Source organism: Rhea pennata, chromosome 1 (genome assembly GCF_028389875.1).
Source record: "Rhea pennata isolate bPtePen1 chromosome 1, bPtePen1.pri, whole genome shotgun sequence".
In the NCBI taxonomy this organism is placed as follows: Eukaryota; Metazoa; Chordata; class Aves; order Rheiformes; family Rheidae; genus Rhea; species Rhea pennata.
Genome location: NC_084663.1, coordinates 187,811,592 through 187,924,877, shown reverse-complemented (window position 1 = coordinate 187,924,877; position 113,286 = coordinate 187,811,592). Strand labels below are relative to the sequence as shown.

The 113,286-nt window shown below is 41.8% G+C and overlaps 5 protein-coding genes across 14 annotated transcripts; 2 read left to right on the top strand and 3 right to left on the bottom strand.

Annotated features, from left to right (window-relative positions):
• Positions 1–205: 205 nt before the first annotated feature.
• MRPS31 (mitochondrial ribosomal protein S31) lies at positions 206–21,199 on the bottom strand. Its single transcript, XM_062567066.1, has 7 exons — positions 21,034–21,199; positions 18,431–18,721; positions 17,607–17,765; positions 12,118–12,258; positions 9,413–9,486; positions 5,944–6,087; positions 206–962 (listed from the first exon to the last, which is right to left on the bottom strand). Exons 1-7 carry the CDS (start codon positions 21,180–21,182, stop codon positions 751–753), a joined length of 1,170 nt encoding a protein of 389 aa, XP_062423050.1. The 5' UTR covers positions 21,183–21,199; the 3' UTR covers positions 206–750.
• Positions 21,200–23,617: 2,418 nt separating this feature from the next.
• On the top strand, positions 23,618–39,011 carry SLC25A15 (solute carrier family 25 member 15). 4 transcript variants are annotated; one of them, XM_062567067.1, is made up of 7 exons: positions 23,618–23,684; positions 25,094–25,223; positions 29,120–29,378; positions 33,903–34,040; positions 34,381–34,550; positions 35,589–35,747; positions 36,657–39,011. In XM_062567067.1, exons 2-7 carry the CDS (start codon positions 25,169–25,171, stop codon positions 36,779–36,781), a joined length of 906 nt encoding a protein of 301 aa, XP_062423051.1. In that variant the 5' UTR covers positions 23,618–23,684; positions 25,094–25,168; the 3' UTR covers positions 36,782–39,011. The 4 variants fall into 4 exon arrangements, with proteins under 4 accessions (XP_062423051.1, XP_062423053.1, XP_062423054.1 ...); XM_062567069.1 differs by lacking the exon at positions 23,618–23,684 and adding an exon at positions 24,002–24,212; XM_062567070.1 differs by lacking the exon at positions 23,618–23,684 and adding an exon at positions 24,241–24,533.
• Positions 39,012–41,138: 2,127 nt separating this feature from the next.
• Positions 41,139–60,184, bottom strand: LOC134140938 (phosphatidylinositol 3,4,5-trisphosphate 3-phosphatase TPTE2-like). Of its 2 annotated transcripts, XM_062576708.1 has the most exons (19): positions 60,117–60,184; positions 59,808–59,888; positions 57,097–57,174; positions 55,129–55,176; positions 54,261–54,422; positions 53,693–53,812; positions 50,848–50,947; positions 50,015–50,078; positions 49,448–49,512; positions 48,787–48,847; positions 47,828–47,909; positions 47,661–47,749; positions 46,416–46,477; positions 45,352–45,432; positions 44,373–44,478; positions 43,641–43,738; positions 43,176–43,271; positions 42,634–42,704; positions 41,139–41,425 (listed from the first exon to the last, which is right to left on the bottom strand). In XM_062576708.1, exons 2-19 carry the CDS (start codon positions 59,855–59,857, stop codon positions 41,323–41,325), a joined length of 1,536 nt encoding a protein of 511 aa, XP_062432692.1. In that variant the 5' UTR covers positions 59,858–59,888; positions 60,117–60,184; the 3' UTR covers positions 41,139–41,322. The 2 variants fall into 2 exon arrangements, with proteins under 2 accessions (XP_062432692.1, XP_062432683.1); XM_062576699.1 differs by lacking the exon at positions 60,117–60,184 and having other exon boundaries at positions 59,844–59,995.
• Positions 60,185–67,156: 6,972 nt separating this feature from the next.
• LOC134135563 (fibrinogen-like protein 1) lies at positions 67,157–77,147 on the top strand. Of its 6 annotated transcripts, XM_062567062.1 has the most exons (11): positions 67,158–67,189; positions 67,481–67,541; positions 67,623–67,728; positions 68,148–68,300; positions 68,802–68,886; positions 69,781–69,991; positions 71,185–71,344; positions 72,532–72,629; positions 72,710–72,798; positions 74,530–74,720; positions 75,747–77,147. In XM_062567062.1, the coding sequence occupies exons 5-11, from the start codon at positions 68,812–68,814 to the stop codon at positions 75,934–75,936; spliced, it is 1,014 nt and encodes a 337-aa protein (XP_062423046.1). In that variant the 5' UTR covers positions 67,158–67,189; positions 67,481–67,541; positions 67,623–67,728; positions 68,148–68,300; positions 68,802–68,811; the 3' UTR covers positions 75,937–77,147. The 6 variants fall into 6 exon arrangements, with proteins under 6 accessions (XP_062423049.1, XP_062423046.1, XP_062423045.1 ...); XM_062567061.1 differs by lacking the exon at positions 67,623–67,728 and having other exon boundaries at positions 68,085–68,300; XM_062567065.1 differs by lacking the exons at positions 67,623–67,728; positions 68,148–68,300 and having other exon boundaries at positions 67,157–67,189.
• A 1,944-nt stretch (positions 77,148–79,091) lies between these two features.
• THSD1 (thrombospondin type 1 domain containing 1) lies at positions 79,092–107,363 on the bottom strand. The gene is made up of 6 exons (XM_062567059.1): positions 107,281–107,363; positions 102,588–102,720; positions 100,921–101,057; positions 94,569–95,534; positions 85,398–85,556; positions 79,092–81,400 (listed from the first exon to the last, which is right to left on the bottom strand). Exons 3-6 carry the CDS (start codon positions 100,976–100,978, stop codon positions 80,022–80,024), a joined length of 2,562 nt encoding a protein of 853 aa, XP_062423043.1. The 5' UTR covers positions 100,979–101,057; positions 102,588–102,720; positions 107,281–107,363; the 3' UTR covers positions 79,092–80,021.
• Positions 107,364–113,286: the final 5,923 nt, after the last annotated feature.

The window sequence follows — 113,286 nt, the reverse complement described above, 5'->3', positions numbered from 1 at the left end:
AATTGATGAACGGACAGCCAAAGGGACCTCTACTTTTCATGTTATTTTAACTAGCTCATCAGCACTATACTGTGCACACATCTGAGGAACACAATAGCTTTCTTTTCACTGAGTAGATGAACTACAAAGGCCCTCAGTTCAAATGACTTGGTCTTCATCAGTAATATTAAAATAAATCTAAGATGGTTATTGAAAGCAGACAGTATTCCAAATTAATATACACTAGTGTATTTAATGAATAAGCAAAATGAAATACTATCTCAGCAAGTCTTTTAAAAACTCCTGATACAGCACTAGTTTAGCTAATTTTTTTAAAGTGAAAGCATTACAAATCTTAAAGGGAAAGATGAACAAATCCGTTAACTGTGCCAATGTTAGTCCCAGTGAAACAGTACAACATACACCAAACGAAAGAAATATTAAGTCTGATTCCACTTCCTAGTTATTCTAGATGGTCAAAGATTAACATCAAGTTTAACTGACAAGACTTCAATATACAAACTAAAGTTTTAGATGCACAATCTACAAGATCTACAACTTTCAGTCCCTTCTTTTGCTGTTAAAAAAAGTATCTATACACATGGAGACACACACACACACATGAAAACACATTTCAAGCATTTTAATATTAAAAAAATACAACGATTTAAGTCACATGCTTACTATGCTCTGATAGTATTTCCTTTTATTAAGAAGTTATCAATTTTGACTTAATAAATTCTTCATTTCAAGGTTAGGCTTTTCCAAATCTCAAATCTCTTGAAGAAGTTCCTTCTTTTCCTCAAAATACTTCTGAAACCACTCAATATGTTCGATCTTCTGTTTAACAGTTAGGTATGGGTTTTTAGAAAGCCCACAGATTACAAGCTCCATGAAGTGGCGAATAGGTCCTTGCTTGGGGAAGTCTTCTAGGTGTTTCTCTAGAAAAATATGTTCATGAAATTCGGCATCATCCTCCATCCCTAAAAGGGCACAAAACAAAGTAATTATTATGCAACAGTAAACTTAAAAGCAAACAAACAAAAAAAGGATATAGCTTGCAGATAAACCTGTAGTTAGTAAAATATTCCTCTGCTTTTTAATTCTTTTACACAGTTAAGCAAACTGCACAGCAGTGGAAGAAGCTACCACAGAGTTTTAAAACACATTCATATCTCCCTCCACACAGAAAATTTCAGTACGTATGATATTCATGTCTACAACGTCGTTTCCATTTTGTGTTCCCCTTTGTAAGAACATACAGTATTTCCATCAACTTTCTGTCTGGAAACCCTACTAAACACTGATACCAAAATTCATCATCTTGTTCATTCAACACAAGAAAACTTTTGACTCGTAATGAGTACCACATTTTAAATTGTCAATGCTTTCTTAATAAATTGTTTAAGAAAATACTGATTGCTTAATTCTGCAGAGGATTAAAGAACCCACGCTAATATAGGATGAACAAAACTACTTCCTAAAACATCCAATATTGAACAGTTGCTAAATGCTTGTATCTTCATTGCAACTCATTTTTAACATCCTAAGGTTATCAAATGGGATACAAGAAACTGTTTTTTGAACAATTTTTGAATTCAAAAGCATATGCTGATGTAAAAATGTTGTCTATCACATCAGCTGCTACTTAAAAGCAGAGGCTAACACAAGAAGTACTGCATACAAAAGCATTCAGTTCCACAGGAACATGGGACAAGGGATTATTATACATCTTTCATGAAACAGCTTCAAACACATGGTAATTTTTCTGTTCTCTGTCCTGTGGATTTCGTTTACTGTTGTTCAAATCACAATGCTAGCCACAATTTGGAATACAAAATCTTACATATGTGCAAAATAAGGGCTGCTTTAAAGTTTGCAATTCTGAGATTAAAAAAAAAAAAAAGACAAACTGCAATTTGCAATTGACAGAAGGAGGGGTTTTTTTGTAAGCTAGAAGTATCTGAAAATTCTTAGGTGATCACAACCTGTTATAGCTTTGTAGGCAACATTTGCAACTTCAGATAAAAATAACTTTCTTCATTATTAAAGAAAAATAATATTGCATGTGAACATTTCCAGATCATAAAAAAGTTAAGTCTATGCACAGATGTGAGTACACTTTTTTAAAAAATACTAACTAGGATATGATATGTTATTTGCCAATATTAGAACAGCAATATTAAACGCAAAATAATGAAGTCATCCCCGCCCTAAGCTTCCTGCTACATTAAAGCTTTTTCAAATTTGGATACACACCACTGGGATGGGGAAGTGTCTCACAACTTGTATATCCTGTTCACCAAGTTTGCATTATTTCTTTCTGGTCTGAAGCTTTAAGCAGTGCAATACCTCAAGGAGCTGAGAAATGCATCTATTTTTCCCCACAACTGCAGCATCTAAAACATGTGCTGTACCTACCAATGCCAGCTATACATCACTTTCATCTCTCCTGTCCCAGAAAAAGAAAGCAGACATTTCCTTCTTCCAGAAGCTCTGTTCTTTTCCTTTGTGCTTTTTTTTCTCCATAACACTGATTATGTCAGCTTCAAGAGGCTTATTTCTACTGTGCTTCGAAACATACGTCCACTTAAAGCAGCACAGAAATAATCTTTTTTTCATGACACCAAAATCCCACATTTCCTTTCCTCGGAAAGGGCAGGCAGGATGTCATTGTAGCAAGACCCTGGTGGCTGTTTTGAGAAGTAATATCCTTTCCAAATTCAGAAGTAATATCCTTTCCAAATTTCTATTGGACGTGAAATCCAAGAGAAAAACTGACCAACTCACTACTGAAAGAATCTGAATAATGCTGTCAATAAAAGTCATCCTCTGGACAGTCATCTTTTGGGGACAGAAGGATAGCAAAAGAGATAATGTCTCATTAGTAATTTCTCCAGTTCTCATCTGTAATCCCAAAGAAATTAAAAAGGCTATAGAAAAACCACAAGAGACAACCAAACAATTTGATGTGTATAGTCTCACACAAAAATTCAGGTCAGAAGCAACTATTACATCATCTATTTTAATCTCCCATTTGTCAAAAGACATGATAAATGTTTTGGGAATGAAGTGTTGTGTCCAAAGATTTCAGTTAGACCACATACTTCAGTCTTCAAATAAGTAAAGTGTGCATCACAAAAAGAGACCACAATTGCCACAAGCATCAGAGGCTGAGGTCTCTGGTGGGAATTGATTAGATGAGATACGTTCACATGACTCCCTCACCCACAACAAGTCATACCTCATGCTGCAGGGGAACAGCAAGCCTGTCCCTCATACTCTCTTGCACTGTCCTCAGAAATCTATTTCGAAAAAACAAAAAAACAAAAAACAAAAAAAACAACCCCCATACATCCTTTCCTACTATGAAACTCAGGAATCGGTAGGATCCTCAGCATATGAGCAACGCATGAAAGACAGGTATCTAAAGCAGAAGATTTTCTTTATTAGCCTCAGAGCATGAAGTCACCCTCTCTCAATATCCTATTTCCAATACTCTATGTACTACAAAACAGAAATTTTGAGGAATTCCTCTAGATTCCATATTAACCTTCTCAAGAGATGACCAACCAAAAATGACCTAAATGACTGTGTAATGTTTGCTGCCTCGGTTGGTAAACTGATCCAACGCATCTTTGCAGGGAAACAGCATCTCATCCTAACAGCCAAAACAGGACATGGTGGACTTCTGCCTAGAGAAACTAAGAGGCAACTGTAGACACTAAATTTCTGAGACTTCCATTAAACTTATCACTTCTGCCATGACCACCTTTGACACACTAGATATATTTGCTTTTCAGAATGAGGTGCTAAAGCTAAGGAGCAGCAGTAATATGTAGTGTCCTTTCTAAGCACCATGTTCTTCAGAATGTTAGCCATCACTGTGTAAACACACTGAAATCATTTTAGAAAGAGATAAAAATCAGTTTTTCTTCCACCCTTTTGGTATAGCAAAGCTTGGAATAGAGCTAGAGTTACCATAAGTAAAGAGCACAAGCAGAGAGGACAAGTGAGGATAATGCTACAGAAGCTACAGTAATGGTTTGCTAATCTGGTAAAAAATTAATTGATGGCATGGGAGATGGAGAGGGTGCCTAACTGTGTCCTCAGCTGCTTAAGAGAGAAGAGAAAGTGCAGGCAGGCGCAAAGCCCAGGGCAGCAGAGAGGACTGCTCCCGGCCATTGCAGCAAGCCAGTGCAAGTCTAGCCACATCTTCAGACACTCACATCAGGGCCAGAAGTTTTAAAAATCATGACCTTGTCCCAGTGTCTCAAAGCACAGTGCCTCAGTAAAGCACTCTAATGAGAACACTGGAGATGCTCTGAAGCCAAGAAAAGTAGTCACAAGCTTTCCTTTCTGTTTTTTTATGTTTCACTTAAAACTTTAAAGGTTGTCATAATGCTAGAAGTTGAATATATATGCTCCTCAGGAGAAAATTAGACATACGCTTTTATAGCTATGTGTTTGTGGCATAACAGAACAATCACATATTTCTCGATGCAGAACAAGCTGGATTAATGTTCTGCTATTGAGGGAGATGACAGTATAAAAATGTAAAAATTAACAGGGCTAGAGGTATCTTTCTTTTGCAAAGCTACTAAAATTATGGTATGTTGAATTCATTGTAATGAGATTCTCAAGCTTTTTTAACTGAACTTTGACATACCTGATTGGATTAACAACCTGTAACAGCTGCTGTTGGCAGCTTAATAACATGGGATTTGTTGACTTGATATTTCAACCTGAGAGGTAATAAATTTTGGAACACAACACTGGAATTTTCTACCTGACCAGTCTTTGTGAACAAATCAATAAAGATTCTCGTTTAATTATATGTAAAGAGTCTTTGTCCATTTGCCATCCCATCCCAGACAGCAGGGTTCCGGCCACATTACAACAACAGAAAAACCACTGGCCGCAGTGGTATTAAGCTTGCAAAAACATGACTAGAATACACTTGGATTTCTGCACGATAGAACAGACCAATTCTGAGCAGCAATCAAGTTCTATGAAGAAACTGCCAAAATAGGATGAGAATAAACATTAAGAAACAATGAACCACATTATGCAGTTTGCAACTCAATATATGACAGATTTTCAAAGACTCCAAGCTTCAGATACTAACCTGTTTTGCTTTCAGTGACTGAATCATTCTAAAGTAGTTTTGTTTGATGTCTTTAAAGTCTTAAAGACACACACACACACGCACGCACACAGAGCCAAACTCTCCCTGAAGTTATGAAGTTCCCGTTCCTAAAGCGTTCACTTGATTTCTGTAGTTCTTCCCAACCTTAATATTCTCTTCTGGCTGAACTTCACACAGAGCTTTCTCTTTTTAATGGAAAACGAAGCAAATATAGTGCACAAAGATGTCTAGTTAAGATATACCCCCAGAGCAAGTGAATGCTTCAACCATTTTCTCTTATGAAATGGAGAAAACAAAGCAAGCAAACAACTGTTTAACACTCAGCCAGTGCAGATATGGAACTGGCAGATAGTTAAGCAGAATCCTGCTAGCCACTTTGTCTCAGAACCATGCCAAAGAACAGAATAAGCACTGTAAAACATGCAGGGCAGTTTTAAGATGATTATTCCTCTGCTAGAAGCTTCTTTTAAAGAAGTTTCGTAGTAAGAGGAATTATGTAACAGACTTGATTTGTCTCCTGGGTGTTATAATTATCAGGGCTAAGAGAGTAAGAAGGAGTGAAAAAAAGAGAGCGAGTCCTCCCCTTTCTGGCAGGGACCGGCCCTCAGACCAGCCAAAACACCTACAGGACTTCACCTGCCAGAATGAGTTTATCTAAAGCGCCTCTGGTCTGGTACAGCTGGAGAGTTGCATTCGTCAATTATCAAATGCATGATCTGCAGCTGCAATGCTACGTTAAAGTCAAGGGTCATAACATGCTCTAATTCTCAAAAACATAAATATAGACAGATAATAAGAGTTAATAGTGCACGTACCAGCTTCATTGTCAATTGGGAACTCCCACAGTATTCCTTCTTTTGTCCACTGGATCATTTCCTCAAAACCATTTCGGGGAGGCTGCTCAGTTACTGCCACAATCTCCTTAGCAAATTCTACATCCCAAATTGTTGGTGAAGATTCTAAGAAAAAAAAATTTTTTTGTTTTTAAGATCTGACAACATGCCAAAGATTTCTCACTGGCTAAAACAACATATACCTTTTAACATTAATCTTTACAAAGACTACTACATTAAACTGTGCAAGTTTTTCTAGATTCAGCATCATCTTTATCAACATGCTGTTGAAATGAAAGTTTTAGTGTGTGAGCATCTGCTGAAATGTATTCTGAACAGCGAGAGGACAGTTTATTTTTAAACCTTTTTCTCAGAGCAGGAATTTAATTATTCACAGTTATTTTTTTCTCTTCATCTTCCACAGATTGTACATATGCCAAATTCTGAACTTGATTGCTATACTCTCTGCTACAAGAACCTTGCTTTACTCAAGAGACTTCAGGTATTTTCACACCTATACACTCATTCAGGGAGACAACTCTAAATCTACAAATAATGGTAAGTCTTTCCCCACTGTGATAAGTGTCCCAAATTTTGTCTCTTGGGCTCAAGAAATCCTGAATTGCCTGTTTCTCTCTAAATGTCACAGTCCCCTAAGTGATACATCTTTCTTGATGGAATTAAAGGAAATTTTAATTAAGGAATCTTAATTAACATTGAAAGAATAAAATAGGGCTGAACCACAACAAGTAAACATGAACTTTTCCCTCCAAGTGCACTCATACAGTAGCACAGTTACACTTTGAGAATTCCTGCCCCTCCACCCCAGAAGAACTGCTCAGAAGCCCACTCCGAACTCTATCACTGAAGTAAAGGCAACAAACTGGAACCACAAGAAGAGGAACGGCTTGGAGAGCTCTAGGCCAACGCATGAAATAGCACCCCAAGTCCAGCTCCCCTTTGTATTCTTGCCTCATGCCATTACCGGTTCATCCTGAATTCCCTGGGACAGATTTTGGTCTGAATTCAAACGTTACAGTCTATTTTAAGCGAATTGGGGGCTAATCAGCTATTACTTTACTATACTAAAGTTTAAGTATTTGAAATTAAGAAACAATTATACCTTTGGCTCAGTGGCCTAGAGTTCAATCAGATAAAAAAGAAAAGAAATCCTTTCTCCCCTCCTTTGAAGAAAGGACAAAATAATAGGCAAACAGAAATTTCGCATGCTGAAGACCATTTTAGTTTTTTGTGTCAAATGAGAAAATACTCTTTCAAATTATTCTTACTTAGCAGAGAAATTAACAGAATTGTATTTCTCAGCTACCTACTCCAATTTGAGGGCTAGAGGCAGGAATAAAAACATTAATAATAAATAAATAAAAGACAAGGGAAACATACCAGAATTGAACTCTTGTCCACATCTTACTGCATATCCTCTAACAATTTGTTACTAATAAATCTGCTAATAGAAGACTGTAGAAATTTAATTTTTCAAGCTTGGAGTAAAGGTAATAAATATTGTACTTTCACCTCTACAAAATAGAAAATTTAAAAAAAATGATATTTCAGGTTGAGTTATGAAAAACCCTTGCTGGATTCCAATTTATTTTGCAGTTAATATTCAGGTTTTCAAAATAAATATTCAATGAACAATATAGAACTTGCTTTTCTGTCATGTCTAAATAATAGTTTAACTCAGAATCTCCACTAATATGAGCCAAGAAAAAAGTGACAGCAAATGAATCAAAGTATCAAGTATCATGCTGGTATTACCTGAGATTAGGGCAAAAAATTGTTTTATTATCAGGCTTAGTCAGTAAGTCTTGTAATAAGGTTTCTGGCTTAGAATCCACTATAGATATCCTCAAGGCTAACAGGAATCAGACACAAATTCTACGTAAAAAGCTGAAAGAAACTTATTTCCTGATATCTAATTACAAATCCAAGAAAGTCTACTTGCTGTCTCACACTTCTTTTTACAAAACTGGAATGTGCACAAACTGCATGCTAAATTTTATATTTAGTATGACTACTACGTTTTATTGCATCTACATGTATTCATGAAAAAAGTTGCTTATGAAGTAGTACAAATTCTCAACATTTTACCTGAGTGTATTTGATTCAAATCAAGCTACAGTTACTTGAATGAGACTTTTGGCAAGATAGCTAAAACAAAAATACTACGTCATTCACTCTGTATTTATATGCAAAATGGACAGATTTTACAAAAATCTATAGTCTTAAAAAAAACCCACAGATTGAATCCCATTCTAGTAGACAGCCTTCACAGTCCACTGCAGAGGCAGCGGCATTCAGAGAGCGCACAGCTGCTTGGTAATACGCAAATAACACTGTCTGACATTTTACTAAAGAAATTAAGTATCTCCTTGTAGTTTCAAGTGTAAAAAAGGAGAAAATTAGTCAGCTAGAAGCTAGCAAAAACTAATAATCCTGCTCTTAAAGCAGGAACAAGTAAGTCCCATATTCTAAGATAAAAGAGAGAAGTACTATTTTTTCTACAGGTACTAGCTTTACTCCAGACTTAGAACTACCTGTAAAGTCTTTTTCCAAAGGGCCTCACTTTGGAAAAATTAGTGTGTCAAAGATTAGTGCTAACAATGTACACTATCTCATTGTTCAAAAAAGTAAAGTGAGGCAGGGACTTCTTTAAATGCATTACCCACATTCACATACCCTTAGTCAAACCCACAGTCCTATGCTAAATCTTAAATCATGCATCAGTGCCAGTCTTCATGTTTGAAATTACTTGGGAATTAAAGACTGTCACTGCAGAGTTGTGCAGGTAGTGAATACAAAGGTGGGTCATATCCAGTTTTTTGTTGTTTATCCTGTATGAATTCTGCTGTGTAGTTGAAGCTCGCATATGTGAGGAATTAGCTACAGTGGGTAACGTAAGGCCTTGGCTGTCAGACAGCAGAAGTGGATCTTTCACTGTAACACTGAATTAAAAATAGTCAGAAATAAATCAAGTACATAGTCTAGTTTGGGTCCACATTGCTTAAGCTTAGTCATCTCTGGAGTAGGCTTGCTTCCCTGCAATTATACCTTGTGTTTCTTTGCCATAAAACAAATGCAACAAGTTTGCAACTTGAACAAATACATCATGGGAACCAACACACACATTCTCCGGATTGTTTTAATACCTACCAAACACAACAGTCTTAGTGACAAAAAGCTAGTTTTACCCTTCAAGTTCAATAACAGTGCGTTTTGACTAATTCAGAAAACATTAATCCTTGTCACTGTGTGGAAGTTCTGCTTATTAAGAAGCAGATTTTCCTTTTTTTTTTTTTTTTTTTTTTTTTTTTAAGGTCTGAAAGCAGGAAATTAACAGGCCGTGAGTCTCCTTCACAACAATAAACCCCTGATACTCTAGAAATTCAGAACTTGTCTTCATTGTGTTTTTCATTATTGAATTTCCACTAACCTGTTTTCAGTGCCTTTTCTGTATCTGGAGAAGTCTTAGTGAAAATATTAAGTCTCTTTCCTACTTTGAGACTCCTATAAACAAAAAAGAAAAGTGATATTTGGTATTTCACAACACTTCACAACTTTGCCAGATAAAAAATTTAAAAGCACAAAATATTCTCATGAAACTAGTAGACCTCAGGGGGCAGGGGCAGTGAGATAGTGACTCTCATTAAAACCTCAGACTTTTAAGTATTTATGGTTACATTATTACTCTGTAACACAACTTCCCTAAATATTCCTGTGTGAAAGAATGATCAAATGTAGTATTAGCAGTCATTTTTCACCAAAGTAGTTAAGAATCTGAGTGACGTTAAACAGTATCAAATCACAGTACTTGAACAATTTTACAAAATTGCAACTAGAAGGTGAATTTGACTTTTTTCCCCCCTGCATTGCACAACTCAGGAAGAAGCAGCAACAACTAAATTAAACAATTCCTGCTTTATTCATAAATAGCCTTTCTGGAAGATTGCACCGCCATCTTTTCTTCTCTGCCATATGACAAACACTCAAAGTATAGCTGTATGATACATTTTAATACCATCACCCCGTGCTCTTTTTTCTCACTATAACAATATTTTATTCTGACCATTTATTCTTAATCATATTTATATTCAGCAGGAGTGTAAATCGAGGGAAAAAAAATCCAACAGCAGATCAACAACTAATCAGAATAAATTTTCATATAAATAAAATGAAGGAAAAAAGCAATGCCTTTACTGTATAGTGGCCCAAACTGTAAAATAAATTATTCTTTTAACTATATAACTTTTCTTGGTTCTGTAGGTTTCCACTGAAATTCTAACAGATCCTATTTTGTATTATTACATATTCACTGCTACCCTAGCAATGCTTGCTTTTCCTGACCTTAAATTTCACCTCTCTGCTTTTCCTGAAGATTTCTGATGGCCAGAACTACTACTGCAAAACCTGTTCTTGTCATACTACTTTTTATTGATGCAACTACCTTGGATCTATTTCAGGCAAGAGCAGTCTAATTACACAGTCTTAAAAGAATGTAGATTTGGAATTATATTTTCCTATCTGTGTGCCTAACTCCCTGTAACACTGGCTGAAGATAGGAGCCTGACTTGGAAGAACGTTTGTTTTAAAAATGACGAGCTCAAATTACTATAATGCAACATCATCCATTTCATTGAAATCTACCAACTCTACACTTGTTTATGTTTTTCCTAACCACCTCTTTGCATATTATCAACAGATAACCACAACTGTTCTTTTTCAGTGTTCCAGGAGGAAGGTTAAGACTGAAACTGGATACAGTTTCTTCATTACAGATTTTAAAAATTCCTTAAAGTACTGTTCCTAAAGTTACCAAGTTACCAAGTACAGCTTCATCACACAAAGAAGGTGAGATAGCTCCTCTGACTTCATAAATTATTTCATAAATGTTTTCAAACATACAGTGAAGTTTGCTTTACCTTACACTAGTTTAATAAATAAAAGCAGCTTACAGCTTAATATTTACAAAATAATATAGACTGTATAAGTAAATAATAGTAGTTCAAGAAAAAGGAAGTTACTCAGAAACATTTCAGCAGGCACATCAAATTCTTCAACAACAATGCTCACTTCTTCGGGGCTTTTGCATGGTTTACGTGGCTTAAGGATGCACGCATTCCGACTCATTCCATATGAAAAATTACAACTGTTTTTACAATGTACGGAAATAGATGTCTCAGCCAAAGAGGGCAGAATACTGCATATCTGCTTGCGTATAACCTTACGCCTACTTTTTCTTAATTATCTAAATTCTGTTTTCAGCATTATCCACCTAAACACCAATGATCGCCTCAATTTCTAACCCCTAATCCCAAGTAAAGTCATGTATAAGTAATTTGTAAAGAAGTTAATCTTACTGAAAATGGAATTGCTGGAGAAATAATATATTAAGAAGCTATGTAATCATGTGGCTGTCATGGGAAATTAAAAGAATGTAAGTATGAAAACACAGCTCATAAGATTTAAAAAAGAGCACTATCTTAATTCACTAAAAAATATATTGGCCACCAAAAAAAACCAAAAAAACAAAAAACAGTAGTAAGGCATTTTTAAGGAGTACCCTGAAATCACCATGTAAATTATGAAGTTCATTTTATAGACAATTAGAATGTCACAGGCAACAGAGAAATCAGTTACAGAATGACTTAGTAGGTTCAACATGAGGGTTACAAAAAACCCTTTAAAAGTTTCTTTAAAAAAATCCAATAGAACAAATAAAATATTTCTGAACATAGAACATTTATCTAAATTTTCCATCAGGTGACAGTAAGTCTTCAAAGTCTCCATCTAAAAAAAAAAAGTTACCAAAGTGATACAAAATTACATTTTGCATAAATGTGTATAACTTAAACTAGTTAAAAAACAGAAACAAGATTAAAAATGCTTAGTGCTGAAATATAATTATGTAAGATTTATTGACAAAAAGTTATTTGATTAGCTGGTTAACACTAGTGTGTTCTCACACAAATTAATTTCAATGTTGACAGCATTTTTTGTGAAAATACTTTAAAAATTCTCTTTAAGTTTCGAAGTATTAGAGTATCATGAATATTTATGACTAAATCTAAAATGTTACGCATTAGTGACTTTTTGCATACTAGTTCTCTGGGAGGTGGGAAGGAACACAACAGAAAATACCTTCTGGAATCAGAAGACACGAGTCTTTCAGGCTTGATTCTTCTACCATCCTCTTCCAGCTCCAAAGAAATGAGATTGGAAAGCCTCACACCTCTCTGAGCTGGGGACTCTCTCTTAACTGTCATGTCTGAAATAACGTTGCTGAAATCAAAAACATGAAAATAAAAACTTAACAAAAACAAAAAGGCAAGAAGTTTTGTCATGTGCATTAATAAGGCAAACTACTCTCACTTGATTTCATAATCCTATAAAACAGAATTAGACATTCCTTACATGATATATCCATTTTTCAAGTCATCAGATATGCCAGTCTAACCTTTTAAACAAACTCAGCTGTTACATTCTAGTAATAAAAGTGAAAAGTGCTATTTCAATCTATTAAACTTGCAGGAAATTCTCTTTGAAATAGTCTAGTTACCAACAAAAGGAATACTATCATTTCACATATCTGTATATACTATATTCAGAGAGTCCATTAGGCATATTTTGCTCAAGTAAATAAGGAATTTCTCTGGATACAAGGCATTTACTGGAATAAGGATTAAAAATAACCATTTTTTTGGACAGCAATCAACTCCACTCAGGGAGCAGTAGCAGAACTAACCTTCACACATCAGCTGACACAGGTCAATCACGCCACCCTAATAAGTAGGTCATCTTTCCTGACTCCCTGCAATCTCCTGCATTGCACAGTGACATCATAGCATCACAGACCACATCTTCTCTCATAATTCTGAAGTCAAAAATCACACATGAAGAGCAAATGCTCTGGTCTGCTCCAGTGTAGCACGCAATTCATTCTGATCATAAAGGCCAAAACATAAAACCTCTCTGCCTCAGCCAGTTAGCCCCCTTAATTTGTATGTCTGCCAGTTGGCAAAAACCAAGCTTGTTATTCTTCCTTGTATGTACCCTCTTCTCCCAGCTGCTACCAGGTCAAATAAGTATTACAAGAAAAAGCAGCCATCCAAAATTGCAGTGCTCAAGTTCTAACATATAAAGATGGTCTCAAAAATAAAAATAGGCCAAGTCAAAAGCATTACATAACCGTTTTTAAAAAACATCTGAATAAAGTTCAAACTATGTTTTTGGTAGCTTAAGTCAAAAGAGATTTTATTACCAATAAATATTTCTGGAAAACTATAAAAGCTAACCATCACAGCAACACAGTAGGACTTTCTTTTCAGTCTTAGATGTGGTTCTGAATGGCAGAACAAGAATAACATAGCTCTTCAAGCATCTGCTCTAAACAAAATGGTATCTGAAAGTTAAGTTTTAAATGCAAACACTTTAACCTTAAAGAGAAAATAATCTCAACCTTACTTGCATCTTTCTTATGCTAGAAGTTATTTTATGAAGTGACTACTGGCATCAGTGAGCTGCCGATGGGCCAGAAACTTGACGCATTACTAACGGTCAGGCTAACGTAATTCCTTAGGTCACAGTCACACTCTGTCCAGCTCAACCGCTCAACTTGGCAGCAGCCCTCAAAGCTGGAGCGCTGCTATGCTACAAGGGGTCAGGCTTTCTCCGAGAAGCTCTCCTCACTATAGAATTTGGTTTTATTTGTGGCTTTGCACGGCAGATCAAACCTCCTTCTGGAGAGACTGCACTACCAGGCTATTAGTATATGCAGTCAATAGTATCATATTTCTCATGATATGTCCTGATGTCACCACACCATTGATATATGCAAATTAATGGTGGAAACTTTCATCATTCCATAATTGTTTTCTATATTAACTAAAAACAAAACTACAGAGATATTTTTAATGCCTTCTGTGATGAAAAATGTAAGAGGACAAACTTATATTCCAACTCCAGTGTATCTACAGTGGTCAGATATTACATGATACTATCTCATGTCCCAACATGGGATGCCTTCCAGAGCTGGAAAGAGCGAGAGCTTTTATATCAAACAGATTCTTCTTTTTTTTTCCTGAATAATAACCAATAATTATAACATTAAAAACAAAGACACAGGGAACTTAAGATACACTTTAGCCTTAAGCTCTGAATTACATTTCTTCTTATTCACCGAAAACAGGAGCTGAAATTTCAACTTACAGTGCCACTGGTTTTACTTTAACATAGCGCTGTTGCAATTTCCATTGAGTGAAACTTCATCCCACACTGAGAAAAATAAATTCTTGTATCATTAACATTTTCCCCTCCTACTGAACATGCTGTCCTTGCAACCGCTACAAAACAAGCTACTGGGAGAAGACTGTGTACAACAATGACCTCTGGAGGTCAGACCATATTACTGAAAAACATAATACAAATCAAAAGATCCCGACAACATAAAATTTAGTACCTTTATAAATCTCAGTAGCAGTGTCTCAATTTGTTGCAGCTAAGCATTATATTAAATGATTCTAATGTTTATGCAAATATCTCATTTTTAAATCAATTTTCAAGTTTTAAATAAAGGATGGAGATATATATTGGCTTTTTCGATACATCAGTGTAACAACTGTAAAACCCTCATGAAGAAAATGGAAAAGTCTAACAGCCCATATTCCCTTGTTGTCAAACAAAAATAAACATAAAATAGTCACATACGAATAAAAGAGATTACTTTCTAATATATTAAAGGCATTTCAGTCCCTTGTATAGGTTGATATATTCTGGAGGATAAGGCAAACCTGAAATCTGCTTTTTATGAATTCCCCCCCTTCCCCTTACTCTGAAGGGAAGGGTGATAGTAACAAATTCATCTCAAGTCTAACTGTGAGGTTTTGCCATTACCTAACTTATCAATCCCAAAAGTCATCAGGATTGTTGGTCTTCCTAAAGAACTCATCCACTGGTACAGTTTCAAAATGTTCACCTAACTATTAAGGAAGAAAATAAAACTTTCCAATATAAAATAAAAATTAATATATATTCTCAGGTGAAATAAACTAGCTCATAACACTGCCTTCGGGTGCAGAAGAACTTAGAATCATAGAATGACTGAGGCTGGAAGGGGCCTCTCGAGATCATCTAGTCCAACCTCTCTGCTCAGCAGGGTCACCTAGAGCATGGTAGACAGGGTTGCATCCAGGTGGGCCTTGAAGATCTCCAGAGAAGGAGACTCCACAACCTCTCTGGGCAACCTGGTCCAGTGCTCTGTCACTCTCACAGGGAAGAAATTCCCCCTCACGGTCAGGCGGAACTTCCTGTGCTTCAATTTCTGCCCATTGCCTCTTGTCCTGTCACATGGGACAACTGAAAAGAGTTTGTCCCTGTCCCCTTGACACCCTCTCTTCAGGTACTTGTACACATTGATAAGATTCCCCCTCAGGCTTCTCTTCCCCAGGCTGAAGAGGCCCAGCTCTCGCAGCCGTTCCTCATAGGGCAGGTGCTCCAGCCCTCTGAGCATCTTTGTAGCCCTGTGCTGGACTCTCTCCAGTAGCTCCATGTCTCTCTTGCCCTGGGGAGCCCAGAACTGGACACAGTACTCAAGATGAGGCCTCACCAGGGCTAATTCAAAGCACAACAAAACAGCTATGATATTCCTAGTCAACCAACAAGGCTACATACATGAGGAAAATGAGTCTTTCCAACCACAGAGATTCATCCACAGGTATGTTATAGTATTTTATAATAGGACATCTGAAGCCTATACTGTTCTGTACAGCTGTTCCGTTGTCTGTATCTGGACAACTATATAGAACCACACAACATGGGGACTAAAGCTTTCAAATTTCTTGGGAATTCAAACTTTCTTTTAAAGGAAAAGGTCCTTCCATTTACATTACAATTTCCCTAGACTCCTTCCATAGGGGTCACAGCTGGGTAGTGCTTCAGGAGAAGCGCAACCCTGTGGACAGTGAGCAAACCAACCAAAACCACAGAAAAGTGCATACACTAAGGCACAGGGGAAAGTGCACATGAGGTTTGGCATTGCACATACTAGTTTAGTCGGTATTAGTATGACACCAACATCTTACCGGGAACTGAAGTAGGTTCCAACCATGCTTAAGTTGGTCATCCACAGCCTACACCATTTCTAAGACGTTACTCTGCTCTTTTAAAAACCCCAGTGACAGACATGTCATAACCTCAAAATGATAATTAATAGTAGAGTTTAATGAATATATTATTTATATAGAATAACTCCTTGCTTATTCTTCTTAATTTAAGAAGTGTCTCCTAGTTTTTTTGTAACAGTCAGATCCTTAATCTTTCTTTATTCATTTCAGCTCTAAAAGCCCATGGAGATTAACACCCCTGTTAAGTTCCTAGGATCTTTTATATTCAGACTGAGAAGAGATTATGAAAACTGAGCATATACACAGCCTTTGGAGATGCTTGACTATATTACCTAAAACTGTATGATCTTCTCTGCCTTCCTCCTTTACTAACACAGACTTCACACATCTGGAGAGAATTTCACTTAGCTGTCCATAACGACCATTAGCTCTCTTGGCAGAGAAACATGAATTCAGGCTAAAAGGGAAGCTTGCACAGTCTCTCCCTTTTCCTTTCACAACTTCTGAAGAATATGTATTTTGCTCAACAAAGTTATCATTCATGTACTTCCACATTACACCATCTATTTGTAACTTATCTGTTACATTCTTCCGTGGTCTTCACTCACTCGAAAGGCAGACATCAGCAGCAAGCATCACTAGTTTGTCAGCTACTCTATTTACAGTTCACTAATAGACATACAAAGCACAAACGAACTCTTTACTGATCTCTATAGCAACCTACAAATAATAATAAATGGACCAAACTTAATTCCTGCTTTGGAACAAATTCATTTTCACAGAATTAACTTAAACTTCACAATTAAAACTTCACAACGCAAACAGGCATAAAAAAGTTACAAATTCCTATTTTGCTGAAGATAGGATTTTCTGTTTAGTTCAACATTTCACATGGATGTAACAATTTATTTTCTGAGCAGCTATCTTAATACTAGCTAAAAAGAGAGAATGAAAAAACTGTTTTTAGCTGTCATCCAAAAGAAGGAGCAGTACGTGCAACTGTCAGTTTCCAAACAAATGTTTCTCATCTGTTTGAAAGCCGCACTGGAAACGGAATTAAGCCAAGAGATGAGTTTCTCGGGTTGACTGGAAATTTTTGGAAGAAAGGGTGGGGCTTTAGAGTTGCTCTACTTCAGTTCAGCGAAGCTGTCACGAAAATTCACCAGTCCAGACAGAACGTCAGACAAAAATGTCTACAAGTGCATCCACTGTGCGACAATTTGGAAAGCTGGAAAAAAAAACCTGTTATTCTGCTAGCCCAAGAAAAAAATGGTCCTGGGCAGTAAAAAGATCCATTTTTGCAACAGAATTTTAGAATAAAGACATTAAAATTAAAGGAGTTGGGTATAACCAAATCAATGATACCCTCATTACACATAAATTCCAAGAATAACTTGCCCAAATGTATCTTATAAGGCCTTTTTCCAACAGAGAAGCTAGTCACCTTCAAGATGAAGTTACAAAACTAGAAGCTTTAGCATTATTGAGAATAACATTCAATATACAAACCGTATGTTAATAGTTCCCCCCTTCTTCTGTTTATCTGTAATTTCTTCATGTCTTCTTAGTTGTGCAAGTAGATCAGATTCTGTCTGTTCCTTGTTGAGCGGTAAAGAAGATGCAACTGCAGAAGCAGCCTCCACTAATTCTCGATGTAAAGGCTTGCCTCTGTAAGAGACAAAAAATATGAAAACATGAAGTAAAAGAGCCTTAATGTATTTAAATTGTCATTTCACATTGTCACTTTATGCTTTAAAAAAATCAGAAATAACAGTTCCACATTATCCCAGTGATTGGGGGAAGCCCGTATTTGTCACTACTAAATGACTGCTAAATGACACTGACAAGCTTTTTTTCTTGTATCAGTAAAAAGAAAAGCCCTATACCACTGAGCATTCTATCAGAGGCAAAGCCGAGACGACCACAGGCAGCACAGACCCGTAATGTTTTAAAAACTGAAACAAAACATATGGTGTGGGAGAACTACCCACAACACTCGACAATCATGATGCCACTCTTATTAAGGATTTTTTCCTTTCTCGTCATTTTTATTACATTTTATTTGAACAATAATATTTTCTCCCTCCTATTCAAGTAACTTTCCATGCGCAGCTACTAATGCTACCTTTGTAGAGCCTCACCGTAGAAAAAAAGTAGCATATTGTAGAAAGCACATAACAGCCTCTGTCCAGATTCGCCCAGTGACTGACTGCAATGTACATTTTTATACTAATTCTGTATTCGACTCTATATTTGGTATCTTGTCCTAGATAATGACAAAAGCAATTTGAAAAAGAAGAAAACAAACAGGAAGTGTATTTGTTATGCTTTACCGCTGGATGTCTTCTGTAGTTTTTGGAGAGATACTGCTTTTACTGTCCAGGCCTTCCAGCTGCTTCACAGCTTGCTTTTTGGTCTCATGTGTTTTTAATTGCTGGAATTTCTTCTTGGAGCTCACTTCTACTTTCATGTTACCAATAATGTTTAATAACTTCTGCTTTGGTGTTTCTGCTGAATCCTCCTGACTCTTTGATGCCGTTTTGGTGGTGCTGTCTGTAGAAGCAGTCGATCCATCTTCTTTTGTAAACAGGACAGTGCTAGTGCTAAAGAGTTTCTGTACTTTGCTAGGTAATAGAGAACATTTAAAAAGAAAAAAAAAAAAGAAAAAAAGAGAGACAAACAGAAAAAAAAAAAAAGCAGAAGTTACAAATAGGCTCCAAGGCCAAATTTTGTAAGCTTACAAAAAACATTAGTTACAACTCTCTAGGCCCAATTACAAACAAACTGAATTAGGTACTCAAACAAGTACTTTTTGTTCTTTGGGAGGGGCTAAGCGCAATATTTATAACTTTCAGCTATTTGTGGTTTCTTCATCACAAAATCACGTAAGCAACTTTATTTCCTCCACAACTACGCTTAAACCATGAACTGAAACAAAACAAAACCTAACAAGTAACCCTGGATTAGGTAGCAGACTGAGAATTTGAAATCCCTACGTTTTACCACAGCTGCTGGCTTTATTCTGAACTACAGACTGTGCGACATTGTAACCACGTGAATCTGAATGACTCATTTGTACTTTTGTAAACCTAGATCTCAGGTGCGTTCAAAAAACCCCAAACTACTGGCACTTGATACTTGAATTCACTAGCAGAATTCTCACCGAAATGCTTAAAACTAAGCACCAAAGAAACCACTCCTCACTCTCTTCAAAAAAAGATTAGGCAACAACCAGACTGTACATACAGGTTTCAGTTCCACATTGTTTACTCTGGCTGTAATCTGATGTTTGGGCACTACTAAGGAAACAATCATTTGCATTTCCTACCCTGAGCCCTGCAAGATACCAGCCAAGCATTTGTGCAGCCATACAGGGGAATGGATCCTGCAGCAAAGTAACCCAGAAACAAACAGAACAGTTATTTTGGTTATTTTTCCATCTAGAACAGTACCTTCACCTAGTTTACCACATCACCTCCAAGGAGTTCATACCAGCACAGTACTGGCAAGGATAATATGCCAAGGATGGGAGGGGGCTGCTTAAGATACTGTTGAAATACAGGTGCAACTGCCTTCCCTGGAAAAACTACTGTAAGATTCAAATAACAGTTCTCATCAACATTTTAAAATTAAAAGTTTGAATATTTCAAATCAAAGCTATTTTTATGAGTATTTTCAAGTTACCAAAAATAAAATAAAATCTGCAATGGGATATCTCTTTTGCCATGGAATATTTTATTTCAACAGATTTGAAGTGATTTGGACATTTCCTTCCTCCTTCCCCCCCCACACCTATCTTTGCCCCCCAAAAAACAAAAAATCTGCTATTATCAGCAAGCACCATATTATTACTTCAATCACTCTGCACTTAATAAATTGTCCGCCTTAAATTGTCAGCATCAGGCCCTATTTTAACAATGAAAGGCAACAAGAAAATTTAAGCAAAACCTCAGAACCACATAACTGAGAAGACTGTAGGAATCCTGATGGTTTAGAGTTGTTCTCCATAGGTCTTCTCCAAATACATGTTTTTCATTAGTTCATGTTGCACATTCTCTAGAACTATTTAACCTATCGAGAAATCTCTGCTTACAACAGTAGATACAACACAGGCAACAAGAATGCAAGCCTTAAATATTTAAAGCCAGTACTATACTGCAGTTTGCACCACGGTGTTGCACCAGCCATTAGGTTTTTTTTTCCGCGTGGAGAAGCCTCCTCTATACATCAGGCTATCACATTACTGTAGTTCGTCCCCAGAAAAACTGAGGAGCTTTGAAATAAGAAATATACATCCGCCTCTTTACTACAAGAAGTTAAACGTTTTCAATAAAAACGGACTTCCAAGCAGTATTTGTAGGCAGTGCTTTGGGCAGGTGCCTCTGCCGACAGGCGGCACCGCTCAGCTTTTCGCCCTCTCCGCCCCGTATGCAAGGTTTAAAGTTTCCACCAGCTCACACAGGGACAGGGACAGGGACAGGGACAGGGACAGGGACAGGGGCACGGGCACGGGCAGGGGCAGGGGCAGGGGCAGGGGCAGGGGCAGGGGCACGGGCAGGGGCACGGGCAGGGGCAGGGGCAGGGGCAGGGGCACGGGCAGGGGCAGGGGCAGGGGCAGGGGCAGGGACAGGGGCACGGGCACGGGCAGGGGCAGGGGCAGGGACAGGGACAGGGGCACGGGCACGGGCACGGGCAGGGGCAGGGGCAGGGGCAGGGGCACGGGCAGGGGCAGGGGCAGGGGCACCAGCCCAGCGCAGCCCGCCCCGCTTCGGAGCGCTGCGCCGGCGCGGCCGGACGCGCCCGCGCGAGCACTACCGTAAACACCGCCCTGCGGCGCACCACCAATCCTCGCCCCCAACCCGCCCGGCGCGCCCTTGAGAAAGCCAGGTATTTACGGGAGGCGGGCCTCGGGCTCCCTCCCTCCCGTCCCCGGTACCTGCGAGGCCGCCGCTCCTGTCGCGCCGCGCCCGCCGCCTGCCCGCCCCTCGGCGGCCCCGTGAGGAGCCGGGCGGCGAGGTGGCCCCCGCCGGCGAGGCGGCTGCAGCCCCCAGCCCCGCCGCCCACGACGGCGAGGCGGCTCCACATCGTCCCGCCCGCGCGCGGCGGTCCGTCCCTCTCCGCGCCCCCCTCCCCTCCCCGGCGGCGCCGCACGCATGCGCTGCCGGCTGGAAACGGGAGTCGCGCCGAGCGTTCCGCCGCCGAGCGTTCCCCCCACTTGGCAGCGCAGGCCCCAGGAGATGGGCTTGGTCTGGAGGGAGCCTGGGTGGAAAGGAAACCACTTAGCAAGGAAACCTCTTCCTCTGCCGAGTCAGACAAGCTTCCCTGGCATTGCCGTCCCAGCTGTTTGGCTGCCGGAAGCTATCCATCCCTCCTGTGCTACAGCACAAGGAGGCATGGTGCCTCTCCAGCCACACAACGGGCCACCACATCCCAAAGCCAAATATCTGTACCCCAGGTGGTCCTCACAGCCAGACCTCTTCTGCCTCAGAACACACCTCCATGGTGCTGCAAGGCACCTCGAAGCCAAGCTCTCTGCACACATACCACATTTCTGTCCAGCCTAACTCCTGTGAGGGCAGCTGAAGTTAAGCTCCAGATTTCCCACCAGCTCCCGGCAAGGCACTGCTCTGCCAGCAGTGTGCGAAGTGGTAAAAGCACCACTTGGCTTAGCAGAAACGCATGCAGGTAACACAAAGAGCCACACGGGGGCAATATGCTCATTGCAGTATTGCATTTCACTGCTTTAACACCTCCCAGGCTAGATTTTGTTCTGTACCAGTTAGTAGCCATTCTGTACATCTTTTGCACAGAGTCCAGGCAGGTCAGACCTGCTGGTCTGCACCAACAATTTGATTCTGGACAATTATCCCAAATCACTGAAGGCATCATGCTCTACCTAACCAATGGCTACTGCAGGCAATGTGCAGTTTAATTATGTATTAGTCACAAGCTTCACGGCATCAAGAGTTTAGGTATTTTTCACCAATTATATCTTCCAACAGTGCTGCAGTCCTACTAAAAACAATAAATCAATACACAGTTCAAAGTACTTTGTGATTAAACAGTAATCTATGTAATATTTCTGATCATTTCAGATATACAATTAGCTCACTGGCACTAAAGGTTGTCACAGATTCAGCAGCGTATTTCTAAATTAAAGCAATAAAATCATGTATAAGTTGACTTATTGTTTACAGAACTGTTTATAATCTAATCTGCTCTTCATTAACAATTGTGGTATTTTGAAGAATAGCCTCAAACTATTTAAAAGGAATGATGTCAAGAAAACAACCACATACAGGATCACCCACATCTGAGGCCTACAACTTATTATTAAAACTGATGGGGAAAACAGGTGTATTTTACTTTCTGGAATTCATAATGCTTTTTCCTTAGTTTGGGCTTTGTGGCCAGTTTTTATCTGTGAGAAAACACCATGAATCTAAGCTAAAATAGGTAGGTGTATGTGTCTTGATACACGTAAGCACATGTGCAGCTCAGCACTGATTGCAGGCATGTGGCATTTCCCAGAAACACCACACGTTCTTGTGGAATACTTTGAGTACCACCAAGCATTGATACATGTTGTAGCTACTGCTAATTTACCTTTCCACAGGTTGTACTGTGTCCTATAGTGATTTCAACTGCAAGTCGCTTCTGAAGGGTCTGGAAGTGTTTCAATTAACTCTAATCAAAAGAAAAAAAAATCATTGTGTGGAGCTTTGCACAGTTTTAGCTGAACAAAGTGATATTACCTCTCTTCATAGTCCCTGAAAGCTAGGAGCACAAAATTAAATAATAAACTTTACATGGACTCGGCTGATCAGAAGTCACTTGCTAAACTGCAGTAAGTTGCTTACGATAGTCTGTCCATGTCCCAAGGCGTGTGCGAAGGGATGACACGTTTCAGGTAAGGGGAAAACTAGAGTTTCTGGCAGACTTCAGAACAGGAATGCCTCTCACTTTGCATCTCTACAATAACTTGTCCATTTAACCCAGCTGAAAAGGCACAAGAATCCCCCTTTTATTTTAGTCAGTCCCACAGAGAGCAGATAAATCTTTTCCTCTCTATCTTAAGACTCTTGTATCTTTATTCTGGAGACGAAAGAGCTTAGTCCAAAACAGCTTAATCCTCTGAGTGAAATTCAACAGGATTTTTTTTAAAAAAGGCAGCCAGGAAAAGTTTGAGGGAAGCCTTATTCAGGCATATAGTAGGAAAAACGGCCGCAAGTTAATTCCCCTTCTCCTGTATTGCTTTAAGTGTCAAATACTGCTATCAGGAGGCAAAAAAACGCTCTGCTCCCATCCGTCCTACGGGAAGGGAGCCCGCCTAAGTAAACGCTTCCATTAAAATAATAACAATAATAAAATGATGTTTTCAAGATAAAAATAAGGGGAAGAGGCGAGTCCCGGCGCCGGGCCCGCGCCGCACACGAGGCCCCCGCCCGCCCTCCGCGGGGCTCCCCCCGCCCTCGGCCCCTCCGCAGGCCGTCGCCTCCCCGCCCGGCCCGGCCCGGCCCGGCCCCCGCCTCGCCGGCCCGGCAGCCGCGGGCCGCGCTTTCCCGCGGGCGGCGGCGCCTTACAGCGGTGAGTGGCGGCCGCGTCATGGCGGCGGCGGCGGCAGCCGGCGGGGAAGGGGGGAGGGAGGCCCTGCGCCCTGCGCCCTGCGCCCTGCGCGAGGCGGCCCCGCCGCCCGCGGCCGTTGGCGCGGTTCTGCCTGCGCGCGGGGCCGCCGCCCGCCGCTCGCCGCCCGCGCCCCGTCCGCCCGTGCCGCTGCGCGAGGGCGGAGGCGGCCGAGGGCGGCGCGGGGCGGCGCAGCCGGGCCCGGGCCGCCGCCGCGGGCGGCCTCCACCCCGCCGGGCCGGGCCGGGCCGAGCCGGGCCGAGCCGAGCCGAGTCTCAGCGCGGGTCGGGAACAGCGTCAGGAATTAGCGTCCTTCGCTGCCAGAGCGCTCGGTTTTATTTTATTTTTTCCCTTTAACCCATTACATCCTTAAGCAGCTCTAACGCTTGAAATAACCGCGTGACAATATTTGGCTTTTGTTTTTCCGTCTTTTTTTTTAAGCTTCGAGAATAATAAGCCTGTTTAGAAACAGCTGTTCTTAAAGCCTCGCTGGTAAGCAAATGCCCGTAGCGTTGAAGCTCTCGGGAGGATGAGGTTCGTACAACCCGCACGGAGACTTTCGGTGTGCTTCCAGCATGACCCACTGGAAGACAGGCCAAGTTCTCCTCTTGGCTTGGCAGGGTGCCTTGGGAGACAGCGGGCTTCGCGAGCAGCTCTGCCGTGCGCTAGAAGAATGAGGAACGTTTCTTTTGCTGGCTTACTCCGCCTGAAGACAAGCGTAGTAGTTAATGAGGGGCTGGTTCCTGCGTGTGTTGTTTTTCGTTTTTAAGACACGTGCAGCTTGTTTGACAGCGCTGCCGGCCGAGTCTCTAGGTCAGTGACATGGTCCTGAAACAGCGGGAGCTCTTCGGCTCAGTGCGTAGAAATCCCTGAAGTGTCTGTGTCTTCTGCGATCATGGATATAACTTTCTTAGCTGTTGCTCACCACGACGAGAGCAAAACCCTGTTTTTCTGGAGAAGTGGGGAGCTGAGACAGAGAGGGAAATATTCTTACCGACAAGCCTTAGAGACGTGATAGAGACTTCACTCCTATAGTCAGCAGAAAGGTGATGTTTCACGCTGTTCCCTAGAGGTGCTCTTTGCTCTCATTTGAGAGATCCAGGGAGACTGGAAGCTGAGAGCCCAAACAGCCTGAAGCTAGGCAGTATGAGATCCCAGAAGATTTGCTTAATGTTGCAAAGGTAGTCTGCAGCAGTCAGGGGACAAAATGTAGGTAGGTATGCTACCTCTCAGGTTAGTCTCTGGGACAAGTATTTTTGTCATTAAATGCTTTAAAATAAGTTGAATGGAAGTGAAAGCTTCTATGTGATGTGTCTGCCTGTCAGAGGTATTGTTGTAAGTAGTTTATAAGTTTCATCTTTCTCTTTCCTCAGGGTTCAAATATCTCAACACCTGCCAGGAAACTGGGGACTCTTCACTCTGTAGTAGCAGACAAACAAGTGTGAAGCATGAGGATGAACTCTGCTATTCAGGCTGCTGTTGACCTCACAGCAGGAGCTGCAGGTAATGTTGGAAAGGCCTTAACTGCACAAAACTTCTGCAATCATCTCCATTTTAAAGAACGGTATGGAAGTGAAGCAGCTGACTTCAGCCAGTGTTGTGAATGCACTATCATGCCTCCTTAGTGGAAACCCTTGCCAAAAAGGAAATGTGTAACCTTTATTTTAGACTAATAATTTTCCAGGAGTAGATTTAAGTGTCAGTGTTAGGTTTTCCTGCTTACATGAGTTTTGGAATATCAGTCACAAGTAGAGCTTTGCAATAAATTCATGCAGTGAACAAGTTCTGTTACAGGAGCTCCATCTAATTGAAACAGGCAAGAGGCTATCTGAAGGGCTGTTGGCTCAGATAATATTCAAATGGAAATCTTTAAAAGCTGAGAAACTTAGTGGTATGACTGGTGTTCGTTTATTTTCTTAACTAGCTTCCACTTAGACCTGGTCTGTGCGATAAAGCTTTGTTGTAGTTGTCACAACACAACAACTGGAAAAAGTTGCACTATCTCACTGACATTGCTGTATTGGCAATGTCTGTGTTTAATGGATGTATCAGTTGTTAACTCTGCTGGGGAAAGGGGTCTTTTGGATGTTAGAAATCTCATTTTGGGGGAGCAAGGAGGAAATACAGCTGTAGTGGTAGTGGCAAAGCTTTTATCATAAGGACAGTCTTAGCCACAAAGAGAAGCTAGTTTCCCAAAGAAGCTTACATGATGTCCAGAACAGACAAAATGTTGGGCTGGAATGGCTAATGTGATGAAAGAGAAAGGAAAGATTTTTATTTAATATGCTGTTGTGATCAGTTTAATGGTTTTTATTTTTTTCTTTTTCCTCATACAGTGCCTATTACAGTCAGTCTTTTTAATGACAGTGTTACTGCCATGGATATGACCATATTAAGTGCATTCAGTTCAAGGGTAGTTATTGGAGGTCAGTTTTCAGAATGCAGTTACCTTAGTACAGTAAGGAAACAAGGGGTGGCAGCTTTATTAATCCAGTGTAGCATCTTCATAAAGCATTTGGTCTTCCATTGTGTTTTACCCAGATAATACTTCCTTTATGTTCATTGACTTGACAACACCTTGTTTCCTTGCAAGGAAAGAGGAGTGTTTCTGCTATTATTCCTTCATTGCCTTAGAAAAATTCATCTCTGTTAGTCTGTTCTTTCTTCCTTAAAAGAAAAAAAAATGCTCTATTTTCAAAGAAGCAATTTACTATTTGTGCAGTTCTTGACAGTTTGCTGGTGCTTCCAGGCGCTTAAATGCGAGGAGTGATTGCTTTACTTTCCAGTACTTCAGCTCAGGAAGGCTGCTGTTAACATCCAGGGCAGTGGAGCACCCTGACTCCCAAACTGTCTTTCTGAATTGAAGCCTGAAGTGTCTCATCTTGGCTGCTACAAGAGCTAGAAACAAGCCTTATCTTAGAAAGTTGTTGCTCGGTGGTGCTATTCTATGCACACATGCATGCAGCCAATGTGCATTTTAGGTTTGCTTCTTTTTTGGCAGTAGAGATAAGAAAGATCATAAATTATGCTGTTTTCTCCTCTGGTATAGTTATTTCTTCAGATAGGATTAAGGAATTTGTATCTTTTTCAATGTGACTTCAGTATTCATAAATCATTGCTCTTGTTCTTTGCTTTGCTACCACTGTTGTAATAGAAGGTTTTGTTGTTCCTCTAGTGTTTGTTTATCTTCTGTACTCTTTCCACAAACCAGCTCTGTACGCTTACATTCATTGGTAGTTACAGGTCTCTGCTCCCTTTAGAAACCTTATTTAACAAGCCAAACAGTGTTTGGCTATTTAACAAGCCGAATGCATAACCTCCCTTGCCAGATAGTCTTTACTAGCTTGTAAGTAATGCTATGTTTGTTGGAACCCTTTCCTTTTGGGGGCAAGTAAATTCAGAACAAGAGAAAACAAATTATTTAGCTGCCTGTTGACTCATAGTTCTTGGCATAGGATCTGAGAAACCTCTAATCACTTCTGTTTGATTAAGCAGGACTCTTTTCCCCACTGCTCCCCTTCTATTATGAGGGACTGTCTTAATCTAAACTTTAAATTCTATTTAATGAGCAGCGTTGAGGGGTGTTACAGTTTCTACTCCTAGTTAGAAGAATTTTATTTTATTTTCTATAATATTTATGAGATGTTAACCAGGACTGTCTGTCTTTACCTTGAAGCTTACAAAATTGTTTGCTGTTCTTTGCTCGGCTTTTATGCCATATCCAGAGATACTGTAAGGAGACATCTTTTTTTCTCTTTGGAACTGCCATTCACAGTCAAATCCCAATTTTCCTAAGGGCATTTCTGGTTTTCCTGGTTCTTCTCCTTGGCTTCTTCCAATGGCTGTTATTTTACCACATGTGGCTGTTTTAGGTCCATCTTCCCACAGGAGCCCAGTATTTGTCCTGTAGACTCCTATCTACCTGAGCTCCCTGCAAGAAGCATTGGCTGAGCCTTTTTAGAGCTCCTGCTCTGCTTTTCGTATGAGGCTTATGTTGCTGTTACCAGCATAAGCCAGCTATTTCTCTCACTGGTTGTCCTTCCAGAGCAAGAAGCTTTTCAGGTATTGCTTCCTTGCAGGGTTTGCTCTGGAACTTTTAATGACTTCTGTAGTTGAGAATCAGGCATTGTGAGGCATGGGATCGTGGGTTCCTCTTAAAGGCCCAAAGTATCTCTTTGCAGAGGCGCAACAATGATGCAACACAAACCTGTGTTTGCAAAGAGTAAAATCTGAGAATTTTAACCCTAGTTAAACCAGAGCTTGCTTGCTTTTCTTCTCCCTTGGAGGAAGAATAACTAGACTTGATTAATTAGGTTCGCACATGCAGTCTTGTTTTTACTTCTGTCTTTTTATATTATCTGGATTTACAGATAATTATTTCAGTTTTGTGATTGAAAAATAGCACCTAGTTTGTATCCTCTTTGAGGTATATGTGTGCCAACTGTGCTTTGGTAAAAGATAAACTTCTATTTTAGGCTAGTTCTTCTTTCTTTTTAAAACATCGAAACTATGAGATCCATATAAGACACATCCTCTGCTTGCTATTAGACACAGTTCCCAGTATGTTGCTGTCATAATAAATTTCAGTAAGAAATACTAGTGTATAATCTTCAGCCTTTTCTGCAGACTATTGGATTAACTTGGATCTCATGGAAAAGTACTATAGTGTGGACAAAGTGGTTATAGAAGATATTGATGGAAAAGTATCTGACAAATTCCTAGGGTATTGACCTTGCAGTTCTGTTTGGACAAGATAACATGTTGAGAAATGTTGCCCTCTTGCCCTTTTTTTTTTTTTTAACTTCTCCTGGACAGTTTCTTACAGTAGGTAGGAATAAATGTAACTAAGAGTCATCTGGAGTTTTGAAATGAAGGATTTATCTTTGGTTATCAGTTTATAATGTATCATTAGTTTTAACATTCTCTCTGCAGTGTTCTTGTCCTGGAATAATCTTTAAGAGGAATCTTTGTATCCCCTGCTTACAAATCTTGTAGTTCTGTTGTTGGCACATAAAATCAAGCTTCTGAACCACTACATTAATGAGGAAGGCAAAACATTGCTTAGTTTATAATCACAGGTGATTCAATTGTAGGACAATACTTTTGTTAAGTATCTATTTGTATAAATAAACTGATTAATTGAAATACTAATTTTTATTAAGCTAACAACATATTTAATGAGACTCAAGTTGCTGCTGCTTTTACGTGTAATTTTTTTCCTCCAGGGAACTAAATTCACCACTGACGTATTAGATGCCATTGCACTAAAATCAGTGCAGTTGTCTTTTTCCAGCAGAGAATTCATCCACTGCATGACTTAAATAATAGTGTTTTTTGTATATAGGCCCTTCACTCATGATAGCCTTCAGTCACCCTCTTAACTTCCACTGCTTGCTTAGGTGGGACTGCGTGTGTGGTGACTGGCCAGCCCTTTGACACAGCAAAGGTGAAGATGCAGACGTTCCCTGACATGTATAAAGGAATTGTTGACTGTTTTGTGAAGACCTATAAACAAGTGGGGTTTCGAGGCTTCTACAAAGGGACCACACCAGCGCTTGTAGCCAACGTTGCAGAGAACTCGGTCCTGTTCATGTGCTATGGATTTTGCCAGCAAATTGTGAGGAGAATTGTTGGAGTAGAAAGGAAAACAAAGCTCAGGTTAGTAACAGAAATCTGTTTTGTATTTGCAAAAAAAAGAAAAAAAGTCATTCAACCGCTAATATTGTTGTGATGCACCTGAGATGCTCCAGGCCTCTCCCTGCCAATACACTGTGTAGTATGATGTTTTGGAATATTGATTTTTGTGCTAGGGTATGGCATCTAACTATAACAGAGCAGTCTGCTTTTCACTGCAGCTGGCTGGTTTGGGCAGTCACAATTTAACTGGAATATTTAAGACTTGAACTACTTCACCAAAGGGACCAAGCATTGCAACACCTGTAAAGTTGGTGTTCTCTCTATTGCCATGTTCTGACTTTACAGAGTAGGTAATGCTTCCTCTCACTGGGAGACATACTGAAGGGAGAAGACTTTTATGTAATTTTGTCTTGTGGGTTCTTTTCTGTTTTTGGTGGGTATGTTTTTGTTTTGTTTGAGGGTTTTTCTTTCCAGTTGTAAAGACTTGAATCTAATGGCCATGGTGGTTGGACTGAAATTCCATATAGCCCGGTGTGTTTCTACAGCATTGGCAATAAGTGGGGATGCCGAGGGATGAGGAAAAAGAGAAGATCCATCTCACATTTCCTCCAGATCCTCTGACAGCCTATTATACTTTGTTCAGAGAATTAATCATGGTGAGATTTGTTTAGTCAGTGACTTTAGTGGATCTCTTTTGAAGCACTTGTCCAGTCACCCTTTGAGTTCTTGTAAATTCCTTGCATCTACTACACCCTTTGGCAAGGATTTCTGCTGGTGGTAACCATTAATTCAGTAACTGGCAGAGACAGTGAACTGTCAGTCCTTAGCTGCTGTCTTTCCCACTCAGGATTTTGCAGACATCTGTCAGTTGCTTTGTGCTTCCTTGCCCACCTGAGCCTTTTTCTAGGTGGAAGGGTCCCAGCCCACCCAGTCACTCAGCACCCAGAGGCTGCTCATTCTTCTGGTCACCCTAGCTGCTGCCTTTCTCTAAAACTCTCTTCATTCTAACACATCTGGCTTTTGAGCTCATGAGACCAGGGCTTTGTGGAGTATTCCAGGTGTAAACAAGCCGTGGATTTATACAGTGACATAATGATCACAATCTCTTTCTAACAAGGATGGCTTTTCTTCAGGTTCACCACTTCACAGCTGTCAAGTGGTCCAGTAGTTTGTGTGCCTTACTGTTGGCCATTTCTTATGGTATGTTTCTATGCAGTGGTGAGAGTAACTGCACTTTTTTCATCTATACGCTGCCCCATGGTGTGTAAAAGACTCATGTGATGCTATCCTAGCTACCCTTCATTCGTTCTGAGAGTAATGCAAAGCTGAACCACATTCAGCTTTTTATTAATAGCTTTGTTCTGGCTTCAGTCACTTCCATCTCTAAATAGAAGTGGCTGAGGAGCTGTGATACTGCATTCCACATTTCTGATGTAACACAGCTACAGAAGCGTAAGGCAGGTATCCAAAAGTGATATTACACTCCTCCTGTCAGGTGTTAGGATGTGCTGTGTTCTAGACAGAGGCTTGGTATGAGACAATATGAAGTGATGAAGAAGCAAGTTATATTAACTGCTTTCTACTTTTTATTCCTGTCATAGATCAGGAATTTTCAGCTAGCTTAACTTACAGACCCAGCATTTTTTCCCACTAAAATGTAGCATGTAGGCCTACTGACAGCATGCTTTTCTTGGTTATTACTTGTGGATTCCTTGGAAGTAGCCCAAAGACTTGCAGAAGTCCTAGGATCACTTCTTAAAATCACTGATTGAGAAGTGCCGTATGCCTGTTTACAATGTATGTAGCTGGAGTAGGTCCAGGAAACTTCCAAATAATGTGCATCAGTGTATGCCATGTTTCAGAGCAGGATACAGAATGGGAATGTAAATTGAATATACAGCAATAGCAAGTGTCTCTGACATCTTTCCCTGTTTTCCTTGATCAGATGCCAGTAGTTTTCAAATTCAGACTGGCAGCCTAATACGTTGTTGGTCAGAGTAAATAGTGAGACTGCAATACCAAGCAGGACTGTATTCGAACAAAACGCTAGAGGATTTAATTTTACTAGAAAGATTTCTCCCTCAGCCCTACTCTCTTCATCTGGATCATCATGGGGGTCATCTTTATAAGCAGCACCTATGAGAGTTGTATTGACACAGCCTGCAATGGTGCACTGAATACATGTGGTCTGCATCACCACCTGGTCTTGTTTTGGAAGAGTCAGGAGCCTTGTAGCGTGCTGCAGGGGAAGGGGGGAAAACCCTGATCAGTGGCCATACCTTGGGTGCAACGAGCAGGGAGCTATAACCCTCGCTGTGCCTGCTGTTTAGAAACTGCCCTGCTGTCTTAGCCTGAAGAACAAAATACGTAAAGTCACAAACTGAGGTGAACATGACTATTTTCCTCTTACCTATATTTAAGCAATAGCTTGCCCCCACGCACACTGTTTTATAGTCTCTGAGATTTCTCAAAATTAACTACAAGAGCTTGCTTTTGCTTTAGCTGCCTTTTCAGTAATATGTTTAAATGGCTTGGAAATAAACTTGTCTAGCCTCCCTGTGGTTAGGGATCCCTTGATTAGTGTGTGACCCCTGGAAAACCATTACAAGCACAATTACAAAACAGCACTTCTTCCAGTTAAAGGAATACCTGTCATTGAGGTGTGAGACAAAAAAGACAGACAGGAAGAGAAGTGCTAAATTCCATTACTTTTTAAATGTCTATTTAATTCAACCAAACTGACTGGTTTTCATGCTAAAGTCAAAACTGAGGCAATTATTGTCCATGTTCACCTCAGTCCAACTTTCTCAGTACGTGACTAATCTGCTTAAACAGATTATTTGCTTTGGAAAGCAAAATAAATATATTTTATAGAAACAGCAGCATAGAAGTAGAACATTTTTGCTCCTGTACTATGCTGGTCAAAACTTTTCCCCTGAGAAAAATACTGAATTAGGCATTTTATGTTGAGAGGGAACTTGCACAGTATTCAAGGCTTATCACTTCTGCAGTGAAGTTCACTACATTAAAGACCAACACCTAGACAGCACATCTAGTTGAACTGTTTTGTGTGGAATTAAAACCATCAAGACAGGCAAAGTAGGAAAGAGTTCAATTATTTCTTAGTCCTTCATGTACATTTGTTAGTATCCTTGTCGTATAGCCTCTAGGGTTTTTTTCCCCCTTAAAAGAGAAAAGATTCTATGTATTCTTCAGCATGCAGTTAGAGGGCACCTCTTCCATCTTTTCTCATCCTAATTCTTCTGTGTGTAACTGTATTGCCTTGCTGTAGCCCATAGCGTAATTACTGCAAGGAACAGTCACATACTGTATTTTTTTTAACTCTGCCTTGCTCTGTCTTGAGCTTTAGCAGGTTGCATCTCAGACCCCTGTTGCACCAAGCTGCGTGCTACAGAAGGGTCATGAAATTGGTGTAATTTCTCATTTGCTGTGTACTATTCAGTTACAGCTCTGCAGACAATTACTGATTTCTTTCTTCTTTGACAGTTCTTGTCACTGCCATACCTGAATATTTCACAAGCTTTAACTTTAACTTTGGTTTCATGGTGCTTCTATGAGGTGAAAAGTTGTGGCTTTAATTCCTCTCTGATTCTATAGGTGTTCAGAACTACTGGGCACAGGGCCAGTTTCTCCTTGGCATGGAAAGAGGTTCTGTGCAGCGGCTTGGTCAGGTTTTGCTGTACTGGCTCTGCAGGCTCTGAAAGGAGGGAGGAGCTTCACTTTTGTGCTCTGCTGTCATGCAGCTCCTGTCTGATATGTCAAGGTCTGTAGCAGCAGGTTTTAAGCATATCATAAGCTGTATGGTCTTGGAGTACCAGCCTTCCAGTCCTGGCTATTTATCAGTCCAGACTTTGCAGCTATTTGTAAAATCAGTTACCATGAAATAAGTCCCTGTTTTGTAATACTGTGAGTTAATGCAGTTTACAGTGGTGTCCTGTTCAGTGGTATGTTCTGTGTTTATCTGCATTATCTGTGTCATACAGTTGCCTTCATGCTAGCTCATCTACAGCAAAGATGTTAACAGCACAGCATTCCTTGATTTCAGACTTGTAGCATCTTCCACTTGAAAAATCTATATTAATACCAGTACAGTGGATCTGAGAACACTAACATCTGTATAAGGCAATTCTTGCCCATTTCTTCTTAGGGAGGTGATTAGTCCCCAAAAGTTGCCCAGTAAAACAAAAGTCTAAGTAAATTCTTCTAAAAGCCAAGAAAGGAAAGATTTGATTGTGTTTATTCTGCTGCAGTCACTAAAATACAGTACAAAGGGTAAAGGTTGCAATGCAGCTCCTTAGGTGTCAAAGGAAATGATCTATTTGAGATTTATATGAAGATGAAATTAGCTAGTTTTTCCATCTCTGTAGTTCAAGCAGCTCCATTTTCCTCTTGAGACTCTCCTTCCCGCAAGATTGTCCTTAGTGTTTCTTTGTAATATTTATAGGGTGTAGGTTCAGGAAGCAGTGGCTCCAGCATGACTCGAAGGCCAGTGCCCAAATACACTCTGCAGTTTCTCTCTTGCAGTGATCTGCAGAATGCTGCTGCAGGCTCCTTTGCCTCTGCCTTTGCCACCCTTGTCCTCTGCCCCACGGAGCTGGTGAAGTGCCGTCTGCAGACCATGCATGAAATGCAGTTGTCAGGAAAGATAATGCAAGGACACAAGTAAGTATAGCTCCTGCCAGGAATCTCTGAAATCTCTTGCTTTTTGTGTGTGTCTTTTTTAATTCTGTGTTGACTCAGCAGTGTCACATTTGTACTGTGCTGTTAACCAAGAAAGAGCTGCGATAGAGAAGGTCACAGCACATGCCTGGGTTCCCTTCAGTTGCTAGCAAAGTTGGGTGCCAGTGAAACATTCCAGGCAGGATTCTGTTCTAATTCTACACAAGTTCTGTTGTCTATACAGTGGTCTAACCCTTAATGCTAGCTGAAATTATTTATGGTTCTGTAATTTTCTATTTATCAAGCTATCAAGAATCACTAACTGCATCAACCTCTTTATCAGTACAGTTTGGTCAGTAGTGAAGGGGGTTCTTCAAAAGGATGGTCCCCTTGGATTTTATCGTGGCCTGTTAAGCACTTTGCTGCGGGAAGTCCCAGGATATTTCTTCTTCTTTGGAGGATATGAACTGAGCCGGTCATTCTTTGCCTCTGGGAGATCAAAAGATGAATTAGGTATGGTTCTCCTTATTCCAGGTAGATTCTAGATTCTAACAATAACCATGTTATTGGTGACACAGGGAGAGTGGCATAGCTTGCCTGCAGATATGCTGATGATGCATAGCAGATGTAAAATGCATGTAAAGATAAGAAAACTGGAGAGGCATTGGAAATGGAGGTGTGCATTTGGTATATACGTGGTAAAGAATTTGAAGTGGCTTTTGTAAGTGGAGAGTAAATATATTGAGCTAATGCTAATATTAAAAAATGACTTCAATGTCTGACACTACAGTATCACAAAACACTGAATTACTTTATTTCAGTAGCTGTTTAGAGTGATTTGGAAGTCTTTAGCTCTGTTCTCTTGAATAGCATATAAATGCATGGTGATCTTTATAAAGTTGCAACCTGTCTTACCATTAAATGCCATTATAATGATAGTAACAAAACACTAAGATCCAAAATTAGACATTCAAAATCAGAAGATACGAGAGTAAAGATTGCTGATCTCCTTTGGAAGACTTAACAATAACCCTTTGTCTTGCTGGGAGTTAATATTTCAACTGCATGCTTTCTGGTCTATGTTGTTGCAAAACATTTATAAATATCCAATCTGAAATGCAAAATGAGGTTGCATCATGAAAAATAACTGACCATGGAATAATTTCATTGTACCAAACAAGTCTCTATAAGTCATTAGTGTCACTGTGACATGACTCTAAAACTTCTCACGCTGAGCCTGAGAAAGTTCATTAAAAAGTGATTATAATTGAAAGGGGGAGTGGAGTTAAAATTTTGTCTTAACTGTATTAACTGAACTGAGTTACACTTAGCACAGCCTGTAGCTAAAAGGCAGTCCTTACAACCTTTGAGCTTGTGGTTAGACTGGAACTTAGTGGCTTCCAGTTAACTTAAAGGTTTGAGGGAGGCAGAAGCTGCTCTTCTGCCATAAGCAGGTTCCTCTACATTCTCCTTTACTCTTCTGCAGAAGAAATACAGTGCCATTTACATTGATAAATGTGCTGTGTAGAAAAACTTATTTCTTAACCTTAGGTCCCATTCCTTTGCTGCTAAGTGGAGGTTTTGGAGGCAGCTGCTTGTGGATTGCTGTGTATCCTGTGGACTGTGTCAAATCCAGAATTCAGGTTCTTTCAATGACTGGAAAACAGACAGGTTTTATGGGAACATTTGCAAGCATTGTTAAAAATGAAGGTGAGTGTGCTGAATATCAACTGAATCTGTAGGGCTGCAGACTCAAACTTATCCCCTTCAGTACAGAAAATTAGTTAAGATATCTAGTATATTAGTATATCAATAATATGTTAGAGACTGACAGACAAGTAATCCTAAGAGAAATATTGATGCTGTTATATTCTGGCAACAAAAAATGAGACCTACAGCATTCTACTGTAGTGTTCAGTTCAGGAGACGATTCACTTAAGGCTAGCAGAAGTTTTGTATGTGTTAAAAGCAGATAAATGAACAAATTCCATTTACCTGTGAGCAACCCTACACATGAAATGAACTGTTTAAATTCAGTAGAGCATTTCTTCCCCTTAGAAAATACATAATTCAATACTACATGACTGACTGAGGGATCTCCAAGTCTGATTAGACTGGCAACTCTGAGCATCCCCCTAAGAGTCTCGTATCTGGAAAAGGCTTGGAGTAGACACTACAGATGTTGGTACAAGAATGTTGATGGCAGCAGATATGAATCCTGGCCCTGTTATTAGGGAAGATGTTCATTATGAAAGCAGGAGCTCTACAGTAGTCCCGCCCTCTTTTCTGTCCCCTTCCAGTTCTGGTGCAGCTGCTGTGAATTGTGTCCTCTGACCAAGGTGGCCAGTTGGATGACCTGTCATGCCAGAGATCAAGCTTCTAACATATGCATCTAAAGTTAAATGGCTAAGCTCACGTTATAGCTATTCCTTTTATATCAATATCCAGAAAATGCTCTAAAATCCTAAACAATTAGCTGCTGCATCAGTGAGTTCAGCTCTGTGTCCCTCTAAGCAGAAGCATTACTTCACTACCCTTCAAAAATGAAAGCACAGAGGTTGATGCGGATCAGCATTTTAACACTCAAGTTCTACTAACCAGGTCTGATTTCATTTTCAGGTGTATTTGCCTTGTATTCTGGACTGAAGCCTACAATGATCCGTGCATTCCTGGCCAATGGGGCATTGTTCCTTGCCTACGAATACAGCCGGAAACTCATGATGAGCCAAATAGATTCTTACTGATACCTTCCAGCAAAGGGAGAACAACCTTTTAAAATGAGCAAAAACCTGTAGATAGTATCAGGGTCCGATTAGAGCCAAAGCGGTGACCTTATTTTAAGGAACTTGGCTCCAGTTTAAGATTTATGACTTTAAATTTAAAGTGGATTTTTTTTAATGCTTTTTGTTATTGTTTGTTTTAGACACGTGTATTTCTTGAATTGGACTTGCAGAACTATCTCCATCCTGCAGATACTGCACTAGGTACATTGCATGTCATAAAAAGGTCTTTTCCACCTGGAATGGTGTTCAAAAGATGACCTAACTACATTGACCTATTAGGTTTAATGTAACATGCAGCAATAGGCTGTGATTCATTTAAGACAAAGCACCATTTCAAAAATCTATGCTGCAGTTATTAAGTTTTCCAGTTGTTGTTGATAGAAAGCATCTCTGACTCAAAATAACTGCAGTCTTGTCTAGCCTTGGTGAGTATGACTTGCCTCTAACTCTCAGCTAGGTCCACATCCTTCTCTGTAGCTTCCTTCTGCTCTGTGACTTTCCAAGGCCAATGCAGTCAGCTTATGACTTACAAAAACTGTCCCAGTAAATGGGCTTGTAAAAGCAGGAAGTTTCCTTTCCACCCCCCTCTCCCTGGTATATATACATTTATACTCATATGACCTAAAGCTGAGCCATTCCTGTGCTACAGGTAGAACTTGAAGTTATTGCCTTTAAAAGATATATGCAACATTTTTACACAAATGTTATAGTTCTCTAGATTCTTCTAAGAAGTGCTTGAGCACACTGAATATCAATGAGTTAAACACTTGTAGAAAGGAGGACTTCTGGAAATAGCTCTTGGCTCAAAGCACAAAGTTGCAACCTTGAGCTGACTCTTGGTTGGGCCATGCTGACCTAGACAAGCCCATCTACTTGAACAGGAAGCTGAAGAGGAACAGAAGGGCAGCACTGAGTTCTTAAAGATGACTGACCTCACCCTGTCTTAGGGAGGAGTGTTGCCACATGTGCCACTTGCTGTGTCTCTTCAGCTGAGTGGAAAAAGCTCATATGACTGGACAGCTCATATCACCATCAGGCCTGGAGGGTGTACCTGCGTGTTCATGTTACTTGATTAAACATGCAGCCCAAGGCCAGTTGGTTACCATTGTCTATAATGATACAGTAACACCTATTTTTAGATGCCACTTTCACTCTGAAGAAATTTGTCATAGAAGCAGGCTTTATCCTGGGGAAAAGGCCTGATTTCAAGTAGGTCTCAAAGTAGCACGGTTCATAAATCATGCATGGAGCTGTACAGAAGAATGTTGACTGTGTGCTTACAACAGCTAGCTTAGTCCCCCCTCTCTGTTCTTGGCAGAGCTCTTTGCCCACCAAAATCATCTGAGCTACAGTAGCTCTAAAGAAATGAGTTTCTCCTCACTAAAGATTAGGTCACTGTCATTGGAAATACTAGCTAACAGTTGTGGCCTGTAAAACTGACCAATTACAACTGAAACCGCGTACCTCAGAAGGAAGAAAAAGCTTTAGGCACAGATGTCTCAGTACGTACTGTGGAACTGGAATTCACTTGAATTGGCTACTCTACTGCAGCACTCTAGCCTCCTGGCAAAAAGTAGTCTCTGCAGTTCTGCAAACCCTGCTTCATGTGCAACAAGAACCAAACATTTCACTTTGAACAGCCGTGAGAAAAAGAGTTACAAGCTGCACATGGCTGAAGAATCTTCAGTGGCTACTGCAACGCATTAGTGCACTGGAAGCAGTAATCAACAAGGTAGCACTGTGCATAGTCAGTACTTTAAGGAATTTATGCCAAATGTTTAAACAACTCAGGTACGAAGGTGGGGCTCTCAGAGGTGTTCGACTTCTTTTCAAACTTGTTTATCACAAGATGAATGGTACATTTATATGCGTTTGTAATAGTTACAGAAAGGTAAAAATTGAATCCACAGCAGTGGAATACTTCAATCTATTTCTTAGATTTGTCTTTGCTTTCATTTTTTAAAGCTGACAGTTGAATTTTTTAAAAACAAATGTTGAGGCTTCAAGAGAAGCAAGATTTTTAGAACCAAAAGTAGAGGCTGAAATGGACATGCATTTTGAGAGGTTATAATGTGCAAGTATCACAACTGCTTCGGCTGTACACTTGTGTCAACTGTTCAGTGTTCAGCACTCTGAAAACTTCATAATGCTGGAAGTAAGAACTCATGGGAATAAAGTTTGATTTAACTGAGTACCTGATTAGTTTTTTGGAATGAAGTTTACCAAACTTGTGTAGCTGAAGAACAAAGACATACAGTTTAAAGTCAATGTCACTGCCCCTCTAGAATTAAAGGGGTTTCTAGAAGCAATCAGTGACTCACTGAAGCTCTCAAAATTGAACAGGGTAACTTAACAAGGTGCTGTGAATAAAAGCAGATTTGGTGTGATCCACCACAGAAAATAAAGGCTTTGTAAGTACTAAAAGCAGGTCTAGTATTAGTGCTTAACTCATTTGATTAACATGATATTGAGCTATAAAAGCAAGTTTCTTGCCCCCTCCCCCCCCACAAAAAAGAACTCTTAGAAGTAGAAAGTTTAAACAATGAAAGTTTTTTTCTGAAGAGCCTGCAGATGCATCTTCCTCCACCACTCTGAAAACCAGAGGAGGTTAACAGCAGCAAAGCCACTGCAGAAGAGGGAATTCAGGAAGTACTGTACTATCTTCTGCCCCATAAGGTAGAGATCAAGTTTTTTTTTTCAGTGCATCTCTTGTACAGCTGTCTATTTTGTTATTCAATCCTGCTTACGCAGTAGCTGGAGCTTAACAGCATGCTTCAATTCAAAGGGGGGAGGGGGGAATTCTTCAACTGTAACAGCCCCTGCTGTCATGAGATCAGTTTGCCCCACAAGCAGTAACTGCCATGCAAGGGACTAAAAAGGGCATCTGAGGCCAGCACAATCCAGTTGCTAGAGTTAAGCTAAAAGGAACTTGGTCACATCTTATCCCAGTTCTTAGCATAGACAGAGGCCTATCCTGGTTCTTGCTCAGTTACCCTCCAGTGGCGTAGCTTCATTCTCCTACATGAACACAATTTCTTACTTTTCTCCAACCAGACCTTGGCAGTGGTAGAATTAGAGAGACAGCATTAGAGAGCATTAACTTTGCCATCACCCCTTAACCTTGAGGGGCAGCCTCAGGTAGGTTAAAAAAAAAAGTTATGAGGTTGTTAAGCACTGAACCCCCACACACACAAACCCCCCACAGGACACTTGAAACTGAAGAAAGCCACAGTGTACCTCAACTGGTCTTGCTCTGCACAGCAGTTTGGAGTGATGTAGAAATGCAGAGACATGAGGTCCTTCTCCTGTGGACCTAAATGTGATAATCTAGATGGGGGTGGGGGGGGGGGGGGGGAAAACAGTGAAATAGAATCAACTTAATTGGTCCAACCTGAGTATGAGAGGAGGTAGCATGACCTCCATGGAGTACATGGCCTCCAGAGGTCCCTTCAACTTGGAACATTTAGGCACCCCAAAAAGTGAACCAGGCTCACTGCATCCCACACCTAGAACTGCAGAACATTTGTAGAATGCTTCTGGTCATTAAAGACAGACTTCCACAATTTAAGTACGGGCCTGCTAGAAACTCCATCTGATTAGGTGAGGGCTTCTCACACCTCTGCTCCCAAATCCCAGGTGATCACAGAGCAACAGCCAAACTTCAGTCCACACATGTACTTTGCAATATGCCACTACCCTCAAATAAGCACTTGGAATGTATGGAACTACTTCATTAACTGCAGAAAGCTGTGTCACTACTTCTCCTTTTGGTTCCTGAAAAGGAAAGGCTTCGCATATTATTATCCAGAGTACTTTAAGGAAACCTTAAAAATATATATACACACACTATATATATCTCCACTAACGTCAAACTGCTTCAAAACAAGGAAGGTTGCCAGTCAGCTGCCAGGCTAGGTATTACTCAAAGCCCTACATCACTGGATATTACAGTTGGTATTAAAGTCATTTTTCAGAGGACTTCTATTCAAGAAGTGTTAGTCTGCCTGTGCTAGATGGCTTTCTTCTTCTCCCCCCCCCATTCCTATTCTTCTACTGACCTGTGGAAAACCTTGAGGCTGAGGAAAGGTGCCTGACTTTTCCAGGGGTGTCCAGCAGACTGCTGTTCTCCACCCATTGTCAGGGGCACATTCTTGCTTAGAGACAAATAAGGGTCAGATTAATAGAGCAACAATTATCCATATGAAAATGCATCTAATTGTCATGTAATGTGTATGTTATTTGTATGTAAAAGCTCCAGAAGCCCCAACAGCTCATTGAGCTAACATGACAGCTGACACTAAGCTAGTTCTTCCAAATGTTACTGCTCTGCACAACAGAACTTCATATAGTTTATTTGAGAAGCTGTATCTACATAGTTAAGTACACATTATCTATACATTAAGTACATTGGAAGACTGCTCCAATTCATGTGGAAAAAGCAAGACATTCTTCAGGAATGAAGATGATTTTCTTCAAAGTGTTTCCCTTCTTGCAGCCTTCCCTTAGGGTTCCACAAAATTCACTTCCACAGCAAACGTTTCTCTATAGACTTTCCATGTTTTAGACTTGTGAGGGTTATCCAGCTCATTTCTGGGAAGGTAGAGTCTGAAACACAAGATTCAATAATGTATTTTGCAGCCTGAGGTAACCTTTGACTTTAAGTAAGCCAAGAGAACTTAAAGCTCAGCTCCAAAGTATCAAATACAGCCCTGATTTTGAGCTCAAATATTAGCCATACCTGCAGGGGATTTTTCACCTGAAGTAGCCTAAGAAACACAAGTAACCTGACTCCCACACACAGACACCTCCCAGAGCCCCAAGATACTCAGGAACAGTCTTGCAGATGTAAGAATCAGTATTACATTCAACCAAATGCCTCTGTATGGGATACATGTGGCAGGAATTTACTTGCTATCAGTAAAGTCAATTTGTATTTAATTCAGTGTTCAAAAAGCTGAGCAGCCATGTTCTCCGCTTACAATGCTTACAAAATTTATAGTGATCACTTAGCAACTGCTAATCAGCTGTAGCTGAATCTGGAGATACAAGGGCTGCCTTAGCACTGCAATATACCATCTCTGCTGTGATCAGCCAGCAGACAACCCTCTGTCATTGGTTTAACCTGCCTAGACCACTGCATCCAGACCATAATGTGCATTGCTGGCTCAACATTAACTCTACAGTTGGAATACAAACTCATTGCTACCTCCTCTCACACTCAGGTCGGACCAATTAAGTTGATTCCCTTTCTATTTCACTGTTCCCCCCCCACCCCCATCTAGATTATCACATTTAGGTCCACAGGAGAAGGACCTCATGTCTCTGCATTTCTACATCACTCTACTAGCAAGACAGAGACAAGCTTTTGCCAGCTGGAGTCTCAAGAAAAGCCTGTCTTATCAGGAGCTTGATAACAGGAACAGTCATTCTTTGGGATCCCAAGCATCAGCATCAGATAACCAACAATACTTAGAGCTAGCATGGAGTCACAGAATTGGTAAGGTTAGAAGGGACCTCTGGAGATCTAGTCCAAACCTCAAATGAGTGGCCCGTACAGCCTTGGCATTATTAGCACCACACTCCAACCAACTGAGCTAAACCTAACCCCAACCAGTAAATTAAGCTGATTAAGATAGAGATCTCACATGTTCAAAGCACTTGGCACAGCACAAGTGTGTACAAACTACCTTTCACAAGTTCATCACACAAGTCAGACAGCCTTGATCAGTCAGTGATCTCAGCATTATGTTTAGCAAGTCAGCTTTGTTCAGACAGCAAAAGTTAGCATCTGAAAGCAGTCACTGATCACTTACCTGTTATTCTCAATAAATGAAGTGTTGAACCAGAAAAAGAATGGGCAGTCATCATAGCCTTTTGGGAGAGCCTAGACATAGAGACCTTGTTTAAGGATTCCATTAGACAGGACAAATTGTTTTTACAGGCAGGAAACTTGTCACCTGCTCTCAGTAGTTCAAGAAGCTCCAGCAGAGCTACTACTTGAAGAAGTCTAGTATGACACCAGAGTTACTCTCACAATAGTTTTGAGACCAGCCAGCCAGACTTAGGTTAGAGAGTCATTAAAAGCAGCAGTGCAACAGGGACATCTTAATTCAGTACCAGTGTGAACAACCAAACTCCCTCCCTGCCCGCGCAGGCTGATATAGCAACACTTGCTACTTCGCCAGTCACTGCACAAGGGATGGAACAGCTGTTGCAATGGGGCCACCCCACAGAGCAGCACTGGGGAGGGAGGCAGACTCTGCTCCACACAGCAGCAGAGCCACCAAGACCCAGCTGCAGTTCACACTGCTGCTCCTACTCAAGCTCAGAGGCTTGTCTTCACAGTTATACTTACAGATTGCGACTCAAATCTGACTTTCACATCACCTCTTATAACAGGGCTGTCTTCCAAACCAATGACTACAGAGTCATTTTCAGAATCAAAGAAGAGCTGGGAAACAACAGAATATACATGAAAATCTACTACAAGGAGACAAGAGACTAATGCATGACAATACCAAACTACTCATTCATTGCAAACAGATGATTGCAGTGCTGTAACAGTAGCCAACAATTCATGTCACCCAGGTCTTGAGCAAATTGTTACTTGTCTTTAAGAGTTGGTTTCTAGGGAAACTGGAAATCTTACATCTTTCCACTATTTTTCCTTTAGCAAGTTTTGGATATTTTACCTTCAATAGAATTTACAGTGTCTAGACAGTCTCATGCAGTATCCAACTCCTACAAGAACATACTTTCACAGAAGCTAAGAGTTTATTTATATGTTGATTCAGCTAATACAAATTCATAGTATTCTTACCTTGCAGTTAGCCTGCGTGGCACATACACACTCTAGTACAACTTGTTTTCTCATTATTATCTGCACTTTCATATCAGTTCCATTGCCCTTCCCAACTCCTAAGAAGAAAAAGTTGCATTATACCACAGTGCATAAGTGACAATGAACCATCAATCCCACTTGAATGTGTCTTCTTTCAGAAAGACAGACAGACCTTGCAATAGATTGGAGAACTTGGATGCAGAAAGCAGCTCAAGCTTCAGTGGTTGAAAGCTGTACTTTGAAGTAGCAGCAAGTGCTGCTAGAAGTGGCCTACAAAAATCTCACTCCACTGACTGAGCAAGAACAGCAGTTTAAGACATCCACCCCAAGAGTGAGTAATGCTGAATATCTGTAACTATACTTGTACTCAGTCTTTTAACAAGATAAGAAGTGTGTATATCAAGCTCAGGGACATTAATGGATCCAGTTCCATATGTCAACCTCACCTGGTAACCAATTCCCCTCCCAAAACAGGGCAGGTAGGATGTGAGCCACCATTTGACCAGACACCCAGAAAGAGATCCACCACACAGTGGGGTAGGGGGGATGGCATTCCAATGTGCTTTTCACTGCATATTAACTGTGCCCTTTGAATGCTCTAATTCTAATAGAATTATGTTCCTCTCATGGGCTTAGGAAGAGAGACAGTACAGAGTTCTGTACTAGGAAACTATTACAAGATAGAGGAATGCCCAAGGTCAGAGTTCTTACCATGTATAGAGTGGATTTTGAGGTTTTTTATTTTGAGTTCTCTCTCTGGTGGGAGTTTCAAGTTATACTTGTTTTTCAGGATCTCATAATACCCAACATACCTACTCTGTAATGCAAAAAACCCAGATACATTATGTACAGCTTTTGCACCTCACGGAGTAATTCCAGTCAAAAGTAGGACTAAGTAGATCTTCTAGTCTGTAGCCCCTTAATTCCAGTGCTAAGTAGAAAGTACTCAGTCATTCTCTTCCCCCTCCCCAGTTCAAGTGACTAAGCAAATTGAACAAAATTTTAAACACTATCTGCATTTGCCATTTCAAGAGGAAATCCGTACTTTGAGTCTAGCAGAAAGTGAGTCTAGCAGAAAGTGAGTTTACACTGTATGTTTAAGCATTTCACTCCTTAAAGAGCTACAAGATGTTTCCATTTTAAACAAGTACATATTCAAAGATTGTTGCACTCCATTGTTTTACACTAGCAACTAGAATGCCTAAGCCACCAGCTTTATCTTGACACATCTCCGCATATCCTGTTATGTGGCAAGCCAAGATGAGTAAGGGCCCCAAACTGAGGTCTGAGACAATGTTCACAAGGAAACACTAAACATGCCCCATTTCTGCAGGATGCATTCCTCTACCAGCTACAGGAGTACCATAGCCCTTCCCAGGCCACACTACAGGCTTCAGCGACTCCACCCAGCTGTCCATATACCACCCAGTTGTCTTACAGTGCTATCTTTAATACCAGAGCTAATGAAGTTATAAACAGAAGTATAAGGAGTGTGCTTGGATAAAGGTGAGGGAGATATGGTACAACCCTGCCAGCTGATAGTCTTTCTATAAGGAAAAGACTGAAGAGTACAGTAAGTTTCTGTGTTCAGAATGCAGTAGGGAAGCTACAACTCAAAACAAGGCAAGAGAAGGGTTTAAAAGCTCACAAAGGTAGTTTGGCTACTGCTACTGGACCCACGCTGGCTTACCTGGGATGGAGTTTCAACTCCTTGAAATTTGGTGCTTGTACTTCTATCAGTTCTTCTCTCCCCAAAGTAGTCCAAACTCTCCTATATAGGAGAATTTCAAATGTTGAGACACTTCCACCATTCCCCTTCCCATGCAGGGGAGGGTAGTACAATTCTGACTTTTTAAATTCAAATCTAGTAATAGAGTGCAAGCCAAGCTATGCAAGTGAGCAGTTACACAATACTTATTGCCTCCCAAGAAAGCTCAACTAGAACAAGCATTACTAATTAGAAGCCAGACACAGTAAGTTTGTCACCCCAAAGAAAGTTAATACTTCTTTGCCTTTAAGGAGTCTGCATTCATAGGTAGTTCTACACTAATTCCTCATTATTTCTAGCATGGCCCACGGCAGACAAAGTTGAATATTAGTTTGGATCTCTACAGACTACACCCAGCAAAAAGGAAGAAACCAAACCAACATGCATACCACCTCACACAAAGTGACCTGCACCTCCAGCAACCAGGTCTCCAGACCAGTATCCCTGCTCTGGTATATCAACATCATCTTGCCCAGCTGAGTGCTTCCTGATCTCTCCCTTTTTCCCCAGAAGGCTCAGAAGGGCTTCTTGCAGTGGTGCTGGCAGTCAAATCAAATCTATAGGCAGATCTTGATGCCTCACAACACTTGAGGGTGATAATGAGGGCAAGAACTGCACAAGACTACTTAAGCATGCTCAAAAGCCACTAGTGATTTTTTAACTGTTGCTCAAGGTCCTAGGTCTATCAGGCCTGTCCCCTCTCCCACACCCCCCGGAAAAAAAAAAAAAAAAAAAAGATCATTTCAAAGCTGGTATCCCATTAGGTTCCACTCTCTCAAGTCTTCCTGATCATGAAGAGTCTTTGTCAAGAAGGAGTTTACATAGTATCAAAGTTCACAAAAAAGCTTTTTCAGGGACTGCTTAAAGTATCATTTTTTCAATATAGGCTTTTTACAGATTAGTGCATTCCAACAATTAAACAAATTCTAAAGGAGCACTTCCAACATCAAAAAAATGAAAGTTGAAAGAGAAACATCAGTTTTCACCTTTGCACTCTCAAACTGGTCACTGTCTATGAGCCAGGTACAGATCATTGTTCCAGTCCTGCCTGTAACAGAAATAAGACATTGAGCTACAGGAATTTAAGTGTATTTACACTTATTTTTGCAAAGATGAAATTATAAACCATAAGATGGAACTATGCCAAAGGAGGCAACATATAAAACTTATTCTTCTGAGAAGTACTAAGACAAGACAGCAGTTGGCTAGGTTGTTCCTTGAAAGCAGTCCCTACTGGCCTATATCTGTGGCCTCCATTTAGCAGGGGACAAAGTATTTTACACTAGATAAGACTAGACTGGTACTGCCAGCCCTAGAAGTCAAGCATAACTTCTCTACCTCAACTTTTCCAACCCTACTAAGGCAGCAATTACAACAACCACTAGCACAAGGACTCCAGCATTGTCTTACATTTGGATTTAATGCCTCAGAGGTGGCATTACCCCTCCTTCCACCTGTTCTACAAGCTGGTTTTGGCCTGCAGATAATTTCAATGCCTACTTTTATAAAGCCTTTTAAGCCACGTTCCACACTGGGGATAAAGGCTTCTGTATGATAAGTAGCCCTCAGCTTTAATCTAAATATTTGGAGTAGTAGAGAAGCTGGCTGAAGATGAGGCAGGTGTACACAGGATACTTTTGCTTATTTGCTCAGCCACCTACATACTTCCATAGCTGCTGCACTACTACAGACTGCAGAAAGCACCTGCAGGTCAGCTCACATGCAGAAGCTTACACTAACCTCTCCCCCAAAGAGCATGTTCTACTCCACATCTCACAGTGCCTTGTGTATCTTCAAGATTCAGCAGCACCCAGGATATTCCCCATCCCAGAATTTCCCATTCTGGAGTAGCAACATTATCATGCAGAATGCTCAGCATAGGCGACAGGCTGGCAGGGAGCTGCTGTAGCAGCTAAACACTTTTGAAAATGGCAGCTTCAATAGCTCTCTATCCCCAGCCTCTATCAGCACAATCAGCATAGCTGGAAGTTATTGAAGACCACTTTAGACATTAGGTGCCAGTTTAGATTAAGAACTGATTTGGACTAGCATTGCACAGCCCCATTTCTAAACAGGCAGCATTATACTGATGCTATTTGCAGTGACAGCATGAGATGGTTTTAGAACTAATACTTGTCAAGCTACACTAGGTTTTGAAACTGTACTTAAAGAAGTCAAGATAAGAATGATGTGCAAGTAATCTGTGACATTTACAGACAAGAAAGTCCCACCTTTGCCTCCTTTGCAATGAATTGCTATGATGTTCTTTTCATTTTGATTCATCCACTCACGGACACTGGCAGTGAATTTCAGCATGTCCCTAGACAAGAAGGAAATTAGTGCAATTAAGATACCATTTGGAAATATTACTGCCTTTTCTTTTCTGGACAATACTCACATTAGCGCTGGGACATTGTGATCATCAATAAAGATCCTTTCTACCCTGTAATGGAAGTACTTGGGGTCATAGCCTTTTTCACCTATAAGAAAAAATTAAAAAGAAAATCCAGAGTTATGCTAGGAAAGGGAATATGCTTGCAACAAGAGTGGCTTAAGACTCCTGACTGCTGGTCTGAGCATGTATTTGAGTGGTCAAGTACAGTATTGATAAAACTGATAGATCTAAAGAAAAAGATATGAGTAAGTTTGGCTAGAAGACAGGCTCTATTTTTCCCCCCATACCTTTAATTTGCAAATCAAGGTTCATCTATGGGCAAAGATGGTTATCTCTTCCCACACAGGTTACTTAAGGATCTGGAAGTTAGTGCTCTGAAGTACTGTCAGGGACAACCCAACAGTCACCTACAGATGAACTGTGAGGAGCTACTGCCACCTTCCTCCATGACACTTCATGCATCCCTCCGCTGGCCAGCAGGACAGTTTTGCTTTTTCAAGGCTTGAACATCAATTCTTACTTTGTGTCATATCTTGCCAGCTCCAGCTCTGACACTCTGCTATTTAGCTGTAAACAAACCACAAGATAGCTGTTCCTGTTACTTTTTTTTTCAATCATTTCAGCTACCTCTGAACAAAAGGGCTCAACTCCTTTACTTCATTCTAAGACTTCACTAACAAACTGTCCAACATTACCCTAAACTCAGGTTCTTAGTTTTCTGTTCTCTGTAGTGATCATGTTCTGCAACTCCTTATACAAACACTGGTATGCTACATTAGATGCTCAAGGTCAATAGCCATGTAGAGGCCAGAAGGCCCAAGTAGTTGCAAATTTATCAAAAGCACAAATTCTTAGAGAAGATCTCATACTGTCTGCATCACATTTTCAAGAGATGTTTCTCTGTTTGAGTGCTAGTTATAGCATAACATATGCTATACTGAAAGACTGATACATATACTTACTGCAGAGGTTGTAGACTTTATAGCAGTCTTTGTGTTTGGTGTCCAAAAATCTTGCAACTTCCTGAAAAGTTAACAAGATACTAGTTCCAAGTTCAGAGTAGTTAGTGCTCTATTTATTTCTGCCACCCCCTCACTATTTCCTAGTGCAGTCAGCAACTGCAAAAAAACAGCCAGCACTCAGACAACAGGCTTTTACAGACCACCAGTTCAGATTCTCATCTACTCTGAAAGTTCTGCCTCAACTATCTTCCTTTCCATCCACATTTATGCTTAATATGAAGCAGCATTTCTGCCTCCCCCCCCCCACCAAAAGGCATGAATGCCAATATCACATGTCCTTTATTTAGAAGGCTGGATAATTCTGACTGCTCACACTAGTAGCCTGGGACAGAACAGATTTGGTTCTCTGAAGTCTTCCCAAAAAAAGGGAGCATCACTGCACCAAGTATGTCATGTTCTGCACAGGAGATGCATCTCACCAGGCTCAGCTGACAGTCTATACCACAAGCAGTGCAGCAAGTTGGAGACCACCATTTAGACATTCCAACCAGCAGAACGAGAGGTAATTTGACCCGTAACTTGCCCACACAAACTACTGGAAACCCAGAAGTGAAGCAGCATTCAGAAACACTGAACTCAAGAGAACAGAGAGGCTTTTTACCTCTATAGGGTTCCTATAGAAAGACTGCTTCCCAGAGGACGGAAATGACATTGCAATAATACGATCTGTGGAAAAAAAAATATGATTGAGAACAACATTATGAAATTGCCAATTCCTACCCTATTTATAGGAACTGCCTGCCCATTTCCGAGACTTGCTGTGCATTTAGCATAGCCAGAGCAGGATCAGCTATGATGAAGAACAGAGCCTTCCTGAAGGATCAACAGTCTCCATAGGATCACATAGAGGCAAAAATACTACATTAAGCCAATCAATAGCTTCTCTGGTTCCCTACACCTCCAGGGAATTTCCATCATTATGTACAGCATATACAGTCTCTCCCACAAAAGGCTGTTAATCCTTCAGAAGGACATCAGAGTCAAGAACCCACATTCTAAAGTCCCACAAAAGAGGAATAGACCAGGTTTGAATTTATGAAGTTGAGGAAGCCTTTTCAGTAGACTAATGAAATCTAACTATATTAGTGTTTATTGACTGCAATAACTGGTATTAACAGGATGTTACAGGCTACAAGGTACCATTTATTCCTACAAGAGTTCTACAAACCAGTAACATAAGTGAGATCCAGATCAAAGCCATCTTTCATGTAACGCCTTTTGTTTTCTGAAACCTGCCAAAAAAAAAGAGTAGAATTAAAAGTCTTCCTAAGGAATGCTGAAGATCAACAAGCATTGCCTATTATTATGCATTCATCTGGACTATAAGGTCAAGTCATGAGTAGCAGAGGCTCATTTTGCTATAGCATTAACCAAGAGTAGCCTTTATTATGTTACTGTAAGTAACAGAGGTTCCACATAGAGATTTTGCTCTGAAGTATCAAAGTTTGTTCTAGCGAAAGGAATGTTGCCAGTTCTGGCAGCTGCAGTATTAATCTGGTCATTGCAATGTGCCTGGGGGAGGAAGGAGAGTTACAGACAACATAACCAAGACTGCTTATTCCTGAGTATAAGTGGATTTAAGCTTCAAGAATAGCTTTACCAATGAACTTAAAAAAAAAAAAAAAAAAGCTCTTACAACAGGATACAGCTTCATGACATCTGCAAGTTTTCTTTCCACCTGCACTAAGTGGCATAAGAATTAAAATCTCCAATCTTTCCATGTGAGGGAAGGTGATTTACACACCACACAAACTAGTGATCAGTCAGAACATTGTGGTATCACAATCAACCTAGATGTTGCCAGCTATACTGAAGTTGAAGGCAGAATCCCAGTACCCTATCAGTGACTCAGGGCAGAGGTGTTGCTTAAGCAATATTATCAGTTTCAAACCAATCAGCTGTGGGCAGTCTTAACTATTGATAAAGACTGAGTGGTATCTGGGTAAGAAATAGAGTTGGAAATAGCAATAGTAGCCTAGCTGTGTTACCAAGCCAGCTTACCATCCTCCTGGTCACCACTTCAAGTTGTTTCTTTTGCGAGGCTAGGCGGAATATTCTTATTAGGATGACAATTCTCAGAACTCGAAGAAGAGCAGCCACTCTAGATGAGAGAGTCAGGTTCATCATGAAAGAAAAAAAAACAAAATAGCTTTTAAACCTAGATGCAGAAGTATTTTAAAAGTTGTTTCAGAGAGCTTAGAGCTTTATTTCATGTACCAAGCTAAGACCTCTCACACTGATTTTGGAGAAATTATATTATAAGCTTGAAGAACACCATGGTTTATCATTGAGGGTTTTGGGGACACACATACTGAACAGCTCTAGCAGAACTAGGCCCCACCCTACTTCCCTGAACAGGCTTTTACTAGCATTTCTGCTCAGCAAGCAACAAATTCCCCAAACACTTAATCTGTTATTAACCCTGAATTTGTTCCCTGAAGCTTATTCTCAAGTGTACATTTAAATGTAAATAGTCACCTCAAAAACAGGTGAAAAAGTAGCTAGACAGGCTATGCATCATGCTTTAACTAAGAAATCTGAGAACAGATCAGCATAAATCCTGTGTTTAATCATTCAGCGATTTGATAAGATGATTTAGCTTTCTGAGGGACTTTGAACTGCCACTGAACTTTGAAGCAGACAAGATGCTTATGTGAGTGGTTCTACAGAAGAAAATCACACAGGAAAAGCTGCTTTTGTGTATCTCTAGGGACTAAGGCAAACTTCACCATTTAAGGAGTTATGTTAGCACACACTAAGTAGCATATGTACACATTTCAGGTCCTGATATACTTGGGTGAGAATCTTACTACTGAAGCTCTGCTGGGCAAAATATTTAAGTACAAAGGAAGTATTACTGAAATTTTATCCCATTACTTCCAGCTGAAGACAGCTGACATAGAAGTCAGAAGGACAAGGCTGTCCTGGACATTTTAAGGTCAAGTCTTCGTTTCTCCCATCTCTCTCCTAGTCCAGAATCACCCTCCTATTGTCTTGAGGGCTCCCTTAAAACTAGTAGTCGGGCACGGAGACAAACAAGTGATGGAATGAGGATTCAAGCCTTTCTCCCTGCCTGGACTGCAGTTGTAAGAAGCAGCTCTGTAAGTTTGTGGGATTCAACCAGTGTGCCTTCTGTCCTTTAGGAGCTAATACATAACTAGCTGACTTCATTTGAAGAATGAGAGCTGGGTAACAGTTTGAAGTCCCTTTATAGGTTAGCAGACTTTAAGCAAGCAAATTTGTCCAAATCCACCCCCCCCTCCCCAACCAGGTTTGGAGGGTGTGGTCTCTCCTTTAGGGCATATTATCCTCAGAGACTGCCACAGAAATGTGGCTATTGCCATACTCATAAGCTCTAATCTATATGAAAGTTGCTCAAATTTTAACTATGCTACGACTGTAAGCTGCTTTAAGGCCACCATCTTTTTCTGGAGGCAAAGCTAGAGCAGCGAGAGGACAAAAACCAGATAGATCACAGGGAATTAGCTGGACCATATGAACACAACTGGAACATTAGCTGGAAAGACCCTGTGTCTCAATCTGGGATATAAAATATCATCTGCTACCAGGTGGTAACACTTTTCTCCAAGCAAGACTGAAGAGCCTTTACCAAGAGAAGCCCTATAGACACTCAAAAGTTGCATGGGTGAGGCCATAGGTACCCAGCTGAGTACCAATAGAGAGCATCAGTATCAGTTTCTTTTTCTGGCCTGAGGGCAAAACATGTTGTTCTGAATCAATTTCAGCAGATTAGAAGAGAAGGAGTTTACACTGATCTGCAACATGCTGCATTAATGCAAGATCAGGCCTACTATCAACACAATCCAGAAGTGACAGCAGTGAAGATGCCCAGTGACAGGGCTATTGCTGGTGAGGATCATTATCTTATGATGCATCTTAGCATTAAAGGCAAGAAAGATTGTTAGGAAGACTGTGCCCAGAGATACAGGAAGTCATCATTTAACTCCAATTAACATTGAGAAGTATGTGATGAAAAAAAGCATTCTGTGATACTGAGACTGCAAATGCTACTCCATAGACACTTCTAGTTTTTGAAACCAAGTCACCATTTGAAGAGACTGCTAGTCCTTTCAGACATTTGCCAACCCTGGATTCTTGAACAACTAGACTTAAGAGTTAGTTTCTCTAGAAAAGCACTTTTCCATGCATCTAGTATTCAGGTAAGAATTTAGAAGAGCTGAAATTGCCCAAGCTGGTGCAAGACAGTCTCACTGCCTCCTTCAGACCTAGCACAGATTAGCACCTGATCTGTGACTTGTCTCCATCAGGAATGGACTCCTGTAGTTTGATCAGATAATCTCCTGTGACAGGAGTCAGACGAACATGAACTAATTCAATTCATATTCCTGTAGAGCGTATGCTCTCCTTCCCTAGTAGAGGACAAACTTCAGCACATACTACTATGGGACTCTTGGGAAAAGAAGGTAGAGAAAGCAGGATCATCTTGTGACTTTCTATTTCAAGATCCATTGCATGGAGATCCTCCCTCAATTCTCTACTTTCCCTGTTGTTTCCTACTACAATCCAGCTCTTCATTTCACTTCAAGCTCTCCTTTCTTAAGCAAGGCTGTGTTCCTCAGAGCTTGGGGAAGCAGCACATTTGCTGGCATCGCTTTAAATTTGTCCCTGCCTTTGAGACTAAGACAGTCTAGAATAGAACTCTAAGACCTAAGTTAAGTCCCTATTCTTTATTAGCCTATACTATGAAATAGTACCATCACTTATGATATAATATACACACATCTGGTTTAAGGTGTCCCAAGAAGATCTCTAGAAGATTAACAATAAGGAACTTCACATTTAACAGTTGTTATACAATTCTTACCTTGGTATCTGATCTGTTTCAGCAAGGTCAGAGAAAGAGTATGTCATGTTAATTAATAGAGTGCCCACCACAATGAGCGCATCCAAAATATTCAGCTTGGACCGGAAGTAGTTCCTGAACCTGAAACAAGGTGAGTTTTAGATAGATGTGTACACAGCTGGCAAAAAACTCTATCATACAGAGGTACTTACAAGCAATCCAGAAAAGCATACTAAAACCCATGTTGGAGAGGAGAGAGAAGAGCAGAGCTCTTGTACAGAGGTACTGTTAGAGTAGGTTCTCATGAAGTAGATAATATACTAAGCACTGAAATATCATCAAGGAAATCTTACAGCTGGTCTACACTGCTCAAGTGATAGCAATGCAGTTTCCAGGTGCCCATTTGTACCAAAGGCATTTTACAGGTTAGCTTATATAATGGTAATAGCCAATCTATGCAGCCAAGGCCCTTGCCTATGATGAGGCAGGTAGCCTATAGGACAACCCCTATTTATAGTCCCAAGCTTAAATTATTTTGTGACTAGCTTTAGGTCTTGCCACACTGACTTTATCTTTGACCAGGTCTTACCCTTCAACAAACACCCTCAGGAGAACATCGATGAGGAAGAAGAGTGCTATTGCCAGGGAAACACCTTCAAGAATCTCTCTAATGCCTCTTTTCTTTTCACCGAGAGCCAAATCCACAATCACAACAATAATGTCCACAATGATGAGCACAACTCCAAATACTCTGCAAGAAAGCAATACAGATCAACTTGAGAAACAGAACTAATTACTGACATTCCCTGATTCAGGAGCACAAATCTAGATTTGTTTTACACTAGGACAAGTGTGGGATTTCTTGTACAAGATTCAGGCCTGCTTGCATAAGCAGCTGAACAATTCAGAATTGCATTTTTGAAGCAATCTGCAAGAATGGCATCATCCACATGGAGTGCATATTTTCTACTCCCTCAGCTGTAGTTACTAACCAATGATTTCACAATTATTTAACAGTGCTGCAGATGTGAATCTTTAAATACACAAGTAACAATGTCTTCTTTTGACACCTGCCACTCAAGAGGTAGAACATTCCCTTAAAAATACATTGTTTTCACATACAGCTGACCAACTGGCTGTTCAAGGCCTGCTGCTTAACCCTAGGGTAAGCCATTAAAAGCTTTTGCCCCAAGCCAGTAGCATTTAGAATTGACTTTCTGCTGTTCCTGGAAAAAATGTAGTCATATCTGTGGTTTAAGGCTTCTTTCCCAATCAAACTACTTTTTTGAAGTCTTTTTAGGCAAGAGACAGGGGTGTAATTTCCAGAAGCAGCAGGCTAGCACCATTGTTTTTCAAGGGACTCTAAAAAGATCTTACATCTTTTACATCTTACACTTACATAGTGGAAGTAGCAGCTACATCTACCTCCCCCATACCACTATAGGCATGATCTTTACCTGAATCCAAATGACATGACAAATGGAGAAATTTTTCTCCTAATGGTACTGTAAGAGAAGAAAGATAGTGTTAACACAGATGACATTTTACTATTGATATTAACTAGAAAAGCAGTGTTATTGCAGTTCACGTTCTTTTGTTTTTAAGAGTTCTGTGTCACACTAAGACAAAGTTATTCAGTTATATTCATGATGTAAATTAAGGCAGTACTTAAGCAATGCTTTGTCAACTTGTTAGAAACTATATTCATTAGCTACAGACCCTAGAAGTACACTATTCATGCTTCTGCAAAACACTATTCAGTGTCACTGAATTTGTGACACCAGAAAACTGGGTGTTATATTGCAGACAAGCTACGAGTTTTAAGAAGTGGGTTTACATAGCAGCTATTGGTCAAAAGAGACTTAAGCATGTACATCACTTAGTGGATGATATGAGATACTAGTTTATTGCAGAGTCAGAGGATCTGAGAAAAGGTACTTGTTAGTAGCTCAACTACCTCTGTGCTCCTGAAATATGAAGAAAAGTTCCTCTACCTTCACAAGGAAACCTTGGTTTAGCTTTCAGATTGAAAAAATTCACAAGTGTCTTAAGACTGACATTACTGAAACCAAATTCTTTCAGCTGCAAGAGTTATTTGGGGCCCTAACAGAATTTTCAATACCCATTTTCAGTTAAGGAAGATTTATCGCCCAGCAGGTAAGCTCTAAGGCTTCTGGTTTTAGGCTAGGCCTTTGTTAACCTAGTAAGATGTAGTGACACAAGTCTCCTCCAAGAGCTAAGATAGACATGAAGTATACAGAGAGTGGCTTCTGAATGGCAATCTGTTGAATCTGTTAAGGTAATCTAAGTCATCTCAGGACTCCACTCTAAGCTCTGAAAGAGCTTAGCCACTTAACACACACCTCCAAGTAAGTTAACAGTAGAACCTACTGGAAGTTCTGACATACTAACAAGAAAGTTTGACAGATTCCTTTGTCATGCACATCCTTTCTTGCCCCTTAAACACATTTGCTACAGTTTTCCTCCCATACCATTAGAGATACTACAGTTACAGAAAGTTTGTCAAGATCATTTGGGTGCAATATGTATTACTGAATCAAGTTACTCATTTCCTCTAGAGTAGTTTAAGCCTCAAGTTCCACTTGCATATCAATAACTCAGCAGTTTAAGACAAGGCTGGGTACCTTAGGGGAGCGCAGCTTAATTCAGTAAGCCCAGCAAGATACTTCATCAATTCTGTCAGGTTCAGAGATGCATGGTCTAACCAGCCAACAGGCTGAAGACAAGCATCTTTATTAGGTGCATAAGACATCTGAACATATACACTACTCCAGTTCAGCATTGCCAACATTTCAGAGTAGTTACAGTGAATAACGCACAAGATTTAAGTACTTCACTTAAAGTCTTTGAGATGCATTTATAAGCACCAAGTTTTGAATTCTATAAGGACATCTTGTCTCAAAGTTAAACAGATAGTTGACTTAATCTCACTGTTCTCCCAATACAGTAACAGACAAACTTCTCATTACCCAATCACTAACTGCTATAGCCTACTTCTGTCTTAAGTCAGTGACAAGTGATACAGTCAGAAAATAACTACTTCAAAAATAGAGTTAATCACTAGCAATTTCAGACAGTTCAATCTTGATAAAGGTATAGTACCTTTGTGTTCACCATTCACCAACATTTGTTCTTTTATACTTTCCCAGACACATTGGGTTAGAAAAATTTATGCAATATAATGAGTTACTGATTTTCCAGTAATGACAGAACCATAGTCAATTCCTGGGTTGAGCTTTCATCTCTAGAGACAGAGAAGCTTCCTGAACTTACTGATTTTATCATGCATTAGAACAAGTTTTATTATAGAGTGATTTACTGGGCTTCTCTAAATCAGCAAGCCATCTGCCTTTTCATTTTGACTTTACATTCAAGCTTTGAGGTAAACAAGGCACTTAGCTTACCTGGAACAGCTGTCCGGTTCATTATCCTCATCACAGCCATCATCAATCTTTATAGTAGGCTCTTCTGCCATTGGAGAGCTGACAAAGGAATAGCACCAGTCACTTCCTAATGCAGATGTCAACCTTATACATGACTGACTTACTCCCAAATAGTGAACAGCAACCTGGGCCATAACACAGCCATAGTATCAGAGTTGGGGACAGACTTCCCTATATGTTGGCATGGCAGAAGCCATTGGCTTGTACTGATATAGTTCCACTTAGCAAATCATCTTTCAAGAGTTTCTTTTGAGGCTAGAGGAGAACATATATGCATTTACCTAGAGCTTAAGGGGTCTGGAATAGGGTATCTACCCAGCAACTGGCATTCTAGCAGTATTAACTGACCTTACAGAAGTTAAAAAGCATTTCACCCAGTTACAGCATCTCACTTCTTTCAACTGCCTGGTAACGTGTGCTTCTCAAGAAGCTACCTCCTCTGTCCCTCTTTCTTCCCCTCCTCACTTCAGCAATCCAAATGGATTACGTGTAGTTAGATTTTTTGGAAGAAATTCACTAAAAACAAAGAGTTTGCTGAGGACTCCAGTGTCCAGTCCACACTCTGGAAGTGGAAGAGACATGCAGATGCAAATTTACTTTAGAAAGTCCAAGAACTAACGCTATTTTAGTAAAGTACTTGTTCAGAAAAATAAACATGTATATCAGAAAAAAGTCAGAGTACAGAGGTGTTTGTCCAGAGCAGAATACCAGACAGGAAATTGGAAGACCAGAGTAGCAGCAGCTGAGCTAATGCTAGAACAGCACTTTGTCCGTGGCTGCTTGCCATAACTTCCTTAAAGGTCTCTTTAGATCAAGTTTTCATTCAGCCACCTGAAAAGAGGCCTTGAAGGTCCCAGGTTGTAAAGAGTAACATCCAATGCCAAAAATTTACATTTCAGTCTTCCCTACAGAAACACTGTGCTGCATAATAGCACAGCCACAGCAAGTTTTGCTGTGTCTCTCTGGCATCATTGCTATTTGTGCAGGGCCAGCTGCATACACACATTCAATATTGATGCTTCCATGCTGTTCTATGGCAAATTAAAACATTTTTGAGGTATTAATTCACAAAATCTAAGTATTCTTCATCCTCCACAATAGGCCCACATACTGGCACTGTTTCTGCCATGTGGACCACCCCCCTTTTTAGCCACAAGTCTAATGACTTGTTATATCCTACAGCCCTAGCAACTAATGCTAATATTGCACCATCTGCATTCAGAACAGGCTAAAGAATAAGAGGTTCCTTCCCCTCCTGCCTTCCTCAAAGGTTTTCAGTGTTTAAGCCTGGTTTTCTGTCTCCAGACATGTTTCCTCACTTTGCTCCTAGAAAGGAAGCAAAGTTACTAGATATACATGGCCATCAGTTATGCTCCTGGCTGTTTAAGGAATATTCACCTTCATATTTCCACTTAACATACAGCTGAAACCCTCCACTTATTAAAGGAGGTTTAATGAATGTTCCTGCTATCACAGGATTTTTGCTGCAGGTCACATGCTAATGACATGCACACACATGACATGCACAGCTTTAGGTGTATGGACAATACTGACTGATTCAGAGCAAAAGATAGTGTCAGATGCTGCACATCAATTCTGTCACGGGCCCCAGTTATGAGTCCCAAGCCCCTTTAAAGTACACAAGAACACTGACATCTCCGCATCTCAATTGTGCAAGTCTTAACCTGAGGCCATAGCTTCAGACATGCAGAGGAGCACAGGTCAGGGCACTACAAGGAAAGTAGGTCTTTTTCAAGCTCTGGAGGTGCATATCAGAGCATGAGGTACCCTAGATTCTACTTGCACCTTCAAGGCTTGCTTGTGAAAAGCAAAATTAACCATTTTTGATATTAAAAAACAACTAGTAAGAGCCAAATTTATTACATAGACTCGCAAGACAGCTTCCACAGAAGAGTTAGAAGAACCCAAAACACTTGCCCAGCACTGTTCAGAGGTAAGTGCTGGCAATTCTTAAACCTAATGAAGAGCAAGAGTTGCATCTTGGGTTCAGGAGCCAATCTTTGATGTAACAAGACACCAGACAAGTACATCGTTTCTGCTGTGCTCTCACAGGAATCTAGTTCTGGATAATGCTTTCTTCAGATGATGTTTATTTGGCTGAACACCTTACACCTTATCCATCACCTAAGCTGAAACAAGCTCTCTGCCACAAGCTACTGCATCTAGCCTTTCACTGCTAGGGTGGCAGGGAAGGAGAGGGAGATGTCCTAGAAGGACTCATTTTCCATCCACACAGCACACGAGCTGCTGTAACCGCTCACAGAGCGGGAAAGTTTAAGACTTGAGGCTTTTTAGGGAAAGCAGGGCAAGATGCTGCCTGCAGGAGATCTTGACAGTGTTTCCAAAGGCCAGAGAAGAGCAGGACTCACTGCCATGAACCTGCCACATGAGGCTAGGCACTCTGAAGTCCTCAAGAGTAGTTGCCAAGGTGTCAATCACAACGGCAAGCCTCCTTCCTTGAAGATATCACTGCTCCTCAGTAACAGGATTTGAGGGAGGCGGCATGGGGGAATACTAAGACGGTATTAGCGTAGCCCATGACTCTTCTCACACCTGGTCCTGCCCAAGGCACTAAGCCTAGCTCTAGACAGAGGCGCACGCGCTACACACCGAGGCTGAATGCGGACAGCAGCGCAGGCCACCCCGCTCACCTGGAGGCTTCTGCCATCTTCAAGCCTTGCTCGTACCTCACGGTCGTCATTCTGCTGTTGCTCCTCTCCGCAGGGGCACACCTGGTCAGAGGGAGGCAGTCAGCCGGCCCCGCCGCGGGGGCTCAGCCCTGGCAGGCCGCCGAGGCCCCCGGCGACACGGCCCAGGCACCGGGCGCAGCGCTGAGGCGCCGGGGACGGGCCCGACCCCCTCGCGCCGCCGGCGGGGGACGGGGACGGGCCCGGCCGGGGGAGGGGAGGGAAGGTGGGAGGGCGCCGCCGCCGCCCCCCAGCCGGGCGCCGCCGCCTCACCTCGGCCCGCCGCCGGCTCGGAGTCGAGCGCGGACACCCGCCCCCCGCCCCGCAGACTCAGCGGATTTCTAGAGGGAGAGGGAGGGAGGGAGAAGGAAAAATGGAAGGAGGAAAGGAAGAAAGAAAAAAAAAAAAGACAGCGGCTTCCTTCCCTCACCCGCCGGGCCACACCGCGGAGCCGGAGCACGCTGCGACCCCCCCGGCGGCACCACCTAAATGCGGCGCGGCCCGGCCCGGCCCCCGCCCGCCCGCCGCTGCGGCTCGTTTCGCCGTAATTGAGCACAAGTGATGGGTAACAGCGGGCCGGGCCGGGCCGGGCCGGGCCGGGCCGGGCCTGGGGGCAGGTGCTCCGCGAGCGGCCCGGCCCGGCCCGCTTCTCGGCCCGCATTGCTGCGCAGCTTCTCACTAGTCAGATGCATCAGAACCAGCCGCTCCGCGGTTTGGCGGTGGTTTTTTTCTTTCTTAAGATTGATTTTCTTTCACGCCGCCTCACGCATCTCCTGCCCGGCCCTCCGCGGCTCTGCTCCGGAGGACGCTGGTGCGGACAAGCGCCAGGCTCGGTGCCTGTCCGCGGCAGGCACAGAGCGGGTGGCCTGCCTCCTTCCCCAGCAGAAACCTGGGCACCCGGACGCCCAGAAACACAGACACCCAGACACCCCAAAACCTAAGCACCCTGAAACCCAGGCATCCAGAAACCCAGGTGCCCAGAAGCTCAGACACCCAGAAAGGCACTGAGAAACCCAAGCGCTCAGACACTCAGAAACCCAAGCACCCAGGTGTCCAGAAACCCAGGTGCCCAGCAGCTCAGACACCCAGAAAGGCACCGAGAAACCCAAGCGCCCAGAAACCCAGGCACCCAAAAACTCAGGCGTCCAGAAACCCAGGTGCCTAGAAGCTCAGGCGCCCCAACACCCAGGCGCCCGGCACCACCGTGCCTCCAGCTCGCCGGTTCCCTCTCTGCAGAGAGCTGGGGCCCAAGGCCGTGAGCTCCGGGGCAGGACACCGCCTCGCCCCACAGAGCCCCATGCACATCGTCAGCCCTTGCCAAAAGTCAGCTAATTAGTAGTAGCTCCATACAAGCATCTGACAGTAAAACACCACTTCTTGTTATTTCTAAGGCCTAGAAAGATTTTTCTGCAGCAGGGTCAGCGGCAGAGGGAGCTCAAGGCAAGCTTTTGGGGGCTGCTCATGGGGCTGCTGGAGTCGTTGCGGGGAGAAGTGTCGCCTTGCTGTGTTCCCTTCCCCTGAGAGAAATAAAATCTTTAAGAGAATGCTAAGGATATGGGCAATTTCTGGATATCAGATTAAATAGGAAATTTCCCCTTCAGATCTGTTCCAGATCCAGAGTAATAAGTACATGAATCAATACCTAGTACAGGCAACAGTAGTAAGAAATGAGCTAAATATGGTTGATAAATTAAGATAATTGTATGTATTTGAGAAATAATTAAGCATGGGTAAAAATTAAACTGGATGAGGAGAAGAAATATCAGATTAATTTGCTTTTGGTTGCAGAAAGTTTTGCACATGGAGATTGTCTGGTACATGGTTCCTGCGGTGACCCTGGGTATCCTGAGATTGCTTTTGGCAGAGACAACATCTGTGGAGTGCTTTCAAGCATCTGTGAGTGCAATATTAGAGAAGAGTGTAGAAATACTGGAGTCTGGTTTTCCTTGGCAGGGCTGTGTAAGCAGTAAGGTGTGAAAGCAGTGTTGATGTTTTCAGGTACTGGAAACACTCCATTGGCAGCTGGAAGGCCTCTATTTTGGCAGTATGCACTACACACATTGAATACCAGCTCCATAGAAGTACCTCTTCCAAAAGGATGCAGGTGCACTTAGAATAAAAATGAAAAACACTTCTTCCCATTCATCATGGCATGGACAGAAGTCTGACGCCTGAGCCTCATGGCCCATGACAGCAACATCACTGGTGCTCTTTCAGCATTGATAATCTTACAGCACTGGTGATGCCTTAGCGGTATTGGAAGCTCTCATGTGTCACCATCAATTTCTAGCTCTCAGCTGGTGGAGGGAAGTCTAGAAACATGACCCAAAGTTCCTAAATCCAAAAATAATAAAAAAAAAGTACTGAAAATATTCTGTTTTTTAAATCTATGACTTGTAAATTATTTTCATTATACTTTGGTGTTTAACTCATGATATGGACATCTAAACACTCCTCAGAATTCAGCTCTGATCTCAGGACAATTATTCATCAGTATGAAATAGTAGAATTGTCAACACAATGCAGAAAAGGTTGAACGCTCAATAAAAAATCCAGTTCTGTACTGGATAAAGAGTAGGATGAAGTATGCACATCTCAGAGAGGTGACAAAATACTTTAAATTCTAAAAATAACAGAGAAGGGTGGTAAGCAGAATCTCTTAACTTGAGAGATTTCAAATCAATAGGTATGGCTCATTTATATCTGACAACTTAAAAAAGACAGAAAAATAATTTGATTTTTATTAAGCCTTGGGATAACAGCAACATGGAGAGAAGTGGGGAAAAAATCAATTCTCTGCCAATATTAAAGGCAGGTAGATCAAATGACCTGGCAATGATAGATCTTTCAGCCTGGCTTTGCTCCCAGACAAAATGAAAGCAGAGTAGATACAGGCTTCAATTAATAAAATATTAAATAAGCCTAGTGATGGTAATCATAATTAGTGCCAATCACATGGGATTATGCAACATAATTCCCATCAAACCAATTTATATTTCTAAAGCAAGATTATGCATTTCATTGATAAAATGAAAGCGTTTTGTTGCTTCTGTAAACAACTGTCTGGCTAGAAAATCGCATTTGATTTAAAAGGTAGAGGAATATAAAGTCAATCTGTTCACATTATTCTGCTGAAAACCCAGTACACTAGTCCTAAAGTGACTGTAAAAGGGAAACCATCTTTAAGCAATTAATTTCCAGAGGGGTTCTGCAGGGATTGGGTGTTGTCTTATGGTGCGTACTGCTGTGTTGCACTGTTTTGTTTTGAGCAATGCCCCAGATAAAATCCTCACTGATAAGTCTGACTCAGAGATTGGACGAGTTGTCACTTATGGGAACTGCTGTCTAGCACTGAGCAAATCGTGATGCTCGTGAGTGGAGGTGAGCGGGCGACGGGCGTTCCTGTACGTCCAACATCAGTCCCAGAACAGAGGCCTGCAGGCCAGTGCTTTTCAGCCCATGGTCTACTCTGTAGCCCCACTGACCACCCCGAGAGACACCTGCCACCTGAATGGGAAATGTGTGTATGTGCCAAAAAAGCTGGCAACCATTTCGTGACTAATATCTCATGCCTTACAAATCATACTTGTCTTGACTGCAGTGAGCAAGACCATGGTTAGAGCATCAGGGTACTCTATTCTGGAGCAGAGTAACTGCAAAACCTGGGGCAGCAGCAAGCAGCAGTCAGCTGCAGGTGATTATGGTATGTGGCTCTGTGGCCAAAGGGAATAATGACACCCTTGGATCTATAAATGGGAAATATGTTGGTTGGGAAGCATTGTTTGAGCTCCTTATTTGGCTCCTGTGCTGTCTAGAAAAAATATGGAAGAGCCTTGACATGAGTAAAGGACTGTAAAGTCCACCTCACCATGCCTGGTCAAGGAGCTCCAAGCTCTCCAGTTTCTCAAGGAGAAGATAAGGGGTGGCTCAGTCGCAGTCAGAAAAAGGCCTATGTGCCAAAAAGGGAATGTAGGCACACTTCAGGCATCAAAATTTTGACTTAAAAGAAGCTGTTCAGCAGCTGGCCCTGGAAGCAATTAAACTAATTGGGTACCTCCCCCCCCCCGTTAGAGCTCAGACGTCCCCCTGGTACCTGCAATTCTGCTCCCATGCGTGCCCAGCCTCGTCCTCACCATGCACCTCCGCCTCTGGCAGATCAGGATCTGAACCTAGGCAGAGGCACAGCCCTGGGAAGTGCCTGCTGCACCCTGGTGCCCGGCTTTGCCCCAGGACAGGCTCCATGAAGCCCTGCTCCATACCCGCGCTCCTGCATGCCCTGGCTGTCCCCAGGCACATACACCCCAGCCTGTGCAGCTCACTAGGGTTTGGGTTCCCAGCCAGAGGCAGATGCTTAACGTGTACATACTTGGATCTAGTCCTAAGTAAGGGAAAAGAAATTTGGCAGCAAAAGGCTCTTCCCTCTCACAGAGCAAGGCATTGTGAGATTAAAAGGCTGGAGGAGGGGACTTGACAAATTCAGACTTGGGGCAAAAAGCAATAATATTTAACAATATGGGTAACTAAGCAGTGGAAGACAATGCTAAGGTCTGTGGTTGATTCTTCATCGCTGAATATTTTACACCAAAATGTGTTTTCCTCAAAGAGATCCTCCAGTTCAAATGGAAAGTAATTAGGTCAGGGGAGTTCTCTGACCTGAGGTAGGTAGAAGATCACACAGATAATTCACATACTCCCTCTGGCCTTGTGACTAATTCACTTTGGTACAGTAATTCCTGATGTAAGGGAGATCGGCTTGGATCTGTGCTTGCCCTCAGGAACTTACAAGCTAATTATATTTGTTGTGTCAACTCATTAGATTCTCATAGGCAGCATGCAGACTCATTAGTTAGGCTGAATTATGTCTTTGCTCTGTGAACTTTATCAAAATATTCAGATCTAGCATGTTTCATGGTCTGCCACTGCTAATCCCTCTCTGTACACAGACTTTGGTGGTTATTTCTAGCTAAAAAATTAGAGACATTTATTACTTGTGTGCTGGTTTTGGTTATTTTATAGAAAACTGAAACTATGGTGCCTGGCATCATTTTGATCTTATACATTTATTTTCTTTTTGATTAAATCCTTCATTGTTGGATTTTTTTTAAATAAATATTTGTTTCAGGCCTCAGAAATTAACCTTGTTTTTAAAAAAACTGGCAGCCCAGATTCCTATAGATGTGGAATAGCTCATAGACGGAGACTCTGCAGGCTCTGGGGGTCTCTGGACCTGCACATTTCACTGGTCTGTGGTCTCTCCCAGTGAGGAGGTTGTTCGTGGAAAGTGGGATGTGATGGAGAAGTATAAAAATCATGGCAAATACATAAAGCAGCTAGAAACGGGCTGCTTGCTTGGAGCTGGCCCTGAAGTACTCCGAACTTTCCTGAGGCACAGGTAGAGAGGATCAGAGTTGCACAGTGAAAAGCCCAGGTCTCTGCAATTCCCTCGGGGTCTGGAGCAGCTGGACTCATTTCTTCCTTTCCCACTTCAAGAACAAACAAACCAACCACAGCTAGAAATTTATTTGGGAGAGAAACTTGTCTTGGGGGAGTTTTGAAATGCCACCACTGTCTTCCAGTAGCAGCGACATGCACATCCACGGGGTGCCATCTTTGCATCTTTATCCTGGGACTGTTCTGGCAGCGGAAGCCCAGCAAGCACCAAAAAGCAGCCCCAGGGCCACTCTCTTCATTCACGGATAAACTCCAGTTTGCATTCCCACTCTGGTGGCAGTGTGCTTAATAGGTGAACGAAAGTCTTTATGACTATTTTTCAGCACCTGTGTATTTTTGCTGGAAGGAGAGAGAAGGAGGAGAGCAAGGTGGGGAGTCTTTTAGTTAACAAAATGGTTTTTACTTGCTGACAAGATCACTGAGTGTCTTATGGAGAGGGAATCTGATCTCCTTCCAAGTAACCAAAAAGGAATTTGCACTGCAGCGTGCAGGAACACAAAGAGCTTTTACAGCCCCTTTGCCTGGGGACTCCAACATCTGTGAGGAAACATCATTAGCAATCACAGGGTGTCCATGTTCCTTAAGATGACTTGATTATTTTAACCCAGGGCCAGTGCACGAACACACCCTCCTGCTGGATCCGCCTCACATGAACTTGACCTTGTGGCAGTCCCTCTCTGCTGCTCCAGGTATCCCCAGATATCCTTCAGATATTCAGATATGGCCCAGATGGGGAGCCACCGCTGCCAGCACACTGCAGACCTGGGCGAAGCAGTGTGGGACCGATGGGGGTAGGCTCGGAAGGCTGTTTTTTAGAGGCAGAGGATTTGCAGCACTGGCAGTATTTTGTTGCCGGTTCCTCCCCAGTGGTTCCACCGATGCCAAAAGCATGCAGGCAGGAGCATAAACCAGCTTGCAGGGTCTCGATCATGGGTTGGCTTGCTCAAGCTAAAAAAGGAGATATTTCTGTGGGTGCAAGCACAGAAAGCACTGAATGCTGCAGCCTCGGGGAGCTGCATGCACGGCCTGGGTGCTGGGACATTGCGTGACCCAGGCGCCCAGCTGCGAGCTGCAGCTGCTGTCCCAAGAGAGAGAGGGCAAGTGCAGCCCCACCACGGCTCAGCACTCCCAGAGGGAAGGAGGAGACGTTTCACTCATTCAATTTAGCAGTTTTCAAAGCGAGCTTTAAAACAGGGATGTAGAAAAAGCGAGAGGAAAAGCACTACTTGCATAATACCTTGGCAGTGAAATGGGTCAGCAGTTCTTGAGGGAGGAGAAGAGGAATGCAGTTTTTAAGAAATAAACACTATCACTGTACTTGTAATAGCTGGACAGTCCTGTTCTCCTGGAGAGTAATACGGAAGTTTATGATGGGCTTACACGGTTTGTCTTTTGGCCGCACTGTGCCTCCTCTGAAAGCAGCTCTGTAGAGTGGAACATTCCTCCTATTGTCCTTAAAATCATCTCTAATTCCTTGGCCATAACGCCAAGGGAGGGGCCCATCTGTAGCTTTTTTCTCTGCCACGAACGTCCTTGTTTGTGGTAACTAGCGAATCTCATGGTCCAGTTCCATGGAGAGTTACACAACTGCAAACCTTCTGAGGTTTCAGTTTAATAGCAAGCCCTGCTTAATACCCTCGTTTTCACTTCTCGGTTCAGATTCTCAGCTCTTTTGGCATTACAGCTGATTTGCCGTACTTTAACATACAAAGCAGATCAAACACCAAAATAAACACTGAACGCAAAAGCTGCGTTCGTTCCACCTTGCAGCACTTACTGAAATGATCCTGGCTGTGTTAAATGTGAGATAAAACTCCCATAGGGAGCATTACTCTGAGTGGTTCATATAAACACTTTGACAAGTCAGTCTTGGTTGAGCTTCGCAGTCAAATAAGGTGGGTAATGGAGTGCAACCAGCAGAGTCACTCTCCTTTAGAGAGCACCACTGACAGAAATGTAGTGGTTGCTTATTTTCACTCTGAAACAGCAGGGTGAATATTGGGTAACAACAGATAAATCGGGATTGGGTAACTCCTTCATGCAAGAAATTGCAAGTGTATTTTCCATGGAACTGCCTAGTGCAGTGAAATGTTCTTCATCTGAGTCCTTAATGTGGGCCATCTGGAAGGGAAAATCTAATCATCCTCTAAAAATGCAGCCAGGTTTATTATCACTTTCTTTTTCAGTTGATTTTTAAGCGAGAGATGATCTTTTCAGGAGGAGGTCTGAAGGAAAGGCAAGTTACAGGTATGTGAATTTAATGTGTATTGCTAAAGGCACAGATGAAGTTGCTTTTTTCCCTTCCAATCTCCATTATCTGTTTTTCAGGAGCTATTGCTCAAATCCATCCTCCCTGTTAGCTTTTTGCCTCCATCCACACTCTCTGCATTGGGCCTGATTCTGATCTCAGCATGCCATGAGCACAGCTGTATAGGTAAGGGGGGGCTTATACAGTAATGCTAAACTCTTTTTTCTCTATAATCTGAAAGCTATCATGTGCTAGAGTGCACACCTGCACAGCATCTTTTATTAATTAATTCCATCAACAGTTCTTTTCTCTGTTTGCTTTGGGCTCTGGCCTGCCCAGCTTGTCAGACAGCTCCAGTGTCACGTCAGCTTTGCCAAGTCTATAAGCAGCAATAGCTCTGAGCCACAGTGGTGATGCTAATAGTGTCCGACTGAGGACATAGATCTGGGTAGCCAAGTTTCTGCAGCACTCCCAGATGTGAAGTGGGAGAGCTGTTTTATCATATTTTTCAGAATTCTTTTTATTTTCTCTTTTTTTTTAAGGGGGAAAAAAAGAGCACTGTGCAGGCACACTCTGAACAATCTGTACTGTTCACTTTCGTCCAGCTGCATGTTCCTGGTGGCGGTCGCTTAGCATTTTCCTCTCTGAGACGCTCAGACCAAAGCCCCGTCTTTGTGCTGGGGTGGACCAGCAGCAGAGATCTGTTCCCCTGAAATCCTGGCAACAGCTAACAGTCTGCTCTGCCCTCTGCCTCCGAGGTAATCCCATCGCAGCTTTGCAGCTCCCGCGTTGACGGACTTTAGTCTAATCCACGGAGGGGCGATCCCTATGCTCACAGACCTGTGAAGCAGAATTCCCGTTAGCTTTCGTGAATTTAGACTGAATAAGGACGATGTGATTTTGGCCAACTAGTTTGGCAAGGAGTACACCACGGAGGCGTTATTGCTAAGGAACCTCCCGTGTGCGTGGGGCCTCGGGAGCGGGGCAGAGGCTGCTGGAGAGTCATGCTGGGTGTTTGTTTATCCCGGGAAGCAGGAGTTTGGACTCGAGCCCAGGTCCCAGTGTCAGTGCACTGCAGTGCTTCAGCCTTTCTCTGACATGCATCTTCTCCCCTATTTTTTGCTGCCTGTAGCTTCAAGCAACCTCTTTAAAAAGTCCTATAGTGTTTACTGGGAAATTAAATGTGATTGTGAGAGGAGTTTAAGTTGTGAGAGACACTGAAGAAACTTCAAGTGCAATCTGTGAATGTTTTTTTTCAGGTGATAAGAAATGAGTGTGATGATGCCCTGGTTGTTGCTGCTCCTTCTCCTGGTCAGCTTAAGCTCGCCTGCACCTAGGTTGTCGGTGCGTATCCTGTAGCGTGAGTCTGCCTAACCCATCCGCGGCATGCCGGCAGCTTAGCAGCCAGTCCCTCCGCGCCCCCAGCCTCGATATCCACCTCTCCCAAGGCAAACAAGCAGGCCTAGGAGAAGAGAGAGGCAGCTGGGCTGTTGTAGCATGCGCGGCAAGCTGCTGTCCTAGGAAACTGCTTATTTTGCTTAGGCCTAGAGCTGGTCTTGATCTGGCATCACTCAAGAAAATAAAAAATATCAAGTGATTCTTACTACGTAGGTTTGCTTGGTTGCTTTGGAAGAGATTTTGCTCTGTTTCCTTGATGTTTTTGGTGGAGTAATACTAACCACAGAGAAGGGTGTTGCTGAAAATGTTGATCCCAGCCAATGCAGGACAGATTCTGGTCTTGGTTATGGTAATGCTGCTCTGAAGTTACTCCACTGATTCTGGTGGGCTTACTGCTTTCAGCAGATCTGCACCTGATATCAGCTTTTTTATCTTCCAGTTTGACAAGAAGGGGTTCTGGAACCCCACTAGTCTGGCCTGGCTGCAGTACAAGAGCGAGGTTTTTCCTTTCTTATTACACTGAGCAGTTTCATAGTCTGCAAATGCTCTCTTTGATTTTATTAAATGGGACTTAAGCTGAATGCTACTTGTCCAAAGTCATTTTTTCATATCTCATCATGTTCTGTAATGCTTACATCAGCAGCAAGACTATTGTAAAAAAAACTTTTCCATTGGGTTTAACTCAACAGACCAGGCTGCAAGATTCATGCCTTTTAGAGAGGGATTGACACTGAATTGCTTCAGTGCACAGTGTGACATGGTAGGATCGAGGTGAAGCATGTACTCACTGTTTCTCTGTTTCTCTGTTCTTACCACTGTACCTTCTTTTCTCCCCCACAGGAAAAGGATATCTGCCTCCTAGACAACAACAAATTAAGACAAAGGTTAAAACAGCTTCAGGATTTGCTTTACTTATATGAACTACAACTAAAGGACATCCTGGAGAATACTTATCATAGAGTAAAGAGTGAGCACTTCTCAGGGAACAGGAGCATGCAGCATGAGGTGCTTTTACCCACAACCAGTGGAAATTTGATAGTCTATGACCCAGGTACATTTTGCAGTAGAATATGATGAAATTTCAGCAGGCCAAAATGTTTATTTCTTCATGCACTATCCCATTTAGAGCTATATTTCATTTCTGCTCCTACTACAAAGAAAGCTTTCTAACTTTTGAAATATTCAAGGGGGTTGCGTTTTCCAGTGCAGCCAGATGCATGAGAAAGAGAAGGGCAGACTGGTAGCCTTGGCACTAACAGACATACCATGGGGCTGGAATTAGCTGGTCCAGCTCTAGGCAGCTACCAGCCAGGTATCATGCAGACATCTGTATCTGGGCTTGTCACCTGAGATTCCCAGTGCAGAGAGGAACAGGCATCTCTTGGGCGTGATCTGTCTGGTTTGCTTTAGACATCTGCTTTAGGAAGAGATGGATTGTGCTCTCCAAGTGCCCATTTCCCTTCATTGACTACAGGGAGCCCAGAGTACCTAGCTGCACTGCAGACACTGAAACCTCTTGGGAGGAATCCAGCCTTCCGGTTTCTCTGTTCTTTGGTCGCTTGTGCTATGCAGTAACACATATGCGTGCTCTGTTCCTCTGCATCACTTTAATAATATTGTCTGGAATATTAGCTGGATATAATAGCTGGAAGTGTAGACTAATATAACCTGTGGCCAAGATTTTATCATTCATAGGCCTTAAATATAAAATGGGAGCACTGAGGTTCTGAAAGCCTCCTGAATACAACCCTGAACTAGCCTGTCACAGGAACTTAGCCTCTCACTTTAGAAATTTTAGGCTGTTATCCATTCCCAAGTCCAGCCTAGGTTATCTTCCACATGGAAATTATCTGCTCTGCAATGACAATAGGATCTGCATCATTCCCTGAGACCGAACTCTGAGAGCAGTTAGACCCATCTAACCCCATCTGCCACTCCTTAGTCTCTGTACAGTGCCCGCTGACAGAGCCAGCCCTGATCCTACACCCCTTGCTTGCCATTCCCCAGCCTGTGCTGCATCTGTCCTGTATCTCATCAACATTTTGGGAATGGCAGTAAAGCTCTTGAAGATGCATTGGTAGTACCATGCTGAACAATTTGCTTTGGCTTTGCTGGGCTTGCAAAGCTATACAGTGACCAAAGAAGAGTCCTTATCCCATACAGCCTCTCAGTGATGTCTTCTCTTGGCTGAATGTGCCTGTGTGCTTGTCTCTTCATTTAACAAAACAATATTGTTCTGCTTAGATTGCTCTGCAGTGTTTAACAGGAAGAAAACTCAAAATGGATACTACAGGATCAGGCCCAGAGCAGACCGAGAGCCTTTCCTGGTGTACTGTGACATGTCTGATGGTGGGGGGTGGACTGTAATTCAGCGGCGGAGTCACGGCAAGGAGAATTTCAACAGGTGAGTGGCTTGGTGTCCTAATGACAAGTCTCTCAGCAGAGCCTCCAGCTCTCCCCCTACTGGCTGTCAAAACCCCAAATTTGAGAAGCTAAATGTGCAAGACTCTAATGATGATAACTCTTTGTATTAGAACAATGCAGGAACAAATATTGATAGCACAAGCCCATTTTAAAAATGGGCTTATGATGCCTTTTCCATGTTTTTTCCTGCATTCAAATAAGTGTATGTGTGTATGTGTTTATTTTATCATGATAGGAGACAGCCATCTGTCAAAGGTGCCAAACTGGCAGGTGTCTACTGTCAGTACATAGTCTGGGATCGTTTGAATATCTTATCCTTTCTTGTATCTGGAATCACATTCAGCATGTTGTAAAAATCTATTTCCTTATTCAGATCACTCAGAAAGATGCCAAACCATTGGTCCCGACTGTCCTTTCTCTCTGCTAAAGCCCAGGGAGTTGCCTTTTACTTCCAGGAGGAGAGATTCTTTAGTAGCATCACAGAGGAGAAATGCGCCCATGTGAATAAAGTCACTAACACGGCATGCCTGCTTTTAGGGCATGTCTAACATTGCAGTCACAAGCCTCTCTTGAAGAGAGTGCATTCCATTGCAGAGCTACTTTAAGTAGCTCTCAGGTAGCTTGCCCACAGAGTGTTACCTAGCCACTGTAGTTCAGCTGTCAGCACAGGTGGAACAGGAGCACAAAGCAGATCCAGACATTTTCCTTTTAACTTCATCTAAATACTTTTGTTTACATTTTCTATTCAGTTATTGTCTCAGAGCCAAGACTGTAGTATATGGAAGACTGCAACATTAATTTCCAGACAGGAGTGAATTTGAATTTGAATTTGTGAGGAACAGTATCAGACACTGTACTGAAGACTAATATGACAGCTACTGTGTTCCCTTTCCGCCTAGCTTCTGACCTCATTCTGCAAGTACTGCACCTGGCAGTTTGAAAGACTGATCCCAATATACACATGTGCACAGGTTTAACAGGCAAAGAAGTAAAATGTGAGTTGTATTTACTTCTAAGGCACAATGACAAATACCTGTTCAGCTGTGCTGAATCAGACACTTTTCAAAAACAGTGTCTAGAAATACAGCTGAAGATTTACTACAGTTGAGTAGTAAAAACTCTCTAATTCCCTCACATACTGAAATTGATATTTGTATATTGCTGCAGGAAATGGAATGATTACAAACTGGGATTTGGAAAATTCCAGGGGAAGAATGATGAATACTGGCTGGGCAATGAGCGCATCTATGACCTGCTCGCTCAAGGTATGAGTATTTTTCCTCCACAAATTCTCTTCCAATTTGCATGAGATACTTAATCTAACAGCATACCACTTCATATTTAGGAGAGACCTCATTAAAGATTGACCTGATGGATTGGCATGGAGAGAGACGTTATGCAATCTATGAAAAATTCCAGCTCACGAATGAGCAGGTAAGAAACAGAGAGAGCAGTGACTTGCTTGTTTTATCAGTGAGTGTGCAGCTCTGTGCAGCATCAGGTTTAATGTCAGAGTTGTAATTATAATTCTGCAAAACTCACCTATTCTGGTTCCCTGGGATTTCTGGTTTGGTTAACTGGGATTCAAGCTGAGGAGAGGTAGGTCCACATCACACTGCCTGCAGACCAGCCATGGCCTAACCTACAGCTCTTCCCATCTACTTAGTAAGTGCTTACCAATAGTCCTCTTTGTGAACATGCCCAGAACTACCTCAGGCGATAGCTCTTGCCTAAGCCACCCTGAAATGCCAAAACAAAGGGTATATCTGCAAGATCCTCTGAGTGTCTAGGAGAGAGAGGAAAAGATCTCGACTTTAATGTAGTAATTAGGGCACTCAGCTGAGCACAGGGAGCTCTGCAATTCATATCCTTACTCCTGTTACTGTTTCTGGAATAGATAGTCCACATTTTTGGGGTAAGAACAGTCCTGGGAGCAGAGATCTAAGTCCCAGACTCCTTCCTCACAACTGAGGAGTGGCCAAAGTTAGAATCACACATGCTCTCTTTCTGGTTTATGAATGACAAACTGCCTGCTGCACAGAGGCCAGTCCTCTGATGTAGGACCCTGAGGGTCACCCATGTGCCTACCTCCAGCCTCATGGTTAAACAGCCTTTCGTGAGGGAGGAGATATGGGCTTGAACCTCTGCAGGGAAACTGAACCCTGTTTTATTTCACAGTTCAGTGTTTCAGGTTGTCACATTAAAGGCAACCACCATAATGAAACCCCTCTACTATGCTCCTCTACAGTGAACTCCAATCAAAGCTTTGAAAGAATAGTTATAATCTCCTGTCTTGAAGAGAGGTATCTATAGCACTATACTTAATGCTATAGGCACAGAAAGCCAGAAGACAGACACATACTTGTATTTCCATGATTGTTTGCAAGCTTTTATACAACTTCCTGCTCAAGGCAGGAGCTGTTTTCTTTGGGATTGCCTCTCTGCACACATGATAAGTAGCCTGGAAACTCAAGGATTTGAATTCCATTGTATGGACCAATCCTACCTCCAACTTCATCACCACTCCAGAAATGTATGCATTTTGTTCAGTTTGAAATTCAAGACTTCTAATGAAAAGATAGCACAATTTGATTTTAATGCCTTACTGCTCTTTTTCATAAATAAAAGCCAAATATGATAACAGAAAAAAAGCTTTTCATAAAAATTATTTTCAAACTCTTATCAAATGTCTCTTAGACTTCTTAGCTGTGCACAACAGAATTATTCTTCTAAGTATTCCTACCAGGACAGGATCATTTAGCTAAAACCCTGATGGCTTCTAGTTCTCGGAGGAGGACTTGTTGTAGCTGAACCATGATCAGTCTATGAAGATAGTTACTTGGCACAGTTTCCTCCAATAAGGTTTGTTCTTGGTGAACCAGGAAGAGCCTTCCAGCTTATTTAGTGTATCAAATGATCACTGAAAGACAACAAAATCTGAAGTCCTTTGTAGCAACAGCAGTAGATAGCAATTCCTTCTGGAAGTTTAAATCCAGTAGTGATCTACACTAGTATCATTAAAGCATAGGGCCAAAAGTCACCCTTGACTTCAACAGAATCATACCTTTGGCAGTGGAGACAATGGACAGAAAAAAGATTGATCTCAGAAAGGGGACAGAGGGCAAAAAGAGCTGATATCAAAGATGTGTTTCACATATTTTGCAGGACAATTACAGGTTATGGTTTGGCACCTATTCTGGTAATGCTGGTGACGCTCTGTCTGGTGGGAACAATTTTGAAGAGCAGTGGTCAGCCTCTCACAGAGGGATGCAGTTCACCACATCTGACAAGGATCGTGATCGATTCCTGGCAGGCAATTGTGCACTAGAGAACAAGGGTGGTTGGTGGTTTAACAGGTATGGAAAACGGTTGATTTCCCTTAGCCCGCAGAAGGATGCATAGTGTGTGGATGGCAGTATAGCTGCACCCGCCTACCTTACGGCCACTGATACTTTCAGGGCAGGTTGCTGTATGCAGATGCCACCTCGCACAGCCAAATTTGGGATGTTCACAAGACAGATCCTCAGAGGAAAGCAGTCTGCTTCTTTCACTGTGAAGCAAAGCAGATTAGTTGCAACCACTTTAAGAAAGAAGTCCAGAATAAAAGCATAGGGGAAATGACATGGATGGAGAAGAGCCCGACTGAAATTTCTTTGAAGTGCTTTGGATTATATCCCAAGAAAGAAAACAATTGAAACCACTGTAAAGTGAAGTGTGCACAAAGGACATTTCTCTGTTGTAGAGGGTGTCTAGGAGGTGAGCTACCCCTTACTATTCCTGCTGGTACATTCTCTGGTAAGGCATGCCCAATGCATCAGCAATTACAGAGTCAAGTTCACTAGCCCTGAGAGCGTGGACATACCCTGCACAGGAGTTTCTCTCTGCTCTAGTGCAGGATAAGCCTCTTCGTTGTTAAGGCTGGGCCCTCATCATATATTAATTGAAGCCAGTGGAGCTACAAAAGTGTACATCGGTAGTGCAATTCAGTTTGATTAAAAGATACCTGTGTTCTTAGATGTCAATAGGTAAGTGCCATCTCTTGAGCTGAAGGCTACCGAATGGCACTAGGCACCTCCGTTCAGGCAGCTGAATCATGTCCACAGTCAATACAATCAAGGCAGCCAGCAGACTGATTCAGCTGACCTCCATAGCTGTCTACTTTAGGAGGAGTCACATATTTCCATGGGCTCCACAGACTATATTAACCAGATCTCCATTGTCTGCAGTAGGACTTTAGATAACCAGTTCACTACATACTGATACATCTATGTAGTGAATCCCACCCTCGGGATTTCTAAATGTATGTTGTGTGAATTGCATTACACCTTATTGTAATGTCTTTCCATCCTAAATGCTTTTTTCCTCCTTTTCCTTGTTACAAGGTGCCATGCCGTAAACCTCAATGGACAATACTACAAAACAGGAAACTACAATGGATCCCACGACAATGGCATTGTTTGGTCTACCTGGCATGGGATGTGGTACTCACTAAAATACACAGCCATGAAAATCAGGGCTCCATTCTTTGTTGACAGAGAGAGTGGAGATGGTGAGAACAGTCAGGATAGCTGAAATCTGCTGCTTTGAGAAGAAGCAAGTATAGGGTAAAAGGAATTGTAGAAATCAATAGCCAGCCTTCTGCTGCTGCCAGTCACAAACCTGCACTGAGACAACTGGAGATGCACCTGTTGCTACCACTTGAGGCTAAAGTCATGACTGAGCACACCTAACCAACAGTCTAATGGAAAATAAACAGATCTCAGTCATTGAATAACCACAATTTTCTTCTTCCATAATTCTCAAGATTTCATTGGAGAGTGCTTAAAAGAAACTCCCTGAACACTGGATGATCAAACATTTCTTATAGCTATCTGTATTCTTCAAGGGTAAATCTTTCTCATCTTGATTTTAATGGTCATTGTCTAAGTTATGAGAGCATAAAACCAGAACCAAACAGAAAAGGTGATGAGGAATTGGCCTTCTCTGCTGTGCTTTCATTAGAGTGTTACTTCAGATCAGGAGCATGTTTTTAAGCAACTCTCTCTCTTCTCCTCCATTCCCACCCTTCAGCCTCAGAACAATCCTGGAGTGTGGTGAAGGGGATTCCTTTTAGATGAAACCAAAGCAGATGATGCAGTCCAGCTGCCGATGAGCACTCAAACTAGACCTGCTTCGAAGCAAAGCCCCCAGAACAAAGACAGCATGGACACTGGCTTTCATTGTTAAGAGCTTCGCTATGCAGATCTACCGCTATAGCACAATGCTACATGCTAATGCAGACTTAGCTGATGCTGCCAATCAGACTATACCTCAGATTTAGATTATGTGGATTTTACTAAATTTAAGATGAGCACAAATATTCCTAGCCATTCATAAAATGCTGTCATGATTCATTTGTATTCTCTTCTGTAACTTAACAGACAACTTGGAGTTACTAATGGGAAAACAGAACATGGAAAATGTTTGAAACATAAGGCACACTAATTTCACTGTCTCATCTAAGTGAAATAAAAAAGAAAGCAACACAATTGCTGAAAGAAATGGAATACTGAAAGCTTCCTTTCTAAGAAGTTGTTAGTAACAGTTAAAAATGAACAGTAATATGAGCTTGACATAAATCATTTAACATTCATGCTGTAGAATGACCCTATTTTTTCTGAGTTATATAAAGATCTTCTAACCTGATAGTTCTTTTCCATTTCTTTGCTTTTAGATCAATATGTATTGTAATTTGTATTATATATCCATGAAGTGTGAAATAAAGCCATCTGAGTAGGACTTAACACTTTGTATCTGTTTAAAAACAGTAGAACATTGAACAGAGATTTGGATGAAAGTCTTGCAAAAACTCATAATTCAAGGTATGTCATTCTTTTATTGTTGTCTCTGGTACTTTTGCACCTGCTGTCCTGGTTAGTTTAGAAGGTCTGTAAGGCAAGTTTAATTTCCATGGCTCAAGCATGTCCTGGAGACAATGCTGAAATACGTGGCTATTCAGTGTGAAACTTTGGTTCCTCTGCCTTGTCAAGAGGTAAACTTTGTTCACATTTGTTCCTAAAGTCACTTCTGCCTGGAGTACAGAGCCTGCTTCCCTCTGGGTCAATATGCAAAAGTATGGGTTATACCTGGACCGCCTTCAGAGAGCACCAATTTAAGTGTTGCGGGTTCTTTTTCTTTGTCTCCAGATGATATAGGGGGCCAAGATCTGGCAGCCTGAGAGGGTAGAAGATCTGACTCATTCACTGCAATCTTAGACTTAAGATGTACCTAAGTCCATTTAATGCATTACAGTAGCTGGTCTGAATGTGGGCCAACACTGAGAAAAGGTTGCAGAAAGGGGCTTAGAAAAGGCTTCTCCTCCTTTGCTCTAACTGCAGCACAAGGGATACCCCTACAGAGGAAAAAGGGTGTTTCAGAGCCTTTTTCCCTTCATAAACAGGGTGAAATGCAATTAGTCAAGTACTGAGAGCTACAGCCAAGCTCACATAAATCCCACAGAAGATCATAGGAATGCTTACAGACTGTTATTGTGCAATATGTTTGATGTCCTCTCTTTCTCCAGGGTCTCCAGCACTGAGGCTCACAAAGGCTGTAAGCAGATTTTGTAGCAATGTAGTTCTAAAGCTGACAGTTCACTGCTTCAGGGTGAACATGCTTCACACAGCAGAGCTTCCCATAGCACAAGGGTGGTAAGAAACCAAAGCAGTAGTTGCTTTAGAGATCTGATTTCCAGCTCATTCCAAATAATTTAAAGACTAGTTACATTTGATTAGCTTTGGATCAATCCTCAAGTACTGACATGTTCTAAAATGCTTTAAACAGCATTTTAAGTTGACAGCTAATGTGAATATGTGCCTGGTACTAACACTGTGCTGGCACAAAGGGCTGAACTTTGACAATACAGCATGCTGGAACAGGTCCTGAGAAAGAAGTAACTCGCACCGCACTGCCAGTCAGATATGGCATTCTAACAGCAGCTGGAAAATGTTACTCATCAAAAACACTGTTTAAACTGGGGAGTTTGACTGTGGGGCCAAACACTGAGATCCTTGCTCCGCCTAGGCTATTGCCATAAGCCCTACCACTGCATGCCTTTGTGAATTATCTGTGCATGCTGTGGACAAGTAAATGGGATGCCATCTAACAGACTAAAACACAACCTGATATTCCTCTTTCTTAAAATTGCTGTTGGTTTATAGAAAAAGTGAGAGTTTGGAAATATACCCGTCCATTCTGAAAGCCAGTTTAGAGACTATAGCCAGGGGACTAAGCACATGCCACTTTTGCCTTCACATCCAAAATGGATTAAAAGGCATGTAGGGCCCAGCTCTTTATGGGAGCGTTGTTTTAAAACTAACAGTTCTCTGCCTATACCTACCTTCTCTCATTCAGTCCCCAGTTGCCAGTATCTTCTTCTTTTCTGCCTGTTAGCATTCCTTGCAAACTCTCTGAAGAGATGGTAATTCTAATAAATGGCAAGCAAAGTACCTGAGTCATTCTTGCTAGCCTAAGCTCTGTCTCTGTTGTCTACTGTGGTTTTTAATCCAGATCTGGATACTTGCAGCAGTGTATAATTGCCAGTTTTTAATATCTGATTTTAAAGCATGAAAAAATCAATGCAACTTCTGCAATTCACCATAAAGTTCTCCAGGAATCATCAGATGTTGTCAAGCCCTTTTCCTTTTTGTTTTCAAAACGGGTATTCATCAAATAAATGTGCTGTTCACTGGTTTTGTTCATGATTTATTTTGAACTTGCTGTAGTAGTATCACTGTCAACTTCTTTACACACACAAAAAAGAAAATGTTTAATAATGACAAAATTGATTATAGAAAGGATGGGAGATTAAATAAATCTCTTTCACATGGGCTTCAATACTCCAGTAACATTTCTATAAAGGTTAAAATTTGTTAATCAGTTTTCTTCGGCCCTCCCAGTAGCATGCCTTTTCTATTCATTTCCTGCAGATATTTGTACATTATTGTATTTTCTTTATAGAAATATTGACAGAAATAAAATATCAAAGTCTTGAATGATGAGGAATATCCCCTCAATTTTAAATGCACACCAAGTTTTCAGTATCATTTGTTTGCAGCTTCCTCCAACCAGCTAAAAGAAAGAAACATGACCGTATGACTTACTTGCGCAATTACAACCGATCAATAAAACTCCAGAATTTCTATGAAAGGAACAATGAAAACTGCTCACAACTCACGTTTTGTGTTTTCTAAATGGGAATTGATTCACTAATTAGCTGTTGTTTGAGAATACTGGAGAATCAATGTTTTAAGACATCACCATCTACTAGTAAAAGGTCCACGAGGTAAAAGAAGTTAGATCAATACGATTCATTATGGATGATGAACAAAACACAACTGTTGTATGCAATAAAGCCTACTACATTATTCCTGTGTCAAGCCTTCATTATCATGTGCTTTCCCAGGGTATTAGGCATGTATTTTACACATACACATGCACAAAATAATTATATGGAAGCACTTTACAGGAATTAGAAAGGAATATGTTCCCACATGTCAGACCTTGGGAACTCCCTCCTCTTCCAAATGGAGGGAACATGATCCCATTGCTCCTTCCATCAGAAGCCAACAGATTTTGCAAATCCTCTCTTGCACTCCACTAGGGTTACAATGAGTCACTCAGATCACCAGCTTCTCAATACTTAGAGTACTTGTTTCATCTTCTTCATTTGAGCCAAAATAACCGGGGAGGTCAATCATTTGTTGCTCTGCCTCAGTTAAGCCAAAAGTAGTGTTATCATAAAAGGCAAATTCAGGGTCCAGTGGGAAGCTCTGGCACTTGTCCTTTCGGTACTGGACAGGGCTTATAGTTAGGCCTCTCTGGTAATTATCTTTTCCAGCTGCAGCTGCTGTTTCTTTCCGCCATGTGCCTTTGGGGTTAGGTGAAGGGCCTCTCTTATTTCGGCTGGGCTCAGGCTTATCAGCAGCTTTCTCCTGACTGGCAGGTTGCCGGTCAATGATCAGATCTAACTTCTTCACCGAGGGACAAGCCCTCTGATGGCACTTTGTGCCATGGCCCTGTGGTTCACATGGCAGCACAGTGCCATGGGACTGATCTAGCTTTTCAGAAGTTGGATTAGCACTTCTCAGTTTTGGCCGCGTCCTGTCTTCCAAACCTTGATCCCATGTTCTAGTCCTGGAGCTATAAAGAGGAGTCTGTCGTGGGGTGAGGGTGGACATGCTTCTCTCTCTGAAGGGCCTGGCCTTTTTAGTTTCATGGAAACTGGCTGTTCTTCTAAACTGTGGGTTTCTGTGACAGCCCCTCTCTGATAACTCCCCTCTGTTATCTTGGTGTTTGAAATGAGCTTTTCTTATCAAGGTTTGGGTAGGGCTCATTGCAGGATTGGACTGTGAGAATGGAAAATCCAGCCTAGGGTTAGAGCTTTCACCCAGGAATTTGGGCTGACCAGCTGATTGGTCCATAAATGGACATTTGATCCTAAATTTGTTTGCTGCTGCCTCTTCTTGGTTTTCTGTGTTCAAAGGAAGCATCGTGGTGGCACCAACAACCGTGTCCATGAGGGGATTCTGAGAGACATGGTACACCTTGGTGGTCTCTGTCAGGCCTTTCTTCTTCATCTCTTTCAGCTGCTGCTGTGCGAGGCGATAGCTGAAAATCGGAGGGATTATTTTTTGGGCATTTGGCTGAAAATTCTCACTTCCAGAGGCATCATCCTCTTGGGCAAGTTGGAGGCTTCGCCTATAGGTCAGAGGAATGTTCACAGGGGCATCACCTCCTTCAGTGAAGCTGTCTCGCTGCTTGTTGCCTTGGCAGATGTTTTCTTCATCGGAGTTCTTCCGGAAGCTGGGGGAATTGATGGAGTTTCGATGTACAGCAGTGCTGCACTTCTGAGCTCTGCAGAGTTTCCTCCAAAGGGTGATGAGAACAGTGGCAAAGATGATGAACAAGCATAATGAAATACCTGTGATGGTGACTATATTATTTGCTTTCTGGTCTTCTCCTGGCTGGACAGAAGGTGGGATGGGAGGCTTGATAGCTATAACAAAGAGCAAACATGGCTGTCATTAGACTTGCACCCTCATCAGCTCTTCAGTATCAGAGAGCCAGCCACTTTACTATTAAGGAAAAGTAACCAATTAATACAGTACAGTAAGTTGTCTGCCATTAAGATTTTCTCATGGTAGACTGTTTCTCATCCTCTTCTATCAGAGGCACAGAAGGATGGATCACTTTGAATTGGCAGAAGCAGATCTGCTTGCTTTAAATCATGTCCCATAGACCTTTTAAATGTAATTATCTTTGCTTGTTCTGCCTGTTCCATAAGGCACTCCTAAATACATGTAAAATGGGATAATTATAGTCCAGGCATTACCTGAAAAGTATTTTATGATGGCTCAAGTTAGGATTATAGCTACTGGGTTGTGAGCTCTGGAATTTAAAGAGAAGAGGGACAGCATTACCAGTGGAAGTGTAACTTTTACAAGCAACACTCCAAGAGTGCTTCCTCCACTGCTACCCAGTGGTGCATGCACACCAGGGTTTCAGAAGATAAAATGTTCTCCCTCTGCAGTAGGTTATCAGCTGAGAAAGGAACTGATGGAGACTTGTTTCTTTGACTCAGAGCTGTATGACAGCTCCAAAACCTCCGAGAAATCCTTGATGAAGCTTCATGTCACTTTGAGAGCTCAACATCAGCATAAAGAATGCAACAACAGCACTGCCTATTGAATTGTTTTTCTTAGGATATCTATAGCTTACAGGTCCATTTAGCCTGCAGCCACCATGTCCAGAGCACAGAGCAGTGCTGGTCTGAGTGGGGGAATGGATATGTTGATTCAGAGGAGAACACAAGACCAGCATTTGCTCTGTCTGTACCATTGAAGCAGAGCAACTGATTCATTGCTCATCCTTCTCTCGGTCCTGTTTGACCATAGTTGTTTCCTAAAGACTCAGTTTTCCATCTGTAATGCACACTGCGCTGCATCATTTGGGGTATAAAGCTAACCAGCTAGGAAGCAACATGGTTCAAAACAGAGTTTGTTTTGCTTCTCTCTTCACCCTATCTACTTCTGTCCCAAGACTGCATACTGGTTTCAGTTATTCAGCCATTTGCTCCATCTGCTGGACTAATGACTATAAACATAATCATGCTGAAATGGGCCATCTTGGGAAGGTCCAGACAGTCTGGTGGGGGAGGGGGGAAGACACTCCCAGTCTGAGATCAGAGAGCACAGGAGGCCTTAAGATCAGTGTGAACTCACTGCTTGAACAAGCTAAGATTTAATTAGATGAAATCACATAGGTATAATTCTATAGAGGAAGCAGCCTGACATGGGAGCAGGAGAATTAGAAATCATGTGCAAGAGAGATGTGAGGTAATTTCTCCAGACGATGCTATAGCAACGGATGCTGACACTAGGCTCTGTACATCTGAGTTTCCTACATATAAACTCTCTCTCTCTCTCTTTTTTTTTTTTTTTTTTTACCTAAAGACTATGCTGGAATTTGAGGACTGTCCAGATCTGCTCAGTGCAGATCTGGACAGTGCATACTGTGCAACACAGTATCTCCAGAAAGACTGCCAAAGGCAGATCCACTGCATATGCACAAGTCTGCTGCCATTTCCAGGAAGCATTGCACTCTCTGGGAAGCACCATATGTCTTAGGCTTGTTGCACATCTGTATAGAAGGACTGGCACTTCCAAGAAGCATGGGAGAAGCCTGTCATTTCTGTCTATGTAAAGCGCAAGTTGCACACACAGATCATGTCTAGCACATGCATCGCAGGCTTAATGCTTCCCAAAAGCAGTCGGCACACCGCAGGGATCTTTCACTCTGCACACATTGATTCCCCTGTAGGGAGTCTCAGACCACACAGCTCTTAGCACTGGGACTGCTCTCAGAGCTCCAGAAAAGTCTGACAAAACTGGCCAAAAAGGAGCCAAGTCAAATAATCCAATTCTGTGTTTATAGAGATACCCTACAGCAGGTAACCAGAAAAGCACAGCTGGATATCAGCTTTAGAAAAACATCAACTATATCAGTGATTTTCTCTGGTGTCAACACACAGACCCTAAGCAATCTGACAGAGATTGGCAGAGAGAGGGCAAGCAGTCCTAGTGCAGGTCATTCATTAGCTTTAAAACGAGCCCTTACAGATCTGAATTGTTCCTCTCTCCTTACACTTGCGGTTTTATGAAATAACCAAACCCAAATGACCTGCATTTTCTAGTCATTAAAACATCAAAAGTCTTAACAACAAATTATTAAAATATTCCAGGTTTTGAATGAACATCGACCAAATGCAAAGACTGGGTCAACAGAATATCATTTTTAATATTTACCCTTGACCTGACCTTTTCTGTAATACCAACTCATTTCTTACAGAGCTCCACAGTAGCTTTCAGACCTGCCTGCATACTTCTGAGGCTTTCATCCAACAAACATCTTGAAGCTAGTTCAAGCCAACACTTCGATCAAAAGAGCAATCCTGCCCTGTTCCTGCTTCAGCTATACATTCTCCCTCTCTGTTGTCCTCCCTTTTCAATGGCAGAATCATTGTAATGGCCATGTAATAAGCAACTTCACAAAATCCCCAAAATGTTCATTCTTTAGCTGGATCAGTTCCAGCTCACCACACTGCACTTTCAACAGCACAAGGAAGTGAGCAACATGGAAGCAGCCAAGGCAAGGCGTAAGGCATTGCTCACTTTATAATGGTTTAAAATATCTGTACAGTGACAGCCTGAGAACCTAGGAGCCTGCACTGAACCACACCTTCCCTTCTTAGTCACTGCCTGGCTACAGCACCTCTGAGACACAAATACATACAGGAGCTTGTAGCTCAGCGAGCTTCTGAGCAGATCAAGCCCCTGGGCAGTAGCACCCACCTTTTTCCAGCAGGGAGTTTGCAAGAGGTGTAAGTTTTGCATCGATTTAGCACAGCCATTGACTCTGGAAGAGACCCCTTCTCCTGTTCCTCATGCTGACTGCAAGTACTCAATTACAGTCCTGGCCCAGCCTCATCCAGTCTCACTCGCTGGCCATGCGACTGCTGCAACCCATTCTTGCCCCATGCACTCTGCCAGAGAGGCTCAGGTCTCCCGTTTCCACAGCCACTTATCCCACCATGGCCTATGTGCCACCCGACCATGCTGGCCAGCCTGACCTGTCACCCAACAATGGCAGTGGGATGCTGGAGCAGGAGGGAGACTTGGCATTGACATTCCCAGTGGGAAGCCCACACCACACTTCCCAGTCATAACAAACCCTCGTGGCACTTCCCACCTTGACATGACCTGAGGCTAGAGTTCCCCCTAACATGACCTGGGTGATATCTGTGTTGTGTAGCTCAAACCAGCACTGACCTGTCCCATCAAAGCAGAGACAACTTGAAAGTCAATTATGAAGCACAGTGGGAACTACAAAATGTGGCCAAGTAGGCTCATCTGGAAATACTACAAGCTACGATGTAGGTGACACAGGATAGTTTCCCCGCACAGGCCACCATACAGTTATCAATCTCAACACACCATGTGTTTTATGAATTACACGCCTCTCTGGCTCTTTTACAGAAAACCTCACTGGTAGCAGTGCATTTTTCACATATATTCCAAAACACATCAAAAATATATGAATCCTGTAGGCGCAGGCCAGAAAAATTACCTTCTTAATAGATTTCTATGGCCTGGAGCGGCCTTTGGTACCAAAACACATTCTACTGGCACAGAGATCTCTCTTCCAGCCATTCCTCAAAATCCCTGCTATGCTGGAAATTTGAAATCATTTCCATGGCACCTAGAGCATGCAGAAAGTCTCTTATCAAGCTCTAAAGCCTTGTCTCTAGCTCTCCCACGAAACTGTGAAGGCTCTAGCCCTACTACATCAACCGCAGAAATGTGATCCTGCCATAAAATCAGTATGGCTAAAGAGATCAGATGATTCAGTTCTACAAAGCTATTTTCATAACGTACCTTTTGCTTTTACCTGGAAAGATACATGACTACAGGGAAAAGAAAAGTAGAGCTACATACACAAACATTCCTCCAGTGAACATAAGGAAGTCTCCTTTGGTGACCCAATGCAGCCTGGCTTTGCTGGCAATGAGGTGAGACATTCTCGGAAGCGCTCCCGGATGCCGTCTCCGCAGGTCACACTGCATGGGCTCCAGGGCTGCCACAGACTCCACGTTTCTGCAAATACATAAGCTCACAGCAATGAGGAAAACATCTCTATTATCTCTATTATCTGTAAAGGCAAAAACATCTAACTGTCTTCTCTCATTTAAGAAAAACTGTAAAAAATAGTTAAACAATGCAAAATGCAACATCAAAAAACAAGTAATGTCTGGGGACATGCTCCTGTACCCATTAGAGTCTGGGGCAAAGCTCCCCCTTTTTCCCTTTTTTTGCTCCAGTGCCAACCACACTACAGTGGTCAGTTAACTGAACCTGGTAGGATCTTTGAACAACAGCAAATGGAAATTAAACAGCAAATCTTTTTAACAGCTTAGTAATTTATATATTCATAGATTCGAATTCCTACCTGACAAATACTGTTTTTACAACAGCATAACTTCATTGACTTATGTGTAGTTACTCCTGATTTATATGGTCATGAAAGGAGGATAAGCCTACAAGTTCTAATGAAAGGCAATATTATTTTGCCTCTTATTATTTTATTATCTTCTTAGCACACAAATGTATTATTGAACCATTATTTGACAGTTTATAGGTCCCTATTGTTTTATTGCTTATGGCTAGGCAATTAACTCAAGATGAAATTTTGAGGGTTTATTTATTTATTTAAAGCAGAGGCAGGCTCAGGTTTTAATGTTAACTCAAGTATTACCATTCTTTAGAGTAACGACATCCATTTTTTTTGCTTAGATAACATCCTCATCCACTGTTCTACACTCAAACTTTACAGCACTGAGAACCCAGAGCCAGAAAGAGGCCATTTTTGCCAACAGTTGAAAGCTGTAACACTGAAATAGCACTATTACTTTAAATCCCAAAACAAAGTCTAGAGGCAATCTTTAGAGAGACAGAGCCATGTGGAACAGATATCCTGGGAACTGTCCTACAGGTCAGTTGACTTCAATGGTCTGGCTTTGAAATGTATCAGAAATAAAAACAATAGACTCGATTACTCCACTTAACTGCTCACAGATAAAACAGAAAAATCAGATAAATTATAAATTATAATCAGATATATTAGATTTGTTAAAGCTTGCTCTTTTTTTTTTATGATGTTTCTACTGCCAACACAGGTCATGCTGTTTGATTTTATTACATGCTTGTTTTGCTGCTACCATACCACAGAGTGCCTGATCAGTGAACAATTTACAATGTTAAAGGACTAGACAGTCTTTCATGACTGGAAATGGCCTTAGGATTTCATGTTGTATCAGTTGCTGCAACGAGCTCATAGTATGTTATAATTTTTAAAGTCCCTAACAAAAACAAATGCAGCTGTCTTTTAATAAATAGGAAATTTCAACTGATTTGGACCCTATCTTACCAATTTTTGTTAGCATGCCAGTATGTACGTTTCTCTATGAACAGTGCCACAGAACCAGTGGGGCTGCTCTTGCATACAAAGTTACTCACGTGCATTTCAGGATGTGGCCTGGAGCTTTTTAGCTTACACTTCTACAATCAACCAACACTGCGAAACGTGCACGGGCGTATGTTCATGCAAGCCTGTGTGCATGCATGTTGGAGTACATCTGCCTGGCCTAATGCAGAGGAACGATAGACATGGTAAGACCCCTGGCAGCAATGCAGTTTTAAGCCCAGGCAAGACCAAGTGATCTCAGTGGCTACAGCAAAATCAAGCTACTTGGGATTTGAGGCTACATTTCACTTTGGGCTCTGGCTCACTCAGCCCACTGTTTGCTGCCTGCTCCTCCTGCACTTCCTGCAACCACACCAACTCCCAGCAAATTATGGAACAGAGCCAGCCAGGGTGCATGGCATCAGGCAGAAGGTGAGGCCAGAGGATGCCAAGGAGGGGAAGAGGGGATTAGTGAACAGCTCTGGGGGGCAGGGAGGCCTTTACAGTGTGAGGTAAAGAGGGAGTCTCTGAAGGGCATGGATCCTGGACCACTGCTAGATCACATCACCCAGTGAGCAGAGTTATTAGTGAGGGCAGCAAGAAAAAGTAAACAGAACCAATAGCACCTCAAGGGCCTGCTGATCCTTCTTCCAAAAGTTTTCACAGTATCACAATACTTGGGGATATCATGATACTTTTCTTGATTTCAGTGTCATGGAAGACTCCAACAGTGTCACCCATGACCAGCAGAGTCCCCCAGCAGTGGGAGGTAGGCTAGCTGAGGAAGCACAGACCTCCACATAGACTAATTTACTGTGAGCGCTAGCTCATTCATGTATCTTCACATTCCCCGCTTGTTTTAACTTCTGTTAGTTACAGTCAGATATAGGACCAGATCCAGCAAGATGCCGAATGTCTCCAGTGCTATTCACTTTGGTGATAGCGAAGGGTGCTCAACCACCTCTGCATTCACGCCCATGGGCTTCAACGTATAACAGTATCTAGGACGAGTAATTTTCTAATCTTGATGTCAGACCTATGATATGCCCATTGCTTTGAGGCACTTTTCACCGATTTCAGCTTCAGTTAAGGGCACAGAGTTCCTTACCAAAAACACTTGGCATCTATAACTTTGGGGCTAAGAATGAGAGCCTTAAACAGCAGGAAGGCAGGAAATTCACCAGCCCCTGTGGAAGATGGAGTTTTAAACTCCTGCAACTTGCTCTGCAACCTCCTGCAATTACTAAAGCATAGAAGAAAATAAAAACACAGTTTATTCTCCCCTAAGGAAACGAAATAATTAACCTCCATTTAAGACAAACAGACCCAAAGTGCCAGGGGAAAAAACAGAAAGTATGTACTGCAAACTAGCTCTATTAAGTGTGAAATTTTTCATATACAATTGAGGAATCTATTATCAACACACAGACATCTGACTGATGAGTTAGCTTGAAATAGTTGACAGTTGGCAGTTCTGCCAGCATAAAAGATAAATGCAATTAACTGTTTTAATTGTCACTCTGTATAGTATCTCCCCTCAATTTTCTGTGTTTTCTTCTCACTTGGTAAGAGCATGCAGAGCTATCCCATAGCACAGGCAGTGAGGGGCACCCAGCCTTACTCCCCCACCCTGACACAGGTGATAGCCCTGAGCACTTTAACAAGACCACTAGTAAGGGACAAGATCACTAATAATTTTCAGGCTACTCCTATAAACTCCTACTGTAGCAGGCTATTTTGGAACTTGTGATCAGTTCCTAGGTGCTAAGACTAGGTGTACATACATTGCATTGGTGTTTGGATAAGACCTGGGAATACATCCTTCTCACTCATCCTGTTTTTCCCTGTTTCCATGGAAATGAAGCCTGGGAGCACTGAAATGCTGGCACGCTCCAACAGGTTACTAGTTTGGCAATGAAAGGACTAGGATCCCTTTCAAAGAAGAAAAGCTAGACTCTGCCTGGGCAACTCACAGTCTTTTCTTCACAAATGGGCACCTTTAAGACATGCAGTAACACAGTCTACAAATCATTTTAGAAGCTAAAACAACTCCCAATGAGTCTATAACACTAGATATATTTTTTAAATGCTGTAAGTGAAGCAGAACTGGGTTACAAACTAGGGCTGGTAGACACAGATTCTTTGCATCAGTCTGTTTTTAAACAAATGCAAGCCAAATACTGATTCAGGCACCAGGACTAATCAGTCCCCAGATTTTGTTACAGATAATAAGCAGGTCTGATTTATACAATATTATTCAGGGAGCGAGAATTTGATGGAAGGCTTAGATTCCTGCCTTTCCTCTAGATACTCCATTTAGTCCTCCCTTCCCCTGTTGACTACTTCTCCCCTCAGAAGGGCTCTCTCCTACTTTCCTCTTCCTCTTCCTCTCCCTTCCTTTTGTCCTGTTGTCCTGCCCTATAACTTTTTTTTTGATACCAATAAAAGTTACAGAGAGCAGGTAACTCAGCCCAGCTGAAAGCAAGCGCAATAGACCTCTTTGGGTGTTATACCAAGGTCAAAATCTATCTTCAGAGTGTAACTGTCAAAGAAAGTGAATTAACACTGGAAATAACAGAAAAATATGCCCACTTGTATGCCACAACCCTACTGATTAATTTCATCAGAGTTAGCTTGAACGTTTCCCACAGGATATTGGCTAGGGGTGGAACATCTTCCTAAGGAAAGCAGAAATCTCACTGCTGGGGACATTCAAATCTCAATTGAAGAAAGCACAGGATAATGTGTTAAAAAGAATGAGCTTCCAGCAGTCCTGGTGCTGGATAAAATGATTTAACAGAGTTTTTTATCTCAGACATTCAAATAAAGAAAAAAAATAGCTGTATGATTCTCTCTAAATCATCTGTATGAAAACATTTAACACCCCACTGAGATGAATGAAGTGACTCACATCTCTGTTATTTTTTCACAGGTTCTCCAGCTGGAATCTACAGAAAGCTGCACAAGTGTTGGCTCACATTTAATAGATATACTCCCCACATTTAATAGATAAATTCACACTCTTAAAAAGCACAGGCTTTTTTGCAACACTTGTTTTGAAGCTGATAGCCCCTGCTGGAAGAGTTGGCATTCTAGCTTGTTCAGGCTTATCAGGAGCCTTCTACTTCCTACTCAAGACACAAAAGAGATTCCTTTTCCATAGGCTGTACTAAACCTGTTGGGAATGAAGAATAAAAAGTAGGATTGATAAAGGGTCATAAATAAAAGTGACGAAAAATGACTGTTGTAAAGAAAACTCTATCTCATCCTCTGTGGTTTGGATGAAGATAATTTTAACGATTTAGGAGAGTTAATCTTTTATATGACAATATCACTGTATCATAATAATAGAGTATATGTTAAATGGAGTAAGAACTGGCTGAATGACAGATTTGATATGTAATTGTTAACAGAAAATCATCACTGAGTGGTGATACATTTGGAGAGATTCCAAGGGGATCAGTACTAAGATTAACGCTATACAATGTTTGCCTCAGTGACAAGAAAGTAAATACAAGATCTTTATTAAGAAAATATGCCACTACTGTGATGACTTAAGCAGACAGTGCAACTGTATAAAGCAATGTAGGTTACTTGGTCAAAACATAGCAAAGTAGACTGCAAATCATTGAAATGCAAAATTACACAGACAAGAAGGAGGAACAGAAATTACACCTGCAGAATGGTAGAATGAACACTGAAAAGTAGTATGTAAAAGCAGTTCAAGAGGAGTTCACAGTGTAAAAAGCTGTGGTAAAATGAACTAATGCAATCTGTGGAAATATGAATAGAGGTGCAGTAAATAGCAGTAAGGAGAGTGCTACTACTCAGATGGCATCAGTGAGAAGGACATCAGAACACTGCACCCAAAGCTGGTGTCCAGGTTGTCAAAAAAAAAAGGATGTTAAAAGGTGGAAAGGGAGTAGAAAAGAGCCAGAAAGATAATCAAATCCTAAGGAAAACACTTTCCAATTAAAGACTAAGTCTTCTCAGCTTATTAAGAAGAACACTGAGATTATCTGGAAAGACTGATACAATCTGGATGTACAAGTGCCTTTGTGCAGGTAAGACAATGGGTATGAAAAGCTGTCTCATCTAGCAGAGAGCAGCAGGATAAGAGCCAATCACTAGAGGATGAAGCTAGATGATTTTTTGTTATAAATAAGATATATCTTTTTTCTTTATCAGAGCACAGTATTGACAGAAATTACCAGGAGGTTCTCTCTTTTTTTTTTTTTTTTTGGTGTCTTCAACAAAAGAAGAATACTCTGGAAGATAAGCTGTAGTCTAATGCAAAGACTAGCTGTGGGGCTCAACTCAACACCAGGGTGACTGGGTGAATAGTGATGATCCATGCTGCCCAGGGCCCAGATTAAATCATGTAAACACCTCTCCTGGCCTTAATCTGAGTCTAGGAGGTCCAAAGCAGAAAATAAGTGATTTAAGGAGAGATGTCATTTGTGCAGCAGCAGCACTTACTACACAAATAGCCATCGGGGCCAAGGTCTATGTGCACAATCTCAGAATGAATACTCAGTACGGTGCCCCGCAGGAGAGGGTCTTTATGAAGAAGCCAGCAAACGGCAGGCCATCGCGGCAGTGAAGGTTCACGCTGCCCGTTGTGGCTTCAGGCTGACACACCTCTCCCAGAATCACTTTCAAACACTGCCTTTGGGCTTTGAAGCCTTACACATACAGGCATACGGTGAAATGTGAGGGGAATGTGCTGCCCAGCATCTGCTACCAAAGCATGTGCTGCCTCCATTTAGAATCATAGAACGGTAAGGTTGGAAGGGATCTCTGGAGATCATCTAGTCCAGCCCTCAGCATCTGCCCACATCAATGTGCTGCAGTCTAATTAATTTCAGGTTGACATTTTATTTACAGTTATATTGTGTGGTTCTGCTTTCATCAGCTTTGTAGATTTGACATTTCCAACTTGTCAGCTATTGACTGAAAGCCATCTTCACGCACGTAGCCTGATTTTTTCAACTGCAGTTGTAAATTTGGTACTACTGTGGAACCAAATAGAACAACGTAAATTGCAGGGAGTCATTATTAAGGTGGATCTTATCAATTGAAACAGTCAAATACTGGGCACAGAAACATATCTATGTCATATCCTAGGTATTCATCTGTCAGGATAACTAGCTAGATTGTATCAGTGCAATATATATATGCCACCCAGACACAGAGGTAGAATTAGAATTTTCTCTTCCTTTCTGCTTCCAGAAAATTATCTTAAGAAAATAATATGTTTTCATTTTTAAATAGACCTACTTGTGCCAAACAAAGAGAGAGAGAGCCAACAGAGAATACATGCGGAAAGTTAAGTTAACGAAATGAACTATATACTGAGTTTGGCCTGTGGTGAAAATGGAGGTAAGTTTTAGTTGAGAGTGTCAGTTAAAGAACTAACACCTTTAGAATTTCTGCAATAGTACAAAGTAAAACCACATGGCACTAGAAACATAATTAAGGTAGGCTGTGTCTTGACTGTGTACTATGGAGCATGTCCTGTATTTTTGGTCTCCTGAATATCTCACTCAGAGACCTACCCAGGAAGTGCAATGACTTGGTTTTGGCTTGAGTATCTGCATTTCCTCTTCAGGGAGACCAGGGTGGAGAGGGGTAGAAAATGGTGTTTATCAAGGTCTCCTCCTGGCATGGGATTGGCACACAGCTATGGGACACACCCGAGACAAAGTTCTGATGGAAGAAGGGGAAAGGCTCTATAGTAGTGTTCAGCCCTAGCATGCCAGTTCTGTCCCTGCAGCATACAAAAAAGCAGAAATAATGAAGCACTCCCCTAAGAGACTGTCACAGTGAAGCATGGGTCGCATTTCAAACCTTTCAGCCCAAACTCCTCTTGAAGTGTGCACGTGGGAAAGACTAACACATTACCAATGAATACAAGCCTGCTCCAACACTTGAGAGCATTTAGTTTTCCACTCTATAGTGTAGGCAGCACAACCTAATCCAAACCCAATCCCCTCAAACACGTGCAGACCATCCATAGCCTACCACAACTGGTTACCTAATACAGTTCAGGGATGGATGAGAAGGAGACATGACTCACCTCTTTTCTCCACTATGCTACTGTGATTTTTAGCCTCTGCTGAACCTTGAACTGCCATCTCTCAGTCTCTGAGAGTATGCTATATAAGATGTACAGACATAAATAGAATATATAGATGTTCCTTAAACAGGATCAACGAATAGCCTCAAGCTCCGTTCTGTGATCACTCCTACTCCTTAACTGTGATCATCCATACTCCTGGACATGGTTTTGGTCCCTGCTAAACAGCATTCTCCCAGAGCATGCCTGGTCCCAAGGAACCATATCGGCCATGGACTGTCTCCAGTTGGCAGTATGTATGAAGCTCGTCTGTTCTACGAGGAGAAGAATTAGTGGTATAGAAGTAATTCATAGAATCACAGAATGGTTGAGGCTGGAAGGGACCTCTGGAGATCACCTAGTCCAAACCCCCGCTCACGCAGGGCCCCCTACAGCAGGTTGCCCAAAACCGTGGGCTTTCGTTGGCCATATATCTCCAAAGAAGGAGACTCCACAACCTCTCTGGGAAACCTGTTCAAGTGCTCTGTCACCAAAGAAGCTTTTCCTTATGTTCAGACAGAGCTTCCTGAGTTTCAGTTTAGGCTCACTGCCTCTCCTCCTGTCACTGGGCAAACCTGAAAAGAGTCTGGGTCCACCCTCTTTACACCCCCCTCCCTTCAGATATTTAAACACATTGATAAGATTCTCCCTCAGTCTTCTCTTCTCCAGGCTGAACAGTCCCAGCTCTCTCAGTCTTTCCTCATATGGGAGATGCTTTAGTCCCTTAATCATCTGAGTAACCCTTTGCTGGACTTGCTTCAGTAGCTCATAAACTCATGACCTGGTAGGTGGCCTCATGGGTCAGAAAATGGACTGTGGTCTGTTTTAAACAGTAGTAGAGACATGACCTGAAAGGCTGCTGGAAAAACCCGCAAGTTGTCCAAGTGACACAATAGAGTATCTTTTTACTATGGACAAATTCTGATTAATCTAATCAAAATTTGTATCTCTAACAGGTAGACTTCTAAAATCCTACAATAAATAGAGAGAGGACACCTAGAAAAGGAGTCAGCTCACTTAGCTTATGCACCTATCTTAGGATGGGATGAATCCCCCTTCTGAGATGCCTCTCTCTCTCTTTTGACTAAAAGAATGATTAGACAACTACTTAATTTTAAAAACATGACTTCTGGATAATTAAATGTAGGTAAGATTATTTTTACTCTAGTGTTTCCAATAGGCCAGATCTACTCTAGTAGCTTCTCATGTCACTAAGAAAGCCAAGTTTCAGTTTTATGCAGACAAGATACATAAATCATTCAAAATGCCCCAAAGGGTTCTGGTTGGTACTTAGTGTTAACTTAATGTAATTTTAAACTACCATAGTTTACTACTTTATATATCCCTCTTCTTAACAGTCTACTCCATTTTATTATCATCTGTATAAGTCATTATTTTGTCTGATGTAGAAGACCTCAAAAAGCAGTTACTTATTAGAAGGCATCATAATCAAATTCATTTATCTTTACCCACGTTGGTTCAGAAGGGTGCTGATTTCTACTAAAAGAGGACAAACATCAGTACAAACCCATATTCCTTTGGATCATCATACACTCTTTAACTCTTGTTGAGAAATGGCTTCGGTTTGAGAAATTAAAGAAGTCAAAGCAGTATTTGTTCTTCCCCACATCAAACAAAGTGCAGTTAAATTCTGTCCTGTTGTCTCCTGGATGAATGGTGTTTTCATACAGCCAAGTTGTTCTTTGAGTAGGATGCTTGGGAGCCTCTTTATAGACAACAATCTTTCCACTGGTAGAAGTGCATGGTGGGGAATCCACAAAGACCTGAACCAAAGTTTTGCACGTTGCTTCTGGTGCCACAACCAGTCTGTACCCAAATTTGTGCAAGAGGTCTATGGGTCCCATAGAGGCAATGACTGAATGTGTTTCTAGTGATCTCAGTAACACAGTGATATATGTTTCTTGACCAATAGGTGGGCAATCAAATTCTACCCACTGTGATCTAGAGAGCAAGATTCCTTTCCTAGTTCTAATGCCCAGCGTCTCATCAGAGCTTAGTTTTCCTAGTTCATAAAGGGTGTTGGTGAATATCACGTCCAGTGAAACTACTGTCTCTTTCACAGCACACAATTGCTCATTTGTGAAAAGTCCAACCTGAAGAGAGCTTCCGAGCACCTCTGAGGTCTTATTCACATCAATGTGAAATACAGGCCAATCTACATGGAGGGGGGATGTTCCTCTTCCACTCCAGTGTACATCACTACTACTATCGCTTAGAGAGACCATTCTGAACCAAAAGTCTCCAGCACTCTTGAAGTAGAAACACTCAAACTCTACCATCCCGTGTGACTGATTTGCTGGAAGCTGTTTTCTTGCAATGATCTTGTTGGTACTGGCATCCACTAATAGGATGGATGTGTTCTCTGCCATCACATTACCACTATCATAGTACCGATATTCCACAGAGACTGTGTCATTGCTGAAGGCTACATGACCTGGTTGCTCCAAGAGGAGGTATTCCACTTCACCGAGAACTGAAAGAAAACAGTTTCATGACAATATTAGAAAAAAAAAGAGACAACTAATTGTTCATGGCATTTATGGAAGAAATAAAGATTTATAAAGTGGGTATATAAGAAATACTTCTCAAACTTTTTAAAGTAAGTGAATATTTCACCAAAACAGGTCCTAGCCATACCAATTAAAGTTCACTATGTCTTGCTCTTGAAAGGAAGGTGTTTGGAACAGCTCAAAGTCCACTGTGGTAATAAAACGTACAGGAGGGTTAAAAACAAGAGAATTTTCCCTTCTCCTTCCCCCAAGAGAATACACATAAAAATTAATTTCCAGGGATAAGCCATGAAAATTCTCAACTTCTTTTACTTGACAAATTCTTAAAGTCCACTTCACAGCAGCCAGCTGCTGTTCCATTTCATCAGCCGTAAGCAAAAAGGACAGTAGTTTCTTAATGCAGAAATGTGAAAAATGTCCCTCAAATTAAGTAAAATAGGAAGTCTGCACGATGGTTTTTGAAGCCTCTTCTCTTGCTCTGTCTTATGAATCTTTCATTTTGCTCATTTGCATCACAGAGACACTTGAGTGAAAGAGCTGAAAATAACAGTGATGGTGACTGCAGCACTTTTCTTGTCTTAGATGTGGTGCAACATGTCTAAATGACATCATTTCATTATAAATGGGACCGTCTTTTAAAATTCATTTCTGGCATGTCCATGTTTGTGCAAGTTGCCAAATTATCCTGAGACATGCTGTAACTCGTGTGGATAGATGGTATCTAAAGCACTGGATTGGGAAGATCACATTTCGGTTCTCAGCTCAGCTAGTTTTTCTACATTACTTGGTACTTAATGATTTCAGACACAGAAAGGTTATCCGAAAAATGGGAACAGCATACATCTATTCCAGATATGAAATGTGCTGTGAGACATCTTTATTTAATCAGTTATCTAGGAAAAATTTTTGAGTCTTGGATGAAAAGTGCTATAGAAGTGTAAAACCTCAGTTAAAGTCATCTGTTCATAGCAGTATCAACAGTACTTTGACTTGTTAAATCTGTTAAACATACTTGAAGCCTCAAAGAAGGCTTTACTGAAAAAACACTGAGATTGCCAAGACAAGCACTCAGCGTTCAGGAGTAGTAGGACTTATTGCACGTAATATTAGACACCTACCACCGCAAGCTCCTATCTGAGTTAGTCACCTTGGATTCACTTCCTTGCCAGTAGAGAACATTTTCAGGAAGCAATTCATCTGAGCAGCTGTAGACGTTTGTATCAGGGTGAGGTGTAGTATACACCAAAAGAGCCTACTGCTCTTCATCAGCTACAAGTGCCTAAGGTAACAAGCTCTAACCACATTTGTAACATCTGAATGTTGCATGCACAGCCTTCCGTGTATGAATCACACATCTATCTTACATATATGTATTATAACTCAGTCTTTAATTTGCATAATTTAGTACTACTTTTTTCCACAAGACCCTGCTTCATTTGGCAGATGGATGGCACTTGCTACCAGGGGGCCCTTTGATTCTCATTCTTCCATGGGTGGTCCAATGTATTATTGACTACACACCATCCAAAATTCTTTCTGATAGTACGGAATTATTCATTTCCCCTATGGACTTTTCTATTGTGCTCTTATCATGGTACATTATTAGTGCATTAGAAATATTAATGAGTTTACCCTTGCAAAGACCCTGAAGGATGAGGGGATGACACTGTTCTTCTTTAGTGTGTTAGGAACTAAGGCACAGACACAAGGGTGAAAACTGTCAAGTATCACCTAATTCTGGATGCCCTGTTTAAGAAACCTAGGACCTGACTTTCAAATGCAACAATCCTTTAGACATCCAAAGCTGGCTCTCACTGATCCCAGTTGCAGTAAGCACATGGCATCCCATCAAATCTGATCTCAACTTGGACATGCAGAGAGCAGGAAATAAACCCCCAACACCTGTGAAATACAGCTCTAACATCTGTGAAATACAGCTCTGTACGATTTGCTCAGGATTGCATTATCCTTACTCCTCATCTTTTGATTCTGTCATCTGTGCCTGCCCACATCTCCCAGTGCTGCTCCCTTGACTCCTACTGTTACCCCTGTCAATCTTGGGTACCTTCTCAACTCCATCCTCCTATTGCTCTGGTATTCCAAACCCCTGATCCTACCTCTTTCTCTTACAGCTCTTCTACCTTATTCTGTTCCTTAGGCCTGCATTTCATTCCATCAAGTTCCTCCCTTTCTTGCACAACTCCAGCATGTCAGCAAGGCAAACAAAAAGCACAGGACAAGCAATCCTAGTGCCTGATGTTACAAACGTAGGGAGTTCTGCTGCACTGGGCTGGAGCACACACAGTGTTGTGCGAGATTGGCAAGAGGAGCCATGGGAGCTGGGGCATGCTCAGCCCTTCAGAGAACTTAGTCACAAACTCAGCGACAAGGTCATAGAACTAGATGTGTTTTTCTGCAGAGGAACTGGCCAGATCCATCCAATATGAAATACTAATAGCAGAAATCAACCCACAGCAAAAACCTAGCATAGACAATTTCAAATTGAAGGCTTAATTTTTTGGCAAAACCACTCAAACAGTAGTTACTAAAAGCACTGATGTCTGTACCTGCTACTATACTGTCCTTACTCTCTTCTACATTTTTTTTAGTTGGACTGGCCCATATCAGAAGAAATAAGACAAATGTGCATGCGTGGGGGAGGTGTGGAGAGAGGCAGGGGAACTGCCATGTAGCTCCCATCAACCCTAATGCGAATCACTTGGGAAATGAGAACAATGAGTATTAAGAGGATGTTCTCACAGCACTGCAGAGCTCCAGCTGACACAGCCCCAGTTCACAGCATCCCTTCTCCCATCTTTGTCTAATAACATGAGAACTTTGCACTCACAGAATACTGTGAGCCTCCAAAAGTCACTAGTCAGAAGCAGCCAGTTTCCACTGTATGTTCAACTGCCCTTCAGCCTGCTGTGCAGACAGGACCGCATCACAAGCCAAAACTTGGTCCCAGTTGTTTGGACAGCTGATCAGGGACAGCTTTCAATGCATTTGTATATTTTTGGTTGTCATTACAATGGTCTTCCATTGAATGGAGTCTGACTGTCGCGCCAACAATCTGCCAGTGGAGTCTATGCACGATCTTGCTCTTATAAAGATCAAAAGGAAAAACTTGTTTTCACTGAAGAGTGAGGAGAATTAATTGAGCATGCTATTTTGATATTTATTTATTTCTAAATTGTGTTTAAGCCAACTTTGGTTGTGACGTTGTATTAAGAGATACACCAGTATCTGACCCACCAGTAGCTCAGAGTTACAAAGAACAAACACATCAGAAACACTGATGAGAAATAAGAATACTGTTTTGTTGTTTTTGTTAAGGATTTTTTTAAAGCTTACAGTAATTTTCCAGGGTATACTGGTACATATGTAGTGCAGTCTTGGTGTAAAACAGATGGGTGAAATAGTTTGGAAGTTATATTCTGAATTATGGACTGCTCTTTGGTTGACAATATGGCAAAATATGATGCATCTACAGTTTTCAGTAGAGATTCAGCTTCTATAGAGTTCAGGAATAATGTTTTTTACCTCTGACTCAACTAGTCATGCATGCCTACAGGATTGGCTCACCAAGAACTTGAGGATACTGGAATCATTCATCTCACTTCTGAACATGGTATGTATCTTCACTGTGTCCCCCACACAGTGCAGCATTCCTAACTTGGCTAGTTACTTTGTCTTACTAAAATAACAAATGGCAAAAAGTCAGACAAGTGTCTCCATTTCTATTGGATTTAATCTAAAAGACTGCAGCTCTATGTTTTATATCCTTTCTAATGATCCCTTGTTCTAGTGCAGAAATTCAGTAAGCATAGGGGCATGAATAGCAAAGTATATTCAATATTCATAATTACCTAAAATCAGATTTTTCTTCATACATATAAAGAGAGCAAATTGTTTACATTCTTGGTCCATTTCTCTCCTCTGTAATATATTGTCAGCCCTTTGGTTTGTGAACTGCTAGCTACCACAGCTCATTCCTTAACTAGGGATTGAACAGTCTTTTTTCGTGCTATAGACAACAGTTCAGCAATGCAAGGCTTAACTCTTTAGTGTGGTTTGGCAATATATTGTAAATGTCAGAATACCACTTGCTTTTAAAATAGGACTGTAATTTTCAAAAAAGATATGAATTATTTAGGAATTAAGAGTTCCACCTTCAAAATTTCTAAATCATGATGTAATAAGGACTGAATTCCCTTCTCAAAACTACCTTCTACTTAGTACATTTTTAAAGAAGACAGACATCATGCACTGGATGCACCTCAGCTGGATCTAGCTATCATAGTTGTCTAACTTAAACTAAGATGTCTAGCCTAACTAGGTACTGATGGAGAGAAAGAGGTGCTTTCTCATCTCACACATCTCAGACTGTGCATGGATTGAGCTGCCCTCAAGACATGCCAATTTGTGTTTGTACTTATTGCCACAGACTAACTGCATAATTTTAGACAACTAAAATTGAATGAATATGAATCTCATCCTTTGGTTTCTTATATGGGCCAAGGAGAGAACACGGCTGACAACTTAGGTTCACTAAATGGGAGCTCACTCAATCAAATTAGGTTGTCTATACTATAGATGCTTACATCTCAGCTAACCACTGTAAGCTCGTTGTACAGTTAATGGAGAGAAATGGGCACTTGTATGACACAGTCCTCCTGCCCTAGTATGCACACCTAGAATAGGCCAGGTGAGTTGTGAACTAAAAGCATCTATTTCTCTCCACCGGTGATAAGGGGGTCCAGCATGACCTAGCTCAGATGTAGCCTTCCATAATATAGACATCTAAATTTGAGCGAGATGAAACTTCCCCTTCTCATCTCTCTTTACTGACTGCACAAAGATCCTCAGCTCCTAAAATGAGAGACTGTGTGTACCCACTAAAGTGAACCTGCTTACAGAGTCAGGGAGATGAAAATTCATGTCTACTTCACTGTACACTAGCTTCCTCATATCAACAGGCTCTAGCATTTCGCAGCATTTTATCCATGGTCTGTGTTACATGGCATTTAATGAATGTTAAGAAATACACGACTTACAAGAGAGCAGAGCTCCAGTTACCACTTCTAACACAGTCAGTCCCTCAATAATGCCCACATTTATCATGTTCATTGTTTTGAGCACATTAACAGCAGGAAAAGCTCCTGCCACTCTGATCCAAAGGTACAGTTTATGCAAGTCATATTTTCTACCTGTATTTTGCATAAGATGTAGAGTCAATTCTGTGCATATCAGAAATGGTCTCTTTGGTAGTCCTGTTTCAACAGATCATTCAAAAACACCTTGTGAAAATGTATCTCTCAATATTCCCTTTATAGATCTAATACTCACCATAGTCACAGAGCACTACTAACAATAGATTTGAAAAATCTTTCAACATCTGTTTCATTCTGATCAGTGAGATCCCAGATCCTTTTACTCCTCATGTCCTTCTTCAGCTACAAAGGCCAGGCACTTTTTAAGAACACCTGAAAGACAAAAAGTCACAATTAGGTTGACTTTGCTTCATAAAATACACGAAGGAAGATGTCTTATCAATAAATAAAAACATCTGCAGTGTTAATTAACAGTTTTTCTCCTATCTAACCATTATTAACATTGTATTAATAGATCTGATTAAGTACAACTACAATTCACTGTACAATAAACTTCCACTCTTAAAGAATCAGCTCCTGAGTCAGAACAATACATAGGTCAGAATGATTCACCTTCCCACTGCCATATATGTTGCTGTGCATATCTTACATGAGAATCAAGACTAGTGATAGCAAAAAAACCAAGTATTTTATAGAAAATGTAAAACAAAAAACATGTACTAGTTAAAAGTAAGAGTACCATAAGCACTCTAACTTTAGCACATGTAGATACTGGAGGCTTCCTGCTGCTACACAATTCATATCACTTACTGTCAACTGCTTTCAAGCATGAAAGAGACCCAGTTGAAAAAAACAAACCAAAACAAAACTATCATTTTAGTTCTCAGATTGTGCTGTTATTCAGGCCTAGCAACATATTTAATAATCTTACTATATCTGTAGTTGTCTTTTATGTCGATTCAATGGAGAAGGTGCTAACTTTCTTTTTTCCTCCATATATTTTTATGTTTTCTACATCCTTTCAAGAAGTTTTTCTTATATTGCCTTTCCCTCACATTTTTCCTCCAAATTTTTCCTTTATTTTTTCCTTATGATTAAAAGGATCATAATTTTACTTCAATGTACTTCAAACAAGCCCGTATGAGTCTCATAACAATCATAAAAGAGGTTGGAAGCACAATGATAGAAGCTAAACTAACAATTAGCTTCAAAAATAGAAGTAAGGGAGAATCTAAAAGGATTGTCCAAAGGAATCATTCTCAAAATATAGAAATTGTTCTCATTTGTATGGTATAAGAGTGTCAGAAAATCAGAGCCTTACTGTGCTCAGTATCACTCAAACTTTGTTCAATAAAGCTTACAATCTAATTTTATGAGACAGATCTGGCACTGAAGCAGGCATAAGTCAGGAGACTGCAAAACTCAGAATCACAGATTATTTGAGGTTGGAAGTGACTGCTGCAGAACATAAACATAAAATATAAGAACTAGTTATGACACAGATAGGTATATTTAAGGAATCATAAAAGTAATGAGATATTTCAACAATAAGATTGTTAAACTTTTGGGATTAAAATATAGAAGACATATCACTTAAAAGGCTTTTTTATTGTTTTATCATTCTCTCCTTTTTTCTCTATGCCAATTTTCTCTCCAGATTCTTTTATGCACATAATTCAAGTGGCTGCAGATAGTTTCTAAGAAAACATTAATGGTAGCATGCCTGGCTTTGCTAAGGCGTCAGTAAAGATCATTACAGTAATAGCTGCACATATGTGAAGGAAATAATAATCATCTTGCCCATGAGCTTGACAAGGCTCTAAAAGAGAAGTAGAGAGTGACAGCAATACCACGAACATTCACAATTTCATTTGATATGGTGCAAATTACAGGGATACAAACCTTATGCCTCAAGACATTGGTAGACTCTTAACAGAGAATGGTTAAGAATCACCTCCTCCCAGGAACAGGTTGCTCCACAATTGCAAATTCCAAGTACTCCCGAGCTTTCCTTCACAGCATATGGTACTGGCTACTGTCAGGGACAAGATATCATATCAGAGACTCAATACACTGATGGTCTGCTAATTCATTTCACTAGTTATCATTAATTATTAATCAAGGCATTCTCTTTAAAAAACACAAAGAATCAAAGTGATCTAATAAGGAAAAAGCAGGTTTAGTATTAAAAAAAAGCGATAGATGGGACCTATAGCATAGTCACTCGAGGAAAATAACAGAAATCATGTGGCATTTTTAAAAACTGCACTGAAAGGAAAAAGAAATGTTTTATGGGAAACAATCATGAGTGTGCTGAATGGTCTAATGGATACTCTCTATTTCTAGTTTTCCTAGCTGTACGTTTTCTACAAATACTTTTTTAGACAGTCACACACTGACGGGTAAAATTCAAATAATCTTAATTTCCATCTAATGAGTGACAAACCGTAGAAAGGAAACAAAGATACTGAAGGAAGAATAAATCCTAAGGAAGAAAGGAAAAAGACTGAGTGGGAGAATACTCTTGAGATATTTGCCATACATTTTAATTTGTGCCTGTCAGCTTGACAGATGGAAAGACAGCATGGTTCATTAGACAGGGCACTGGAAGGAGACACAGGAGACCTGACTTCTGTTCCTAGTTCTGCCATTGTCAGATATATGATGTTGGCAAATTGCATCATTAATCTGCTCCTCTCTTTCCCATTCCATTCCTTCTACTCTGTACCTACAGCATAAACTCTTCAGTACAGGGACTTGTTTCAAGCACACTTGTGGGTAGAGTCCACATCAGGGCCTTTGCGTGCCTCAGTAACACAGATCATTAATCAAGAAAAATCCTTTTTCCCTTTCACTTTTCATCTGCCTCACCTTGATTCATTTCAGAAAAGACACCAGAGACGTGTACAAAACAGTGTAACACCCAAGCAGGCAACACCCAAGCTAAAACGGGGGTATCTGAAATAGCACCAAAGCTAACTTCCAATTAATTACACCATGCACCTCTAAAAGTCTAGCCCTGGGCTGACTTACACTCTGAAAGCAGGCAGTTGTCACTGGATTGCTATTGGAGCCCTCTTATCTAGCATAACACTAGTTCAAGCTACAAGCTGCATTATAGCTCTATCTTCAAACAAAGCGATGATTAAAACACGTTCATGAAGTCTGAGTTTTTACCCTTTGCTAGCTCAATTGAAATAGCAATTCTAGAAATAATTGCTAATTTACAGTATAACCAAGGGACTGCAATCCCCCATTTCTAGTTCTGTATTTCTCGTCTCGTTTTCCTCTCTTCCCCGACATGCTCCTCTCTTTGCATTCTCTCTACTTTTCCTTCCTCTACTTTCCTTTCCCTTTGTCTCACTTCTGTACACACATTGCACTGACACGTAAGCCCGGTTCAGATTTCTCCCTTCTCCTCTCAGTCTTCCTCCCTAAGTCAACTTCTTCCTGGAATTCTTCTCATTTTTCTTCTTCTTAAAAATATCTTACATCTTTGCCTTCTGCTCTATTATTGTTCCCCTTCTCCTACTAAGATAAGTTTTGCTTTTCAAGTCAGACAGTGTACCTTAAATGGTCTCTATTCAGATCTTTTACATCAAGTTCATTAACTTGGTGAGATGAAAAATGATCCAACAGAGAAAGCTATCAGACTTTGAATAACTGGCTTTTAAAATTTATTATTTAGTGGACTAGCATGGACTAAGACTCTATTGTATGAGATGCTGCAGAAGTACAGCACAATAAAAAGATGCTTTCTGTTCCAAAAGATGGTATAATGGGTTGATTGGAAATGGAAGACTTCCTCTGCAAAGTAAATTGGAAATGACAGATGAGGAAGGAATACACCATAAAGGGCCTAGGAAACAAAGACCAAGAGGCTTATGTGTAAAGCAAAAGACACAGGAGAAGTTCAAGTCACTGCTCTGCAACAGACTTCCTGTGTGATCTTGGTTACACCACTTAGCTTTTTCATGTCATAGCTCCCCACTGGAAATACTCTTCACTGTCTGATACGCGTATTGTGAAGATAAATCCCTTATAAATTACAAGGCTTACAGACACTACAGCATCAGAAATCATAACACCAAAGATACAATTTTACAATTTTATTTACTTTTTTTTTTTCTTTGGTAAAATAAAGTAGAATAGGGGACAGGGGACATACTGACTTTTAGAGACACATACATTCACCTGTTCAAATATTGTCATTATATCTCCACCACCTTGAATTCATAAATAGTTCTGGAGACCCCACAAGTTTTATAAACAAATAACAAACAAACAAAATCCACCCACAAGCCTATTGGATTTTATGTCTTCCAGTACTTTTTGCAGCAGTACCAGAAGTCCAAAGATCAGATTCGATAATTCACAAGCCAGTCACCTCATCCAAGTGCTATACTCAGTTGGTTTAGCACAGATAACCATTTGTTACTAGCTTCCTCGGCTGTAACAATATTTTTCTGCATTCAGCAACTCTTCCTTCTTCATAAGGAAGGAGAGAAGCAAGTCAGGGCTTCAGGTAAGAGAGGGCCATCAGGAATTAAGAAGCTATTCCACAAAAAAGCACCGAGTTTTATATAAAATACACTGAACCCAAAACCTCTGCACAGTCTAGTGCCCGCCCCACATTCAGACGAAGGTGGGCAGCCACTTTGGTGGATGCCACCACCGCCCTAACCCCTGCGAGAGCACTTTCTCAGGTAGGGAAGAGGCCAATCCCCATGCATCTCGCTCCATGGTGCAGGAGTCGGCTCGAAGGGGTGCATGCAGGTGGCAGGTCAGGGCTCATCCCCTGGGAGCCGGCAGGGGCCCTGTCCACCCCCAGCGCTGCCACCAGCAGCAGCATGAGCCCAGGCTGCCCCCACCAGTCTGGAACCGGCTGGGCTCCACAGTGACACCATCAGAAAAAAACAAGTTTTGTATGAAAATCTGAGATAGCAAAGTGTTGCCACAATGTAAGGGGAGGGGGAGAATCCAGATGAAAAACTGTTTCCTTAACTGCTGCCTATTAGTAAATATTTTTCAGTTGTGTTTGTAACCTAAAATTAGCACGGATCCGGTGGTGCATGAGGCATTGACAATGAAACAGGCTAGAGGAGCAAAAGCCTGACAGACCCTAAATTGTTCCTCCGCTTGTCATGAAGAAGTGGCCAAACAGCACAAACGGCAAAAAGAAATCTGTACCTGCAACATTTCTGTAAATTTAAGGTATTGTAACTGCATGTCAGGAAAGAGAATTAATTATTTTCAACCAGCATATGCTTATTGCAGTGCAGGATTAGTCACCTATTGAAGTGTTCCCACCTGCTGGGAATTTCATAACTTCTCATATAATCCTCCACCTCAACATTAAAGAGGGAGTACCTCAGGTGTGCATCATGTTTTATCAAAGTCTAATCACTGCTGACCAGTCAGAGTGGTCAGGGCCAGAAATAAGCTCTTCCCAGACAGAATTGCATTTAGGAAGAAGAGTGTATGATGTGATGTCTGCCACAGCAGGGGGCTAGAGCTGACATCCTCAAAGACATCTTTCATCCTTATTTACACATCAGACAGTTTTACATTGTTATCAGATAATGACTTTATTAAAATTAGGCATCTAAATTCAATAGGCTGAAACTGATAGTGTTACATTCTCTGCCTGCAAGAAGAAAAAATATTAGCTGGTAAAGTCTGTTTTCATCAATATTTGGGGTCTGATCTCACAAAATCCTGGCATTTCTTAGCTCCTATTTATATCAACTCAGCATTTTAAGAATTGGCCAGTAACACACATCCTTTGAAACACAAGGACTACAGTATAGTGAATATACGGATGAGATTTACTTTGGAGAATATACAGTGAAAGTAAGTTTATTAAGCATAAAGGGTTTGGGGAGAACATCCAAACAATAATAAACAGTGGATGTAAGGAAGTGAGTATATGAGCTCACCCCTCCGGGCAATCATCTACTCTTTTCTTCCTCCTTCAGATTTTTTGCATATTGTTCGTTGTTTGTGGAACCCCCTTTTCAGAGAAGTTTTTCTTAAAGATCACTGTATATGCAATACGTATTACAAATCTCAAATAACGAGAAATACATTTGAGCAGCAGGTCTGAAACATCAGGAACTGTCAGTGTGAAAGAGAACTGGCGAGCTGCTCACGAGGCAGCTTCAGTGACTCTACCCGACGCTCAAGCGGGTCCGTCTGTCCGGCGCAGTGATCGACATGAAGCGCAAACCACCTACACGCTTTGACAAACGCCAAAGTCTCTTCCGATACCGCCGTTATTCCGCGCCTGCGATCACCTGGATTAGGCTCTCGGGCAGGACAGTCCCTGCCCCAAAGGGAGAGGTGATCATAGGAAGAGAAGGGGTAAAACGCGAAAACAGAATCTCGAGTTACGGGAATATGTATTTTTTTTAATTAAGAAAGAGAAAACTTCGCCTTACGGCAAGGAAAGCACACGGCGGCACCGTCCTATCGCCCCCACACGGATCGCCACCGCCTGCGGCAGCTGCCGCCCCGCTTTCCCCCCAGCCCCGGAGCCCCGGGGAGGCCCCGGGGAAGCGCCCGTCCCGCTCCGGCACCCGCGGGACTCACTCACCTCCGCATGCGGCGGCGGCGGCGGCTCCGCGCCGCGGCTCGGCCGGCCCGGCCCGCGGCAGCGTTGAATGGCGGGTGCGAGGCGGCGCGGGGCGCTGACAGCGGCGCGCGGGGCGGCGGCGGGCGCCGCGCGAGGGCAGCCCGCGCCCCTGGCGGCGGCGGCGCTGCCGTGAGGGAGGAGGCGCCGCCGTGAGGGAGGAGGCGCCGCGCCGCCCTCACGGGCCCGCCCGCGGCCGCGGCCGCCCCGCGCCTTGCCTCGCCGCTGCCGGGGACGCCCGGGGCCGCCGCTGCCGGCGAGGTGACCCGCGGCGGTTCCGCGCCGCGGCGGCGCCCCTGCCCCCCCCAGTCCTTGCCCCCCCGCCCCGCTCCGCGCACGTAACGGCGTGCAACGGTCACTCCGCCGCGCGGCGCGCGGAGGCGGGCGGCGGCGGCGGCTCCCAAGCGGCCTCTGCAAGGCTGAGCGCCCCGCAGCAGCCCTCTCCGCCCGCGCTCGGACCTCTGCCGCCCCGGTCGGCACAAAAAGCGGCCCCTTTCCGTCGGAGGGGGGGCCGTGTGCCTGGGAACGCGCGTGTCGCCGCGCGGTCTCCTGAAGACGGCGGCGAACTGTCCAGAGACCCTTTTTCAGACTCAACACGGAGCAGCGACAGCATCAAACGGCCTAATCCGCCCCGAGGGGCGGCCGCCGCTGCCCCCCATGCTCCACGGGGCCCGGTGCCTTGGCGCGTGGGCATTTCCCACATCCAGCATTTATGAGTGATATTCAGAGACTTAATTTCTTGACAGAGTAATACCCCTGCTACAACAGGACACACAGATACAGGATAAAACTTTCCTCCTGCAGAGAGGCTTCTTTATTTTTTTTCCCCTCCATCTATTTTTCTGCAACAAACTGCTCTGCTTATCCAATGCCTTCTTTGGTATCTCTGCCTCACCTAAATCCTGAAATCAAGCAGCAGATTAAAGTTCCCAAGCACTGCTACCACTCTGTTGTCATCTGCGTTCCCACTTTCACTCTGTTTTGATCAACATGCGCTAAAAATCTTTTCCATATGCTAGCTGTGGTCTGTGGTGTTTAAAGCTTCAAAGGCAGACTGCCATCTGGAATACTGTCAAAAACATTCAGGAAAGCAAGATAAACACTTGCTTAGAAACACGGATTGTATTCTGGAAAGCAAAGAGTAAACTATTAATATAAAGACTTTTTAAGCTGCTTTTAAGCACTTTAATTGAAATAATCCAAATTCCCAATAGCCTCCTCTTTTAATACATGTTAAACAGGGTCGTGTTCAGGTGGGTTTTGAATATATCCGGCGAAGGAGACTCCACAACCTCTCTGGGAAACCTGTGCCAGTGCTCCATCACTCTCACAGTGGAGTTCTTTCCTATATTTAGGTGGAATTTCCTGTGTTTCAATTTGTGCCTGTTTGATCTTTGCATGGCACCACTGAAGATCTCTCTCAGCCCCATCCTCTTGACACCTTCCCTTAAGGTATTTGTAGACACTGATAAGATCCTCCCCCTCAGTCTTCTCTTCCCCAGGCTGAAGAGGCCCAGCTCTTGCAGCCGTTCCTCATAGGGCAGGTGCTCCAGCCCTCTGATCATCTTTGTAGCCCTACGCCGGACTCTCTCTGGGAGCAACATGTCTCTTGTCCTGGGGAGCCCAGAACTGGACACAGTACTCGAGATGAGGCCTCCCCAGGGCTGAGGAGAGGGGCAGGATCACCTCCCTCCACCTGCTGCCAACACTCTTCCTAATGCACCCCAGGAGACCAATTGGCCTTTCTGGCTACAAAGGCACATTGCTGGCTCATGGTCAACTTGTCATCCACCAGCACTCCCAGGTCCTTCTCTGCAGAGCTGCTCTCCAGGTCAGCCCCCACCTTCTACTGGTGCCTAGGGTTATTCCTGTCTAGGTGCAGGACCTTGCACTTGCCTTTGTTGAACCTCAGGAGGTTCCTCTCCACCCAGCTCTCCAGCCTGTCCAGGTCTCTCTGAATGGCAGCACAGCCCTCTGGTGTATCAGCCACTCCTCCCAGCTTGGTACCATCAGCAAACTTGCTGAGGAGGCACTCTGTCCCCTCATCCAGGTCACTGATGAAGAAGTTGAACAGGATGGGACCCAGTACTGAGCCCTGGGGGACTCCACTAGCCACAGGCCTCCAACCGGACTCCGCACCACTGATGATGACCCTCTGAGCTCTGCCTTTCAGCCAGTTCTCAATCCACTTCACTGTCCACTCGTCTAACCCACACTTCCTGAGCTTCTCTAGGAGGCTGTTATGGGAGACGGTGTCAAAAGCCTTGCTGAAGTCAAGGTACACAACGTCCACTGCTCTGCCCTCATCTACCCAGCCAGTCATTCCATCATAGAGTATCAGATTGGTTAAACAGGATTTCCCCTTGGTGAATCCGTATCGGTCATTTAAGGTATCAATTGACACATTGGATGCAACACAATACTGGATTTGCTTTGAATGAAACTGTTAATAAATCACATGTGTTAATAAAACATTAATGTAAGATTACTGACAAGAAGTTGAGCACGCTGCAAATAATTTTCTGCTCTGAAAGGTCTGCTGAATTCGGAGGACTGAAACTCACATCTCACTTGCCACCTGCATTTAACATCTGAAAAATCTTCTATCAGTGAACACTTTGCCAGGTTTTTTCCTCTTTGAACAAGACTTTTAAAAAAATCACTAAGAAAAAATGTCATTCTCCTATTGTATTTCAGAGTAGAAAATAAATTTATAAAGCAGGAAAGAGTCTGGAACATGTAGCAATGTGTTTTACTCATAACACAGTATTTTGCACTGCTATAGTGCCTTTGATCCACTGGCCTTAAAGTATTTTACAAGTAATCTTTTCTCTTTTTGTTTCCCACTTTTGATGAAAAAGGCTTTGTCCTCATTTTTATGCCTGAGTAAGCTGATTCACTGAGATTATGCTCAAACTGTAAAGCCAGAGACAAAATCAAGACTACAGATCAGGTCGCTGCACTCCCTGTTTATGCCTTCCTTAGACCCATCTTGCCCTTATGTCAACATTCCCCGAAAGGGACACAGTCCAAGAAATTGTGATTAAAAAACAGAAGTCACCTCTATGATTACATGATAGAAATTGTGGAGAACCCAGATAACAGAAGGATGAGCACAGTGTAAATACACAGACCACATTATTAAACCCTTTGAAGCGTACTGGATTATGTTTGCACATAACACACCTGCTGTGATGCTAAGGACTAAAATCTGTCTTTGTTAGCACACTGTCCAAATTTCATCAGGAACATATTTTTCATTAAAATATTTCAGCAGAGCTGATCTCTGAGGCATCTGGTTAGCAGTCAGTAAAATATCTGGATCCTTGCCACTAAAGTTGGTTTCCCTGGAGAGTGAGAAACTAGTAACAGAAGGGACAGGAGAAAGAGGGAAGAAATGAACACTCATTTAGCTCCAAATCCTAATGTCAAAAACAGAATGAATCAAGACTCCGAAAGAGGCAAAGAGAAAGTGATCTTTAGCTGCTCATCTGTAGCTGTAGCAGCCTGCATAATAAAACACCATGAGAGCCCACAAACTGATCACACCTGAGTATAAGTCCAAGCTAGCTGGAAGGAGAGCTGCATGGCAGAACTATCAATGGCAGTAGCTGCAGGAAGGGGCAGGTGGGGTAAAGGATCCTGGAAATGGGGGTGCCTGTACAAATGGGATCACCCATTTTCCAGTTGCCAATAGCTGTGAAGAAATTACTCTAGGTGCTGGGGCAATGTCTGAGGCTGGGCTGAGCTGGGCTGGTAATGAGGAACATGAGGAAAAACTTCTTTACTGTGAGGGTGATGGAGCACTGGAACAGATTGCACAGAGAGGTTGTGGAGTCTGCTTCCTTGGAGGAAGCCATCTGAATGCAATGCAGGGCAATGTGCTCTAGGTGACCCTGCTTCAGCCAGGGGGTTGGACTAGATGATCTCCAGAGGTCCCTTCCAACCTCAACAATTCTGTCACACTGTGATTCTGTAATCTCCCTCCAGCGGGCATGGCATGATGTGCTGGGTTGGGGTAATCTCTTCTGTCAGTAGAGCTGCGTCAAGAAAAAAAAATGCCTTTTTTCTTTAGCATAGAAACAAGTTCATATACTAGCACCTGTTGGGCATGAACCATCAGATCTGAAAATAGACTCGTTGGCTACCTAATTACCTCTCTACTACATGGTGGGGGAAGAGGTGCAATTTTGTGCGAGATCTCAGTCTGGAGGAAATATGCTAGAAGTATGTTACTGATACTAAAATGTCCTCAAAACTTCCCAATACTAGAGGTAATAATATCCTTACGCAGGAAGTGAAGGCAGGAGAAATCTCTATTTGCCTTCATCTGCACCAGCAAAGAAGGATTAAAGGAACCCCAAAGTAGTGGTGGCTCCGATGCATGGTATCATCACAGACTTAGCATTTCTTATGAATAAACAAGGTAAAGTCCAAAACACTGACATAAATACTTAGCGTTTTAGAGGGAAATTTCACAAAGCTAAAAACAATGAGGAAACTCAAAACATACCCGTGTGGAAGTGATAACTGTGAGTTGTTCAAGAAAATTTCTCAGGCTATCAGAAAAGAAAGAAGACTGTGCTGGTTAAAAAACCTACAGTCTTGACTGGAGAAGTGAAAAGAATATTAATAATTTTAGATGCATATAAATTATATTTAAAGTATAAATTATAACAATTTACAATACTTATTAGAATTTATATAAACTTATAATAATATAACTTATCAATAATTACTATTGTAAGTATTTATTATTATAGATTGTTACAAATCAGAAGCATGAAACTTCTGAAACAGCAATGTAGAAAGTGATAAACATTCTTAGGATTTTTAATATCTATTTGAAACAAAAATAATTCTAACTATCCCACTGATCATTATTATGTGAAAATTTGATGTGTCAATTGCAATGCAAGAGAAACACAAATGTGCAATAAATATTTCTCTTCTGGGGAAAAAAACAGACGATAGACACATATTCCAGGATGGCAACAAAACACTTCCCATTCCAATATAAATTTGAGGATATAAAATGCAATTCAAGCTAAACAATTCAAAATTAGCAGGAGCAGATAAATTGCATCCAGCAACTTCTAACATTGCTTTTTCAATCAATTAATCTTGAAATGCTGCAGAAGTTTCAGAAAACTGAAAGAACGCTCATGTGTTGGGTTTTATTGTTTTGTTTTTGTTTTTACAGTTAAACAAAACAGCCTAAGGATTTAAGCATGGAGTAGGGTTTAGCAATTTCAGAACTTTATCAGTGATATAAAAGAGAACATATCATCACCGCTCAAGTTTTTAGGTAACACCCTAACTAGGAGAGTGATAAGTACTGAAACAGTACTGAAGAACTGAAACACTGAGAAATCTGGATCTCTCAGTAAGCTTGGCTTCAGCAAACAATAAATATTTAAATGTAGTCCCCATAAAATTATGTATGTAGGAGCAAAAAATGTAGGACATTCTGTATTGGATGTGCAGCTGTCTCCTGGGTACTCATTCCTTCAAAGGATTTGAGGCTGAGACTGAGCTGTTCAGCTAAGCATGAGTTCCTACCATCACATCAGCTACTTCGCACTGCTGCTCATAGGATTTGAGCAGAGAAAGGCGCTGCTTCACTTTTGCATGGCTTTTGCCACCATCCCACCTGAAACTCTTGTGACCAAGCACAAGAAACATGACCTAGATCAAACTGGTATAATAGAACTTGGGAGGAAAATGAGAGAGAGAGTAGTTACCAATGGTTCACTATCAAAAATGGGGCTATTATCAAGTGAAATTCATTTGTAGCTATGTAGAAATAATCAGCCACACAAACAGAGCATGAAGGACAGCTGACAGGGAAGCAGATGTGCAGAAAAGCCTGTGGAAGCTGTAGGGGTCCTGCAGGGCCAGCTCACGTAGGCCAAGCCCTAAGACTTTCCATCTACATTGTTGGCTAACAGCCCTGCTGTAGTTCAGGCT

What these genes read in the sequence shown, in the direction of transcription:
- MRPS31 (XM_062567066.1), bottom strand. Translation starts at nt 21,182, where the DNA reads ATGTGGAGCCGCCTCGCCGTCGTGGGCGGCGGGGCTGGGGGCTGCAGC. An exon ending in GTGTCTTCTGATTCCAGAAG is followed by an intron (nt 9,487 to 12,117) that starts GTATTTTCTGTT and finishes TTTTGTTTATAG; the next exon opens with GAGTCTCAAAGTAGGAAAGA. An exon ending in CCCAATTGACAATGAAGCTG is followed by an intron (nt 963 to 5,943) that starts GTACGTGCACTA and finishes GTGCCCTTTTAG; the next exon opens with GGATGGAGGATGATGCCGAA.
- SLC25A15 (XM_062567067.1), top strand. Translation starts at nt 25,169, where the DNA reads ATGAGGATGAACTCTGCTATTCAGGCTGCTGTTGACCTCACAGCAGGA. An exon ending in GAAAGGAAAACAAAGCTCAG is followed by an intron (nt 29,379 to 33,902) that starts GTTAGTAACAGA and finishes TCTCTCTTGCAG; the next exon opens with TGATCTGCAGAATGCTGCTG. An exon ending in AAGATAATGCAAGGACACAA is followed by an intron (nt 34,041 to 34,380) that starts GTAAGTATAGCT and finishes CCTCTTTATCAG; the next exon opens with TACAGTTTGGTCAGTAGTGA.
- LOC134140938 (XM_062576708.1), bottom strand. Translation starts at nt 59,857, where the DNA reads ATGACGACCGTGAGGTACGAGCAAGGCTTGAAGATGGCAGAAGCCTCC. An exon ending in AAGATGGCAGAAGCCTCCAG is followed by an intron (nt 57,175 to 59,807) that starts GTGAGCGGGGTG and finishes TTCCTTTGTCAG; the next exon opens with CTCTCCAATGGCAGAAGAGC. An exon ending in TAAAGTCTACAACCTCTGCA is followed by an intron (nt 47,910 to 48,786) that starts GTAAGTATATGT and finishes TTTTTCTTATAG; the next exon opens with GTGAAAAAGGCTATGACCCC.
- LOC134135563 (XM_062567065.1), top strand. Translation starts at nt 68,812, where the DNA reads ATGAGTGTGATGATGCCCTGGTTGTTGCTGCTCCTTCTCCTGGTCAGC. An exon ending in CGCCTGCACCTAGGTTGTCG is followed by an intron (nt 68,887 to 69,780) that starts GTGCGTATCCTG and finishes TCTCCCCCACAG; the next exon opens with GAAAAGGATATCTGCCTCCT. An exon ending in TCCAGCTCACGAATGAGCAG is followed by an intron (nt 72,799 to 74,529) that starts GTAAGAAACAGA and finishes CATATTTTGCAG; the next exon opens with GACAATTACAGGTTATGGTT.
- THSD1 (XM_062567059.1), bottom strand. Translation starts at nt 100,978, where the DNA reads ATGAAACAGATGTTGAAAGATTTTTCAAATCTATTGTTAGTAGTGCTC. An exon ending in GATGATCCAAAGGAATATGG is followed by an intron (nt 85,557 to 94,568) that starts GTTTGTACTGAT and finishes ATGTATTTGCAG; the next exon opens with AAACGTGGAGTCTGTGGCAG. An exon ending in TTCACTGGAGGAATGTTTGT is followed by an intron (nt 81,401 to 85,397) that starts GTATGTAGCTCT and finishes TCTTTGTTATAG; the next exon opens with CTATCAAGCCTCCCATCCCA.